This window comes from Paralichthys olivaceus, chromosome 4 (assembly GCF_024713975.1).
Source record: "Paralichthys olivaceus isolate ysfri-2021 chromosome 4, ASM2471397v2, whole genome shotgun sequence".
In the NCBI taxonomy this organism is placed as follows: Eukaryota; Metazoa; Chordata; class Actinopteri; order Pleuronectiformes; family Paralichthyidae; genus Paralichthys; species Paralichthys olivaceus.
In genome coordinates, this window is record NC_091096.1 from 26963217 (window position 1) to 27103567 (window position 140351).

Here is a 140351-nt window from a genome sequence, read left to right on the forward strand (position 1 = left end):
CACCAACAACTGGGTGATTTCTGCAAACTTGTGTCACAGCTGAGCACAGTGTACACATCATTTATCCCTATCCATTGTCAGTGCACCCTCGTACACTGCCACACTCCTAAATGAAACCCAGGCCAACCCGTCCCCAGGATTAGGGGGTGCACAAGGCGGGAGCAAACAGTAACCTTGATTCTATGATCACCATGCACACACTTAATATTCACACAACACGCCTCCACCAAAGCCCCTGGTCAAACCAGGTTCTGATTAATCGTTGACTGCATGCAGCCAGATTCCACCATGGCCAGACCCTTCCTCTCCCAGCTTGTGGGGAAGAGAGGGGAGTAGGTCAGGCTGGATGGCTACCTGTCCTGAGTTTGGCAATGGGAATATGTGGAGGTCGCTCATCAGAGCACCTCCAGGTAAACCAGGGAGAGGTATTTGGCACAGCTGAGGTTAGTTGGTCAATTAACTCTCCCTGGAATGAAAAGGCGGCAGGGGTGCTCCCACAAAGTAGAGAGACACATGAGTAATAACACAAGGAGAACCACAAAGTAAAACACATGGCAGATGAAAGAGATTGAATAGAGCTGGACTGAACAGCCAAGTCTATGTTTATGTCAATTTATGTTTGCTATAAATAACAAAGAATGGTTTGTCTCTTGCTGTTGTTTGGAGACCCCGGTGGCAACGTTGTATGCCACAGCAATATTTATTGGTATAAAGATGTTATTAATGATAGCAGCAGCAGTTACAGTTTTTCTGAATTGCTAAAACACTAATTCCTGTTGTGTGAATTAATTGCTCAGTTGTCTAAACTCATTCACTGAATTGAGCATCATTTTGACAAAACCATAAACTATCTTCACCTAGTAAAACACTATTTGCAGATCTCAGTCCTTCCTTTTGCAAAACTCTAAACACATTCTCATGCAATAAAACACACTTGTCACTGTGATGCACTCGTGATGCATAATGGTAAAAACCAGTGGCAAAATATGAACACAAATGAAACACATGAATCATACATTGAACACAACGATTCAAAATTGATCACACTTGTTTCTCTTCATGTCATGACAACTTGACAACCAATATAAGCCAGTTCAGAGTGCAAGCAGGTTGGTCCTGCATGCTCATGACAACAATGGATCAGAGACACAGAGGACGAGTGCATGTAAGAGGAGGAGAGGTGGAGGACAAGAAGGAGGCAGAGGAAGAGGAGGGAGAGGAAGACGAAGCGTGGCAATTTCTGATGGTGGTACAGTACAGTAATATAACACTGTGTGCTGCTATAAGCAACCGGGGTGTTCTTCACCATCATGCCACTCTGGGGCCATAAACTGTAACACCCAGCACCTTCTCACCTTTCTTGGTGGTCTTAGAGATGTGTTGTCTTCAATGAACAGCAGGAACATGAGATGATTGAGCGACAGCCCTACACCAGGCTTACTGTAATCTTCTTGAGGCCATGGAACTAGCCTGTGAATACATTGGTGAGGAGATGTGTCAGGGCTGGGTACGCACACTAGGGTTTTTTCCCTGTTGCCTGGCAAGGGCAAACATAGCGTGTGATGTGAATGAAGTGCTGTGGCCTGACCCAGCCCAAAGACAGGATGAAGCTCAATGAAGCTCAATGATCAACTGTATAAAGTACTTTATTGTGACCAATAAACATTTCTCCATGAGTAACATGCCTTGACCAGTGTGTTTTCAATTTTTTGGTGTAGTGTTTAATGACAGCTCAGCAGTTTTTCTATTTTGACCGATTCGTGCAAGATCTTACAACATTGTTCGGTTTTGAGCACAACTATTTTGAGGCGATGGTGTGGTTTTGCAAAAAGAATCAGAGGTTTTGTGAATATAGTTTGAGAAAAGAGTTTTGTGTTTAGAATTCTGAGAAAAGGACAGGAGGATTCAAAAAATGTGTTTTAACAATTGTGAAAAACTGTAATATGATGATGATAATAATAATAATAATATTCATAAGCAGGGCTACTTAGCAGTTATAATGGGCTCTTGCACCCCGCACAGCCCAGGCAAAACTTCAGTGCGTTTTGGGCACTGCAGGAAAGATAAGCATGTCACTACCTGTGTCCTTCATTCGGCACTAGACCAAGCCAATTAATCATCATGCATTAAAGTCTACGCCATCAAGTCTAGACCACACTGTGAAAATTGTCACACAAGGCTTACTTCCTTTTACTAGTAGGCAACGCGAGAGGAACACAGAGACTCAAAGAGACATTAACAGAGTCTGAGCTGGCAAGTTTATGTTTAGTGTTTTTAAAATTATGTTTGCTGATTAATAAATAAAATGTTGAAAAGCAACCAGTTCATCTCTGGCTGTGTGTGGGAGACCCCAGTGGCATCCTTGATTGCCAGATTGGCCCTTAGAATCAGTACCTAACTTAGTTATTGACATATGGATCTGTACAGGCCAGGAGTTTGATCATGTGTGAGAAATTTGACTGATTGCACAATGCATAGTGGAATATATCCTGTGTCACAGTGAATCCTTGACATTTGAAAGCATGCCATGGACACGCCCTCTGACGAAAACTCATGAAATGCACAACTTTTCATCAACAAAGTTTTGAAAATTGCACTGACCTGATTTGATGTCGATCTGAATAATCCTCTTGGAGGAGTTTTTTAAAGTACAAAGGGCATTGTACATTGCATTCAAAATGGTCCAACTTCCTGTTGGGTTTAGGGTATTTGTCCAAGAGTCTTTTTTGGAAGTCTGGACATAGTACATGTGCCTACCAATAGTCATACATGTTGGTGGAAGGCTGCTGCCCCGGAAGCACATTTGGGTGATGCTGCCTATCCCTTTTTTTGACCAATATACCTTGGGTCGGGTCTTTTTATTATTTTAGTTTGAGTGGGGTCTACCGGTAGTCCTGTTTACGGATTTCCTCTGAGCCTTTGTTTATCTGCTGATCTTTATGTGATCACAGGCCCAGGCAAGGGCCTGATTTAATTAAAGTCTTATACTGACCCTTTAATACTGACTCTAACCAACTAGAGGCCCACAAATCATTTATAATGACACATACGACAGTAAAAGATGGACTGAGACTAGGAATTCCCCCAAGATTGCAACCATGTATTTAACAACTGACAATTAAAACATGATATTAAAACAGAAAATGTATTCCATACAAGAGACTTAAATTTGTAAGAAAAATACATATATGTATATATATAAAATACTGAACAGAGTAGATTAACAATAGGCAAGGGGAGTGCTAAAGGGTGATTTGGCTGGGGATGCCAATGCCTCACACACACACACACACAACAAGGCAAAGCAAATGGTAGAGGAGAAGAGGTTAACAGTGAGCTTCAGCTCAGCCAGACGGGTGAACAGCCCACGGATAGGCTCTAAGTGATCCTCCCAGATGTCGGAATACACCACCACGTGGTCTAAATACACTGTACACCCTGGCAAGTCCCCAATAACACGGTTCATGAGCTGCTGAAAGGTAGCTGCTGCGTTCTAGAGGCCAAAAGGCATCACAGTGTAGGAATTACACCAGTTGGTGTTGTAAATGTTGGTATCTCACGTGCTCGCTGGGTCAGTGGGACCTGCCAGTATCCTTTCAGAAGGTCAAATTTGCTAATAAATTTAGCAGAGCTAACCTCATCTATGCAATCATCCATTCTTGGGAGAGGAAACAGTCTGGTTTTGTGCTGGTTTTTACCTTCTGAAAGTCCATGCAGAAACTAAGCATATTGTCAGCTTTCGGGAACAAGCAAGCATGGAGAGGACCAGCTGGAAGAGCAGGGCTCTGCAATACCATTCTCCAGCATCTAAGTAACCTGTGCATCCAAACATTTATGCTTTTCTGCATTTACGCGTAAAATCTCTGCTTAATCAAGTCCGGCTGGGTGTGTCACCAAATAAGCAGGGAAAACTCTGAAGTGACTGAATCAACTCTGCACAGCGCATCTTAGGCAAATGTGACAAAAGCTTACAAAGACTATAAACAGACACAGAGTTCCTTAGACGGCTGTGCAACAAGGCTTGGTCCGGCATCTCCACTCCATCATCCTCATACAACAACACAAGATGCATGAATCTGTGGCTGCTCACAACTAAATGGTTCAGAGTTGCGGGTATAGTACAGCTTAAGCAAATTTACATGACACAGCTGAGTCGGCTTCCTATGAGCAGGTGTAGCGATAATATTATTTTGAGCTGTGATTTTTTCCAACACTGTGTGAACGCCCGTGAATTTAGTTTGGAAAGGGAAGTAAATCCCATGCTCTCTTGCGTTACCTCCCTAGCTGCAAGTATTAACCAGGGCAAACCCTCTTCCTAGACCTTACCCAACTCCGTGCAATAAGCATGCAGAAGGGACTTCGAAGTCTGGTGGAAGTGCTCCAACGCCCCCTAACTGAGCATGATAAGCTGAGGCTCGATTGTGCTGGATCCAAAGCTGCTTCAGCACCTGGGAGAACATTTTGGAAGACAAATTTGAACCCTGATCTGATTGAATCACCCTCGGATGCCAAATATTGAGAAACATTTTAAAAGTGACCGCACCACAGACCTAGTGGTTATTATGCACAAGGGGTACACAGCAGGATAAGCGAGAACATTTTATTACTTTTCTGTGTTTTTCCATTCAAAGGTTTTTCACCTTGACTTGACCTGATAAGCCTAGCCTAGTCAATGCTGATTGAATTACCACCTACTATACTAAAGGATAATGGCGGAAATCAGCACATATGACAAATGGAGATGGGAATGAAATGTCTAACTGAACTGTCAAACTCAACCTGCTGAAACTGCAAAATAAAAGGAGGCAAACCTGTTTGTACACTGGGTGGAATCCAGTTAAGAACCTTCTGGTAGATTCATCCATCCCTTTCAAGTGGGGAAGCTGCACAAATTTGAAACCATAACTTGACAGTATGAAGTGGCATCTTCTCCCTATAGCCTCTATTTAGCTTGCTGACTGGCTCTTCTTTTCTCATATTTTGACTTTATGACTTGAGCTGACCCAGGTTTAAACCCTGGCTCTCTGAAATAGATTCTTTTTTGACTGACTTTTGTTTTTTTTTCTGTTGGGTTCAAATACCTTAACATTGAATGCTTATTTCACCCAAACTATGGTAAATGGTCTGTATATATATAGATGAACACTCAAAGCTCTTTACAGTACAGTTTATTGCCATTCACCAGTCACATACACATTCATACAGTGCATCTATGGGCAGCACTTTTTCTATGAGGGGTAATTCGAGGTTCAGTATCTTACCCAAAGACACTTTGGCATGCAGACGGGGAAGACTGGGGAGAGGGGACCTATACCTAAAAACTATCTTCACTAGAGGGGGCCATTAAAATCAATCTAAACATCCTTTTTAGTCCAAGGTTTTCATTCTATAACAATGTCAATTATACTTCCTACTGATCACCACAGTCACTAGACATCTTTGTCTCATGAAGGTGTTATCATCCATCCTCCTAACTGCTTTATGTGTATTGTATGTGATAAGTCCATTATCACTTGGGGGCCATTGTCATTGGGGTATATAACTCAAAAACTGTGCATATCATCAAAATGAGTTTATTCACAGTTGTTTTGGTGTGCAACATAAAGCATTTAAACAGACTTCACTCTGTGAATCAGTTACAGATGTATCCATAGGCATTAAAAACTCCGCGGTGAGGTTTGTCTTGTTCTGGGTTTTTGTCTCGTGACTTCCTGTTTTATTTTGAAAATTAACTCTCCTCTCGTTTCAGGTCACTTGCCCTTCCTCATCGTGTCCACCTGGTGCTCAATACCTTCATGTGTTTTATAGTCTACATCTCCCTTTGTCTTGTGCCTGAGTGTATTATTCCGTCCATGCACCCCAGCCATTCTTCACAGCTCATGTCGTCTCTCTGCCTTGCTTGCCGCACGTCACATAAGCCTGTTTTCTTTACCTCCAGTGGAATGACTTTTTGTTTGTATTTTTCACAGTTAGTGTCGTGCATAGTCTAAGTTTCATAGCCGTTTTCATAGCCTCCGTGGGAGTGATTTTTTGTTGTAGTTAAATATTTCATAGTGAGTAGTAGAGCCTCCGTTTTTTTAGGAGTGCGTTTTCATTTGGTCTTTTTAGAGCCGAGTTTTGTTTTCCTCCTTAGGGAGTGTTTTGAGTTTGTAGTTCTTAGCCTTTTTTGTTTTCCTCCAAGTGGAGTGATTTTCTGTTTCATTCATTTCTCTTTGTTGATCTGTTTTTCCCTCCATCACGGAGTGGTTTTGTATTTATTGAAAGAATTATCATACTGCCTAATTTGGATAACTCTTCATTTGATCTCATAGCTTCGTTTTAAAGCCCGTTATTTTGGGTCACTCTGTCTGAGGGGTCAAAGAGGGTTATTAATAAAGTTTGAATTAACAGTCAAACCTCTGCACCTGAGTCCTCTTTCTAGTCCAGGCCTGACAGAAATAGGTTAGAAATTCTAAAATCTTTAATATTTTCAAATATTTTATACATAAACTGCATTTGCGTTATAGGTGAGCAATAAAAGTAAAACCACAAGACAATTTTAATCGGAGCAACATAACATTCGGCTGAACTGTTGATTTGATGAAATTTACTTAATTTCTCTTATTTTTATAAATCCAGGCCAATAATTACTTTTAAGTTTGAGTTGATACAGTATGTTGTAGAACTGAGGGTTCAACAAAATTATCCCTGCTTTCAGCTTCAGCATATTAATGGCCATCTGTGTTACTTGCTGGAGTGGAAAAATGAAGCACAGAGGACAATTTTGTTCTGTGTGTCTTTGTGGAAGAGGAGGATTCCACCTTTTCCACCTCCTCCAGTGATGGAATAACTACCAACCTTCCTGGCAACATCGATCAAACACTGTGCATCACTGCACTTTGGAAAGAAGGTCTCTCTTCATCAACATCAAACCCATTTGAGCAGAAAAACTGTGGTGTCCAAATGATGTTTACACTCCTTCTCTGATGTCCGTACTTAGAGTGATATAGCTGCTCTACCCACCATATTTCCCTCTTTCAGCCTGCACAGGAAAGACTAATGATCCTGTGCTGCCAGAACCCAATAACATTATGTGACATTTACAGAAGGCTAAAAAGCAAAGGCTTAAATGCAGCAATTTTCAAAGGTCAGCCATTTGTGAGTTTAGTGGGAAGACAGCTTACTAAAAGAAAAAAAAGCTTACCATTGTCTTTATTTGGAAGTGGTGGGACTTTGATAAAGAATAGATAATGTGATGGGCAATTTATTAATTCACTTGTGTGCTGTTTTTAATTCTCATTTCAGCTTTCCACTTCACGTCCCTCAATATCAAATCAAATATTTGTGAAAAAACATGCATGAGTAGCAGCACAATGTATAAAGATGCTATAATCTTACAATCGGCTCTTGTGCTCACATAATAATGTGAATGATAAGCACCAGCCAATCACTATTTTATTTTGGCAAAAGAATTGTCCCTGTGCTCGTTGGGTCTCATGATTTGCAAAATCACTGCATGTACCTGCATTGATAAGGAGCATGTTAGATGCATAATATTTGGCACAGCTCAGTTTTACAATTTAGAAATAAGGTTGTGACTACACTGAAGCCAGCAGGGGTCTAGTGGTGCAGTTTCACAGACAGTATGCCTATCTTTAAATAACATGCATTATAGAGCTGTAGCTGATAATTATAATTGTGCCATGGCATGTTTGAGAGTTTTTGTTTGAGTGCTCTGCTTGACCTTCAAATGTTTAAACTTTAAAGTATTTCACACCTTTCTAGCACATGAAAATATGCAGGTATCAAGTGGAAATAATTTGCATAATTTTAGTCCCAAAATATGAAGCTGCAGACTCTATGCATGAAGCTGACGCTATACAATTTTAAGGTATTCATATGTTTGCTGCATTGCCAGATCTACACAGCAGCATGGTAGTTTTCATTTCTCTAAACCAAATCGGACCCATCATTGCCTAGGATGCAGCATGCACCCCAGCAAAATAGGGGAAGACTGGCATTAAATAGGCTAATTTCCAAAAACAGTAAGGTGTACATCAACTGATCGCACAATCAAAATCTGTATTCAAAATTATGTATTTTCAGTGTGTAGGTTGCAGCTCCAAGCTGTTGTTTCCCCTTGCAAAGGAGATTTTAAAATCAGTAACAGGCAGGAAGTAGAGGAGAATGCCGCATAATTTATGGCAGGATTATACTGCCAGTGCAGTTCTGGAGAGCCAAAGTAGTTGGGGTATAACAGTAGCAGAAATAAGAAATGACCTAGAGATGGTAAAAGCTTTTAAATCAAAATTTAATTAGAAACTTAAGCAATAAATATTGTGTAATTTATGTAAGTGGCATGGTTATAAGCAGTGAGACTACTGTCATATCCTAGTTCAACTAGTCGAGCCCCAAAGCTTCTTACAGTATATCTTTTCAGCATTCTAAGTCATAGAGGCTTCAGTTTGGCATGAACAGGATGTGTCAAGCCTGGTATCAGCAGCATCAAGTCTAGTCACATATTATGTATTACTGAACAGTTTGGGCTACAGCCTCAAGGAGAAGATGTGGCATCTACTGCACTTCTGTCTGTCCTGGGAGAGGGTTTACCTCACATGTGGCTCTCCCTGAGGTTTCTACATTATTTTTTTCCCTGTTGAAAGGGCAACATGCACTGCTTAAAACTAAACTTTGTCTCACAGTATTGTCGTTGTTTTTGCATTACAAACAACATATAACCAACCAAATAGGTGGGTGAAGATGAAAGCTTTTGTAAATACAAGACCTCAGAGACTAAGAGCAAGGCTGGAGATTTAAGTATCAAACTCAAAAAAGAGATAGTAAAGATTAGTTTGTTCTTTTGTATCAGCACAAAATGTAACAGTGATTTACAGTTTTACAGTCATGTAATCTGTGGTTTGTTCCTTGGAGATGTGCCTCCTTAAAGATGAAGTTAAAAAAGTTAAACCTTCTCAGCAGATTTCACTGAGCATGATTGGGATGGGGTAAACAAAAAAGAATCTGAGTCATTTTCAATACATTTTCTGTCTCATTTTGTCACTTCTGAAATGTAATATTGTAATATCAACAGCAGTAATGTCTCACTTTGTGGAGAGGAGGGAATGTCCTAACATACCAGTCCATAACCGTATATGAGATAAGTCTCCCTGAACATAAGAGGTTAAAGTGGTCATGGATAATTGAGCTTTCTATACTCTTATCACAAAGTAGCTGACTTTACAAGAATATTCCATGGAAACCCGTTGCCCTAAACCATTTAAGTTATTGCACAATGTATAACTAAACAGGTCTTGTTGTAATAACAAAAACCTTAATTAATGCAGCGCACATATTCAAGTTTTCAAGAGCCATCTTCACTCAAGATCATTAGTTATTAGACATAATTATTTCTTAGTTTAATGAAATTATCATTTTAAGTTAAACAGACAAACATCTTTTAGGAATAATGAATAATAAACATATCTTAACACTACTTGAAATCATTTATTAATGTAAGTAATGTCTTTTAATTTGATCATATGAGAATGCTAAATACATAGTTTAGATAGAATTGTATGGAAAGTAAGACATTAAACAATATGTGTAAATGCTCCAATGCATTTTATTGTTAACAAAACAATTCAAATTCAAATCACAGCAATAAAAAACCTTGTCAATCAAAAGATTGAAGAGCTTCATAGACTTAGGGAAGTTGAGATAGTGTGTGTTTGCTAGTCTGAACAGAATACACTTAGCCTTTGTCAGGTATGAATGTTGCCCATCAAAACTTCTTCCCCGATGATTTTCTTGGTTGAGGCTGAACTGAGATGCAGGGCAGATGAGAGCACAATACCTCCATGCTCAACAAGGAGTATCCCAATATCTATATGGTGGAACGAGTCATCATCATCAAATGCTATTGAAGTTTACTAGTATAAATATCTAACAGTTTAGGCTCCGCAAAAGACCACCTATCCAGCCTCAGTGGATTGGGGTACTCAGAGAAGGGGTATATTTTGGCTGAATAAAAAACACAATTTTCATATGAAAAGTGGCACAATATCGTATTCTTTTAATTGTATGTATAAAACTATGCCTATATAGTTCAACAAATAATTGTAAAAGATCATCATTAAACCTTCATAATACTTTTAGATATGCTTACATAAAGAAAGAAGTTACTTACAAGAAGTAGAAATGAAGAAGTCTGTCGGGTTGTCACCAAGAATAATGGGAAGGCCTCTGAGTACCAGTGTATGGCTTTCAGCTCTGTCGTCTTTTAGAGAGTAAAATTACACTAGTTAGATAATATAATGGCAATAAATGAATGATTTATAAATGAAAGCTGAAACAACCAAGCACAATTGGAATTGGATTGCACAATTACGAAAGTAGAACTTTTCGGGAAAATATTTGTTGATACTGGCATTTGAACAACTTTAGTGCATATTTCTCTTTTACATTTTTTACACGTTTCTGTTAAAGCTGAAAAAAACTAAAACATTTAGTTGAAGCTGCTATGCAACCTGCTGGCTTAATGGCATCCTGACAAACAGATGCTGTCCTCTGTCAAATATTTGTTCACTCTCACTATCTGCCATAATGTCCCGTATCATTATTTAAACAGCTTATATAAACATCTTTAGCATGACCCACAGGTCAACCAGATCATTAAGAATTTGCTTTTCCAGGCCTTGATTCCTAATGGGAGTAAGGCATTATACACCAGGTGGACAGATCAGATAGCATCATGAGCTTGTGACAGCTACACTGAAAGGATGACACCCTGAATTGATATGATTGTGTTTTTCATTCACACCTTATCATATTATAAGAAATGAAGAGAAAATAATCTGTGAACGTCAGTCTTTGAGTTTCAAAAGATTGACCAGTGCAGGCAAATATATGCATATACTCAATTGGCAATATTTAAAGATACATATTTTTTCATTGTACTCACTTCTTCATATTCCCAAAGTTCCCTCCAAAACAGAGAATTCTAAACATTAACAGCGAGTATGGAGGACATGTCAATGTGCATTTTGCAAAAACACTTCACCCACCCCTCTATCTGCATAGTGGTGAGTAGATACTGTGCGAATTTTCATTTTTGGGTGAACTATCCCTTCAAGTTTCGTTCATGGTGCTGCCTTCAGGCGCTGTCGAAAAAGCAACACACTTCACAGAGTACAATCAAGCTTCAGTCTCTCAGTGTGCACAGTTCGCCCATTTACTAAAGCATAGCAGGCTGTTTACTCTTATTTTTGATTGATTACATCTGTGTAATTAAAAATAATCGTCAGTGTTGTGTTTAATTGCAGTGTTATCCGTTCCCAGCTTCCTTTTGTCCTGACGTATACCTGGACTCATCACCTGTATGTGTGCTTCTCTGCAGGCATAACAAAGTACTGTGGCTCCCTGCTTATTACTGTTGATCGGTGGAAATGGAAGTAACGCTTTTGGGACAATGGTAAATGGTTTGTATTCATATAGCACTTTTGTAGTCTTGATTACCACTCAAAGTGCTTTACATTACAGTTTGCCATGCAGCACTTTTTTGTTCTATGAGGGGCAATTCAGGGTTCAGCAGCTTTCCCAAGGACACTGCAGCATGCAGATGGGGAAGACTGGCGATCTGACTGCCAACATCAAGTAGTAAATAAATGTTTTCCTACGTTACAGTAGACACTTATAATCTTTGCATGGCAGGCTGCAGCTGATAGTATCTAACTTGCAACTGCACGTATGGATGTACCATCCTGAAGGACCTAGACTACCTGTGCAACCTGAAAGGGCTACAGGTACCGCCTCATTAGTGACAAGGCCAGTTGAATACCTCTTGGATAACCTCTCCAACTGAGAGTTGAAACCACAGCACACAAACAACACACTGGATGGACTACATATACTGTGGGCCTGATAATGTCTCCTGGATTGGATAGGTTTAGTAAACTCCTGAACTTTCATCTAATTTAACTCACAAAATGTATCATTGAATTAGTAGAAATGAATTCAAAGACATACAGACCTCTGCACTGTGAATATAAGGGTCTACAGGATGAATCCTGTTGTTTCCTGTTGGCCCCATGGCTATTTCTTGTAGCCTCAGCAGGAGCATTTATTACAGGGAATAATACTAAGCGCCAAATCATAATGAACATTATCTCAAGGCTCTTTACATAGAAGGTCAAGACCTTAAAATCTTATTTAATATAGAGAAACCCAACAGCTCCCACAATGAGCAGCACTTTGACGACTGTGGAGAGAAAAAACTCCCTCATTAACAGGGAGAAACCTCTAGAACTAGACTCAATGTGGGCGGCCATCTGCCTCGACTGATTGGGATGAGCAAAGAAAAATGGGGAGGAGAGAAGAGATGGGTGGAAAAGAGGGGAGAGAAGAGAGTGATAGTGGGGAGGGGGTAGAGAGGTGAGAAAGACCTGGAACACTTGAGCACCATCAGGTATCAGATCTGACTGGTTAAAATGTAAACAACAGTGTAAAGACTTATTGAATATTATTGATATCAATCACAATAATTAATTACTTAAGTATTGTTGTTAATAACAATAATAATAAAAATAATAATAATAATAATAGTTGTTGTCCTGCAGTTCTGGAGTCAAATATATCTGAAATGAGAGAGAGAAAGAGAAAGATGGACTATTGGAGTACAAAGTGAAATAGTCATTGACATGTATTAAAATAAATAAATGAATGAATGTGGGGGGGCAGAGAGACAAAGAGAAGTGGAGAAGTGTTCAGTGGATGATGGGAGTTCCCCCAGCAGTCTAGACCTATAGCAGCATAACTAAGGGATGGTTCAGGACTCACCTGATCCGGAACTAACTATAGGCTTTATCAAAAAGGAACGTTTTAAGTTTAACTTTAAATGCAGAGATGGTGTCTGCCTCCTGAACCCAGAGTAGGAGCTGGATCCACAGGAGAGGAGCCTGGTAGCTGAATGCTCTACCTCCTGTTCATCAGTGTGTTCATCTGGAAGAGGTGGACTTGATAGTTACAAGCAACATAGAGAAAATCATATATGAGGTTTTTAATATTATGTGAGAAGAAATGCTGATCCCTGCCATTAAATGAAGCTTTGTGTAAGTTCATGTCTGATTCATTCACAATTCTCTTTCGCTCCCCCTGTCTCCTCTAATCAGTTGACTGTTGGATGTTAACAGCAATCCTGTCAGATTTTGTTGTCATGTTTTATCATTAATGGTGCGTGGCAATTTTTGTTCATTCTTCAAATGATGTCTCTACTGATTTAAATTCAATTATAGTGTCAGAAAAAGGTGATATGTAACAAGGTCACATAACTAGAAAAGAAACACTATTAATGATTTTCAGTTACAGTGGAAACCGGATATAATCAAAAAGCTTGAAACAGAATTTTTCCCATACAAATGCTGTTTAAATCATTTGGTTATAGTGAATAAGTAAATAAGTAATAAGTAATTAGAGTGTTCATTCGGGTCTTTCATACATGTTTTGACTGTAAAAAATTTATTTTTTACGGTGTCTACCGACTCTGTCAGTAATTTTACTGTCAGCCAAACCAAGCGCACACTGTCATCCTCCTCCAGCTCTCCATACATTGTCTAGTTTACAAATCTGTAGTTTACATGTGTCTGATCACACTGTGTTTGTGTGAGTGCATGTGTCTGGATGACTCTGCGTGTCAGAGAGAGAATGAGAGCAAGCAGGACGGGCTGAATGCACGCATTGCTCTGAAGAAAGTAATTAAAGAAAAGTATTGATCATTATATGGTCATCAGTGTTGTATTGTGGTGTCATTTCAATCAAATCAACATTTCAACTGTCGCAGATCAGACATCAGCTGAGTCAGGGTCGCTGTGTATGTCTGTGTGTGTATGTGTGTCTGTAAGTGTGTGTGAGCAAGTCATGTCGAGAGAGAGAGTAATTAACAGCTTATAGGGATCATTTTGGAATGGGACAACCGTGATCACTATAAGCGTTTTCATGGAAATACTGAATTTTATTTAGTTTATTACTGAACAAGTATTTTTGCTCATTTGTCTGATATTGACAATTCTATTATGTGATGCAGATAAAAAGTGAAGTAATGTCAAATAGTTTGTGTTGATAAAGCTGAGAGAAGTTGCTGCAGTGAAAAAATAGCAAAAGCATCAACAATTTCAGGAATTCTGTCAAAACCACAGATTCTTTGTTGAATTTAAATGTAGCGGTGTGTATTTATTTAGTGTTATAGGTGTATAAGTGTTGTAACCAAAGGAAACATGGAAGGTCCAGGATGGCAAAACCATTCTCTCAAATATAAAAATATCTGTTGCTCTTTATTATGTGTAACATTATTGTAAACTCTTTTGTCCCTGTGAGGATGCTGTAGATCGATTGATCTGTTTTCATGAACTTAATCTGCTCCCGAACAGGTTCAAAGTTACCATGGTGATATGATGATCCAGTTTTGTAAAACTTAAAACTCTGAATTAAACCTGGAGATTTGTTAATAAACAGAAATCCTGCTTCATTGACTGCAGACACCAGAGTGCTGTTTGTCTTTGTTTTTGTTCTCCACCAACAAACACATTTTAACTTTTACACTTTTGATTTGCTGTGAAGGCCATGAGAAGGATGCAGAGTGGACTAAGAAAGAAGGAACATGTGAGGGAAAAGCTGAGAAGAATTTACAAGATTACAAGGGATTATTTACTGTTTTTAAGAAATGATTTATGTTGTGCTCAGAATAGAAAAATGTATTTTTCTTCTGTTCCAAAGACTGTTGTGAATTTAATGATTTCAAATATTCTATAACATTCTCAATCGATCTGTATCAGTAGTTCATTCTGGGATGATGTGGGATTTGTCCTGCTCCCTTTGAACCAAATGTGAAGTATGATAAAGTGTCCAGATTAATATCAGTTTAGCTTTAATCCTGTATCATCTATATAGCAAAGCTCTTCAGTTAGGGGAGCAGCCATCTGTTCCAAAGAAATCTGACCTGGACAAGATGACCTGGTACCATATAGCTCCCCGAGGTCATGACTCAAAGCTGCCTTCATATTCTAGAGCTAATTTATAGGAACAAAAGTATTTCTTGAGGTATCTCAATAACACCATAATGTGGAACTAGTGTTATGATTTAGTGAAATATATATATATATATATATATAAATACTGAAATGTTAGATGTATCAACTGGTGTGGTCTACAAGTGATCAAAAAATGTGCAATTCAATAATGGAAGTATATGTAATCTAATACATATAAATGCCCTTTTCTTATGTAAAATATCAAACATAACAAAAAAGCTTCATTTTACAAATAGACTGAATTAGGTTTCCTTTTTTATTTAATTTTCTTTAACTCATTTTCAGTTTACTGTCTCAACCCTTTTCAACACTTAACAACTGAACAGCTTTAATGCCTGATTTTCTCTGTCTTTCTTTTCCTCTTGTACCCTACCCCCACTTTTCTTGTTCATTGAGAGAAGTGAGCTGTTGAAATGTCAATCAGAATCCTCCTATTTGATTGGCTGAGTTGTATCAGGTGAGATAGTTTAAATGCATATAATTGATCTGTGAGCTTCCTGGGCCACTAGACCAGGAAAGTAAAGGCTAGAATAGATGAGCCAGTTAAAATAGAAATGCTTTGTCTAAAGTTTACTCTTCTCAATTATTTATTGGTTATGGGTCCAGGTCCAGGTCCAGATAGGATGATGTCTGGAGATTACTGATTCTTCCCTTGGTGACTGATTCCATTAAATGGAAAGCCTGCTGATCTATGAAGGAAAAATATGTTTCCTAAATAAGTTATTCTTTATTTGATTCCTCTGATAGTGCTCAAAAAATATTGCTGAGACTGATGTAATTTTAAAGCCCCTTTTAAATTGTTATAAAATGGTCTAATTTTAATAATGCTGGCTCTTAATGACCAGTAAATGAATGAACAGTAAATGACACAATCTGGGAAAAAATGTTCTTTTCCATAAACTATTCTCCATGTCTGTCCTCGGGTAGGACTAACCACGAGGTCAGACATGAACGAATTACAGCAGTATTCTTCTTCTTGTGGTTCGCATTCAGCTTATGGTGTATTACCACCACCTTCAGGCCGGAAAAGCCTATGTTTACTGCTGGCATGACGTTCAGTTTCAACATTTTATCCCCTGGAGATCCCACGTACCCAAGAGACCACCGGCATTACCATCCCATCAGCGAAACGATGCAGGCAGTGGAGAGAGAGGAAACAGAAGCTGTAGAAGCGAGCCAGACTACGTGCTAGCCTAATGGCTAGGCTTACCCCCACAGACCAGTGCTCCCAAGTCTGTTCCTCCCCAACTCCAGAGGCCTGTATTACCAAGCAGGATTTTGTTTGTTTTCAGTCTAAAAAAGCTCCTTCACTTCGTAACAGGGTTAATCACCATGGTAACCTCTGCTAAAGGGTTAACCTGATCTGGACCAGATTAATTTGGAGATAAGACATCAACCAGTATAAAAGCACCACCCACTGACCAATCAATTTCTTTGAAACATGACATGACCGTTGGAGGAAAACATTAATAAATAAAAAATCCTGTGGAGCTGGTTGTGGATTGTTAGAGTCTCTGAGGAGGACAAGGGTCTTCAGAGACTGACAAAATACTTCTACCTACTCTGATGACTATCTTTATGAAAGATATGGATCCTCATTAGAGGCAATGATAAACCTTTGTCTACTGCCACAGCTGAACATAACCATTCTGACACGTAGCAGCAATGTTCTCACAGTACCACAGACTGTCTGCATTGGTCTACGTTTTTTTTCTTATGGGAGTTATTTATATTGATGTACTGGGTGTGTTAGCGGCGGGATAACCAGACAAGGTAAGTTTATCCTATGAAATTAAATATTTATTTGTAATAGGGGATAGATAGTTTACAGATTCACCTTGTGACAGCCTCCATCCCTCTCTCTCTCTGTCTTCTCTCTGTCTCTCTAAGACTCGTGCTGTAGGCCCTCACCAAAATGACACTGCACTGTTGTGCGGTGTCCTTAAAGGGAAGGATAAGGGAAGTAAAAAACAGTGTCTTGTTTGTTAAGTCAATCCATGCAGCTAACACAATTAGTGCATCCAAATCTCTCCCTATTTCCAGATGCGCCAGATACATTCCCTCACCAAAATACCAAATGACCAAATATCCATGGTACAGTGGTCCATACAAACAAGATGGATGCAATCAGGATGAGAATCATGCCTCTTTATATGACTATCATCACAGAGACAGGCTGAACAACAACACCCCGGACGCGGCGATTAAAGTAGCCTTCCGCCCTGTTTAATGAGTTTATCAAACGAAGGACTCAGGAGCAGAAGAGGAGGTGTGTGTCTTTACATGAACAACAACTGGTGTTCAGCCGCAATATTTATTATACACATTCCCCTACAAGCTAAGGCTCAGGTAGCACTTGAAAAGCTGCTTGACATCATCAACAAACAGCTGACAGCTCACTGAGACATAGCAGGTGATTTCAGTCATGCATATTTCAAACTGGTTGAGCCAAAATGTCATAAAAATTAGTTTCCCAATTAGAGGAAATAATGATAACAATCATACAGACTTTATTGCCTCCCATGCTAAGTAGGTTCTAAACTGCCTCATCACTTTTTTCCCCAGTTGCTAGAGGAGTCTGCTGGGCCTTGGGGCAGAGAATGATCTTGCTGTTATAATGACTTTCTAGAGGTGACTGCTCTGCATATCAACATGCAGCTTTATTGTGGGGATTCGAAATGAAAGATTTTCCCCTTTACTTCACTCCTCTTCTGCACTCTACCTTGCTAAGGGCCTGATCAACTAAGGTTTGTGTGTGTAAATACTTGTGCAAACTTGATTTCACTCACAAAAAACATGCAAGCTGATCTACTAACGGGGATTGCATGCAGAATAACACGCGCTGTCCATTTAGTACGTTTGCCTTAATGAGTATGCAATATCGGGTATTTGCGCAAAATATTGGGAGGAGTAGATGCAAATACTTTAATTTAGCACACTCATTGTGAATTACAAAGCCTGAAAATAATTGCAGTTATTGTGACTGCATCTATATTTAGTACATTTGAAAGGTAGGTGCTAATTGGCACAGTGTTCGAAGAGATGGCTGCAGTTATTGTGGTGAGGAGGAGACAGCAGGAAGAAGATGGAGAGAAAAGTTTTTTTCAGAAAGTGAAACACACTTGCTGCCCAATATTGGTCAGAGGTGTCTCTTCCACCTGTTTTATTTGCTGAGGTTTTATTATTAGCTATTTTATTTCCTGCCATCTGTTGTTCTTTTTGTTTTAGCCACAGCATTTACGTTCTTGCAGATACTCTCTCATATTGTGTTTCTTTGAGTTATATTAACATTTATTTGCTGTAGCTCAAAGACATGTTTGTGTGCGTCTTCCAGTAACACCGCCAATTCCATGGCATTACATTTCTCCGTAATGCTCCATGGTGGAAACCAGTAACACACACAAAACACTCATTTAAATACTACTGCCTTTACCATTTTTGCACCTGTTATCATTTACGCAATTAGTTTTAGTAGGTCACCTGCAAAATGCCCACCAACCAAACGTGCAATATGTTATTATGCACGCGCAACTTAGCACTCTTTATTTGGGATCTTAGTAGATCAGGCCCTATGCATCATGAGCTTTTTTCTGAGGAATTTTTAAAGCTCTGCAGGTGACATGGTGTTCCTTTTGGCTGGCCACCTCGTACTGCTACATTATACTGCTTCTGTATCTCTCAGACACAGCTGACAATGGTGGCTGTCAGTGCCTGCTGCCATTTGAAAACAGTGCCCTTAGCTGTTATTAGAAGGATTCCACAAGTCTCGTCATCAATATGGTGTCACTCTCTATTGTTGTTTGCTGGAAGCCATTTTATCTACTGTCAAATGATCCTCGGATTTGTCGTATTAGGTATCTCATTCTCCGCCCCTCTCGGGATCCCCTTGGGGTACACTTCAGACCTATTTCCAGATGTCACCAGTTAACCCAGAAATGTATGTTGTAAAGTATATCTCTTGGATGTACTTATTAGGATGGATCATGGGGATCATGAGCAACGTCAGGTCATGGGTAGCATTGGGTCTTTTCAAACTCCCAAACATCTCTGACACATGTAAGAGAGGGGCTGCTTTTAATGTGCAAAAACTTACAGAGAGGCACTACATAAACACAGCCAATTTATGATTACCTTTAAAATGAATTATAAGAACAGAGAGAGAAACGTAAAAAAAAACAGTGACTCCAGAGAGCACTTTTGATTTGAGCTCTGCTCTTTGCCTACGAATCCTGCAGATCCAATACTGTAAACATCAAACCCAGTCTGAGCCCCCCTCTGCTCCTGATCTCTCCCACTTTAACCTGCACATCTTCTAGCAACAGATGCTGCATCACTGTCAAATGGCCTACAAAGCAAACTGCGCTACTTTAATCCTATGTGTTGCCAGCATAAAAAATTGGATTGAGACGGATAAGATTAGATTATGCCTGCAGGATTAAAAAAAATGTAAAAGCCTCATTTAGGCTTTAACATAATCTCCTTTCACTCCCAGCGGGCATCAAGCCTCCCAGCAGATGCCAGATATAGTTTGTATTGATGTTATCTTATTTTATCTCCTTTCTGGGTTTGGTGCTTTTTTATTACGATTATTACAGGTTTCCTTTTTATTTGGATTCTGTGGTTTCTTATTGCCAGAAGCTGTGTTGTTTCCTTAGGGCCACAGTACAGGCTCATTGGCGGTTGCTGGTAGCTTTTATGCTGATTTTATGCTGTTTTTATATCTTTACATCAAAAAAAACCCACACATCATCTGTAAATGGTTTGTATTTATACACTTTTTCTAGTGTTGATGATGACTGAAGGCACTTTATGCCCTTCAGCCATTCACATACACATGCATTCAAAGCATCTATACAGCACTTTTTCTATCTATGACATTCCATGTCCTGGGATTGAACTGCTCACCTTCTGGTTATAGAGCAACTGCTCTACCCCCTCAGCCACCCCACTGTAACTAAGCATTGAGCATTGTGAGTATTGTGGGTGACTGCACTATTATTTTCATTGTCAAGCAGCCTGGACCAATCAGCAAGCTCATGTTTATTCGTTCTCGCAGATGAGTCTGCCCCGTCACCCCGTCAAGCCAATCACAACCATTTAAAGATCCAGTGTATAAGATTTAGGTGAACTGGATCTAGTGGCAGAAATTTAATGTAGAATAATCCTCATGATGTTTTCACTAGTTCATTTCAACTAAATTGTATGAATTGTAGTTTTCTTTACCCCAGAAAAGGCCATTTATATATAAATACTTTATATTTACATCAAGGGTCCTCTCTATGGAGGCCGCCATGTTTTTTACATTAGTCCAGACAGGACAAACTAAACACCTTTTGAAGTTTTTATGACAACTAAAGCTACCACAGGTTCTTTTTCATGTTTGGAAGGAGAGGGTGAGGTGAAGGGTGTTCAGCTTCAACATTCAATTTTAACAAAACAAAAAAAACAGTGACAGAGGATCACCCAATGGGGACGGCTGAACCCTTTTCATTAGCAACCAAAATGGCTAAAGCTGTTTTGGAGAGTTCTGTTAAAAATGCTAGCAAGACAGTATTAAAGAAACACATATATATTTTTTCTACAAAAAAAACAAACAAGTGCATTTTTGTGTCACACTGCAATACATCACGTTTCATCGATTTGATTTGTTGTAGATGCTCTGCAGCTGTTGGTAATTTACTTTGAAAATTGAGTATGAACTGAAAGAGTTCCAGATGTAATTGGTCTGGTGATCGCAGAATAATTTCCTAAGATTTACATTGTTTAGAATAATGGAAATTAAATACAGCAAAAAGTTAATATTTAACATTTAAAAAATGCTAAAAATCAGAGTTACATTTTCGCGATTTTTAATTAATTGAAATATAAATAAACCTCTAATGTAATGCTTGGAACTAAAATTATTAAAATCTCACAATAAAATAATAGGTTATGAACTTATATCAAAATTAACCACAGAAGTGGTGTATTATAGCTGCCTTTGTGGTGGTTATAATGTTTAGTTTTTCATTTTAGCTGTTGTAGAGAGCTTCAGTTCTAAGATCGTTCTGGAGGATGTAGTCTGTGGTACTGTTGAGCTGAACACATAATGCATGTGTTCTTTCTACACTATGCTTGTTGAACAGCAGATTATAGAGTTGTTCCATTCCCACTGCAGATCATAAGCAGTTATAAGAAGCTCTAAGTAGGACCTAGTTAAAGTGGCCCACTGGTAATGCAGTCAGTACACAGTAGGACAAAATCTCTGCATCTCTCTCCCCCCTCACACACACACACACACACACACACACACACACACACACACACCAGCCAGCCATTTGTTGTTTGGGCCTTGGTCTGTGCTCTTGGGTAACATCTTTATCCCTCCAGCTCAATCTGGCCTGCATCTGCCAGGGAAGAATTACACTGATCTAGTGTCACACAGTCCCCTCTCCTCCCACTATAGCCAACCTCATCTTCCATCCCCACCCTCTCCCAGCTACTATAGCCTTAGAACTAAGCAAAAGACAGATGCTGAATTACAATATGATGTATTATAAACATAATATATATCGAATTATATAAAAAACCTACAAGAAAAAACATCAGTCATTAGAGCACAAAATAATAATGGCAGGGCAAGAGATTAAAATTCAGGGATATTAAAAATAATACTCTTCCCTATATTAAATACCCATATAAAAGAGTGAGAATTATGACAAAATGTGAAATGCATCAACAAGAGAGTACAAAGAACATTTTAAGACAAAACTGGAAAAAACACATGATTACGTTGGTGTAAGAATATGCTATACATGGTTAGTAACTCCATTTTGTCTATTCATCACATGTGAGGCATTATGTTCACATATTGGAGAAATTGTTCTCCATAGAAGACAATTAAAATGGGTGGTAAATCAAAAATCTTTGAAGTTGCATGAATATCCTTTCAACTATTTGGACATTGAAGAGAAATAGTAACTGGAAATTAGTATGAATATTCCAGTCAATTCAAAAAGGAGCATAAACTGAGAACATTGTCAAAATTAAGATTAATTTAAATGAAGACTAGGAAGACTAGGTGTTTTAAAAATTCATTATGTTCGAATAAGATCATCAACAAAGATTATAAAAATAATTGCATTTATTATGATTATATTATTATAATGACTATAATTACTGGTAATTAAGTAACAATCAGTCTGACGTGTCCTCTTTCTGACACTGTCTGATGTAACTAAGAACAGTAGCTACATTGCATATACACAACATGACTCTCCACAATGTCAACATTCAGTCAAATAATAATGGTATTAATAATTTAAACCTCATGCAATGTGGCTGAGCATATGCTTTGATAATATGCTTGCTTACTAAAAAATACCTTATGCTGAAGCTATAGATAATCACACAATGTGGCATAATGCTGGTTAAAGTAGTCCCATCAAATAGTGTTAGTTAATGTAGTGGATAATGTAGTGTAGTGTTTTTCATAGTGACAAGATTTTCATGTCCAAACTGGTCCTCATTGAGCCATCAGAGATACCAAGGATAGGGGTTAGTTTTGACGAGCTTTCCTTGCAGCTCTCTGTGAGCTGGCGATAAATATATCCACACTTTCTCTCTCTTCGTCTAAGGCTGCTAATCCATCAGCAGCTCTGCCATTTAGCAGCAGCACAGAGCAACCTCTCAACCTGAAGAGCAGCATGCTGCAAGGTGGGGGAGGGGGGGACAGGGGGTGTTAATAGTTGAACAGCTGCTTGTGGAAGACACTCTGTGCACACATGTAGACACACAAACACACACACACCACCCCCATATGGCGAGAGGGCCAGATGTCAAAACCTCAACCTGGGTCACAGCGAGTACTAACTTATCTGCTTTCATGGGTCCACTCACCAGGAGATTAAGACCACATTGTTTATGTTGTATTAGAATGTTTTTTCAGTTTGCTAAGACATGCAACCCTGCCACTAAAACACAGTCCAGTAGATAAAGATATATGACCAGTTTGGGGGAAAAAACTGTTTATTGAGATTATCTAAACTACTTTATATGAACAATCAAATCTCTTGCTAACAATCTCTCATACAGGAATACTTTGTGAACATCTCTACAGTAAGTAGGTTAGATTATTTATAAAACGCATTAAACTCCATTCAGAAATGTATTCCTGTTACATTCATCTTCAGTTGTATTGCATTCTATCGGTTGGATTTGAAAGAGTGTAGCATTATTACCAAAATTATTACCACTGATGTGGTCAAACATTACAAACCCAATGTTTTGTGTGTACAATATTTGTCCACACATACAAATGTAACACAATACTGCAAGGATACAATGTGTGATCCCTGTTTTACCCAGTTGTAAGTCTCATCCACAGAGATATCAGACAAGCTACTCAGATTAATAACAACCTGTCAGTGTGACAAGATCCTGGATTTATGAGATGGAGGCAGAGCAGAGATGTTGCCTGTGGGCATCAGGGCACTGGGACCGCTGCCATTACTTTGTAGTCGATCTTGTACAGAGATTAGTCCTGTACAAAGACCAGCAACCAACAGCATCACATCCTACCGCTGCTTCAGTTGTGACAGGCAGATTTCTCCTGTGATTAATCACTGCCTGTTAGCTGTTTGAAGGGCCTGACAGACAGGTCCTCTGTGTCTCTGTGCAGGATACTGTACAGAGATTCTATCTGATTATCAGAGCTACACACAACACACCTCAAAGGCGGATACTATTGATAGACTATATTTCATAGTTTACTATTAATAATACTATTGAATGTAAACAATGTTGTGATTTTGAAAACATAAGTATTAGTGAATGGTCTGTAACAAGACACAAACTCCAGCTTCCTGCATGAAGCCACCAAAAAAATAATCAGTCATTTCATGCATCAATGTCCAAGACATGTGATGTCTCTAAATGTCCTGCAAGAAGCACTGGTGTGTGAGACCTCAGGCGCCTCCACTTAGTGAATGAACAATGAATGTCCATGGAGAATTTTGTGGCAACCCAGGCTACGGTTTTAAATACAGATCATCATAGACCAATGAATTGGTTAAGGGACTTCACAGGAGCACTAAAAGAAAGGTGAAAGGTCATGGCAATCACTAGACTTAATCATTTTGTGGCTATAAAGATATTTCATGCAGAACCAAATTGAAAATCTAACTGATTGATGATGACCTGCTACCAGTCGGGAAAATACACTCCTGAATAATTTATTTAAAAAAACTAACTTCTTAATCTTATAACTTGCATATGCAAAAAAATATATATTCACCTGTCAGTGAGCATCAGTTTGGTCATAGTTAATAATGTGACTGGCTTGCGTGCAACATTTAGTCCAACTTATATGATCAGCACAGTGTTTGCTGCTCAGAACAATACTCAAATCCACCCAGCTGGAAAATCCACCCATGTCATATTCAGTCAGGGTTTCAGACGGCCTTGACTAATTTGTCATTTCAATTTAACCTCAGTCTGAAATTCCCAAACTCTGGCTTCTGCACAATTACTATATTGTTTCTTTTATCTCATGGAAGAAAAGATTTTGTCCTTTTCAAGAAACAACACTGATCATGAAACATTGTAAGACAAACACAGTAAAAGATCATGGTCAGCTAACCCAAATTACACAACAATTAAATTCTACTCACAGATTGGGGTAGAGGCAAAATTTTAATCTTGGACACATAACCCAAACTTTTTGTCTGCCACAGATAGAATGTGTTGTTTTTAATACCAATCCTAAATGAGTGTTTTCAAAACAAATACATCAATATTCAGGTGAAGTGGTGTACACAATTTCTGAAGTAATTCAGAGTTGACATTTTACCCAGAATTTATTTGTGTTTGTGGTTCTCATGATAAATTTCGAATCTATTTATGACTAAACAAGGACATTAGCTTTTTAACCTTTTAAAGCCTTTTAGATTTTGAGACCTAACATTGCAAGACTAAAATGATGGTTTGAGATACAAATGCTGGGGATTAAAAAGCTCTGATAAAGCCTGTCCACTACTGGCTCAGCGACAAACAGCAGACAGGCACAGACAGTAAGAGATCAGCTGGTGAACAAAGTGGAACATTTAGCTGTAACAAATATTTTTCTTTGCATTTTATCATTTCAACTTTGTTCTATTTCACTTTTTTCTGTCACTATACTAATGGCTCTGGATACCCATCTTAATTGTTTTAAGCTCACAATAAACTGAACATGAACAGTATTTTTGTTTCTTCATTGTTATCCCCAAGGATACCTCCAGAGTTACCCCATGTTCATAATACCCTCAATGCAGTTTATCTACAGACAAATGGTTTTAAGTTTCAAACCCTTTATATATTGCACCATTTGCTAGCAGTTTTGGAGTGATGATAATGAGGAACCTTAATTTCTGCCATCAAAGTGACATCTAGTAAATCATTGTTGACCTTTACCTGTGTTTACCTGTGTTTCGATGAAGCTTTTAGTGAAGTGGTATAGGCTAAGGAGTACAGTCTTGATTGATTCCATTACTAAAACAGCCAGTACTGAGATTTTCAAAGAGTTGTTCTGAACAAGATGCTGGAAGCTGTCCAACCACTCAGCCTATTGATGTGAGAGAAACAAAAGGCTAACTGGTTTTCAACTTGCCTTAAAGCACTAAGCCTGTATTTGTTTCTCCATGCTAGGATTATAGTTTTTCCATTTTCCAAGTTTTTGAGTCAAAGTAATATTATTTTGTATGGTCACAAAAGCACAGATTAATTTCAAAAATATATGTATATACATAAATACAAACAACACAAATGATAAACAAAAACTGTGTGCGTGCGTGCGTGCGTGTGTGTGTGTGTGTGTGTGCGTGCGTGCGTGCGTGCGTGCATGCGTGTGTGTGTGTGCTGGGAGGAATCATCTCATCCTTTCCCTACATGGAGGAAGACTTTCAAAAGCAAGATGCCTCCAAGGAAAATGTTTGAAATCCACTTAGACATACTCCGATACATTAGGCGATAAACATGTGCCAACCATCTCTATTCCCAGGCCTCAGTTTCTGAAGCATGGGGTGCTACTGCCCCCTATTGGTTAAAGGTAGAACTCCTATACTTCTTGACAGGGTGAGCAATTTGCTGATGAATAAACATAATGATTACTAATTGCAGCTTCCCTGAATACAAGTGAAACTTTGTTTCTCTAATTAATCTGTTTATTAGTTTTCTCACTTAAACTCATCTGAAAGCTTCATCGGCAGCGGGATGTTTCAAGGAAGGCACAGCCCCATTTAAAGGAATTCCAATTCTATTATTTGAAAAATCATCTGAGCATCTGGGCTCAGTAATGAGAGACCCAGGTAGATAGACAGAAGACTGTGTCTTTGAGAGCCATCTGATTAAAACAATGTCAACACACATCGATTGTGGTGTTTCTAGGTTTATCATGGCTGCATGTATTTATCTTCCATTTGGTTATGTTCATAAAGTGATCTTCAGTGTGTGTGTGTGTGTGTGTGTGTGTGTGTGTGTGTGTGTGTGTGTGTGTATTTCACAACAATCTCTTCTCTAAATGTTGTCTTCTGTGGATTACCTCAGTTCTTTTTGTTTTGAGGTCTATCTTGAATTGTATTTACTTTATTTAATTGTATTTCCCGATGACACAATTTTATATTTTAATTTTCTTTGATTATATTTTAAATTGAGCCAGCTTCTGTTTCTAGGCAACCAAATGCAAAGATATTGTAAGATTTTTAAGAGCATCTATCAGTTACCTTTGTGTGATGGGGACATGAATTCTACACACAACATATTATTCCCATTGTGAATTAGCATAGAAACAAACAAGTATAAAACAAATGACTTGCACATGGAGAATACAGATGTTTGTGTGAGCACTCTTTGATCAGGACCCAGTGTCACACAGTGTGGACCTCTTCCAAATGCACACACACAGAATATGGACATGCAATACTGCAGCACTTTAGGATGCAGGACTTGGTTTGGATCGGCCACAAAGCAGGAAAAGAACAGACTGCAATGGACAATAAGGACTGCAGAGAAAATTGTTGGTGTCAGCCTGCCCTCCATCCAGGACCTGTACCTGACCAGAGTCAGGAAACGGGCAGGTAACATCTCTGCAGATCCATCACACCCTGGATACAAACTGTTTAAACTTCTCCCCTCAGGTAGACGCTATAGAAAACAATATACGCCAAAACATCCCATTTTAAGAACAGCTTTTTTCCTCAGGCTGTCTCTGTGTCAAACAGCTAAAACCGAACTCAAATATCAGAAACATCACCTGTAATATATCTGTACATACAATATACTGTACAAACTGTATATTTATATTTATTATCTCATCCTTGCACTATGCACCATTTGCACCAACTATTTAGCTTTTTTGTACATGTACATAGCTTTTGTTATTGTCTTTTGTCCTTGTTCATCTCTATGTTTGTTTGTTGTTTTTTTTAAACTGTTGTACTAAGAGAACAAAGGAAAACCGGAGTCAAATTCCTCGTGTGTGTTCACATACCTGGCAATAAAAGCGATTTTGATTCTGATTCTAAATAGTGGGACATGTCAGCAAGAAATCCCGGCCAGTCTGAATGTTGATTGGCTGATTTTTCCTAATAGTAAAAAATGATAATGAGTGACTCTAAGGACTCTAATAGACTTCTATGATTATAACAATGTATATCAACTTTATGTATTCATTCAGAATCATAAGCAGAACTGAAACCTCATCCATGCAATGTCTGGCTCCAGCAGTAGCTTCTCACATGTGGACATCTACCTGTATCATTGCTGCTGACTTTAGTTCTTTTTTTACAGTAATGCAGTCAGCTCACTTAGTCTTGATGACCACTCAAAAATCTTTACAGTACACATTTATACAATGTACTATGGGCAGCACTTTTTTTTGTATGAGAACAGGGGCAGGGGCACTTTGGGGTTCATTATCTTGCCCAAGGATATTTCAGCTTGCGGAATGGGGGGGACTGGGATCAAACCATATAAGTTTAATCAATCAATTAGGTTTTGTTTTTTTTTAATGTATTTTTATTTGGAAATATTGACTAGCATACAATTCAGCAATGATACTATATTTGGACTGATATTTTAAATTGTCAGGTATATACAAATTAACAACTGTAAGCTTTTTCCAAGATGTTTTGTCTTCTGTTCTAGGTATTGAGTCCCCTCAATCAAAATAAGGGTGAGCGTAGGTTCCAGTCTAGTGTCTGTGCTGTCTTTGGGTCTACTGGGGCAACACTAAGCCAGTGTCAATTAAGAACACATGTAAAGTACCTGCCAGAAACCAATTACACCAATTACATCAAATCTGTGTTAATACTTCCATAAAATTTAGAACAACATACTGGCAGGTATTTCTTTTCCACATTGACCTGCGGTAGCTATTCTGCTGTGTGACCATGATAATGGACAGAACACAGAAAAAAAATAACTACATGTCAAAGAAGCCAGGATCACATACATTACATATTCTATATTCTAACGAATTGGACAGGGAGAAGGAAATACTAAGATCAAGAGATATTGTGTTTTTGTGGAGCAGTGGTGATGCGGTGGCAACTGCCACACACCAAACTTTCATTCAGCGCTTTCCAGAGCAGTCAGGACTGTCTGCGGAACTGTTTGATTCACTGAGCCTCTCTCCAGCTCCTATTGATTTATTAATCACTCCACCAATACACTAACAGATACTGACCTTTTCATAGTCCCTTAGAAACCCCCCACCCACCCCCAAACCAGCTGAATCGATCATTTAATGGAACATCAAGGCCAAACAGATTATATGTCAGCGTTTTGTCATGCCTGCCCCCATATCCAGATAGGTCAATACATTGACCTTCCCTAAGAAGTGAGTAAACAACAACAGACAGAACTGAATGCCATTATTAACCTCCGCCATCCCATTTAAGAGTTATTTAGACAGTAGCCTAATGAGGACAGCCTGGCTGGGAGGGTCATTGTGCGAGTTGTGAATCCAAGTGACGTTTAACAAAGTTGAGATAATGAACATAAAACATTTAAAATTAAACAAACTTTTATTTAATACATATTGCACTTTTCTGTCAAATGTGTATGTGGAATATAACTACGATTTTCTTCCACTATAGCACACAGCTAAAGTCCATCCTAATATTATATATTATTCAACAGACAGACACAGAAATTCTCAAAGTATAGCATATATTTAGTATGGTGTAACTGAATGCATATTTTGTGTTAATGGGTACTAGATGGTTAAGAAGAAAAACTAGTTATGTATAAAGTATAGAAAACAATAGTAAAAAACACAGAAATTTATTTATATGATTTTAAAGCTTAAACAAATGTTAATTTTCAGATTAATTCCTTGAAAAAAAATACTGAAATTTGAAACCCAAAGTTAAAATGGTTGGCTTTTCTTTCTCTTCACAGTTAGTTAAGTTTTTGACTGTTGTGCCTGAACTTTTTCTCTGTCTTTCATATTGTTTATCTTGAAACAAAAGAATGTACATATTTTCCTGTAACCATGGTATAAATAGTCTGAAGTAAATCCCTGTCATGGAGGTAACCCAAGTCTATACTGTCCTAAAAAAACAAATTGGAAACAGGACAGCTGGAGCTTACTGTGGAGCACAATGGCCGCTGAGAGGGCTTGGAGGTTTCAGTATTGTCCCCTGATTACTGCATGCATGAACTCAACTGGATGCACAAGAAAAAGAGAAGGGGGGCCCGGAAACAAAACAACAATAAGGCTTTATCCCAGTCTAAGCATGCTACCCTGGTCCTATCAGACAGTCAGTGTCAGAGAGCATTGGCTTTCTCAATGGATGTCATTCACTGCTCCACTAATGGTGGATGACATAGAACATAATGCACCAACTAGGTCCTGGGCCGGCAGGAGTAATGGCTCGTAAATTCAGCAGCCCTGAAGCAGGGATCTGTCAAAACTCAGCAGTGCACTGTGGGTTAATGCTTTTCATACACCTCCCCTCACCCCACAGTCACTGTAGTGTGCCAATCAGCATGCTTGACTGTGTGTGTGTGCACATGCATGTGTCTATCTGTATACCACTCCCTCCCCATGCTCACTGCTGCCACTCTCCAGGCAGCCAGCCATACTAAAAACCATTTTCTTTTTAATTAATCTTGCCAATAGCTTTGGTCGGAGTCTGGCCGTGAAGCTTAAGCTACAATCAATGGCACTGGGTTGAGAGCACAGGGAGTGTCAATATTTTTCTAAGAGCAAAAAATAAAAGTCCTGGGAGGCACTGCCTGCCCCAAATAAAGTGCCCTGGGGATGCATGCGGCCCAAAAAGCCGCTGACTTTTGCCTCTGTTTCCACTATGCTGCTCTAATCTTTTGTTCCTGCTAGGTAAGTCTAGAGGAGGACAGGGGCTGTTACCCAAAGAGCTGGGTTAGGTTTGCCTGTGGCATGCCTTGCAGAAGCACTCATTGCACATTTAATTTGACGCAAAGAAAACTGCAAAAGTCACATTAAAAACTGTTTAAACGACTTAATAATTTGAAATTTGAATGATTTTTCATGTACAGGAGGTAGCTGATTGTTATATATATATTACAAATATATATCATTATGAAACATTAACATGTGTAACATACAGTTATACAATTACATGGTTTCTTCCGTTTCTTTTTTTATCACTTGGTACATGTTTTGTGTTTCAGCTGTAGTGCCCACATTCATCGAATACCAAAGTCTTACACTGAATTTATAAACTAAACCTAAGAGTTTCTACAGTGGACTGCAGATTCACATCACTGAAGAAAGGTTCTTATCATGTGTTGAGAGAAGAGTTGACCATCAGGGATGATGAGAATTTAAATATTTACATGTAAATGTAGGGAGGATCTAAGTATATATGTGTATTTATTGTATGTATACATGTGTTGTGTATGTATATGTACTGATGTTTCACATCAGTCCTGTCTACACAGAGTAAAAAATGCTGCCACAGAAGTGACTGATATTTCTAGCACAGAGCCCAGGTATATTTGGTCATTGGCCTAAGCTGCTATTGCTATTCATTGTGCATCCTGTCTATTCTCTCACTGTCAGTCCAATTCCCAAAATGCCTGCAATCACTGATGCTTCAAGGCCTAAAGATGCAAATCACTCAGATGGCTTGTCGGCCATCCCAAGTGTGAAAAGCTTTGCTATTATCTAAAGCTAATGGGGCAGATGTGGGCATTGGAAATGATACAGTTGCTACGGTACTGCAGTTAAGTTTCTATGTTTCAGTTAAGCAACCATGCAACCACAAATGATTTAAATGAATCCAGTCTGCTGTTGCGTCCGTTGACACTGGTCTTATTGAATTTACTTTCTGTGGTGTCTGCTGTGACTGCAGAGTAAAGCTCATGTACACAGGGTTGGACTGGGACAACAAATTGGCACTGGCATTTTGGCCCAGTGGCCAAAATTACACTGGAAATATTACCATGGCAGCCAATTTACATTCAGTAACAGTCAGAAACATTTATGCACTTAGAACCTATTTACTTTGGAGAGAGGCGAGAGAGACCAGGGACACTTGAGCACCATCAGGTATCAGCTCTGACTAGTTAAAATGAAAACAATAACAGTGTAAAGAAGTTATTGATTATTAATGATAACAGTCACAATTCATATAATAATAATGGTAATAATAGTAATCATAATAATGATAGTGATAATGATAATGATAATGATAATAATAATAGTTGTTCTCCTGCAGTTCTGGAGTCAGAGAGGTCTGCAATGAGAGAGAGAAAGAGAGAGAGGAACTATGGGAGAAAAAAAGAAACATAGTTGTTGACATGTATTAAAATAAATAAATGAGGGGGGGGGGTTCTGATCCAGAACTAACTGTAGGCTTTATCAAAAAGGAACATTTTAAGTTTAACTGTAAATGCAGAGATGGTGTCTGCCTCCTGAACCCAGAGTGGGAGCTGGTTCCACAGGAGAGGATCCTGGTAGCTGAATGCTCTGCCTCCTGTTCTACTCTTACAGACTCTTGGAACCACAAGAGAGCCTGTGTTTTGTACTTGAAGTGATCTATTTGGATAATGTGGTGTTATGAGCTCTTTGATATATGAAGGGGCTTGATTATTAAGGGCTTTATATGTGAGGAGCAGGATCTTGAATTCTATTCTGAATTTTACAGGGAGCCAATGTAGAGAGGCTAAGACAGGAGTAACATGATCTTTCCTTCTAGTTCCTGTCAGCACTCGCGCTGCAGCATTTTGGACCAACTGGAGGCTTTTCACAGACTTCCTGGGACATCCTGATAATAAAGAGTTACAGTAATCTAGTCTAGAGGTCAAACATGTTTGGACTAGTTTCTCAGCATTCTTCTGAGACAGGACGTTTCTAATATCTAACAATATTGCACAGGTGGAAGAAAGCTGTTCTAGAGACTTGTCTGAATTTAGAAGTAAGAGGTTCTGGGTTATCCAGGCCATAATGTTCTTGAGACATTCCTGAACTAAGTGAAAGATTCATCATGCTTCTTAGAAATGCTGAGTGTCGTCTGCATAACAATGGGAGTGTTTGTGGTGCTTTCTGATGATGTTGCCTAAAGGGAGCGTATATAAGGTGAAGAGTATCGGTCCAAGGACAGAACCTTGTGGAACTCCATGACTAACCTGCATGTCCATGGAGGAGTCATTGTTGACGCTAACAAATTGAAATCTATCTGATAAATATGATTTAAACCAGTCTAGTGCCGTTCCTTTGATCCCTACATGTTGTTCCAGTCTCCAACAGGAGGAGTACAAAGACAAGTCCATCATCTGAAGCCATGAAAAGGTCATTAGTAACTTTTAACAGTGCTGTTTCTGTGCTGTGATGGATTCTAAATACCGACTGAAATTTTTCCAGCAAACCGTTACTATCTCAGTAATCACACAGCTGGTTAGCAACCCCTTTTTCTAGGATTTTGGAAATGAAGGGCGGGTTTGATATGGGTCTATAATTACCTAAAACCTCAGGATCAAGAGTGGTCCTTTCAAGCAGAGGTTTAATAACAGCTACCTTAAAAGCTTGTGGTACGTCGCCAGTTAACAAAGACTTATTAATCTGTTTTAATATGGAACTGTCAATTAGTGTTATGATCTGTTTCATAGTGGATCCTGAGCGCAGAACACACACACACGGCAGGTTGAGGGTGGCAAAAAACAGGAAAAGTTTATTTGTTAGATGATTGGGTGTCGGGCAGTGGTGATCCGGTGGTGCAGGCAGGCTGAGGCCAGAGGAGATGCGGGTGAAAAAATGGGGGAATGCTGCGTAGCTGTTCACACTGGTGAGAACAAAGAAAGAGAAAGGGTAAACACGCGGCAAGAAGGCAAAGCACAAAAAACTTACGAGCCGAAGAACGAGTCTTGATTGTTAAGCCAGGAACGTTACCACACTGGTGAATGGGACGATCTGGCGAAGACAGGATAGATGAGCTGGGTTTTTGCAGACTGAGGAGAGGTGGAGTAGATAAGGGGATGAAGCTCAGCTGCGTGGGTAGGCAAGAGGAGGCCCCATCCAGATCCAGATAGCCACACAGCAGAAAAAGGAAGAAAAAAGGGGAGTGGAAAAATCTGGTCCTAACAATTAGGGGGAAAACTTCCTTAAAAAGTCTAGTTGGGACAGAGTCTTACTGACAAGTTGTTGGTTTAGATGATGAAACTAATAAGGTCAGTTCAGGAAGATCAATAGAAGAAAATTGGTTCAAACATAAATCTGGTGCTACAGGTGGTTCTGTGGTTTCAGGACCAAACAATGTATCTGTGCTATTCATGGGTAGGAGGTGGTGGATTTTATCCCTGATGGTTATAATTTTATTTGTGAAGTTCATGAGATCATTGCTTGTTAGGGTTAGAGGAATAGATGGGTCAGTAGAGGTATGACTTCTGTCAGCCTGGTGAAAGTCATATTGATGAGTGGAATGCCAATTCCTCTCTAGCTTCCGTGATGTCTGTTTTAAAACACATGTTTGAGAATTATACCATGGAGCTAATCTCCTGTTTTTATTTACTTTTATTTACTTTCTTCTTTTTTAGCGGGGCGACAGCGTCAAAAGTTGTTTATAATGAGGCTGCTGTACTGTAACAAAGTTATCTACTAGTGTGGGAGTAAAGTTTTGATAACTTTCCTGTATCGTACTGACACATGGCTGTGAGGGAAGCAGTTCTTTAAATTTGTTCACAGTTTTATTAGATAAACATTCACTATAATGTGATGTGCAGATGTGTGAATACTTGTGGTACTGTATGAAGCTTCCAGAGGGCCTGGAAGGAAACTCAGAGGCCAAACCTATCCAAAACTGTAGATCTCAATATTGTGGCCCTAGTTGCTGGTTGTTGTATTATTTATACTCTAAACAAGCATATTTTGTTGCCCACTTAAGAAGAAGCACTTATACCAAATCGCCAGCCCTAAGTGGCTGGCAGTCGTGACATCCCCGTCAAGGTGCCGCAACTTAAATTCGGCTGACATGTCATTCAAAAACAAGCCTACCATCTTCTCGCTTTACCCCAGCAGTGAGAAGGATGGTCTTGTGAAACATCTCACTTATGCTACTCAGAGAACCGGGGTTACGACAGTAACCTAAAGTTCTCTTTCTTAGCATTCGTTTCGATGTCTCACTATCAAATCAAATTTTATTTACATGAGGGGCGTACTCACAGAAGCACTTATACTAATTTTTCAGCCCTGAGAGGCCACGTCAAGGTGCTGCACATTAAAAGTGGAATCACACGTCATTTAAACACCACTTCTCGCTTCACAAACAAGCTACTCTGATCCACGTCGATGCTAACTAACAACTGTTCATAGACCAGAGCTAACATCGCTGATCGGACTGCCTTCACTATAGGTAGTTTTTATCAATTCTAGCAAGCTAACTTCACCAGGAGCCTGTGGTCACCACAGTGCTAGCTAACAGAATTTTCACTCCAGATAATTTGCTTCCCTTCAGCACACCAAATCAAATTGACCAAGCTGCCAAGCTTCCCTCCACAATGGAGCAAGGCAATGCCCCTTGCCTGTGCACCTGTGGAAATTTCGAGCACACACAGCAGGTCTGCTCTGTGTGTCTCAGGCTGGATGACGACTAGCACGCCAAGGTAGCCACTCTGAGAGGGACCCGATCCTCTCCAGTGCCAATACCAAGGAACCCCAACCCAGTATGGACAAGGAAGATCCTCCCGAACCGGAGATTTAGCGCTGGGGCTCGATGCTGGATATGCTAAATCGACCATCAAATCCACCCCCCTCCCTCGTATCACCTGCACAGGCTCTCAAGGGGCTTGGGTGAAGTGATTCTGCCCTAGCCCAGTGGCAATATGCATGATGTGTGTAAGTGCACTGCAGAGAGTCTGAAGTTTCCATGGCCCGCAGAGGCCCCAAGCTATGAGGGGAAGAAATTACGCTAAATGGGCTGTGAGACAGCTTCTGGAGGAAAGTCACTGTCCCTGGCAGTAAAACCCTTACTCCAGCAAAACCACCATTCAAGGTGAATCTTTCCGGGATTTTGAAGGGATGGACAAACATTCCATGACCCACATGCTGCCCATGGAACCCCTGGTGGCAGCTCACCCTAACATTGCTCAGGGTGTGGGAGAATTGCCTGTCACTGATTTTGATCGCCCCTCACTGGCCATGCACTGGCTGGTGAACCTACTCTCCCAGGCGCGCGGACAGATATTTCACCCTCATCCAGAGGGGTTCACCCTGTGGGTTTGGCCCTTCAGTGGTTTAATCTGAGCCTCGCTGGATTATCACTGAGTGTTGTTAAAACAATTCAGAATGGCAGAGCATCATCCCCTAGGTCTCTCTATGACTGTAAGTGGAGAGTGTTTAAAAGCTTTTTCCCTCTGAAGTTCTCAAATGCTTTAGTGATCCAGTACCTCAAATCAAAGAGTGAAACAAACTCTCACAATATATCTAATGTCCCTGTACACATATAACTGTTTATAATGTATTTTACCCAAGCTTGGATTTCTCCTTACACAGCTGATTCAGTATAAATGATCTAATGATTTCATAGAGCTTAATAAAATATTATAATAATCTGTGAAACGAGGACTTCTACTTTAAAACTTTAACTACATTTAACTTGTCTATATCTAACTGCGTCAGGTCTCATTAAAAATTTCAGCCCAGAAACATCAGCAAAATGGTACAAAATCTTTTTGAGATTAAATGTGCCCCTGAAAACATTTATAATGTGACCAGTTATGCACACTGGACTATGTAAACAGGAAGTAGATTGTCAATGAGGAACAGCGATTCAGTTGCGAAGTGACGTACCGGTGAAAGTGGTGACTGAAAATGCTTTGGGGCTAAAGAAAACATTTTCAGGACTACAACCCAGGCAATACCCATGCCCTCTGCCCCGGACTCTTCATCCTTGTCATCATCTCCCCTCACCTAAGTACAGCTCTCTGCTGCTTGAGTCTGTATACAGAGAAAATATGTTTCTTGCTAATGCTATCAGACATGTACTAGTCTGTTTGCTAGCATTCAGGTAATTCAGCTACCTATTATGAGTAATAAAGCACTACCACAACAAGGTAACATGAGAGGAGTATTCAGTTGCAATATAAGCACTTAACCTTTAAACAATGAAAAAAGAAAAAGAAGCAGAATTCTCCACCTAAATAATGAGCATCACAGATGACGTGTCCATAAAACGTTGGCAGATGTACTAACACTACTTTGAACCTGAGTCAATCTGTGACAACCAGGAAAGATAGCAACCGGGGCAGAGCGGACTGGCAACCCAATCTGTGTCTTTTGTGAGGAGGACTCCCACTATTTGTGCAGGGTTGTTCAGTCTTGGAGAAACTGTTGTAGCATAAGACTAAAGAAAAGATTTGAAACTAAGTCTTGTCAAGTTTGACTCTATTAATTCCAGATTAAGAAGCATTACATCTGTTGGGAAATATCAGGCTAATTCAACAAACAAAACAAGTCTAACTGGAAACAAAATCACAATTCTGAAACTAGCTGCAAAAACAGTTTATATGTTCAAACTCCACTGCAGAATTCAAAACAGAATAGAGGTTCCATGGGTTGAAACAAAATGACAGCTCTTCGTGACGGGCTTCCCATGAATTCAATCTAATCACCTTATCACTTCTTTTCCCAAGCTTTACCTCAGTGTTAAAGTACTGAGTGATTAGTGCCCACCTCATTAGATATTTGTTATTATATACATTTGTGACATCAATGGCTCTTTCTCAATTCAGTACCTCATCAGATGCCCAGTGAACTCTTAAAAGCATTAACAAACTGAATGGCTTTCACATCGCTGGCTTCCAATTCCAAAGACAGGTCATAAACATCTGAAGCTGCAAGCGCAGGAGAACTAGGCAAGAGTAATTTGGCACAATCAAAAGCATGCTGGCAATCCTCATTTATAGACAAATATGGCTGATTTGGACAACATAGAGAAGAGCAACAACTTGAGATATTATTATCTAGTAACAAATTATTCTGAGGAATCTGTGCAATCCATGCCTGTGGGCCCAGGGAAAGTAAGAATAGATGTTACCGAAAGATCAATGGGACATATCTGTGCTTGTCCAACCTCCCAAGGAAAGGAACTGTGGCCTGGCCGAATCCACACTTGGTAAATGTTTTTGTTCAATTGTTAATTTGGTTGCAATTAAAAGTCTCATTACAAATTCAGTAGCAGAATAAAAAAAGGGGGAAAAAAGACAACAAAGAAAAAAATCAAAATTCAAACAATGAAAATTTGATCATACTTTCCTAATAAGTTACTGGGTTTGTAAAAAAAAAATCCATCCAACTCCATTTAATTCTCCATTATTATGTCACATACAGTTACTAAAATCTGTACATTCTTCCTTGGAATGTGTGTTCAATTAATCAATCAAACACATTTTATCTGTATAGCCCATATTCATAAATCACAATTTGTCTCATATCATCCTCTGTCCTTATTCCTCAACAAGAGTAAGGAAAAACTACCAAAAAATCCTTTTAACAGGGAAAAAAGTACGTAGAAACCTCAGAGAGAGCCACATGTGAGGGATCCCTCTCCCAGAAGTGCAATAGATGCCACATGTAATGGAGAACATCCAAAAAATAAGAGTATTTAGAGCATTGGTTAGCATAAACAGTTTGTAGCATGATGGAAGGTAAATTAATTGAAGAATTATTGTCATTGTTGTCATTAAGCTGATGTCCATTTGTCCATAATAATAATGATAATAATAATAATAAAACGGTTGTTTATCATTTTGATTATTGCCTCTGATCAAGAACACAATGTTACTACAGTGAAAGCAGATATAATCACACTCAACAATCAGGTGTGTCCTCATTAAAATCCAGAACCAAATTGAGGTATACACAGTGCCATAGCAGCAGCAGGCCAAACACCACTACTCAGTGACTCTTAAGTTATAATAATAGCAATGTCTGAGGCTGTAACAAATATGGATGATTTTATTGTTTTATTTATTGACTGCAGAAGAAAATACAGAGGAAAAGGATTTGCCAAGATATATAAACATCATATACTACTGTTCCCTAACATCTATAACATATGGAATAATGCTTCACATTGTGTTTATTCTGATAATATCTGTGTTCACCACAGCCTATGTGCACTGACAGTAACCACATGTAGACAAACACTGCCCTCAGCTGATCACTTCTTGTAAAGCATGCTGTCATTCAACCTGACCAAGAGGACATTCTCTGATGAATGTCAATAAACTTCACCCAGATTATGCAAATGAGCCTTTTAATTCCGAGCATTCGTCAGATTCTTGTGTCTAATTTTTTTCTCATACTGTGCTTCTTTCATGTGTCCAAATATCTAGTTGCATTTTGACTGAAAAATTGTACCCATGACAGAAGCATAGGGATATACATGCTATTATTATTTGCTATTACAAGAAATATATGCTATTGGTTTGATTTAATAAAAACAGTTTTTTAATAGTGTGTGCAATTTTTGTACAGCTTGATTTGATTTAAATTGAGTATCAGGCCATGGCATTGGTGCAATAGTAGCTGTTGTAGAGAAATGCAGTTCTAAGATCCGATTCACCAAATCATGTGTATTGGGTTTCTTTATTTTTTAGCTCCTTGTATTATCATTTGACTGTGTGCACTGCATTTCAGTGGTGAAAATGTACATTTAGTGCTGTACTTTACTTGTCAAATATGTTTTCTCAACTATATTTGACCAACAGATGAAGCTTCATAAGAAAATACAATTCTATAGAAAACAACAAATGTTTAAGATTAAACCAGTGTTTCACAATCTATTGGGCTCTTAGAATAACCTCTTTCAAAACAAGTGTATAGTTGTGTGCACTTTGATTTTTTTAGACTTTTAAATTCAATATTATTTATTATTTATTTGATAATTTGCTTACTTTGCCATCTCATCAAACAACCCAGTCAAATGTATCTGGTGACCGCTGAAGTTGCAGCCTTTTCTGAATGAATGCAACAAAACACATTCTTCATTTCATTATCCACACTGGGACACAAGTACCCCATAAAAGTTGTATATTTAGTACATATTAGAGTTTCACTTGTTTTATTAACTTCTGACAGCATTTATCACCTGATTATTTTTGGACGACCACTTGAGCCCTCAGCCATGGCCGCCCCAGTGAGGGAACATTTTTGGATCTGGTTATTCATTAGTGTCCTGTTGTCCATGTTAGCTTGCAGTGGAGTGTGTGTGGTGTTGTGATGTGGGACAACACCTTTCTAACAACATTTATGTTAGTTTTCCTTTCACCCATCTGCATTGTCATCATTAAAAATATTAATTATTACTGAAACAAGTTCTTATATATAACAACAAATTGATTTATTTTTAGAACTGCATTACTAAAAACAAAAAATAATCAAGCCACACCCATGACCTTTATGCCAACATGTAACACAAAACACAACTTTGACTTCAGATAATTCACAAATGCTATTAGGTTTGATCATTTCAGTATAAGAACTAACCCTCACATTTTCCGAACAACGCCTTTATTTTGCCCTTAACAACAGCATCTCATCTACAAAAAATGTCTGAGGTACACATAAATAGATACACAGTCCTGTCGAACAAACAAGCTGTAGATAAACTACATTCACATCATTATTCTCCCACACTTAAATTATTCTGTTGGCTCAGCCATGCCTCTTAGTGTTTTGATACAGATGATTATGATTATATTTGAACCGAAATGTTCTAACTAAAATATAACCTTTATCACAGGCCACTATTGGACCAAAATAAAAATTTAAGACGAGGGTGTAAGTCAAGAAAAATAAATCTTCTTCTGATTGAAATTGTAATTGGGCTAGAGCTGCTTCCAGTTTCTCCAGTTGAATTTGGTTCAGTATGAAGGCATTCATGGACAAGGTTGATATTCACAAATTTAATGAAATTATAAAAATTGAACAAATTTCATGGTGACATTATGGGGAAAATGTATCTGCAGTCCAAATTTTAAATGAAGTATTCACATCTTGCTAACCATTGTACAATTACTTTTCGATTACAAAAGCAAAGTTATTGTTATCGCTTCTCTGCCTTTTGGCTAAGATCACTTGAATTTCCTTCGGGATCAAAAAAGTATCTATCTATCTATCTACATTTCAAAATATATGATATGGACCTACTCTTGTCAAAAAAGTATTCATTAATAATCACAGAGGGCATGCAGATTGTTTAATTTAAACTCCTATTCTTCTGAAGTGTAGAGAACAGGAAATGTCAGACTAAAGGACTAAGTTATTGATTTATTGATATTGAAACCACATTTAATGTGTAAATTACAAGGCTGAAAAGGTTGGTGGTTCTTAGGGTTAGGATAAAAGTCCATCAAGTGAAAAATGTTATAAACCCAAACCCATTTACTAATTCCCCTTTGAACATAATCACACTATTTCGCTCTTTCCTTATAAACATGCACATCATGTTATTTCAAACTCAAATAACAAACAGAAATGTTCATTTCCCTCACATCGTCCAGTAAGGCATTACCAGCAGTTGCATCGCTCATGTAGATGTTTCTCTCCTTCACACAGTCATGAGCAGGAGGAACCTTTCATACTCCTACATTAGTCACTCAGGACCAGACACCTCTGATTTTCAGACTGCTTCAGCAGTGCTTCGTTTTACATTAGTAACAGCTAGTTTTCTTACACTGATAGTTGACATTTGCAGTAGATCTTCAAGTCTGGGTGCTTTATATACTTTTCCAAATTTTACTGTCAGTGTTTGACACTTTTGTTGTCCCATCTCGACTCTATAACCACATTTGAGCATTATCCAGGACAGCAGTTAGCAATCAGGCAAAATCATAGGCTTCCATCCCATTCCTTCAGATGCAGCCCTACATGCTACATCCACATCTACTTTGGTCATTTTTCAGACATAACTGCTGTCTGTGGCTGAGCCAAGACATCTGGTGGATCCTGTGAATGGATCAGGACTCTGGTTCGTCTGAATGTTTGATTTCAGACTCATCGCTCTTGTGGTGAGACAGGGGCTGGATGTTGGTCTGTATTGGGGCTGACAGCTGCTGTGGATCAGTCACAGACTTGGACAGACCTTGAGGTTTTCCTGGCTGAAGTTGGAAAACTGGCAGCTCTGGTTCTTGCTTTTCTTGGACGTTTGACTCTGATGAATCAGCTGTTTGTTGAGACCGGTTATGATTCCCTGATGTATCTTGTGGTTGCTTTGACAGGATGCAGGACTCTGAGGGATCTGATGGTAGACAATGTGAATCTAGTTGCAACTGTCTCTGCAGTTCCTCAGCACTGTGGGCTAACATGATGCTCACCTTCCTCTGGTGAGCCAAGGCCTCATCCTTGTCATTCAGCTAGAAGAGTAAACAACCAGCAGTAATTAAGGAGAAAAATGCTTTTCTCTGGGGAAATAATCTAATCATCAATGACCTCTCACAGGATGACCGTATAAGAGCATTAGATTATTCCACAAACCAACTTTACTGCTGAACAGCAATGGTGAGTGTACGAGGGTTTAGACCAGAAAATAACATTAATGAATTCAGGATGCTTTACAGTAGTTTCACTTACAGATGAGCACAGAAACAAAACAATATATCAATATACAATATTATGTATTATTGTATCATGCAAAAGCACTTACAAGCTATGTTTTCTCTCTTACTGCGTGACAAATCCAGCAGTAGAGACATGAGAGAGACATTATTTCTTTATGAGGAATCCTATTACCATGTTTCTCATGCATCCTTGAGCTTGATATTGTACATTCCAGTGTGTGTGTTTGTCTGTGTTTTCTTTATGTATGCCCTTCTTTCACAAATAAAAAAGCAACTGTTGATAAAACTGTGTCTGTAACATAGACTGTAGGTCTATACAGTTAATTGACACCCAGGGGCGGCTGGACAATAGGGGGCGATAGGGCGCCGCCCTCCCAAAGAAAGAGTATAATCGTCACTATTATTTTCAAAATGTATTAAATTGTACAAATTCTCAAGACAGTTTGTCCATCCTGCTGTCTCTGGATATAATAGTCCTGACCTGCAAATATGGCTAAAAATTGCCTACACTCACTCTCATAGACTTTCACTTTTTTTCAAACTGAGACAATGTAATGTCTATGACTTCCGGGAGGGCACGCACTAATGTGCTTTCGTCACATGTAAGCTGTGGCACTTGCACCTCGGTCTGTGCCTATCATCTCGCCACTCGAGAGGAGCAGCGCTGCGCATGAACGGCGTCCATTGAACGTGTTCATGTTTTTTGAGAACGATGAACTGAACGAATCAGTTTACACATGATGAAAGTTCATGTTCATAATGCTCAGAGCGTTACACAGTGAGATGAGGAGCGTTACCAGCGTTGACTTTGTTGAAGAACAGTGAAAACACAGAGTTTCTCTGTTCACATCTGCTTCATGTTCAGAGCGGAAGCTGCAGTTGGTTTGTATCGAGCTGGAGTTTCTGTTTCCTCCTCCACTCTGACCTGCTCTTACTTTAACTAATAAACACTCATCCATTATCAGGGACCTGATCAGTACATGAAACAGTGTTTGTTTGATTCCAGAGTTTATGAGACTGCATTTGAACATCATAAAAAATGACTCGTCAACATTTTGTGCTCAGTACAAAACGAGACCTGACATGACCAGCAGGACTAATTGTTAAAGTGACCAGAGCGACACAAATACATGGATTTACCCATTAAACAGGTAACCATAGCCATCATCGCAACAATGACAAACCTGAGAAATTTGGCAGGAGCTACCACTGTTGACACCGATAACCATGTGGGTCTGATACAAATTGAATGCTCGTCAGGCTGATTATTTTTAATACATGAAACAGACCCAGTGATTGGACCAGTGTACAGTGTGGTGGTGGGTATGGTCTGAACTTCTCTCTCCACTTCTCTGTTTTCATACTTAATACAACTATTGTCATTATTTCTGTAATAAACGGCTGTGTGACAATGTGCACCATTATTCCAATTGGTACAAATGATAATGGCAAGGGAATCAAAACATATATCATTGCAGAATGAAACTTTGTGGTCACTTTGCCAAGACTAACAGGAGGAAGGTGTCCTCCTTACCCAGTGGTCTGTTGACAAGCCTACCCCTCTCTGTGATGTGATTCAAATTCAGAAAAGGCAGCAGGTAGCTTGTGTGAAATGTTTTAGGAACTAGTTACTTAGAAGCAGTAAATTAACAGCCTTTGTGTTGTGATCTGTAGATAACAGGCCTATAGATTCCATAGGATATACAGTACTAACCAAGTCCAGCAGTCTGTAGAGAGTCTCTAAAAGACCATTGGGTGTCTTCAACTCCAAACTGGAAGGTAGCAGTTCTCTCAACCTCTGGCTTACACTGATTAAAGGACTCCTGTTAACACCTGGGAGGAAAAATCAATCAACAATTATTGATAGCTTAATGGGGAAAACAGAGACATTTGTAAAAATTAAAAAATTGGATTGACAGGTAATATGTATACTCTCATTTAAGAAGCTCTATCTAGTTAATTCACGTTCATTTTAGTGACATACTTAAATTTTATGAATTCAAAATTTGTTTTTAACAACAAGTTCAATGGCAAGTTCCGAACTTATGGCAGCTCCATTCCCTGATTGCTATTGTACAGACTTGGGCTCCAAATATGTAAGATGGCAGTGTTTGTATTTTATAGGATTTAGTGATATCTAGTGGTGAAGTTGCATGTTGCAGCTGAATACCCCTCACCTCACCCTCCCCTTCCCCTAACCCATTCTAGGATAAAGAAAACAGCAATTCCTACAATTTAGATGAAACACACTAGTGAAAACATCATTAGGATTATTTTATGTATTAACTGTCTGTCCATAGAACCCTTTCCCCTAAATCTTACACTATTAACCTTTAAATACATTTCTGTAAAATGGAAGGGAGTGCAAACATATCTGTGATTGAATTGCACTTTTGTGCCATGTGCCATGCTAAACCTAATCATACTGTAAACCATGCTATACCATACTATACCATAATATGTGCATCATTTTAATTAATTTACACACTGTCCAGTTTTAACGAATGTATTGTGCTGCACTTATGGCAGACTTGCCTTCAGCTTTTAAGTGTTGGGATGTCAGGATGTTTGTCTCAGCCATAAGCAGGAAACAGTCACTCCGTTTCCTCAGCTGCTGTTCAAAGGCGATGCGAAAAGCATCTGCAACCATCAATGCCTCCTCTCTCCTTGAACGTTGAATATCAAGCTGGAAACACACACATGCATCCACACACACATACACAGTTTCTAATTATAACAACCTTTTAAAATAAAAAAAATAAAAACATGATGTGTCTCATTGAATGTTCTTGTTAGTCAAATCTGCCCCATTTGTTTCAACACTGGCTGTCAAGAAATAATATTGAAACCTTGTAAGAACAGAACTCTTTTTTTATTACACCTGTGTAATCTCCAATGTGTTTCCTGTTTGTTCTGCTACAAAGAACTGTGATAGTGTTTCAGGTTTACCACACATCCTCATTCCCTCCTTGAATACCTGGACACCATCACCTAAAAAGTTCACTTGATCACCATCAGCGGATCTTTTTCTCCAGTTGAGATAAACAAGAGAGTTGATAAACAAGGGAATCAATCAAAACAAGGGCAAATTAGAAAATTGGTGTTCATCTTCTGAACATCAATGATGGTTAATGAGCCAAATTAAGTAGGATACACAGTTGACACACGTGAATAGTTTAGCAGTAATTTACCTCCTGTTGCAGCTGAATTAGTTGCTTTCTGCTGATAGCAGCAGTGCGACTGCATGGACAGGCTTCCACAACTCCAAGACACCGGCAGGCCCCCATGACTGCCAGCTAGAAAAAAAAAGAAAGAGAGAGAACCAAGACGACTGTTATGATCCTCCATTTTGTTCTTATGTGCACACACTTAAATATACACCACTACCTACTACAATAAGTGCAGTCTAGTGCCCTCTAGTGTATTTTTTTCTTGCTTCTTATAGTACAGACAATATGAGCCAAAATGTATGTGGCTTTGTGCAGTAAATGGCTCCTGTGTCTATAAATTAAGAAACTGTTGGAATGTATTAATTTTGTGATGCCCTGCAATGTATTAGGCATGAGATTATAGCTCCAGTCAAACCTGCCAGAGAGAGGGGTTTTAATGGAATGTCAGCTGCAAGTCATACAAGGCTTTTTTGTGAGCAGAGCTTCATGTAAGCTTCATAAACATGATGTGACACCTGTGTTATTACCAGCAAAATGTGCTTAGTGGTTTGGACATTACACAGTGTGAACTGACCTGAATGTGAAGTTACGTTGCTGTATTTGACTATACTAAATATCATATCATATCTGTGTGTGTGTGTGTGTGTGTGTGTGTGTGTGTGTGTGTGTGTGTGTGTGTGTGTGCGCATGTGTGTGTGCATGCACAATTTTGATTGGTGCTCTCTCACCTCCAGAACACTTGTGTCTCTCTCTACGCTGTATTGAGGTTTAGTTTCTTGATAAGCTCTCTGCTCCCTCACATTCAACATCGACAGAAGCTCCAAGCACTGCCGACTTAGATCTGTAAACACAAACACATAATGTTCATGATGATAACAGAATAAATGCCATGTGCTGGGAGCACAAGATCTATGCAGAAGTATGGAAATGTGTTTTTGAGTTGGAGTTCGGAGCTGCATTATATGTAATAACTTGACTCTCCAGACAGATCCACTTCACTACACAAATGGAGATGATATCTCTGCAGACATGTCTGGGTCACCTCAAAATCATTCTACATTATTCAATATTTACCAGAATTTTCTGCTCTGAGCTCCTGGATCTCATTCTCTCTTTCCTGCAGGTTGTCGGTCAGAGCCTTGTTCTCACTCAAAATTCTGATTAGAACAACAACAACAATAATGTTACAATCCAAACAGTAAAAATACCACACACAGACATGAGATTGGATGAGAAAGTCAAACCCATTGTATTTCTGCTCCCAGGATTGTTCAGACTTCTTCATTTGGACCTGGCTGAAGCTGAGCTCCCACTGCAGACTGTTGACCTCCTGTAGGAGATCACGATTGGTATATTTGACTTACTTTTGGATAGATAGATATATAGGTGGATAGATGGATGGATGGATTGATGGATAGATACATAGATACATAGATACATAGATACATAGATACAATAGAAATTGCTGGCAAGTTTAAGTTGAGTTTTGAATTTGTTTGTGGGGGAGACCATGGTGGCATCTTCTATAATTTTATGGCCTTTTACACCATCTGTCATTGTCCTCCAAACGTCAAACTGTGTGCTTACACTCGTATTTGAACATTAGCTGAGAAAGTTTGGGTTAAGAAGAGTCAAATGCTAATTTGAAGTCCCATTTGACAAAATTCCAGGTTTGTATCAGAACGTTGAATATAGCTGGTGCCATGTACAAACAGCAAGGCACTGGACTCAGTTCTAGCCTTTAACTAGTCCATGGTGAAAGCAAAGGAACTACCTTAAACATATTCTATGCAATGAAAACTCTTATATAGAAGATTAAATAGTTTGAAGCAATGAAAGTAATGACTAATAATAACCATCTGTATCAAAATGCCATGATTATAACAACTATAAATTTATGCCATCCTAAAATATATTCGGGACTGATACTAATTTTCAGATGCACTCACTGGATAAGCCTATCTGACAAGCATATCCACTGCGATTGTGTATTTTGGACTTTTCATAGTGAAAATTCAATTCAACATTAAGGTTGTAAGCTGTATTAAAGGGCCCTCACTGAGAACTGAGAGGGCTGAAAGAGACAAAAATATTCCTGAGCAACACTGAAGTAAAAATACTAGAAATCAATTCAATAAAATGTTATTGTATAGCACTAACACACAATATAAATGATCTCAAGACACTTAACATAGTAAGTTCCTAGAGAAACCCGACAGTTTCAACAACTTGCAGCATGAAAGCATGAAGTTACACCATCAAACTATTGACACTATTTCTCAGAGCCCCATAGTTTGTCTATGATATACAGGCAAGGATCAGCTACTTCCTGAGTGTTGAGCAGAAACCTGCTCCTAGAATGTTAAAGCAAACAGACCAAGCCTTTGTTTGAGGAGCATGCACTTATGTGCGCAACAGGAAAGCATTTACGTACCTTCTCCAGAGCCTTGGCCCTTTCATCACCTTTCTGCAGTAGACTTTTAGTGTGACTTGTGGCTTTGTCAAGAATGGCCTGTGTGAAGAAGAGTCATTTTTACCCATTGATTGAACAAAATCAAGACTCTACAGGCTTTTATCTCATTATCATAGAAGCAGTTAGTTCTTTATCTCTGAGGTCAGCTGTTGTTCCTTGGGTGAAGTGATTCAGGTGTTCATTTGCTATGCATGTACATTACAGAAGTGGGTGACATGTGCATCTTTATCACCCTGAATTGTAGTTTATTCTAACTCCAACACCTTTACTGTGTTGATACATGCTGCACAACATCAGGAGAATATGTCCCTTTCTCACTTGGAAGGCAACACAGGTTCTGGTCCAGGCTTTGGTCATCTTATGCCTAGACTACTGCAACTCCCTCTTGGCTGGTTTACCTGTGCAATCCGACCGCTGCAGCTCATCCAGAATGCAGCAGCTCAACTGGTCTTCAACCAACCTAAGTTCACTCACACTACTCCACTGCTCCGCTCCCTTCACTGGTTACCAGTGGCTGCCCACATCCGCTTCAAGACACTACTTGTGTACCATGCTGTGAACAGATTGGGCCCAGTCTACATCCAGGACATGGTTAAATCTTACACCCCAGCCCGTCCACTCCGCTCTGTATTGACCAATCAGCTTGCTGCTCCCTCACTGTGAGCTAGCCACTCAAAATCAAGACTGTTTGCTGTACTGGCTCCTAAATTGTGGAACCAGCTCCCCATAGACACCAGGACAGCAGAAAGTCTACACATCTTCCATTGCAGACTAAAGACACATCTCTTCCAACTACACCTTGGTTAAGAAGATGAGGTCTAATAGCCATCGTCAACTCTGGTGTATTAAAAAAAAAAAAAAAAAATTAAGTTTAGTTTGCTCTTTTATATTGCACTTACATGTAGCACTTGTAGTTTGGCTTTTTTGAAGGCAAATGCACTTACTTGATTCTTGTTGTTCTGAGTTTGTATCCTCATGGTTGATGCACTTATTGTAAGTTGCTTTGGATAAAAGCATCAGCTAAATGAAATGTAATGTAATGTTCCAGTAACATGTGTTACAGTGACCAGCTGTTTTAAAAATCCCTGTCTGATTAAAATAAATTACAGCTTCAGTAGAAACCAGTGGGTTTGTGGGAGCTACAGAAAGGAAAGAGGGGCCAGACAGTAGTGAGAGACACACTGCTGGATTTGGTCTTTTATTAATTAATTTTCTTAGCAGTATTTTTAGTTTTACATTTTGTCTTTTTCCCTTCTAACAGTTGACAGAAGAAAACATAAGAACTGAGTGAGTTTGAGGGAAATTACCTGTGGTAAAATAGCAAGGTCAAAAAAATCCAGCAGAATGAGGCCTGCTAAGCAGCATTTATAATGGATATATTTGTTCTGGATGGCCTTTCTCCTGAACTACAGAACAGTGAGGTGTAATAAGATGTAGTGCTGAAGTACTTCGGTATGTGTTGTTTTACCTTTCCTTGTAATATCTTGAGAGCTTGATATTTGCCTTCCAGGTAACGATGTGCCACCTCCAGCTCACAGCACAAGACATCTATCACCTGTCAACAGAGCGGGAGCATCAGTTACAGTTTGGTGTCATGGAGTCAAGAGGACAAAAAGAATTGTAGCTTTTCCTGTTTTTCTTCCCTTTTCCTACCTCACTTGCTTCCAGTATTCTGTCTGTCAGCTCAGCTTTGGACAGGTCATCAAGGGAGCCTATTGATTCACAGAATACTCTTAAATAAAATATACACAGAAAATACCGTCTAGCAGAGGGCAGAGTGTGTGTGTGTGTGTGTGTGTGTGTGGAATACACTAAGTTGCTTACTTAATTGGAAAAATCTGCATATGCCACCTCCATTATTCTATATGTGGTCTGATGTGACGGTCCTGCACTGGAGTGTCCAGCACTGCACCAAAGGTTCAAGTTAATTGAACCTTTGTAAGCAACAGCTAAGCTGCTCTATAATGTAGATTTTGCTATTCAAACTTATCCAGTGCTGTACTGTGCTCTAGCCTAGCCGGACCAGAACCAACAAAGAGATCTCGTGCCAGATCTAATAAGAGTGTGTTGCTGGAACAGACACAAAGACATACATTCAACAAACAAAGTTTTTCCTGAATTGTCAGTGTACATTTTTTTGGCTGTGATAATTTTGGGAAGATATAGGGTTTGTGAAAAATGGGTCCAATATTTACTCTCCCTCCCTTTTTCTTTGGTTGCAGAGTCTCAGGGTGCTGGACTGATCTCCTTCCCTCTCTGCCAACCTACAGCCACACTTATCTAGTCTGAATGACATTCCAATGTCCTTGCTGTAGATCCTGAGGAGGTGGATCAATGAGTTCTTGTTCACTCCTGGCGAACACCTTGATGTCATCCATGTATAGCAAGTGCAGCTGATGGTTACTCCCCTTCTGAATCTGTTTCTATATCTACTCTGTTATGATCAGGCTGAGGGGGTTCAGGCCTTTGCAGCTGCAGGGTAAGTGCATCACCTTGTTATATGCAGCACATGAGAGTGACTTGGTGATATGGCTAGCACTGATGTTTTCTTGATTAAGGCTATCGATTAAATGTAGGCCTTGTGTGGTGATTTGGCTCGTCTTGGTGATTGCTCTGTCAGCCAGTAACTTTGACCCTCTGGTATTGCTTCTAATGCCCCTGTGAGCTTTGCTCATGAATTGACTCATGGGTCACTTGTCTCCTTAACTTAGCTGCTATAGGCTTGAGAGGAGCAGCTTAGCAGCCCTCATATTTGTGCTGCAAGGCAATCATGGAGAACTGTTAGCTTTTTCAAACAGATCATGTTTGGTCCAGCTTTTCATTTCTGAAACCCACTGTCTGCTATTGTTATGTCCACTGGCACTTGCACCGGGCAGTTCAGCACAAACACACACACGACATTCTTACCACTGAGTGGCACCCTCCAGTATGATCCCTGATATCTCTTTCCAGCAATCCAAGCTGTCACTCCTGCCTGACTGCTGCACCGGAGAAGCTCTGCTTGGGGCAGCAGGATCTCTGAGAGAGCAGCGGAACTTTGGCTCTTCTTACTTGTGGAGCCTGATGATGCTCTGACACCCAATCCATCACCCAGGTCTCCATCCACCATGTCATCATCCAGGTTGAAGACCTGACTGACCTCCATTTGAACCAGGTCAAACTTAACCTGGATTTGTTAAACCTGCAAAACAATATAGTGATTTCTCAAACATTAGCGGTTGATTTAAAACACACACAAAATATTTAAAGGTATAGTGTGTATAATTTAGTCAAAGCTAGTGTTGAAATTGCATGTTGCAGCTGAACACCCCTCACCTCACCCTCTCCTTCCAAACATGAAAAAAAAACTGTGGTAGCCTTCAGTTGTCATAAAAACTCAAAAGGTGTTTAGTTTGTCCAGTCTGGACTAATGTAAAAAACATGGCGGCCTCCGTAGAGATGGTCCCCTTGATGTAAATATAAAGTATTTAAATATAAAGAGCCTTTTCTGGGGTAAAGAAAACTGCAATTCATACAATTTAGATGAAACGAACTAGTGAAAACATCATGAGGATTATTTTACATTAAATTTCTGCCAATAGTTCATCATCACCTAAATCTTACACACTGGACCTTTAAACCTACTTCAGTCCATGATATGACTCATCAAGGCCACCCAGGACTATCTCTAAAACAGTTTTATTTGTATTAATTACATGATTTGTCATTTTTGTTTTATTTTAAGCATCCTTTGCATGTGGAAATATCTAAATTGCTCACAGCACACATAAATCAAACCATTTGTTCCATATTTAGCTTCCAGTTCACATTTGGATAAATCTCAGTGCTCAGTACTGACATTATTCCAAATAGGTTTGCATTTAACATTAAAATTGTGTCTTATGGGTAAATGTACTCAGTACCTACTACAAGAGCTGAAAATGAATACCATTGTCCAGGTTGCGGTTTACCAGAGCTATAGGTTTTTTCAATCATGTGGCAAAAGATGAACATTTTGTTAAAATACTTATACACATATAATGTCCTGAACAAGTTTATTTGTCAAACACTGAGCAGAATTAAGTGTGTGGTTTACAAATATACAGAATTTTCTCATAGATGTAATGATATTGTACCACTGTTTCCTGCCCACTCATTGGGTGTGAATCTTCATGAGGCAGCCTCAACGTCTCTGTTGCTTCATCATGCTAATTATAAATGAAAGTATATTTGAAACTTCAACTGACTGTAAAATTATGAGACTCAGCTTTCTGACTTTGTGTCTATCATGTACTTAATATTTAGTGCATAATATGGTTGGTCACTATCCAGGGGGTCGGCGGTTCGACGCCAGTCCGATGCACCTTGGGCAAGATGCAGATTGCCCCTGTTGTCTTTGAGAGTGTGAGTGATGCGTGCATGACAAAGAGATGTGTGAAAGAGAGATGCATTGTATGAATGCGTGTGAATGGGCGAATGACACACGCTGTACTGTCAAGCGCTTTAAGTGGTCATCAAGTCTAGATAAGTGCTATATAAATACAAACCAATTACTATTCAGTGCGAGTGTCTTGCGCTGCAGTATTTCATCATGAGTAAAAGATGTCTCGCCTACCTTGGTTTTTATTTAATTAGTCTAATAAGTCTGATTCCTCTTACCTGTATTTACAGCAGTGATGTTCCCCGGTGCGATCGAGTCTCCACCGAACCAGACTTAATTTAAGGTAAGTAACTACAAGTTAACTGCGAAGTCGGAGAAACGACTATTTCACAGTCCAGCATTACGACATCCACTGTTCACTTCACCTTCAGTGTCAGCACAGAGCGACACCTGCAACTACTTCCGGTCGTTACCTTCAAAATAAACAAGTTCGAGGAACGTATCCATCTTCACAAAAATCCCATTTAACCTGTGAAAGAAAATAGTGTATGGTGTAAAACGCATTAATAAGAATGAAATAGATATTTCAGTCAAACTTTTACAATAAAAATGTTAATTACAAATAGTACATCATGTGGTATTGGAACCACGTTTACTTAAGTAATAGTTTGTTAGTAATAAGTATTTATAGAAGCATTATCCAATCATTTAGGTACGTATGTAAGAATCATTCCATTACTTTAGTTTAAACTGGAAGCACTTCATAGATTTACAGCTTTGGGTGAGTGAGAGTGAGTCACCATCACCACAGGGATTATTTAAAGGAGCTTCATGTAAAATTGCTGTGTAAATATTGAATGAGAGGGTGTGTGAAAGGAGGGTATAAAAACATTGTGTTCAAGATGAATGATAAGCTTCTCGAACATTGTTTTTATTCACAGTCTTATTGAGATTCAAACAATATATCCCTCAATAAGCATTATTGTAATATTTCTTATTTTCCACCATCAAGAAAAAGTGAAACAAGGATTTCAGTTTCAGCTGGGGTTTGAGCCTGGACAGAATGCTCCAGGCTCAACAATCACTCATCAAAACAAAAAGATGCAATTTACAAAAACAACAAATGCTGAACGCACACTTAGAACTAATAAATACTGATGATTTTTTAGCTGCTAGAACTGAACTGGTAAAGGTCACTTTGGAAGATTATTATACTTAATCTGTATGATTTCAATATGTGACAAGATACAGGATCCCATTCAATTCAGACTTTACAAGACAACGATCCCGTTTGGAAACTTATTTTGAACATATGACATCACATCTCATATGTACTCATAGTATTATTTCACGTGGCCTTAACTTCCTCCAGGCTAAACACTTACTAAAAAATACAAACTGGACAAAGGAAAAGTGAAATTGTGTCACAGTATGACAGTGGATGTATGGTGGAGCTGTCTGTGTCAGTCACTGTCATATTCCTCGATGTTCAAGCCCTCCTCCTCCAAAAGAACTTGACTTGTAGTAGGTTGAGGCTGACTGGCTGGCAAACCATCCTCAGTTCCACCATGGACTACCTCTTTTTCCTCCTGCTCCTCCTCACCATCTGTTTCCAGCTGTCCTGGCTCTTTATCTGTCAGAGCCTCCAGTTTTAATCTTGATACGGACAACACAAAATCAATTAGAGAAATAAAGGCAAAGTATAAAAGGTATGATCTAATACAATTTACACCAGTAACATAGAAAGCTACATAGCTCAGACTGAATAAAGTATATTTTCATGACATGTCATCATCATTTGTGCCTAAGGTAACTATATTACTATGGATACCCATGGATTAACAATCAGTGGTGCAGATGTTTAGATGGAGAGCAAATTCATTATGTGATACATAGTGCCACCTACCTGTTCAGAAACTCCACAGGCCTAAATAACTCAGTTTGCTATGTGGGTTAATTTCCTGTTATGTCAGCACTGACTGCACACACTTTAGCCGCCCTCAGAGTGGAGGTCTCACTAAGGAATGTTTATAATAAATTTGTTAAAATAATGTAATAATCCATACAAGTATTATTAAGATATATTTAAAGCATGATAATTATTTTTGATAATTAACACTTTTAAAGTAAATAATATTTTAGTTAAATTTGTACTAAAAAGTTCTTAAATAGAAAGCACTTTAAATAAATAAAAATGAGTCTTAAAACATAACTTTGTTTAATTTTGGAATAAAGAATTAATAAGAGCTTCACTGTGAGGACAGATAATTATTTAGGAAGATGTAAATTATCATTTGGTACAGATGTAAATATGGTAATTGTTATGGAATTTTCATAGACACTGTCTCTTGTCCTCTCTGGGGCAGAGTGCAACAGGCTGTTGTGTTTGGGAAGTGCTAGAGCTGCCAAAGGTCAAAGCCTTCACTCCCTAGACGTCACAGATATGAGACTGCGTAAGCAGGCAATACTGTCTCCATAACTAGTAAATACATTTGATTGTTTAGGAACAAGCACACCCATAGATTAAATGATCTGTTGGGGTTTAAAGTGTGACTGCAGGAAAGCAGACTTCAGAATATGAGAGAGCATCATGCACAGATGTTGTATGGATGAATTCTGATGTTCTCCTTGGCCAAGCGTCAATAAATATTTTAGCATAAGACATCAAAGGGCTCCTGAATGCTTTCTTCATTGATGAGGTGACCATTGATCAGCAGATTTTCCACAACAGTAATTATTAGTGATATTGTTTTTAGGTGATATTGCACACTCCTATCAAGGTTCATTAGAGCAAACCTTGAAATAGTAGATCTGTCACTGTTAGATGAAGTCAGAATATTTCTTTAATGAAACTCAAAATATCAAAAGGTGCCACATAATTGCAAAGTTTCATGAGGTAATTCAAAATGGTTTTCAAGTTCTGCTCTGGTAATATGGAAATTGAATTATTACAGACAGACTGATCAGCCCCAATAATAGTCAATAATATATATTAGGTGATGGAATTATAAGATGCTGGTTCAGGACAACACTGCGTAATGTTCCTGTCACTGTTTTGATTCCAGCTCTTCATATATTCCACTACTCTCCACTGTAAGCAGGAAATTACAGACTAATGCTATACAGGCTGGTCAGATCTTTGGCAATGCAGACTCTAGGGTCATGGTAACTTTTCTTGAATCCAATTGGATTATGTGAAGATAAAATGTGTTGTACCTGATAGAGAAGCTCCTCAGTGACATCTGACCCACGTCCTGGATAAATGCTATCTGAGCTGAGGGAAACAGTGTATCACAGAACACAAAGATTAGTAAAGGTTCATGAACTGGAAGACTCTTTCAACAGTTCTGTTGTTGTTTGTCGTCTGTCTCCAGACTTACAGGGTCACTGTGACCTTTACCTTAAGTTAAGTTTCAATGGTGAGTTCATCTTTGAGTCCATGCGACAACTTGTCAAAATTTGAAGAAATTCCCTAAAAGCACATTTGATGTTCATGAAAAAAACATGTTTTGTGAACCCCCTGTGACCTTTGACCACCTAAATGGAATCAATTAGTCGAACATTTGTGCCATATTTCCCTCACACTCCTCCGCTCCCTTCACTGGTTACCAGTGGCTGCTCTCATCTGTTTCAAAACACTTGTACTTGCGTCCCGTGCTGTGAACAGATTAGGTCCAGCCTACATCCAAGACATGGTCAAACCTTGCACCCCAGCCCATCCATTGCACTCTTCATCCGCCAATCGGCTCGCTGCTCCCTCACTGTGAGCTAGCCACTCTACCTAAGGTAACTATATTACTATGGATACCCATGGATTAACAATCAATGGTGCAGTCTTTCAGATGGAGGAAACATAATGAAGTCAGCAGGTTATTTAACCAAAGAATAGAAAAATATTTCAAAGAATCTATATCGGTCTATCAAGTCGTACATTATTGCTTCTTTCTGACATGCACTAAACTTTGGAGATCCTTTGCAGTTTCTCTAGAGGAGGTGTATGTGTAAACACAAATGACTGCATAACACAAAAACCTCCAAATTTCTCTTCATGAAAACAGCAGTGCCATTCCTGTAGAAGATGCCTATGAGGACTTCAAGAAAGTTCAGTCAATCGGCTTGCTGCTCCCTCAGTGCGAGGGACCCCAACCACTCAACAAAATTACTGTTTGCTTTCCTGTCTCCTAAATGTTGGAACCAGCTCCCCATTGACACCAGGACAGCAGAAAATCGAAACATCTTTCGCTGCAGACTAAAGACACATCTCTTCCGAATACACCTTGGTTAAGAAGATGATATCTAATAATCATCGTCAACTCTGGTGTTTACATTTATCAAAAAAAATGTTGCTGTTCTGGGTTTGTATGCTCATGGTTGAATGCACTTATTGTAAGTCACTTTGGATAAAAGTGTCCGCTAAATTAAATGTAATGTAAAAATTTTATTTTAAAGGATTCTCGTTCTTGCAACAAGAGGGTTTTGTGAGGTTAAGGTGACCTTTGACCAAATTCTAATCTGTTTATTCGTGACTCAAACTGAACTTTTGATCCAAATTTGACAAAAATCCCCCAAGGCATTCTTGAGTTATTATATTTACAAGAATGGGATGGATGGATGGATGGACAATCCAAATGCATAATGCTTCCGGCCACTAGATGTCGCCAGCACAGAGTAAAAAAAAGGATTAAATAGACTTCAATCAACTTTGTTCATTGGTCACAACATGACACTCTTCAGCAACACATGATGTCTGCGCAGTGTTTTTACAGTACTGGCAACATGACAGCAAAATCACAAAATTAATGTCAAAGGTCACTCACAATACAGTACAACAAGTTTTTTTTGCACAATTTGAGATAGGAGGCTTTGCAGTGGCTGATCAGGCAATGCTAACTTTTTTTCAATAAGTAAAAATGCCATTTCATAATGTTATCATGATATTCTGATCAATATAAGCTACAGGTTGTCTCTATTTTCAGAGATATCTTGGAAAGTGTGTTTTTAACCATATTTCTGTTGACTTGGACTTGACTCATCTGAAGATACCCTCCCAAGTAACATTCCCACGCAAGTTTGGTAAAAATCGGTCCATGCATTGTTGAGTCATTTTGTCCTCACACACAGCTATGTTGTTGTGCAGCATGGAAATAATATACTCTCAACAGTATCGTATTTGCATGTGTATCTTTTTGAGAAACACACAGAGCTCTCTTGAGACCTTGGGAGTGAGGACATCTTTAGAAAGTGAAGATGGCCGTTTTGAGGGTTAAAACTTGTTTCAGATTTAGATTGCAAATTGTTTGTGTGGGCGAGTGTGTGTGTGTTACCTTGGTTCCTCATAGGACTGGTGAGTTTGGCCAGGTATGGCAGCAGCTCCGTCTGCAGGCTGACTGGTGTCAGACAGAAGCTCCTGAACAGGGAATGAGCAGCCAGGCAGTTCTCCCGGTGCTGACACGAACAACATCAGTCTCATTGAAGTTGCTACATTTAAAGTCTACTTCTGTAGGTCACTCAGATAGGATGCATTTGAAACAGATCAACTGCGATCAACTGTCTCTTTTTGATCGTGGTAATGACTGCAAAAATTGAGAATAGTTTATAGAAAAAGCATATTTTATCCCTGATTGTCTCATTTGCTGTTGCAGGTCATAAAAAGGCAGCAATATTAAAATAATACAATTAAAAACTAAGCATATTTTCTTTATAATTGGGGCACCTGCTTTAAATTTTTTTCTTAAAATCTATTTCTACAAGTAAATCAACAAAAATAGTTATGATCAAATACTGCAGCGCAAGACATTGTTTTGTTTTTTTACTGGATGTATACAACAATGATCCTAAATGTACAGTGTGTAGAATTTAGTGATATCTAGTGGTGAAGTTGCATGTTGCAGCTGAACACCTCTCACCTCACCCTCTCCTTCCAAACATGAAAAGGAACCTGTGGTAGCTTCAGTTGTCAAAAAAACTCAAAAGGTGTTTAGTTTGTCCAGTCTGGACTAATGTAAAAAACATGGCAGCCTCCATAGAGAGGGTCCCCTCGATGTAAATATAAAGTATTTAAATATAAATGGCCTTTTCTTGGGTAAAGAAAACTACAATTCATACAATTTAGATAAAATGAACTAGTGAAAACATCATGAGGATTATTCTACATTCAATTTCTGCCAATAGTTCCCTTTCACCTAAATCTTACACACTGAACCTTTAACTAAAATAACTAAAATCACATGTTAATAGATGTGTCTTACCTTCTTGCTGACTAGCAGCCAGCTGGGTTTGTGAAGTGGTCTAAATCCAACAGAAACGTGTTGAGAGTTGGAGTGAAGAAGACCTCTGGTGGCCACTGAAGACCCATAATCCTCCATGGTGCTTCGGCTCTGAACACAGGCACAGATTGTTGCTCACCATCAGTTCACCACTTACCATATAGTTAAAATACAGACAATTCAAATACTGAACAAATTAATTTAATAAAGATGTCACTCTCTACTCAACCACTTACTACTTACATTTCTCCTTCAAGCAGCTACTTCTACAGAGAATTCACTCCTGTTGTCAGAACTTTCCAAAGTTATAAAGTCGTGTCTCTTGTGTTTTAAACTACCGCCACTTTGGTATCTAACAGTATGCTTTATTATCGCAAAGGCAACGCCACAAGTATAGTTTGCAAACAACAGGAACCCTAAAGTCAAAGCATTCAGATTCATTCTTCATGTCTCGGGAAAGACTGACCGTCCAATCAGAAGTGAGGAGGTCAGCATCAGATAGATACTCGCTGGCTCGGGCCACATCTTCCACCTCAGAAAAGAAGTCCAGGTAGTTCTGGTGGAGGTACAAGTTGAAGAACTCGCCAGACATGTGTGAACGTTCAACAACCAACTAAAAACAGATTAAAAAAAAGTTTTGAGTGTTCCAAAGATTAAAAGGAGATTGATTAAAAATGGCTGTTACCTTTTAGCGAGAGAAAAAGCTTTTTACCTCAGGGTCTACTAATAATGTTTTTCTGTGGTGATGTGAAAGTTGAGATGATAGAGCAGGTGCAGGGGCAACTTCAGCTGCTTCATGGTCCCCCCCTGTTGATGATAAACAACCAAACAAACTATTTGCCTCAGTAGCGTCAGTTACTAATACTGAACAAGTATAAACCAAAGCAACAGTGCAGCAGTTATTCTCATCAGTGATCAGATGTTTTAAAAAATTATAGTTGACTAGTGCAGTGCCTGTTCTAATCCTGCCTGTTTGGAATAAGCTGTTTGCCGGGCCTGAGGTAATGCATCGCCTACTGCAGAGTGAAGTTAGAAATCTTTGTGTTTACCCTACCTGATTTACCTGCGTTGAAGATTTTTTTCGTCAATGATTTTTATAAACTGAAACTGAATTTGCTTTATTACTATTAATGTGTGTGGTTCATATATAAGTTTGAATTATTTACATAACTGGTGTTATGTTTTCATACATTAAAAGTCATCTATCTCACAGGTCTGACTGTGGTGTTAAGCAATCACAATCTACTCCAATAAAGGTTGTTACTTGTGCTTTTACTTTAAGGACAAATTCCTACCACCACAGAACACACCAGAGACACACCAGTGACCCCCATGAATATCTGTATCAGTCTGATATAGTGGGAAAGATTTGTATTATGTAAATGATCAAGCAGGACAGATATGGCCAAAGGCTGCCAGGTCCTGACCACAGCTGTAGTTTAACCAAGGATATAGAGGAAAAGATTTTCAACACACCTCGTGGAGGGACTGTTAGCGCACTGCCCCGCCCCCACTGACTGCTACAAAGCATCATCTGTTTATTTCAATTTTGATTCATATTGAATATATATCTCTTGTCCAAATCACCCCAAACTTCACAATGCACTTCCTTTGGCCCCCAACAATACACATGCGTGTCATGTGTCGTTCATGAAATGAACAGTTCACAAGATATGTAAAATAGGTAGGTAGATGACGATGTCTGAAATCAAACCCTAAGAAATAAGGCTCATTATCAACAAATCTGCTGACAAGTAAAAACAACTGACAATAGTGTAATAGTTGGGGACTATTTTCAGTAAATCTTACAATGAACAATACAGAAGAAAGACTATGGTAACTGGGAGATATGACTCACGTTTGCAGTGCAGGATCTTTCCCAGTGCTCTAAATAAGAACAAAGAAGCATCTTTAACTCCAATAGCCTGTTCCTCTTCCTGCTCCTTTGTTTGTTTGGACTTGTTCTTCCTCTTGTTTGTTCTGGAAACAACTTTGCTCATTGAAATCACAGGCCTGTCCTTTTTCGTCCTCCACAGCTCCTTTTCCAAGGATGTGTCTGGAGAGTTACAGAGAGAAAAGGTCATGAGGTGAGGAAGATCAAAAGGGTTTTGTATTTAATTCCACTGTACGCTGTGGTGAGGTGAGATGTGTGGATTTACAGACCTGGGAGGGAAGAAAACTGCAGGCTGTTGATTGCACTGCGAATATCTCCTGAGCTTCCCATACAGAGCATCTCCAACACACCCTTTTCTGGTACACTCATTCTTCCGCAGCTCTGTGTGGAATTATGGTAAAACAAACTTTATATAAAATAAGGCAAAATGTGTAAACTACTGTAAAGCCTCCTCTCACCTTTGCTGCTTCCAGTGTTGAAATGCGGGTCAGGACTTTAATCATCATGGTTGGAGCAACTGGATTAAAACTGGAAACAAAGAACATACAAAGCATCTTCAGGTAAATTCAGCAGGGCTAATTGAATATGATGAAATACACAAAATAGGGGAAAGTTGAAGTATAGGCCTGATTCTCTCTCATTTGATCAATGAGCTAAATTGAATTAGGAAAGCCAGAGCGCTATTGATCCCTATGTGCACAGCTATAAACCACCTTTAGCCCTAGAGAGCAGCAGGTTTGTCTCTTCACAGGAGGAGATTTTGTTTAATGGGTAAAAGAGGTGAAATTTAGGATTAACTTCCGCCTTGTCGTGGAAAATGTCCCTCTCGGCATAGTGGTGAGTAGATAATGAGTGAATTTGAATTTTTCAGTTAACTTTACCTTTAAGTCTTAGACCTCTGACCTGTGACTAATCTGGAACCAAAACTGGCCCAAGAGTGCCATGCAACACCATGTTCTCAGTAAATCTGGCCACGAATGAAGATGAGAATGTTTCCCTCATCAGTTGACAGCAGGGACTGAACTGTCTCTAACATTGTTCTCTGGGCTCTAATGTGGGTTTCCCTGTCATGGACAGCAGTGGGCCTCATTTAGAACCTGATGGTGCTGATGTCCAGCTCCTCCTGGATCTCTCTGGGAAAAAGAAAGCGTGAGCTGCGGTCTCCACTCTGACTGTCTGACACTATGAACACCAAGGGACTTCGAGTGGTCTTCACAAAGTGCCTGGAAGACAAAATAACACACACTGTATACAATACAATACACATGAATGCAGTAAATAGCTCTTAGCACTGAAAGCATCAATAAACACTCTGTTCCGTGGAAAGACTTTCATCAAGCCTACCGGTTCCTGATGTTGAGGATGAAACATGACATGAAATAGCATCAAGAAAGGCCTCAAGACCTCCCATCATTACCAAGTTAAAGCAGGAGAACTGGTTCTTGGTCACAATTTCCCTATCGTTACTTTTTAAGTCTGGGTTCATATCTGTGTATCACTACAGTTACTTCTTCTGGTATTTAGGAAATGTGACGAAATGCAGGGTGAAACCTGACCTGCTCTCACCTCAGGTTATCGTGCAGGCTGCCAGGCTGCCTGTAGAAATGGTTTGGGAAATCCTAAGAGAGGAATGATTGGGTGTTAACTCAGGTGTATAGCCTACACATATAGTCTAAACAAACAAGCATTAGACCTGTCTATTAGCTTTAAATGCAATCTAGCATGGTAATGAGTTTAGTCTTTTCCTGTTTCTTTGTGTATCAATTCTTGGCATCTATCATTGATCAAATTAAAGAGCGACAGTTTTTTAATGACATAATCAACCATTCATTATATTGTAGACATCACCGTGATAAAAGTGGTTTTACAAAATATTACAGCAGCTTCATCTCTCCACCAGTAGCATATACATTTGGAAATTTCTGCACCCAATTATTTTTATTTTGAACAGTAACTTGAAAGATTAGAAGCCGTCTAGATCACGTTTCCAACAGTAGTTAACCAATCTGGCACAACTGGAGCCAAAATACTGCTGGGTAATTAACTCAAAATGTACTAAAAGTGACATTATGAGTCGAATATTCAATAGTCATTACTAACCAGCTTTAATCATATTGGCATGTTAAGAGCAAATCTTCAGACAGAGTGGAATTTTTACCGTACACTTTTAGCATGCCAGAAAATTTTACTTGTTCATCATCTCAAGATAAATGTCACATGGCATGAGGAATGCAAAGAGTTGAACTAAGCACATTTCAGATGTAGCAGTATACAAGTGTTTGCTATTGTCAATGTGGCAATGTTATTGTCACATGTTAAATTAATGTACTAAAATGTACTCTCACTCCCTGGCTCAGTGGACTGTGTAACTACCGTCCCCACGGTAAACAGACTTGGAGCAGGAAAGGGCCACAGCATATATTATCTTTAAACTCAGTTAATTGCTAAATATTACTAGCTGTTGTGCTGAGCTTCCAAAATGAGTAGAACTGACATACTGGGGTGAACAGTGGCTTAATTTGAAGATACAGTACATACCTCCACCAGTATGAGCTTTTTTTCTGTCGCTCCATCATCATCCTTCATTCGCAGGCAGCTGTACTTGTTGGCTCTGAGGAGGAACTCCTGAAACTGGGCTGACTGGGAGCTGCAGGGGAATCCATTCATTCTCCATTCTGAAAAATGGAAACTCAGAGTCACATCAGAAAAGCAGAGTAGAGAGCCTGCATCCTGACACTTGAGAGTGTTCTCTGTACCTGAGATTATTTATCGCATGAGAACATTTTGTCTGCACTCACCCAACTAGAATTACTGGCCTGCATTGTATGCCTCTACCACCCAGTGAAGGTTCAGTCTATGTCATTTTTTTCCATATAATATGCCATAGTTGACTAAACTGAATTTTATTATTTTTTGGTGAAATGTGACGTATCACTATATTGACATATGATTATGATAAGTAACTGCCAGCTTTAAATAGAATGTCTTCAGTTAAACAAAAATAAAATTAATTTCACATCAAATTATTTTATCTTGGAGCCCATGTGAATGATTCTGCCAAAGTTGAAGAAATTCCCTCAATGTGTTCCTGAGATACCGTGTTCAAAACATAATGCATCCGGCAACTGGCTGTGGCCTGAGGGGAGGAATAAATACTTTAAAAGCATTCATCCCAATTTACAAACACTGGGTGGATAAAATATTAGAAACACCTTTAAATAATAAAGCAGTTAATGCAATAAAAGTAATAAAGCAGATCAATACATATGTGCCAACCGCTCTGACTCAGTACCAACAAAAGAAAACAATTTTCTGGTCAGTTTCACATCAAGAACGTAATTTTCATTCACAGTCACCTCCAAAACCATTGGAATAGCAAGGCAAGTTTCCTTTAGTTGTAAATTGAAGAAATTAATGTTTAAGATCAAAAGATGTATATGAAACAAAGAGTTCAGAGGAGTCACTGGGATGACCTAGATGGGAAACTTCCTCATTTGATATACACCTCTGTGAGTGTTTAGTCACATGACTTCATCAATATCAAAACATCTGCTTTTAAAGTTGTCCTGAGTTGTTAAACAATTTGAGACATAGCATGTTGTGTTTGAACCCACCCATATTTCAAGTGACCAGAAATAGTGGAACATGTCTATGACAGAAGATTGATTGTTTAAACGCCAAATAGCTCTGAATGTCTCTGCTCTTGGTTTTCACCTTTGAGGACTAGCAGTAAGAATCTGAAGGACCATTTGAACAAGAGATGCTACAAAAGCTCTGAAAAAAACTGATGAGACCAAGATGAAGAAATAATCTGCATCCAGAATATACAAGTTCATCAGTGAAGCTCGGTGGAGGTGGTGTCATGGCAGCTTCTAAAACATCCTCAGAGATCATTGATGATGTAGCAGTAAAACGGATGAAAGAAACTTTCTGTCTGCCACTTTACAGAGAGATCATCAAAACTTCATCGTGAAGCAAGACAACGACCAAACACAACAACGGACTTCATCTGTAACAGAGGCCTGAAGAGGGGACTGACGGAGAAACCCCTGGGACAAACTGAAGTGATGCGACAAAGGATTGGAGGAGCTTTACAAATGAAGAAAGCAACCATTTGATGATGTCAGTAGGTCACAGGCTTGATGCACTTATTGAGTTATTCAACCAATTATGACACATCATTTACTTTTAGTTGCTTTAAGATTTGCTTCTTCATTATTCACCTAAACATGGGCCAGCATAATACAAAAGGTGCTGGGCTGTATTGTTTAATTGATGCATCAGGCTATAAATATGCAGATATTAAAACTAAAATTCTTAACTTTAGTCTCATATTCATCTTTTGCTCTTGAATTGTCTCAATGTACAAAAGAAACAAACTGGCATTTCACACCCAATATTTTGGATGGGACTGTATCAATCACACTGACACTGACAGGTGCAGTATGACACAGGTAATGGAGAGGGATTTTCCTGACCATCCTGAATGCTGCTGTATGGCTCCAGGTTGGTGGGGTTGATCCACTCCTGAATCCTGAAGCCCAGCTCCCGAGACAAAACCTGGACTGTTGTAGTCTTTCCACAGCCAGATGGTCCCGTAAGCAGTAAGATACCACCCTGTAAATTACAACCGGCAGGCTAAACTTGAACATGCCACCTCACTAAACACCTCCACAAATAAAATGTTAATATAATTACATAATATAATGATAGCTCAGTCTGCAAGATTAATTCTTGATGTGTCGTGGTCTCCAAACAGGACTCATCAAATGACTGACTTGCTTATGACAACCAAGTTTTTCACTCGTTATAGGTATTTCTTCATATTGTTTACCAGGAAGGAAAATCGCTAAATTAACATATCATAACTAGGGCAAAAATTGCTCAATGGCAAAGGTTAGGGGACAAGTCTGGGGGTCAAGGTTCAATCTAATGAAAAATGAAACTTCAAATTACCTTTGACGAGTTTGTGTGGACTCTTATCCAGTTGTCGACTTCCTCGATTTTCTTCTTGTGGACAGCTAGCTCAGCCTACACAAACACATATTAGTGTTCCCATTTTTTTTTTGCAGCGGGGCAGCCCCATCAATAGTGACTTGGTTATTTTGATGCTCTCCACTTTGAAGCACTACCCCCCCTGGCAGCCCAAATGCATTGAGGTGCATCACTCCTTGCTACTGATTTAGCTCCTCTGCTGTTTTCTAATGACTCACATGTAGCGCTGATCTCTATACCAACATTGTGAATTGATATTTATGTTCCTGTATAAGATGGATGTTGATTCTTCTGCAACAATAAAGTTAAAAGGAACCCAGCTCAACAATCTGCAGGAATAACTCTCCTGTCAGCCTGTGTGTGTGTGTGTCTGCTCATATCTGTCATTCTTCTCACACAAACTGATAATCACATTTATTTAGTTGTTAATCGATAATGTCAGATCATGAATCCGGATCGTTCTGGTCATTTTAACCCTGATGTCCTGGCTATGCACGTCACATCTGCTTTAATTAAACCTACAGCTCCAGGGGCAATCATAATAACATGTTGCAAACTACTCTACAGAGAAGTTAGAGCAAATTAGTGGGAGATATGATGACAGATGCTGATGTATACCACCATTTATATACTGAGGTTGCTAAGCCTTAAATAAGGATTTTATGGGTTAATGTTAAGAAGTATCTTATTTATATATCATACTTTAAGACAGTGTGTATTTATGCATATTTATAGATTTAGGCTTGCAAATAAACTATACATGTGAGTCCTGTTTAGACTTGGTGAGAAGGAGAAAGACTTTTTTAAGGACTATGCAGTCAAGATGTAGGCATTTGTTAGTGTCCACAGCAACGAGTGAAGTCTTAAGTTATGTCTCATTGTGCATTTTAACCCATGTGGCCCACCACCCAACACCATCTGCTGATCCACTGTGTGGCCATTTGGATTCAGAACATATTCACAGATACCAGAACAACCAAACTGTGATGATGCTGACCTGTGAACAGGGCATATATCTGTTCACCCAGGGCTCATACTGGTTCCTCTGGGCTGGCTCTTTCAGCAGGTAAGTTGTGACAGGGTCCCGCTTGCTGTCCTCTCCTTTCCTCTTCCTCGCCCTCTTGGGCTCAGCCTTGGAGCACGAAACCTTACACCTTCCAGGCAGAGAAAAGCTTTCTGCTGCCAGATCAGTGAAAGACGGATCCACCCAGTGGTTCAACTATTATGAATAACAAACAAAACACATTTTTTAAAGATTAAAAGAACAACTGGGGGTGGATATCTACAGTGAGAGGAGGCTGGTGAATTACAGGCACAATAGAGAACATTACATGGCAGTACCAGATGTTAAATGTAACTTACAGGGTGAAAGCAAAGCTCCCTGTGTGCTCAGTGAAGAGAAGGTACTTTACTACTGGCAACTGACATATAGGAAGAAATTATGCTATTCCTGAAAGAAACTAATTAGAGGAAAAGCTATTTGGAAACTGTAAAATTGACTAGAAATATCTTCTGTCCTTCAGCATTGTGTCTCATGACCCTGTGTCTATCGTATGATACATACACTCAGTGGGCAAAATCCTCCAAATGTTCAGTTTCTGTTATTTGCTCTACTGTGACGGACAACAGTGGGTGGACAAAATTATAGAAAAAACTTCCTGTTAAAATACAGTAATCAAAATGTACTTGTCAGATAGCCTACTGAAAAAAAACACATAACGTAAGTATGGGAAAGAACTTACTCTACTAGAAGCTGTTTTATCTCCAACAGAAAGCTTGTTCATCATTCACACTTAACAGCAGTTCATGGAAGACCTGGTGTGAAGAGCTGGTGCTGCTGCTGAAGCTGTTGGCTGTGCAGAGACAGGACATACTGCTCAGTGTACAGCGGGACCACAGGCTGCTGTGTGTTTGAGGTTTCCTCTCACACACACACATAAAATACATACATACCAAAAACATCAATTTGAACGTATGTGAATGTGTTTCGACGATAAGAAACGCTTGTTGGACTGGCTGCTCTTTGGGATGTGTTCACTCCCCCATGTGAAGCTAACTCACCTTATTTGACCATTTGCTGTCAGAAGCAGACTTCGATGTTTTCGTCCCTGGGTATCCTTGTTCGGGTGATCTACTGTTTGAACAGAGTGGCGTTAGAAAACCTGTGAAACCGAGTTTACATATTTAAACTCGAAATGCCGTAAAGTTTGTAGTGATTGCCGTAAAGGTGGCGTAAAAGTGCCGTAAAACGTCAAAGTGCTGCTGTGTTTGTGTGTCGATTTGCTCCATCTCTCTCGCAAACCAAGTTATCCTCCTCATCTGGCTCCTCTGAATCAGGTTTGTCTCATATTTCGATTGAAACGCTTCAGAGACCGTGTGCGCCGGCAGGCAGAGCTGACAGATGGATGTGTCTTTCAGGTAGAACGCCAAGACACGTGTCGGCTGCTGGTCAGGCATGAAGATGAGGAAGCGTCCGAACGTTCTGTTAACAGGTGACAGTCTCTTCAACTGCTCAGTCTTTAAAAGTATGTCAGTGCTGTACTTATTAGGTTCGCAGGCCGATCACTGTTGCCAGGATCAAATACAATGTGAGTTATTAATCTAATTACAAACACCAATAAAGAGTCTACACTGTGAGCATCGTTTTTTTTATTGCAGTAAATTATCATATTTGTTTGGGTGCTTAATTGACCAAATGATAAATGGATGAGACGATACTATAAATTACCTTTATCTAAATGATGATGATTAATAGTGACAATCAATAAAACAGCATGTTATCAGCGACATCAGTATATTTAAACCAAATCTGGCAGCAGAGTATAACCTGGAAGTCCTATGGTTTTCTCTGGGACAGCAGCTGAAGATCAACAGCACCTCATTTCTAACAGTAAATGATTATTAAAAACCAAGTGGGTAGTTGCACCTTCACTACTGAGTCATTGGCACTGCTCAACAGCCTGATCAGATCTCACCAGATGATGCAGTATGCATTACAACCTCAATGTTGATCCTCTGCCTTATAGGAACCCCTGGTGTTGGAAAGACCACTTTAGGAAAGGAACTAGCCCAGCGAACAGAGCTGACTTATGTCAATATCGGAGACCTTGCTCAGGAAGGTAAAATCGTCAACTAATTTACTGAACTCCTTTCAACTAACTTTTTGAAACACACACTGATACTAACATCTAACACTGATTGAAGCTACGGAGGGTCTGTCTGAATTGTGTGAATATTTGAGTGAATAGGTCTGTATTCACATGTTTTGTTTATTACATTGAATACTAGTGTGGAATGTGTTGGAAACATGAATGAACTGGTCTGTTGTGATGTATTGGAACTGAGTGAGAGTGAACTGGCTATTTTCATGTATTTTGATAATGTTTTGAAAACCAATGTGAAACAAACAGATCATGATTTGAATTGTTAGGTGTGTGTGTGTGTGTGTGTGTGTGTGTATAATGTTAATGTGATATGTTGTAATGGTTGCATCATCAAAATCTGTTTTAAAGGGGTAGTTCACCCAAATATAAAAATGTACCCATTATCAACTCACCACCATGTCGACCGAGGGGTGGGTGAAGTGTTTGAGTGTACAAAACAGTTTTTCGAGTTTCAGGGGTAAACCTCATTGCAGCCAAATCCAATAAAATGTAAGTAAAATGGTGACCGATTCTTCTCCATACAGCTCCTGTGGTGTTATCCAAGTGTTCGTAAGCCCCGAAATTCAAATTCAACTCGAAACTGTGTCATTTGAACTCTGGATTTGGCTGCAATGCTCTTTACCCTTGTTTAAACTAAACTAAAGTGTTTTGTGGACTCAAACACTTCACTTACCCCTACAGATAATGAGTGAATTTTCATTTTTGGATGAAGTACAGGGTTTCTGTGGGTCATTAAAAAAGCATTAAAAGTCATTAAATACATTTAGCTAAAATTAAGGCCTTAAATGGCATTAAAAAGCATTACATTAGATTTCCAGAGGCATTAAAAAATTTAAAAAATACTTTAAATATAGGATCTACCTTGACGAAGAAAGGAGGAAGAAAGAGGGTGCCATGCACGGACTTAAGAAAAAAGCATTGGAAGATGAGCTGGGAGAACTGAAAAGAAAAAGGCAGTGTTGACGGAGGTGTGCGCCAGCCTTCAGAAGGATGCTGATCAACTCGCTTAGAAGGCCGAAAACAAATCTGGCACACTCATGGCTCAGATGATCACAAAATCTAATACTCTGAGGAGATACAAGAAAACAAATTCCTTGAACTGAAAAATGTTGAGACAGAGTTGGAACTAAAAGCGAACGAACTAAGGCACATGCACTAATTATCATTCAAAGTTAAATCCCAGTGATTTCTTTGTTACGTCAAGTACTGAACTTAATGCAAACGTTATGTTCCAGCCTTTAAGTTGAAAGTTTCAGTTTTTTCCTTCGCTCTCCAGAGAGATCAAATTGTGCATTGTGTATTCAGTGTCAGGACAATTTCCACAAACATAAGCTTGATGGATTCTGGTACTTTTTGAAATTTGAATTTTTTAAATATGTGCAAATAAATTTTGACATTGTAAGCTGTCTCATGAGCCATTTCAAATTCTTTATAGAGTGACAGTTTATGTCAATTATTTAGATTCTCAAATATCTTATATTATCATTTTCAAATGAAATGCTTGCAATTTAATTCAGAGTTGGATATGGATATTTTGTGTGCGTGTATATAGGTAAGTATGCACACGTATAATATTTGCAGTTAGTCATGGGCATTAAACATTTTTGAAATGGCATTAAAAAGGGCATTAAAAAGCATTAAATTAGATTTGCTGGTACCTGCAGAAACCCTGAAGTATCCCTGTATACCCTGTAGAAGCCCTGTAAGAATAGCTTCTACAAGGCTGTAGGTAATAGGGATCCTAAACTAATCTAAACCACAAATCAAAAGCATTTTACTGTTCTTGTCCTACTGCACTGCTCTGGATCTTCATTCAGGTTTTGAATGATTTGTATTAAGATTTATTGACAGCAGGCAGGTTGCAGATAGATGGCATAGTTTCCTGTGGCTGTTCTGATGATTAGATTTTCTTTCCCCAGGACAACTTTATGATGGTTATGACGAAGAGTATAAGTGCCCAATTTTAGATGAGGACCGGGTGAGTGAGACAATGCATTCAATCTTTTGTCACAAAACAAGCATCTTAGTGGAACCATTAGTCATGTGACACCAACATGAGGGTAAATTAAAACTCAAGAATTAAGTTGGCTGGATGTAAATATTGTGATGCTTTATCCTGTAGGTGGTGGATGAACTGGATGAAAAGATGGTAGATGGTGGTGTGATTGTTGACTATCATGGCTGTGACCTGTTTCCTGAACGCTGGTTTCATATTGTCTTTGTCCTGCGCACAGACAACACTCAGCTGTACACTCGGTTGGAGGGCAGGTAACTTTCATTTATTTCCTCTTAATCTTTAATCTCTCAATTCATGTATGACTCCAATCTGACTTTAGGCCTATGGACTATTAGCCAGAGGCTAAGATAAAAAATAGTAATACCACTGCTTATCAATGTGTATATGACACTAAAAAACGACTTTCACTTTTGTTTCCCTGGCATAACACTTTACACATAGCACTGTCAATTGCCCCTTTTTTTAAACTGCATGTACCATTTAACAATGGCTAGTCACTGGTTTCCACTGACTGTGTCAACTAGAGATTAAACAGTGTAAAAATCATATTTTAGCCTTTACAGTATCAGGGTGGCCCCACTGGCCCCCCTCTCGGCAGCGCCATTGCATTGATGTGCCTTACTCTGTGCCGGTCAACAGGAGTGTCTGCTCCTCTACTCTTTTGTAATCTATCACCTGAAGAACTGATCTTTTATAATAACCTGCTGAATTCATATTCTCATGTTCCTGGATAGACTGGGCATCGTTTCTTCTGCAACAATGAAGATAAAACTCTGCGTTGTGTGTGTCTGCTTGTCTCTGTTGCTCTTGTTTATGCCCCTCTCTGTGGTGTCCTCTTTGTGACTAACAGGGGTTACACAGGGAAGAAGCTGCAGGACAACGTGCAGTGTGAGATCTTCCAGACCATCTATGAGGAAGCCATTGAAGCTTACAGTGAGGATATTGTCCACCAACTGCCCAGCAACACTCCTGAAGACCTGGAGCGCAACCTGGAGCAGATAGTGCAGTGGACTGAGCAGTGGATGAAGGACCATAACTAGGAGCTGAACCCTAACCGCTCACTTCGAGGGACAGGACTATCAACAAATTTTATTTGGACAATAAAGCATGAATTGTTGTTATTTTCATAGGTTTGATATCATGGGGACTGGTGATATGATAAAAGTTAAAAAATACAACATTTACGCAGACAGATGTGTGTAATAAAATGCATAATAAAAGCTGCTAGCAAGAAAACAAAAAGTGGATTTGTTGAATATAGTTAAAGGTAATCTTTTACAAAACTCTCAAGGTGGTTGAAATTTCAAGATTTTGGGCAAGTATCAAAAGTGTGTTGAGAAAATAATGTGTGCTAGGTGTGGAGAAGTACAACCCAAATGCTGAAACTGTAAAATAACTAAATGAGGACAACAAAGTACAGCAACAACATAGGGACAAGCTGCAGACAGAGGGCAAACGTCTGCATTCTATTAAAATAAGGTAGTGAAACTGGAGAGGAGGCTCAAAGAGGAGGACAGACCAACCTTAGCAGCACACATCGAGTAGTTACTGTTAACAAACCTCTCGCGAGAAACAGGACTGACGGAAATTGGTTTGATGGTTGGGACCGAAACCATCAGTAGGTGACTGACTCCGGGAGATGGCAGTAATGCAACCAAGTGGATGTCAGCGGCTGAAACTTCTCTGAAGAAGAAGACGCAACAACACCACCAGCAGCAGCAGTAGAAGGATAGCTAGTGCTACTCGGTCTTCGGAAATATCGCCTTTTTCCTTCGTGCTTGTGTGACTTCGGATGTATATGGATCAACGTGTGTGATACAATGGGTAAGAATTAGTATAATTAGAAATTCATAACAGGATGGTTTTCTTGTAGCCTCAGGAGCCAGTCCACTCCTGCCGGCAGTGTTCCAGGAACTGTAACTACACAGGACACGTAGCCGGCGTGTAAACATCGCGTCATGATAAGTGTATTTACACAGCACCGTTCAGACACAAAGCCACTGTGTGCTCTGCGGGGCTGTAGAAGAATGAAAACAATTAACACATCAATAAGAACACATCAAAGTTGCTTGTAAAAGATTTGAATATTTGTTTAAAATGTAATTGTTAAAGTTCAAAAAGTCTATGTATATACAGCGGGTAAAATAAGTATTTAACACGTCACCATTTTTCTTAGTTAATATATTTCCAAAGGTGCTACTGACATGGAATATTCACCAGATGTTGGTAACAACGCAAGTAATCCATACATACAAAGAAACCAAAACAAATAAGTTCAGGAAAGAGAAAAGAAGCTATGTGTAATAATTTGAAATGACACAGGGAAAAAGTATTGAACACGCTTACTGTTATTTATTTAATACTTTGTACAAAAGCCTTTGTTGGTACTGACAGCTTCAAGACGCCTCGTGTATGGAGAAACTAGTCGTATGCATTGCTCAGGTGTGATTTTGGCCCATTCTTTCACACAAACAGTCTCCAAATCTTGAAGGTTCCGTGGGCCTCTTCTATGAACTCTGATCTTCAGTTCTTTCCATAGATGTTTAATTGGATTCAAGTCAGGTGATTGGCTGGGCCATTCTAGCAGCTTTATTTTTTTTCTCTGTAACCAGTTGAGAGTTTCCTTGGCTGTGTGTTTGGGATAATTGTCTTGCTGAAATGTCCACCCTCGTTTCATCTTCATCATCCTGGTAGATGGCAGCAGATTATTATCAAGAATGTCTCGGTACATTTTTCCATTCATCCTTCCTTCATTTATGTGAAGTTTGCCAGTACCGTATGCTGAAAAGCAGCCCCACACCATGATGTTCCCACCTCCAAACTTCACTGTTGGTATGGTGTTTTTAGGTTGATGAGCAGTGCCATTTTTCCTCCCAACATGGTGGGTATTATGGCATCCAAAGAGTTCAATTTTGCTCTCATCTGACCAGACTATATTCTCCCAGTATCTCACAGGCTTGTCCAAATGTTGTTCAGCAATCTTTAAACGAGCTTCAATATGCTTTTTCTTCAGCAATGGAGTCTTGCATGGTGAGCGTGCATACAGGCCATGGTGGTTGAGTGCATTACTTATTGTTTATTTTGAAACAATTGTACCTGCTAATTCCAGGTCTTTCTGAAGCTCTCCACAAGTGGTCCTTAGCTCTTGGACAACTCTTATGATAATTCTTTTCACTCCTCTGTCAGAATTTTGCAAGGAGCACCTGGTCGTGGCCAGTTTATGGTGAAATTATGTTTTTACCACTTCCAGATTATGGCCCCAACAGTGCTCACTGGAACATGCAGAAGTTAAGAAATGCATCTGTAATCAATGCCATCAGTATGTTTTGCAACAATAAAGTCTTGAGAGAGCTCGTTTCGTTACCCAACTTGACATTTCTTGTGTGATACCTTGGTAATGAGACCTTTTTATAGGCCATCAATTGGGACTGAACCAGCTGATATTCATCTGCACTGACAAGGGGCTGGATTGCATTCTAATTTCTGATAGATTTCAGCTGTCTTGGCTTTCCATGCCTTTTTGCATCCCCCTTTCTTCATGTGTTCAATACTTTTTCCCTGTGTCTTTTCATATTATTACACATAACTGAATTTCTCAACTTGTTTGTTTTTTGTTTCTTTGTATGTATGGACTACCTGGGGTTGTTACCAACATCCGATGAAAATTGAATGTCAATAGCACCTTTGGAAATATAAGAAGAATGGTCAAAAATTCCAATAAACACACTCCTAAACCTTGTGGAAAGCCTTCCCAGAAGAGTTGAAGCTGTTGTAGCTGCAGAGTGGACCAACATCATAATAAATCCCATGGATTAAGAATGGGATGTCACTTAAATTCATATGCGAGTCAAGACAGATGAGCCAATACTTTTGGCAATATAGTGTATTTCTCCATATCGTATCTCATCTTTTCTTGATGTTAGCCACGCATCACAGCAGCATCAGTTTTAACTAAAATGGCTGGTTAGTTAGTTAGCTAGTAAAACATCATGAAAGGTGCTATTTCTTAATTGTCTTCCATGTGCAAGGTAGAAACACATTTTTGAGCTTTGAGAGTCATCTGCTTTTTATCATTGAATTTAGACGAATAGTTGATTGTAGTTTAAAAGCACACTGAAATACTACTTAAATATTGATCGTAAGATTTGTGTGTTGCACTGACTGGTTGTCGTTTCCTGTTGTGATGAACAGAATGGTAAATGTATGTATGCTTTCTGCTTTTATCCAAAGTACGAACGATGTGCCTCTCATTCACCCGTTCAGACAAACACTAATAGCAGTAGGCTATCATGGAGGGCAGTGAGTATTTATCCTTTTTGTCCTCCACAGAGACCAGCAATCATGCCACAGCCCAGAATGATGCTGGTGGTGACTGGAGATGATTTTGGTTACTGTCCCAGGAGGAACCAGGGAATTGTGGACTGTTACAAGGCTGGAGGCATTTCCAATGTGTCACTGCTGGTTAACGCCACTGCTGCAAAAGAGGCAGCTGATCTGGCTAAAAGGTAGTATAGTTTGGTATATTGTATTGTATATGAAAATTCCTACTCTCATTTAGGACTGCAACCAACAGTTTCAGATATCTACAATTTAATTCCGGCTAGTCTTAATTCAAGCTTAAACTTGGGAAATAAATGTTAAAACAGCTTGCCATAGGCCTGCTTCTCTGTGACAGAGCCGCAGGCATGGATGTATTTGTTTTGTATTTGGGGGGTGCACTCTTTATTTAATCAAAGAAGAAGACATAAATTGACATTGTTGAATAAGTATCTTTTCTTCCTCTTTTTGAGTCAGACACAACATACCCATGGGCCTCCATGCTAACCTGTCAGAGGGCATTCCAGTGTGTCAGAGTGTCCAGCAGGCCTCCACTCTGATAAACCACCATGGCTTCTTTCATGGGAAGATGGGCTTTCGTCAGGCCCTGGAGAGAGGTCAGCTCAGCATGAAACAGGTACACTATGCTACAGCCCAGTTTGTGACTGGCTTGAACTCATCTAGATATGGTGTATGCATGTATTTTGCTGCTGCTTGCATTCCCACTTCTCACCCTGTTTGTCCTTACACGCACTTTGGTGAACAAGTACAGTCTCCTGTGAGAAATGACTACTGACTTAAACCTGCATCTTAAATTTTAAGAATCAGACCAAGCAAGTTCAAGAGTAATGCTGAACCGTAGATCAGTTAAAAGACTAAGAAGACCAGCATTTATCTCCAACAATCAGCAAGAAAACGTATTAATATGAAGAACAGAGTTTGGTTTAATGTTACAGCAGCAGCTCTTCTGGTTTAGGAAGCCAGGGATCATGGGTAATATCCATGATTCAGTTGTGTTTCAGTTCAGTGAGTGGGACTATGTACTCTGAGCTCTAGTGTGTCTTTGAGAAGGAGCCCAACAGAATTAATCAAAATGGAGGCTGCAGAGGGAGCTATTGCATAGTAAAAGTTACAATGTGTTGTTGCTGTGTGAATTAATTCACACAATAGTTATTTATTCAACTCTTTTTGGAATAAAGTATCCTTCTCTCAAGATCAGTGTGTTAAAGCCCCTAAAAGGAAATTCGATTTTAGCGCCTCTTTGGACAAAAGTGGTAGTGTTTCCACTGTTTCCTTTCATAAAAACCTCGGTATTTCCAGCATGTGCATTTGTTTGGAAGTGTGACAGCTTCTGGCAGGACTGAGGTATCACGTTTATTCAGAAAAACTGCTTCCTCTTTTTTTTCCATGAAAACTTTCAGAAAATTCAGAAAAACAGAGCTTTTTTGCGGTTTTTTTCAAGTGAATGCAATACGCTTCCATACATTTGTTAAGAAGGGAGTGGGGAAAAAACACAAAGGTGTTTGCAGTGTACATAGTGACGAGCTAATTAATCTTTTTGTTGCTGTATGATTGTCATTATTATTTTCTCTGGTTGGGAAACTCACATTTCTATGACGTTTCGGCTTGACCAGTTTGAGATCTGCATGATTGAAGTCCCCTGCTATGATGATCACGCCATCTGAGTGAGCTGTCAGCTGTTTGTTGATGACGTCATGCAACTTTTCAAGCACTACCTGAGCCTTAGCTGGTGAGGGAATGTATACTGCCATAATTGTAATTGTTGTGAATTCCCTTGGAAGAAAGAACGGTCTGCACCTTACTGTGATGAGCTCTAGGTCTAGACATCAGTGTTTGTAAACAAAGACTGAGACCTAAAACCCCTTGTGGTTCCTTTAATGAAATTGTTCTTGTTAGCATCAGCTATTATCTGTGTCCATTCCTGAAATGCATAGCGTAATTAAGTTGTGAGCATTAGTGTCTTGAATTTACCAAAACAAACTGGTCTTGAAGGAGACATATTATGTTTTTTCAGTATTTCCCTTTCAGGTCTCCATTTTGAACACTCTCATCAGGGACGTGCATAGACATTTTGGGAGGCATGGGCTCAAGTGAGAAAAGGGAACTTCTCATAATTATTTATAAAAGCAGAACATCTCTGACTTACTTAACAATTGAATTTAGAACACTCCCGCAATTGTTAAATACTCAAGAGTTCACACAGAGACAATGGTCTTCACTGGTATTCACTAGGTTTATCACAAGAGCAGACAACAACAGAGGAAACAATAATGCATCTTGATGTATTTCAATGTATCACATCCACAATTTCCTACATTACTGCACATGGCTGCTTTTTCATCAGTTAATATCAGTTAATGAAATCAGTCAAATATGAAACTTTTTATTTAGAAAGTGCTTTAAAAAGTAGCGTAGACTGTTACTGTTCTCACAATTGTGCTGTCATTTACAAAATAAGGTTTTCAATTCATATATCAAACTACAACAGTTTGGGACAGTTGATGACAGTGGTCAGTGCTCTCAACACTGATTTCACATTTATTCAGTTTTAAATTGTGTTTAAATTTTGTGCTGCACAAGGCTTAAAAAAGCTTAAAGGGACAAACTGTTATTACAGCCTTTACTGTATCAAGGTCTTTTCATCACTTCAAATCGATCTCAAACTATTGAGCACTGGTAAATTGTGGAGATGGATTAATGATTGTTTAATCTGTTATGTTACTGTTGCACTCCAAGTAGGCCTCGGCTAACTCTAGCTAGCTACTGCCTGTTTGCCGGCTACCATGTTTACAACTAATGATAGGACAGTTTACTATAAAAACATTGACTATTCACACTTTCACACAATGTGTGTTATTTTTGCCAGCTGTCCTTCCTGAATGAGGCTGCTGCAACAGTTCCTTTTAGTCCGGATAATGTGTTACCAGATTACACCTACACCTCACATTTTTCTCATATTATATTTTGCATCTCAATTGTGAAATACGCAACTCTGCTGCCAGTGCACTTGTCCATGTTTGTGATTGGTCATATGCAGGAAACCCTGCCCCTTTTATGTGCACAGGCTCATACCTAGAGTAGGAAAGCCTGGATTTACTTATCAACAGAGGTGGGGAAATGTATTCATTCTTAGATACATCGCGATGCAGACATGGACAACTCTGCATCAATACAGAGACAGAACTTTATCGATTGTTTTCCGTTATGCTTTTTTCTTCAAACGTATAAAAATAACAGAAATACCAAACAGGAACCGCAGTCAAGAGGTCCAAAGTTTAAGGTCACAATTCGCAAAGATGGAACCACGACACATCTCCCTCACTTACCCCACATGCTGCAACAGCAGCAGGTGCATCCTGCCAGATTATGCCCAACTGATTGACTGACTTGACCATTGACGGTAGCGTGAGTGCCCTGAACATATTGTATATAGGAACGCTGTTGTTGTTGTAGGGATTCAGATTCTCGACTGACTCCATAGGAGAGGAGCTTTCCTATCAATGAGAGTAGGCTAAATAACAGATGCTAAATAACAGATGCATTTCTTAGACTGCTTTAGTGTTAGTGGGAGGTTTCTGAGACAAGAAGAAGAAGAATGTTCTCTCCATTACAGTAACTTCCAGGCTTGTGTTTCCTTCCCAGGTGGAGCTGGAATTAAGTGCCCAGGTCAGGCTATTCAGGGAACTGACAGGTCACCTGCCACATCACATGGACGGACACCAGCATATCCATGTACTGCCAGGTAATAGAAGCTTGTGGGAAAAAAAATCAAACTGTATGGTTTTTGGACATTCATCCACTGATAACCATTTATGGGGCAGAATCTAAGAGGATAGTTCCCAACATCTTTTGGAATAAAATAGGATATCTTGTTCCTGATATAAAATATTATGAGGGAGGTGAGAAAAATTTAAATAGATGCCAATCATTTTCTGCTGATTGACTCATCTCTTTTAAGTCTTGAATATGTATAATGCTGGATGACCAGAGGTACTTATTATTGATCCTGGGAGGTTCACTAATAGTTTAGCCGACACTCATGTCCCACAATCTTCAGATGTTTGCATGTATGCCAGTAATGAAGGAGCCATTTTGACCCTGTTAAAAAGAATTTGTCAAACAAATAAATTCTGTTGTTAGTAGTAGCTCCATCCACATACCTCTACTATCTTTAGGAGAGACATTATTGTGTGGGTCAGTTTGTCATTACCCAGGTGTTGTATTGTATGTTGCAGAAGTGCGTGAGGTGTTTGCACAGGTGCTATCAGATTTCAGGATTCCCTACACACGTGTTCCAGTGGAGCAAGGTTTACACAGCTGCCCGTGGCTGCCAGTGCAACTCCAAAGATTCTACACACAGGTGGAGAAGGACGCCTTGGACTCCATCCCTGTGTTCACACGCTATGGAATCAGGTGTGTGTGTGTGTGTGTGTGTGTGTGTGTGTGTGTGTGTGTGTGTGTGTGTGTGTGTGTGTGTGTGTGTGTGTGTGTGTGTGTGTGTGTGTGTGTGTGTGTACATAGTGGTGGAATGGTCAGAACTATTGATTTGCCAGTAGGTAATTAAAGATGTGTCTTCCTCCATTACTGGTGAACTGGCCTTGGAAAGGAGGCTGCTAAACAAGCTTTATTAATTATATATAATGAATATAATGGCTATGTATAATTGTGTCTTTAAATGTACCGAGTGATTAAACTATAGTTTCTATAGATAAAAATGCAAAAAATTGTTTGAACATTTTCAATAACTTGTGATGTATTGGGGCAGAATATTGTTCATCATTGTACATTACTCTCATATTAAATGTGCATACTGAATTTATCCTGTCAATGACATACAACAATATGAAACAAAGCATGAAAGTTCTCACCCTTTATTTAGCCTTTTTTTTAAAACAGCTTTATATCAATATGAACCACAAACATCAGTCAGAACTTCAGCCTGCTGGGGTTTAAAGAGGACTGATAAAGATGCTCTTTAGTTGTTTAAGGTCAACAATTGTGGAAGTTTAGTGTGCACAAGATCTAAACTTCCATGTTTTATTTGCATGTGTACTTGTTCTTTTATGACAGTACCTGACAGGCAGCTGCTGTAGTGAGCGAATGCATTGATTCCTCTGCACACTCTCTGAAAGATCTGTGGTTGACAAACATTTATCAGGGTCTAAACCTTTTGCATGTCCACAGGTGGCCAGATGTGTACCTGGGACTGACCACAATGGGTCAGAACATGTCTGTCCCCAACCTGCAGAGGGCCCTCAGCCATGCTTTGGCTGCTGGGCATTCAGGCACTACCTCCAGCAGTGCATCAAGTTCTAATCAATCTGTGGTCACAGCAGAGCTCATGGTTCACCCAGGTTACCCCAGTCACCCAGAGGAAGGAGGCTGTGGCGAGGGTCCTGATGATTTCTCCCAGTCAGCTGACAGACAGCATGAGCTGAGTGTGCTTAGAGAACCATCCCTGCTGACCCTCTATAGTCAGGAGAGAGTGCAGCTATGTGCCTTCAAAGACCTCTGACTACTGTTGTTTAAAGGTTTACTGTATACACTAAACTACTGCAGAGAGCAAGTGTGAAACCTTATATTTCAGGTTCTGTTCTAGTGGTAAAAAAAACATTAATTATTAAAACATAAAAATGTATCTCGCCACAAATCTGCATAATCCTATAAATGTCATTTGCAGCATGTGATGTGCAGCACTCCATATATTGAATAGGGAATTGTGAGTTTTTTAGTACAAAACATAGTGTAATGAATGTGGTTTAACCCAAGGCAGCCACAGCTTCATAGATTGGGGGCTATGAATGAAGTTGTCTCTCTAGTCCAGCCAGACTGTTGGCTGCAACAATAGTACATCTCTTTTTTAAACCCAGTTCCCTAATATAAAAAGTTGTAAAAGTATTTAAGTATTTTGTTGTCTGATATATCGAGAGACTGTATTGAGGTAGAGAGGCTACCCAAGGAGTACTTTAATCTGTTTACAGCCTCTGAGTAAATGTCACTCATGCACAAAAGCACTTCAAAAACTACACTTACCTACAAACTGGAATGTATTGTTCTGAGGTGTTTGTTAAAGCTTGGATGTTTAAGGCAAAGTTTGTTTTTTATGCAAGCCATAGTGAGTGCTGCTTTAGAGTATTCTGATACAGTTTATTGTACTACCCACATGCTCCTCAGTTGCACATATTTATTACAACTTGGGTTCCTTAGTGTGGTTTTGTCCATTATCATGCACTATACTTAGCCAATACAGTGTAGAACTAAATGGCTGAGGGCTGGGAACACAGTGATATCATTTCAAATAAGTCCAGGTAATAAACAAACATGAGCAGTTAGATGATCAGGCATGCCGGTGAGACAACTTCATCTAGTTTATTTTCATCAGTCTTCATTTATTCATCCATCAACTGCTTCATCCTTAACCTGCTTTACTTACTGTAACTGTGAACTCACAGCTTCTCTGGGCAATGGCGGATTATTAGAGAGAGGTACACTCACATTAGGTGGTTTAGTTAGATTTGAATAATACCTTGGTTTGTGTTGACATATTGCCTGACCTCTCCATAGTGATGTCACCTGGTTTCTACATCTCAGCTTTAACTTGGTGAGTAAACAGATATTATTATTGACTAATCAAAGTAGAAAAATTAAATGTAAAACCATTATTTCAGCTTTGTCCTTAAGTTTTGCAAATTGCTCCATGTGTATGTTAAATGAAATTACAACACAGAAGTCTATGGTCAGGCATTGAGTATTGAATCATAGTAAAAGCGGGTTAACAGAGTCCCAGCAGTGTATTTCTGTGTCAGATGTCCTCAGATGAATCATAGTATAGTTTTGTGGTTTTTGTTTAAAGGGTGAAAGGATGATTTCTAATGATCTGAGGTCTGTGCAGCACAAGTAGCGATGAAAATCTCGTTAATGTGTTTCTAAGGGAATGCCATTTTAACATTTAAAGTTTTCCTGTAACAGTATGTTTTTAATATTTAAGGCCATTGTCTGGATATCTACTGTAGAATATAATGTTTTGATTCAGTTTCTTTTCAAACTTAATATTTGAATTCAATGCTATTTATTTAAGAGTTTGCAAACAGCATTTAAAAATAAATCTATTTACTATTATTTTGAACATTTTAATCTTTAGTGAATCCACTCTCCAACATCAAATGATATATCCTCCAGGGTTTTCTGTAGGTTTTCAAAGTGACAGGGGGTGGTGGTGGCACTGAGGTTTGAAATGATAACAGAGAGATTTGATTATCACTCAAATTCCAAACAGGATTATAATTCATCCAGCAAAATCACTGTTTACACTTGGTGTTACTGAAAACAAATGTAAAATGTTAGTAAAATAAATAATATTCCAGAGTGAAGTTTAGAGACAATGAAGAACACACATGAGTCAGTGATTCACTCTTTGATGATTTTCCTAAGTTTTACTGAGTTGTACCTTAACTTCACTTGGTTCACCGCATGTACATCGCCCTCCCTGCTCTGGTTTCTATTTGTCTGTGTCTACAGTAGGAGATGAGCCCTGTCTATATTTAAACAACCAGAGCAGAGGACAAAGGATCCAGTGTGACCATTTATGATAGAGAACTCTCAACATGCTTTTTTTTTTTTTTCAAATATGTTAGTTGCTGTGGAGAAACACTTTGGCAGTTGCTCAAGTGTTATTATTGAAGGCAAAACCCTCTCATCTTTATCTTTATAAATACTCTTATCCAATTTATATATTTGTGTAACTCAAAAAGTCAACCCATACAATGCTAGAGGATAGGACAGTTTCAGAACTGTCTGGCTTGTGCCATTAATACTTTTAAACATTATAATGTATTAGCCTTTACAAATCATTTGTGCTATGTGTTATGTGTTAACACCATAAGCTGCAGAGCCATCCATCCACGTGTGTCACCTCACATATGGTTAAGACAGTTAGATCTACTGGTTTATTATTTATAATAGATTAAAAAGCACATGCTTCAGTAATGGATGGCACATGATGAAAGATATGGATAAGGTACATATTTGCAGCCAAAAGCACTCAGCTGGGCTCCATCCATTTGTATATATACGTATGGCAAACTGCATCAAATTCATACACACAAGGATACTGTCCATGGAAAATATTAACATGGCCCCTAAAAGTATTTGAGTTGACTAAGAAAGTTTGTTATTCATTCTTTACCTTGGAAGCCACAAGAAAAAACGCAAAGACCAATTACTTAAATTTGAATGGGTATCAGTTGTATTTCACTTTAGCCTAGCACTGCAGTTAAAATAATTTATGTTATTTGTAATAACGGCTGTGAAATACGATATGCAGTATATAATGCAAGCTTTCGCTGGTGGTACACCATGTGGGAAAGGATAGAAGATGGAGGGAGAAAACAGCTGTTGAGATTTGCATCTGCAAAGACATGACACTGCTTTAGAAAAGCTGAGGACAAGGTATGAGCATCGACTAACAACGTGTATTGTTACCAAAATATAAGATGACCGCTATTATAAAACATTTTGGTGTATAATCACATTGTTGATTGATTCATAAAACCTCTTGATGTGTATGTATAATTTCTGCTCCTGTCCAAGTCATCACAAGCCATACAGTCTGTGCCAAACAGGTGCAACATCCACTTGAGAGTGAGGCCAAATGGTTAAGCCATCTTTATTATGAAACAATATTGGGACCACATCAAACAACTGTTACATGGTTGATTTCTGCTGCAATCCTTTCCCATGTCCGAACACATCCTTGGACAGCCAGCCCTCTCCCAGCTGCTTTCAAGGAGCCCGTTTCAAGGACTGCGTAGACGAGTTGAGATCCATTCCATCTTGTGCATCCACCTTATACTCTACAGCTCCGGACCACCCGCTCCCTTTCCCCCCTGGATCAATAAAACATCGATCCATCTAGCTAGGCAGCTGGTTGTCTGCTCGAATATGTCTCAGTGTGATAAAGGGCTCTGTTTCGGATGTGATAAATGATTATACTGGGGTGCCCAAATAGTGGGAAAGGAGACATGCATGGAAGATTCAAATTAACACAACAGATTCTTCCCACATTTCCACCAATTTAATGAATCAAGTGCCAATCAAAACAAGTTTAGTTGGAGGAAGAAAATAATAAAAAAAATTGTAAAAGAAACTCACAGTAGCCATTTGTGATGCAGAAAACAGTTTTAACCGCAGGGTCTGAGTGCAATAGATCTGGGTTGCAAAACACCATCAAAGAACATTGATAAAATGTGTAGATAGTATCGTTCCGCTTGTATTTGAGGGCCTACTGATGATAGCTACATGTTTGGAAAACGATTGTTTTAACTTACACACTCAATTTTCTGTAGCTTTTTTAGCAATAACAATTCAATTACTAAATGGCTTGTTATTGTATGTTTCTGCTCAGTGGGTTACAAACCGTGGGGAGGAAGATGTGAGATGGATTGTTCCACAGAGTACAGTGCAAGTCTAGAAGCAGTTGATGTAAAGGAAACACCTCAGTCAGCACACAGCTCCCAGTCCAAGCTGCAGCTTCTCTTCTTTCAGTCATGTTTGTTTTTTAGTTAGGATTACTGATGAAATGGTAAAAGAAATAGAGTAATCAACCACTTTTCCTGCTCAAAAAAAAAAATACCTCAGAAAACCATGTCTATGTGAGATCTATTTAACACAATAGTTGTTTATATAGAGGAAAAGCCAACAGAAAATGATCAAGTTACTCTGAGTATTTCCATCTAATATTTCATCTGAACATCATGTTCCCTTAGCATTTCTTTTTCCATTTTTCACTTTAAGAAAAGAGTAGAAAGTTAGAAATGGTCTGGATGTTTATGGCTGAGAAGGAGGAGAAAGAGGAGGGGGAGGAAGCTGTCTGATCCACAGAGAGTCCTGGATGGGGAGGGCGGCTTAGGCTGCCGCTGCCTGGCTTCAGCTAGGCGGCTCCTGGGCTGCAGGGAGGTGCAATTTGGGAAAGAAGGGGTAAGGAGAGTGAGCGAAGACGGTGTTGAGTTGTGGGGTGTAGCAGAGAGGCGGGAGCAAGATAGGTATTTGGGCGGGGAGATTAAAGAAAAGGGAGAGAAAGAGAAAGAGAGGGCTCCACGCTCATCAGGTGATCAGTCCATTGGCCGCTTTTCACCATGTTTCTTTGTAAACTCTTCAGCGTTCTTCAAGAATTTTTTACGGTCCTTTGAGTATTCTTCTGCTAGGTCTGCCCTCAGGGGATGCTCCGGCTGGGGGTCGTTCACCAGTGCAATGAGGGACTGAATTACTGTAAGACATAGCCAAAAATAATAATAATTTGACATGAACAATGCATTTCAGGCCTTTTATTTGACTGCTGTGCATTCTAGTAGGAAGTGCATCGTGGCATGTGCAAAGAAAGCAGTAACAAGATTGAAAAGGTCTGAAGAAACACCTCTTTGCTGGTTCAACTTGCCAACTGTTTAAGTTGCCACATCATTGTGTCACCATAAACATCATGGTCTACATCTCTACCCTTCAACTGCATAAATTAAGACACAAACTGGCACCTATTATATATTAAATTAAAAAAAATACATCTATTACTTTAGTCCAACCTGACTCCGATCACGTCTCTCTCTCTCTCTCTTGTGCTGACATGTAGAAGCAGACACACACTGACAGACTGAGCTGATATCTTGATCAACACTTATCAACCCATAATTATCTAAACTATTCTTCAATTAGTAAAATCTTTCCTTATAGCTGCAGGGATTCAATCTTTTATATAGCCCCCCTGACTCTGCTTACTTTCTCTTCCTCTTGACTTCTACTGAGTGTACTGTTTGTTAGTTATCAGGATTATGCAAAAACTACTGGATGGAATACCATGAAACTTGGTGGAAGGGTGTGGTATGGTATAAAAGACCCCATTCAATTCTGGTGCAGATTCAGATCAGGAGGTGGATCCAGGAATTTTTCAAGAAATAATGTAGAGATATTTGTGGGAAAAAATCTGTAGAGTGCTGATGCTATCGAGCAAGTAACATTTGTGAGGATCTGATAAGTTATTAATCATGAGGTGTTTTTCATTCAAATTATGTATTTTTTGAGAGATGTTTGTTCATTTACTGTAAAGTAATAGATAATGGATATTTTGCCGATGTTTAATAAAGCATTAGCAGAAAAACTTGGTCTACATTGTAAGTTGTACAAAATTCTGTATACATTTATTCTTTGCAAGCTTATGTACTTATACTGTGTGTCTGTGTTCAGAGGGCATCACAAACTGAAAACTGCAGGCAGCCTGGGGTAGGAGTCGTGTTGTAAAAGAATAAACTCTACTGCATTGACGTCTAACGATCTCCAGTGAATTTCTTCGACCAAAGATTGAAGACTCCAGATTAAGTGTAGTCTTAGTATCTGGCCCAGTATTCCTTTTTATATCCAACATGTATCCGATTCATAATATCTGCAATGTGCTCTAAGGGCCTGATCTAATAAGATCCCAAATAAAGAGTGCTAAACTGCGTGTGCATTATAACAGATTGCAAGTTTGGTTGTTGGGCGCTTTGCAGGTGATCTGCTAAAAATAGTTGCGTAAATGATAATAGGTGCACTAAACTAACTAAACCAGTGATCTAAAGCCAAAAATCCACTAGAGATGCCTCTGAACAATATTAAGCTGCAGGTACAGTTCACTTTCTCTGTGGCACGAATGCTCAGGCACGACACTCGGGCCATTGTTGCGCACACCAGGCAGCTGGTCAGTGCTGTATCTGGTCTGACGATGGCCATCAGTGACCTGGCAAGAAAGATCAAAGATGGGGTACAGGCAGTGGTGAGGCCTCTCAATACAAGTGGTCCCACAACAGAGCAGCTTGTAAATGGAGAGGGGGAACCGGGGGAGATGAATGCACTGGAGACTAGCGCAACATGCGTTGCCAGCTAAAAATGTAATGTTGGCAAAAAGAGGTAAATGGGAAGACATGATGAATGTCAATGTTCCTTTTTCCATCTGTATGCAACCCTTATTAAATACAGACACAGTCACCAAAAATGTTTTCAGGCTTTGTAAATCACAATGCGTGTGCTAAATTAAAGTTTTTGAATCTATTGCGCACTCGGGTAGAAAGGCCCAATATTGCATAATCATGAAGGTAAACATACTAAATGGACAGCACGTGTTATTCTGCACGCATCCTTAGTTCTAGTGCTCAGTGCTGTAGTGCAGTAGTTCAACATGCATGTTTTTTTTTGCGGGTGAAATGCGCAAAAAAATGCCCTAAGAGTGCCCTTCTTTTTATCTTAGACTAGTGCCCTTTAGGCCGGGGACATGCTGGAGGTGGAGGCGCCACGAAATGCCGTCCACTTCCTTTCGGCGCCAATTTTAATCAATTGTGCTGTTCACACTGGCAGCTATATATAAGACGTTGTTAGTTATTCCCTGATTATTGCCTTCAAGAAAAACTTTAACGTTGGTGGCTCTTTCCCCTTGAGGAGGCTGTGTAGATTTGGCCGTGAGCATATACAGGCAGTGGAAGGTACATGCAAACTCATTCATTTTCTTGTCCTTTGTTGACTGTAACTGAAAAAAGTCAGGTTAACTTCTATATCTCTGCCACACCCACCTAAGAAATCAACAAAGCCAATCCTATTTACTGTAGTTTACCGTGCTCCTGGGGCTTATTCTGATTCTGAACATTTTTAACAGAATTCCCTAGCTTTTGTCAAGCCTAGTACTAAAAACAGATATTACAGTATTAATTATGAAGTAATACAATTATTATTGTCCGTGACTTTAATATTCATGTTGACATTAACAATGATCCCAACTGGCAAATTCTTTAAAAACACTAGTTTTACTGAGATTGATCATCTTGTCAATAGCACTGCAGAGTAATCTGTGTAAACATATGGACACATAATAAAGTGAGATCCATGACAAAGTGTGATCAGGTTGAGAACATTATGGTTACACAACTGTTCCTGGTCTCGCTCTCTCCTCCCCCTCCATCTCTCTCTGAGATAACCATAATGTTCTCAACCTGATTCTTCTCTCCCCTCTTTTCCACCTCTCCTCCCCATTTTTCTGCTCAACCCAACCAGGCAAGGCAGATGGCCGCCCACATTGAGTCTGGTTCTGCTGGAGGTTTCTTCCAGTTCTTTGCTCATTGTGGGAACTGTTGGGTTTCTCTCTCATTTTTAAGGTCTCGACCTTCTATGTAAAGTGCCTTGACCGTACTACCTATACTATATGAGCCTGTCTTAAAAAAAAAAATAATGGGTTAGAAAAATGATGGTGATACATTTGTCATAGCAGAGGGCAGTTTGTTAGGCTACCAGTAGTGTGCAGGCTAATCCTGGGTTAGAGCTTCAACACCATGAAATTACTTACAATGTCATTTATGTTCATTATTTCCATGCACTATAATATTGTAGTTTATTATTTTTAAGTGTTTTCTTGTTCATGCATGATGTTTTTGACAATGGATAAGAAGCCTTCAATTTATAGCATTAGGCTGTATATAATTTGGATTATTGTAAAGATCAAGGTCATAACTTGTTAACTTTAAAAACATATCTCTCTCTCACCTTGGTCAGTTTTGGTGGCAGGCTTCCAGTTCTCAGCACTGATCACAGGCAAGCACACCTGGCCCTTTTCATCAATGTTGGGGTGATAGATCTTTGTCTTGAATGTGATCTTGGGAGGCTTGAATGGGTATTCGGTGGGGAAAATGATTTCGATCCTGAATGCACCTTTGTCATAAGGGGGGTTGTCCTGAAAATTAGTGAGGGAGGTTAGTAAAGGAAATGTGAGCCTTCAGAAATCAAAGCAATCAAACAAGGATGGCTGCTTACAGGAACAATGAGTCCTTGCCATGACAATAGGTTTGATTCCTCAACTTGAATGTTTCTGAAGTTCTTCATTCCAGACTTGCGAATCTCTTCAAGTTCCTGAAATAAGTAGCAGACATTGTATATTAAACAAATAAAAAAGCAAAGATGGGGGCAATATCCCAAGCAGATGACATACAGATTCAAAAAAAATGTTTTCAGTACATATACATATAGAAAGTTTTCTACTTTTCACTTCACTCCATAACAGGCCCTGTTCAGACCTGGTATTGACAGTCATCATGAGGGATCCAATCATTAGTGGACGGCTCTCAGTTTGTGAAGATCCGACTTCCACACTGTATACGCATATGCACATGTACATCATTTCTGTTTGCAAAGACCAAATTATGTTCCTCCCCAGCAGTACCCCCCTCCCCTTCATTCGACTGCAGTGATTTATATATTTTATATTTATCTTACTATTTAAAGTTATATTGATGCTTTCCACTTTGATTTAAAGGTACAGTGTGTAGATTTTGTAATATCTAGTGGTGAAGTTGCATGTTGCAGCTGAACACCCCTCACCTCACCCTCTCCTTCCAAACATGAAAAAGAAACTGTGGCAGCTTCAGTTGTCATAAAAAATCAAAAGGTGTATAGTTTGCCCAGTCAGAACTAATGTAAAAAACATGGCGGCCTCCAAGAACACCCCCCTCCATGTTAATATAAAGTATTTAAATATAAAGGGCCTTTTCTGGGGTAAAGAACACTAAAATACATACAATTTAGATGAAACGAACTAGTGAGGATTATTCTACATTACATTTATGCCAATAGTTCCCTTTCACCTAAATCTTACACACTGGACCTTTAACATTCATTCGTTAATTTTAGACTTGTGTCCTACAGCCTTAAAATCAGGAAAAACTAATCAAATCGCGGCTTGTTCCATCGAATGTAAATTCTCACGTGAATGTTTTAAGCAGCATGGAATTCTCTTTGAGTTTCGCTTCTCTCTCCTCATTCTCTTCTCACAGCAGACTGCTCACTCCTAGGCCCATCCAGAAAACTCTTCTGCACGCATGCATATTTTAGTATCAGGAGAGGAGGGGAGAGACTCAGAGCATTGAGCGACAGAAAGTGAAGAGTCCCAGCGAGTTGACCAGTGTTCAGAGACGGTGATTGACACTTTATTCATATTCTTTGTGAACGCTGAACCGAAATTAGTTTACAAATGATGAACGTGAGCGGCGTTCACGTGAAGCAGCCGGTCTGTGACCTTGTTGAAGAGCAGTAGAAACAAACAGTGAAAAGACAGTTCCCTCTATGATCAGAAGGCAAGCCCCGACGTTTATATTCGACTCCAAAACGAGGTCATTTACATCGTGTTTTAAACCTGAATGTCCGCTTCCGACGAGGTGCATTCAGGGACCGTCGGAAATACTAACGTCCACTAGCTTAGCCACTTCCTGTGGACTTCAAAACATTTGTATCGCGATATAGCCTAAAATATTGCGATATTTGTTTTAGGCCATATCGCCCAGCCCTGACCTCTAATATTCCTGGATAAGTGGTGGTCTTTCTGCAACATTAAAGTTAAAAGGAACACTGCATTGTGGGATAATCAGCAGGAAGAACTGCAGCTTGTGTTCCTGCTTGTCTCTGTCGCTCTTGACAAACTCAGTGTGCACAAGTGTGCATCTTGTTTGGTGTGTGGCAGGTAAACTTTTTCTATTTGTTTAAAGGCAAGCCTCTCAAAGTCTACAGCCAAACAAACAAAAAATAATACTTTTCAAGTACTGTACGGGTCATAATAACTAATGATTAGTATTGGCGTTTGGACATTCTGGCAGGATGCTCCGGGACAGTTTAAAGCAACAAAGCCTAATGTGCTACTACCCTAATCCTGAATCAGCAGTGGTAACAATTTTGCAGAATTATGATGCATTTGAACACATTTGCATTCAAACAGCTAAAAAGAATGTGACCATGTGTCCCAGACATCTCCAAATGTGTTATGAGGGTTTGGATTTCAAGACAGACTGAGGACACAATTAAGTCCATTCACACCTGTACTTTGCACCTGTGATCACACACTCAGGATGAGGAATGAACAACTTATCAGCAATAATCAACCACTCATTGTAGCAATGTCTCCTGAAGTAGGGCAGTAAATCAACCTATGCCTAGAGAAGCTCACATGACAATGCTGTCAGCTCTGGAGTAAGCATTTCAAGAATGTCTGAGACAAACACAGCAAACAATACAGTGGAGAAATGTACAAACCAATTCATCAAAAGTGTCAGAATACTTTACATTAAAGCCTTCAAAGAAGAATGTTAGCTGCAAAATATGCAAAGCTTATCTCATATGGCACAGCAGCACAACTGGGGTATGAACCTGGAGAGAAGTAATTATTCTTCCTCTTTGCTCAGATTAGCAGATAACAACTTTAAGGGGAATACCACAGTAATGTTGTGCTGCAGTGCAACATACAGTATTGTTTGAAGGCTTTAATGCAGTGCTTCCACATTTTTGATGATTGATGCTTCCCGCCTCAATATGGAGTGAGACAGCAGCAGTGTTCGAGCGACCAACAAGGCGAGGGCCGATAGTGTACACATGGCAGTAAAACAAAGACACAAAACACAAGTTTTGGATTGTTTCACAGCTATTATATTCTTAATCACAAAAACAACCTGCTGGAAGATGAAACATCGCCAGTTGTGTGTGAATACAGACACTAATTCATGTTATGAAGGGCAGCTTGTCTGTGACAGAGACTCTACTGTGAGTGACAGCCACACCTCTGGTGACAGCTCTTTGTCAGAGGAATGTTTAAGAGGCCAAGCCATTTAAACTCTGGTTAACCAAGACTGATTATCCAGAATTAACTCAACAGATATCAAAGTCGTCATTACGACTACTCGCAAATATTGTGAAAAGTAAGAATTTTTAGGCAAGATATCTATAACATCATATTGGCTGTTCAAAACAATATCTTTAATTCTGACTTGGCTTCTCAAAATTTGTCAGCATTTGTAATAACACTGAGTAGTATTCAAAATACTTCTCATAAATTCAGTTGAGTTACTACTGTCTTTAATTCCAGTTTCAGATATCTATAATTTCATTCTGATAAGTTATAATTCAAGTTTATGATATCTGCAACACCATTCTTACTAGTTCAAAGTTAATTTAAGGTATCTGGAATTATGACTAGTCAGAATTAAATTGTAGATATCTGAAACATGAATTACAGTCAAAATAAAAATGCACATATCTTGAATACATATAGAAAGAGCACTGAACAAGGAGACAAAGTTGCCTTTCAAATACAGTGCGGGAAAAGATCAAATTCAGCGCTTGTCTTTTTTATCAAATCCATTATGTCAATAAAAAAATAATCGACAGATTAATCGATTATCAAAATAGTTTATTAGTTTAATTAGAAACAGTTTGGAATTGGTTCAAAGTAATTAACCAGATTTATGAAGAAATGTGATTTATTGCTTTTTAGTTCTGCCTATTGATTCCTGAATATCTTACTGTACCTTCCTGGAAATGCATGTGTCATCTCCAGCTGCCTTTACAACAATTTTACTTGCAGCTTTTCAAAATCTTTGCTGCACTATCAACTTACATTTTTGTCAGGGTGCAAGTATAGCGGGGATTTAATCTGATTTGATTGTGTTGACCTTGTCTAATGGAAAGTAACAATGTTTCTCGTCAATTAACTAGACTGTGGCAGTCCATCACATTCAATTTATTCCTGCCAAAGTTTCATAATAAACCAAAACTAGAATTCACACCAACCAGTGAAGTTTCTGTGAACATATTTCTCCATATTTTTTTCCAGATTCATATAAGGTCACTGTGACCGATAACCATTGATATGTATACTTCATCTTTGAGTCCAAGTGACAAGTGATCAAAATTTGAAGTCTGTGTTATATCACATTCTAGACGTTAAAATCATGTTTCTGAGGTCACCATGACCTTGACCTTTGAAAACTGAAATCTTATCAGTTAATCAGTGAATCCAAGTGAACATGTGTGTCAAATTTAGAAGAATTCCCTAGAGATGTCCCTGAGATATTACATTCACAATGCAAAACATGTGTTTTTGAGGTCAGAGTGACCTTTCACCACCAAAGTCTAATCAGGTCATCCATGAGTCAAAGTTAATTTTTCCCAGATGTAATTAAATTCCCTACGGGCAGTCCTGATACATCACATTTAGGAGAACGTGGTCACTGTGACCTGGACCTTTGACCTTCAGACACCAAAGGTTAATCAGATCATCTTTGAGTCCAAGTGAACATTTTTACAATATCTGAAGACATTCCCTCAAGTTGAACATAAACATACTTTGTGAGGCCACTGTGACCTTGACCCCTAAAGCTATCGAAAAGAAATCAAGTTCAAATTTGAAGAAATTACATCAAAGCATTATTGAGATATTGCGTTCAAGAGAATGGGACGGATAGACAGTCGGAAAAGATAATGCCTCCACCCACTGGCTGTCGCTGGCACGGAGGTGTAAAAATATTTACACTTTCCATGATAACAAATATACATAATATATAAATGTTGGCATGACAATTGTAGTTTCAGTTTATGCTGTGTGCGATGTCAGGATGGGCATGTCACTCTCAGGAGGCAAGCAAAAGTAAGCATAACACCAGCCCCATCTATGTGACTTTCATTTGGGTGACTTTGGTTTTGCATGCAGGCAGGACTGGGCTTTATGACCAATCACAATACTTAGCCCCCAACCACAAATGCAATCTTATTCTTTGGACATAGCAAGTGTCTGTTTACGCGAGAATCATGGAAATGTCATGGTATCTGTATCAACTACAAAATTTTTGGTATTGTGACATCCCTACACTATACCCAACACAATACTTATGTTATATTACTCACACACAGAACAGGCTCATTAAAAAGGTGTCTGATGTTTGGTGAAAAATACGTTTTTGAGTTTATTGTGTGGATTCTTCAATGGGATTATATTGTGATAATATGGTTGTGGTGTTTCAATGATAAGTTCTTTAACTGATTTTGACAGGTATGTATTGTGTCATCAATTGGTGAAAATTGGTGTAATGATCAAAACACCACACATAGTGTGTGATTTTTTTAAGGATAATTAGCAAAAAAATTAGACTGCATTTTAAATGGGAAAGTCAAATTGTACACAGATGTTAAGACACAATTGCCCCATTGTCTTGAAAAAATTATCGGAATAATCAAAATAGGTCTAGTTAATAACCGACACATTTTTATGGGTAACAGTGGTTCCATTTTACTTCTACTTTCACATAAAAGCAACTACAATCTGTAAATTGTGATTTAAGTAAACGATCTGTCAAAGGGAAAAGGGAAGCTAATGTAATATACCTATGTAATCTACATTGATCATTTTCGGAAATAAAGGTGCATGGAACAGGAAGCGAGGCACACGATCTTTTAACACAGGTAACCGAATATGTTAGCACATATATCATATGCTATCACCTCTTTTCAAAACAACAGATGTGACAAGTGTGAGATGTGGGTTAACACTATGTTCGAGCGCACCCATGATCTGATAACAGACAAAGCCGGGTGACTGAGTTAGGCTGGCGATCGCTGGCTAGCTAGCTGAAACGCAGCTAAGATCTGAAGCTAGCGAGTTAGCTGATTAGCAAACGCCTTGTGCGGTGGAAACTCGATTGTGATCTCATGTTTGACACACTAGAAAGTCGCTCAGTCGGTTATATAACACTCAGCTTCATGAGCCGGTGTTGTTGGTGGTAAACGAAACACCATTTCGATTGCAGTCTTCCCAGGGTTGACCCTAGATTTGCTGGCCTAATTTGCCGGTGCTTTGCTGCCTAGCGTTAATACTGGGTCGGCTGGGTGGACAGTGGTGACCTCTCGTTTTTAATAAATTTACAACTAAACCTGCTGCCAACTGTTTCTTCGCACAACACAAGGCTAAATGAGTTAAGGCGAAGGACGAATGTGTCCCCTAGCAACAAATGAGTCATTCCACTTCACAAATTGTAGGAAAATAACGGGATCGGGAGATTTACCTTGGCCAGCCTCCTGCTCGCCGCCATCTTGAAACTAGTGCGTGTTCCCAGAATACACAGCGCGGCGAATATGGATTTGGTCCACAGACAGTATATAACAGCATGTACGTTAACTGGGATCTGATAAATAGACATTTCAGGCTAATCAGCACATTTCTATCGTAGAAATGCCCTTAGCTGACAACGACAGTTGACCTGTTTATAACCCAAGATTTCAAGACTGGATGTAAACCAAAATGTTGATGATTTAAGTGTAAGACATAGTGGCATTTTTGTAAAGCTAAAGTTGAGAGGGTCTGGCTTTTATATAAAATATTCAATATTACAATTTAATTGTATATTTGCAGTGCCCATTCACAACTTACATTATTTCAAGACACATGCGGTTTAGATTTTACTCAACAGTTCCTATAATGAGCAGGCACTTGGCAACTGCAGAGAGAGAAAAAAAACCTCCCAGGGGGAAACATCTGGCAGAACTAGAGTCAGGGAGAGAGAAGTGCAAAGTGTATCTTGGGAGTTCCTCCAGCAGTCTAGGGCCTATAGCAGCAAAACTAAGGGGTGGTTCAGGGCTCACCTGAGCAAGCCCAATCTGTATATCATTTATCACCGAAGAATTATTTGAATCTAATCTTAAATGAGAGATGGTGTCTGCCTCCACAACGCAAACTGTGAGCTGGTTATGCAGAGGAGGAGCGTCATAGCTGAAGTCTCTACCTCCAATTCAATGAACCACACGTGAGCCTGAATTTAGGGATTGAAGTTATCTTTTGGAACAATAGGATGTTAAAAGTTCTTAAATATGACTGAGCTTGATCAATAAGGGCTTCATATGTGAGGAGTAGGATTTTGAATTCTGTTTTGAATTGTACAGGTGGTCAATGCAGAGAATCTAAAACAAGTGTAATATGATATCTTCTTCTATTTCCTATCAGTACTGCTACTGCAACATTGTGGATCAACTGGAGGCTTTTCACGGACATACTGGGACATAAAGAATTTCATTAGTCCACTATAGAGATAACAAATGCATGGACTAGTTTCATGACATTGCACTGGTGGAAGAAGGCAGTCCTAAAGACTTTTTTGTCCTGGTCCAATGTAAATCCAAGGTTCCTCAATAGGGCTGGGGGTGAGGCTTTTGCCATTCAAGATACATTCAAGATGGCCAAGTACAATGACTTCAGTTCTATCTGAATTTCATCATCCAGTCATCAAGTTTAACTACCTGTTTAGTTTTATCTAGCTTCACAAATAAATACAGCTGGGTGGCATCTGCATAACAATCGAAATGTGTATAGTGCTCTCAGATAATATTGCCTCAGGTAAGCATATATAAAGTGAAGAATATCAATCCCAGTTCAGAACCTTGTGGAAGTCCAACTCTACTCTGTCCTCTGTGGTAGACCGCAACCTCTATGGGTCTGAGCGTTGGGGCCTGTTCTTGTGCTGCCATATATACTAAACTGAAATCAGGTTAACGACACACAGGTGAAACATATTAGGGAGGGCCAGGTAATCGGTGAGACGCACAAGGGCAGGAGTGAAGTTACCTAAAAGAAACAGAGACAAACGTGGGTATCAAAGTAAAACAGGAAGTGACATAAAACATGAAACAGGAAATAGTGAGAGTGTGTGTGTAACCATGACAGGGAGAGAGTGGAGTCCAACTACTGCAGCTCTGACCCCAGACACAAATCCCCTGGGCTGGATGGTATCCCAGGCCATGCACTCAGGGTGTGCACTGATCAACTGGCAGAGATGTTCACCAAGATCTGCAACCTCTCCCTGAGTCAGTTTGTGGTCCCCGACCCCTTCAAGGTATCCGTCAGTGTTACAGTCCCCTAGAAACCAATGCCTCCTGCTTGAATGACTACTGCCCTGTTGCACTGACATCAGTCATCATAAAGTACTTCTTGTGACTAGCTAAAAACCACTATCAGCTCCCCCCTTCCTCACACCTTTGAACCTCTTAAGTTTGCCTACAGACCACACAGGTCTTCAGGTTGAAGCTTCACTCACCTGGACAAAGGGAATACATATGTGAGAATGCTCTTTGCTGATTACAGCTCACCATTCAACAACATTATATATGACTTCTTGACAGGCCGGCCCCAGGTGGTTAGAATCGGAAGTCACAATCTCCTCTCACAATCAGAATCAGGTTTATTGCCAAGTACGTTTACACATATGTCGAATTAGCTGTGGTGTGCCTCTGCAATTATAAATATAGAAAATATAAAAAAATTAATAGAAAAATTAAATAGAAAATACTGTAGACAAATAAAAAAAATGGAGGAGTTGTGCAAAATGTACAGTGATTAAACTGTACTGTGGCATGAGGTTTTAGTCCTGCCAGAGGGAAGAGACTGGTGACATACAGGTCCTGGAGAGAGGGCAGGTTGCACTCCAAGTTGTTGTCACTGCACCAGGTCACCAGGTGGTTGATCTCCCATCTGTAAGCAGACTCGTCCCCACCAGAGATGAGTCAAATGAGGTGATGATGGTATTGTCTGCAAACTTCGGTAATTTGACGGACTGGTGACTGGAGGTGTAACTGTTTGTGTGCAGGGAGAAGAGCAAAGAAGAAAGAACGCAGCCTTGGTGGGATCTGGTGTTGATGGTCTGGGGGTCAGAGACATGTTTCCCAGCTTCACGCGCTGCCTCCTATCAGACAGGAAGTCTGTGATCCACCTGCAGATGGAATCAGGCACACTCAGCTGGGCATCACTGACGAGATGGTGCAAGGCAAACAACCTCTCTCTCATAAGACTGCAGGAAAGTGGACAGCACCCCATCCATATAGGGGATGCTGACTGAGTGTGTCAGTAGCTTCAGGTTCCTTGGGGTCACATCACTGAGGACCTTTGGTTCTCCTTTCCTAACTCCTTACAGCTTCTTCTTCACATCTTACTTTGACCTAGTGACGTTTTCCATTGGGGTCAAGGAATTGTGGTTTGGAAAGGAGACTTTTTTGCCTATCTGATTGCACCCTAGGCCCATGGCAGAAGGCACGGAAAGAAGAGGAAGTTGTGTGTTGTCGAACAGTCGGATTGGAAACAATTTTGATACATTGGCTTTGAAAAAGATTTTTGGATTTACGATTTGGCAGTTGGCATAAACTGGTTTCTGACTGGATAAGGATGGGTGATGATATGAATTTAGATGACTGGACCACAGTCTCTAGTAGGAGAGAAAGACGAGGGAAGGGAGAGAACAGGCGAGGTGAGGGAAGTTTGTTGTGGAGTCAAAGGAGTAAAAGAAGCTTGGAAGAAAATAGTTCAGATAAAACGTCTTTGAAGGCCTTATGCAGTGGATTAAGGTTGTATGGTATATGGATCAGCAGTGAGTTTATCTCTCAAAAAATTTGATAGAATTCAATACCAAGCAATCAGATTATGTACAGGTGCTTTTACAACAACCCCAACAAAAGCATTACAGATAGAAATGGGACAAATGCCTCTAGATATCAGAGGGAGCCAGCATGCATTAAATTACTAGGCTCATTTACAGGGACACATGAAAGACATCCAATACAGGACACTTTAAAAAGGAGAGGAGAGAGACAAAAAGCTTTGGATGGACAGTAGCACCAAGAGCAACAGAAATATACATAGCAGAATTACACTTCAGTCGAACAGTACCATTACCAGCGATAGCATCAATACAGATGCATCAAAGAATTTATTCAATACAGATGCATCAAAGAATTTATTCAATAAGATGGGAGTAACAATTATAATTCAAGAATTTCATATTAAAATAGGGAAAAAGAAGGGCTATCTCAGGCGCTATCCTGTATATATATATATATATATATATATATATTGCCAATAAAACCCATGGGCAGAAGAAGAACCCATGGGGTAGAGGGCAATGAAGTGGCAGATAGGGCAGCAATCTGACATCAGCGGAAGAAAACTATTCAACATCCAAGCCTCCGTGAAACCTGTCAATAAAATAACCATGCCTCTAACTGATGAAATCAAATTGACAAGGTTAAGGCTCGGTCATTGTGGACTAGCACGTGGGTTGGTGCTTGTGAGAAAACACAGAGATGGCAACTATGACAACTGTGGAGTCTGTCCAACATATTTTGATGTATTGTCCACTCTATGTCAAAGAAAGGAGAAAGTTATTCATAGAAATAGGCAAACTGGGTATTGAAACCTTTTTTTATAAAAACACTGCTTGGTGATGGGATGTACAAGAAGGAGAGAGATAGGGAAGTCTTGCATTTCCTTAAAACTAGAAATTTATATCGCAAGATATAAACTGAGGACATAAACTGCAGTGATGGTTCTTTACCTGTGGGAGGCAGCAATGCACTAAATAGTGCCTCGTCTGGCGGAAAGAAAGAAAGAAACCCGGAAGTCGTTAGGCCAGGCGGGATGACCGGACCGACAAAATGGCGAAGGATGAGGAGTTACGGGTAGGCGAAGACAAAAACATTGATCATGATTCGCTTTGACAAACAACACAACAAGTGCCGATAGCATGTCACGAATAAACAACATAAAATAGGTCGCCAGAGTTGATGGGTGGATAATGTAGCGCACTGCTAAGCAGTAAGAGGCCTTTTCATATCGGATAATTTACGTTTCGGGCAGTTAGCTTCGAAGCTAACAGATTAAGTGTAGTCGTTAATAGGTTTCTAGTTAGCCTTCACAGCCAGCTGAGACTACATTGAGCTGTGTTTCTTCTATGGACTCTAAGGCATTTAAAGCTTTCAACTAACTCATAAGTAATGTTAGGTACTCCAGTGCTACGCAATTTACATCACGAAAACACAGTTAGGTCAAAGTAAAGTTTAGGTTAACTTACTACCGTAAACGTCACGGTGTAATAATTTGATCATCTCAGACTTGTACAACAAACTATTACAACTTACGGAAATGCTGACAGGGCAGAATATAACACTAAGAAACACCGGTTTCCCTTTAAAGATACCAGGGGCCTGCAATACGAAGCTGGTTCAACTTGCTAACTCGGGGATGACCAACCCTGATTCATTGAATCTGTATGAAACGGTACTACAAAGCTGGTTTAAGTGTTGAATGTTAAATGTCTGTTGAGGCCGTGCATGACTTGTCCGCGGTCGTTCAGGGGGTGTGTTTGGCAGCGCAATCCTGTGCACCGTATTTCAATGAGAAAGAGTGCACGTTGAAATTGAGCGTAGACGAATCTGAATATAGTCAGGCGGTCTATTAACAACACAGTACTGACCTTAGAATTCATGACATGTTTTTTGTCACATGTTCTCTGGGATCTCAAGTTGTAATATCGACCTGTATATATATGAAAAAAGTTAGGAAACTTGAATCATAGCATGCACATTCATTCAGTTTCTCAAATTAAATGTTACTCACTGACAATGAATCAAGAAAGCTCCATAAATAGCTAGGGCACCAAGACTGTATGAGTATAATAAACAAACATCTTTACAAGTTACTCACAGACACACATACAAACACACACACGCACACACTGACGTCTCTGAGCCGCTACAGTGGAAATGTTGATTAGATTGAAATTTTTGCCACAATATCAACACTAATCACCATAATGATCAATACCTTTCTTGTTAGTAAAATCTTTCTTCATAGCCGTACATTAATTCAGCTTGTCCTGGCTCCACTCTTTCTCTTCCTCTCTCTCTCGCAAAGATACACACCAGACAAACAAACTATCACACACACACACACACACACACACACACACACACACACACTGTCATCGGACACATTTGTAAACTCAGGCAATGTATGGAGAGCTGAAAGAGATGGCTGGGTCTGCTCAGTTTGTCTCGATAGAAACAGACTGACAGTCTATAAAAACTGTAAAATATAACCCTTTTACAGTCCCACATGTTTGAAAGACCCAAAACGAACATCCGTAAGTGGACTACTTGATTTTTATATCAGTGATCACTATACCCGGTTTCCACTGTATTTTTCTGTATTATAGTAGACACTAACATTAAAGTCTATGCATGACCCCTCTGTCGGTGTCGAATGGGGTGGCATCGTGATGCTGGGTGTGTTGACTTCACATGGAAAGGTGTGTGAGTGTGTGTCTCCCAAAGTATTTTTTTCTTAAGAATATTTTTTGGGGGCTTCAATTGCCTTTAATCGATAGGAATGAGAGCAAGCTGTGAAAGGGGGACAGAGAGAGAATGGAGGACGACATTGCAAAAATGGCCACAGGTTGGAGTTGAACCCAGGCAGCAGCCCCAGTCTCCCACAGTCTTATCGTCCAGTTTAAGCCATATATTAAGTCTGTTTCAGTCTCCACAAGTCCAACACAGTTTAGTTCATTTCAGTTCAAACAACAGATAAAACAACAGGAAAAAAAAAACACATCACTCCATACTGCTCCTGTGGTGTCATCCAAGTGTCCAGAAGCCCGACATTGAAATCTGACTTGAAACGGTGCCATTTAAACCGTGTTTTAAGCCTAAATTTGTTAAATGCATGCAATAAGGCGACAGTGAATGACTCTGCAGAGACAGAACATCTAAACAGTATGTAACATTTTTTTGCGATATCTTGCCGCTGCATAATTATAACCACCGCTGCTTCAGGATCAGGACTGATGCAAATTAAAGATCCAGTCGTCTTTTACCATGTCAGAGTCTCCTGTCTGTGTGTCCTCCCTCTAGTCTCCCTCTGACCTGTGCTCACTTTACAACTATTAAGACCCTTACAGTACTGACGATTACTTTGTTTGTCGGTTCGCTTTGGAGTTTATGAGGCATGTACTTAATTTGCTACACACAACACGCGCACAGTCAGGACATCAGTGTCAAAGTGATCTTAACGATCCGGATTCATGATCTGACACCATCGAAAAATAACACACACACATAAAAGGCTGCAGACAGGAGAGAAGTACTTCCTGTGGATTATAACACAATGCAGTTTTGTAGTAACAGTCTAAAATACTTTTCTAAAGCACAAATCATAAAGCTAGTGAAGATGCACACTTCTAATTGTCACAAAGTGTTACAAAAAATAAATCATGTATATGAATAAAATTATTTGATGCATCAATAATATACTGCAACCATCCACCTGGTCACTATGTTCACTCATTGGTCTTTACAACTGATCCATATGAGTAACAACTTAAAGCCTCTCTGAAACAACATCAAACTCAAACATTGTACAACTGTGAAATTGGTTTTACGGTTGCCATCTGATGAAAATTAAAAGGAAAGTTCCAGTAACTGAGTTTGGGCTGTCAATTTGCTGGAATTCACCCATGTGTTGGCTAGTAAGTCAGCCACTAAGGTGAATGTTTTCATTGTTTGTGTGTCAATGGAGATACATATCTCTTGTTTCTAATTGATTTCTCTTTTGTTTGCTTAGAAATTATTTCTGTTCTGTTAATTGTGTTTAGAACATGAACTGCTGACATATTTCAGTGTCTAACCCTGAGAGGTGCTTATTCTGATTTATATTTGTGTAGAATGTATGATCATTGTAGCAAAAACTGAATATAGAGCTGAGAGATGTTTATAGAATGAGCTATACACAACAAACATAGATCATAGTCAGTGAGAGGCTGAACTCTCAAATGTTTTTATTTCTAGTGTAACTTCAGGATTATAGTGACACCTGACCCTAATTTTTAACCACACAAAGGTACTGCTGAACGAATAATAACTGTAGTGAACATTGACATCTCTGTTAGCAGGAATCAGGCCTGTGAAACTTACTTCATCCTGACTGGTGAAACAGCCTTGTTGCACAACATCAAAACCAACATGAATCTCCAGCAGCCAGCACCTCTCATCCCTCCTGTCCACCCTGATGTGCAGATGAAGCCCCTGCCCTTCTATGATGTACTGGATGTCCTAATCAAGCCTTCAAGTCTAGGTCTGATCTGTTTTCTTTCTTTTTTAATTTTAAATGATAACTCTAGATTTTGACATCATTACTTACAAATATGATATATGAGGTGTACTACATAAAACATATATCATATAATAATCATAGATGGAGAAACATATTGCCAGCGGATTGCATATTTGAATGTGAGCAAAACATTTTATGACTGGCTTCAGAGTCTTATATACTACAGAGAAAGCCTTGGCGAACGTAACTATTAACTAATTCCTTGCTGGAGAGGAGTGAAGAGACATCCATTCTCTTTTTAATTACACTTGACAGAGAAATATAATAAAACATACATTAGCCCATAATCTGAATTAATAAGAAGGCATACCTCTGCTCTTGACAAAAATATCAAAATGTACACAGTAGCATAGGCTTCACCTGTTTGAAAATACACAGCTGCACAACTAGTCCCCAAGCTATATTAATACTCATACTCCTCGACGCACTGGAAGAGGTGGAGGGGTTGCAGCAATCTCTAAATCTAATCTGTCAACCCTCGACCAAAAGAAAGTTAAAACTACTTTGAAAATCTTATAATCAGCCTCATCCATCCAAGCCTGAAATCACATAAACCAATTCATCTAGCTATCATATATCGTCCAGCTCAACTGTGAGGAACCTTTGAGTTATGTTTGACCAGGACATGTCATTTGACCAACACATAAAACAAGTCTCTAGGACAGCTTTCTTCCACCTGCGCAATATCAACAAAATTAGAAACATCCTGTCTCAGAAGGATGCTGAAAAACTAGTCCACGCATTTGTTACCTCTAGATTAGATTACTGTAATTCCTTATTATCAGGATACCCCAGGAAATCGATAAAAAGTCTCCAGTTGGTCCAAAATGCCGCAGCACGAGTGCTGACAGGAACTAGAAGGAGAGATCATATTACTCCTGTCTTAGCTTCTCTACATAGGCTCCCTGTAAAATTCAGAATAGAATTCAAAATCCTGCTCCTCACATTTAAAGCCCTTAATAATAAAGCCCCTTCATATATCAAAGACCTAATAACACCATATTATCCAAATAGATCACTTCGTTCGCAAAACACAGGCACTCTTGTGGCTCCAAGAGTCTGTAAGAGTAGAACAGGAGGTAGAGCATTCAGCTACCAGGCTCCTCTCCTGTGGAACCAGCTCCCACTCTGGGTTCAGGAGGCAGACACCATCTCAGCATTTAAAATTAAACTTAAAACGCTCCTTTTTGATAAAGCCTATAGTTAGTTCTGGATCAGGTGAGTCCTGAACCATCACTTAGTTATGCTGCTATAGGTCTAGACTGCTGGGTGAACTCCCATCATCCACTGAGCACCTCTCCACTTCTTCTGTCTCTCTGCCCCCCCACATTCATTCAGTTATTTATTTTAATACATGTCAATGACTATTTCACTTTGTACTCCCATAGTCTCTCTCTCTCTTTTTCTCTCTCATTTCAGAGACCCCCGAACCTCAGGACAACAACTTTTACTATTACTAATTACAATATCGCACTAATTCATTATGATATCAAATGTGTCTGTTATCCATAATAATTAATAGTCTTTACACTGTTGTTCACTTTTTAACTAGTCAGATCTGATACCTGATGACGCTCAAGTGTCCCTGGTCTTTCTCGCCCCCCTCTCCACTATCCCTCTCTCTTCTCGCCCCTATTTTCCACCCATCTCTCATCTCCTTCCCCCGTTTTCTTTGCTCACCCCAACTGGTCGAGGCAAATGTCCGCCCACATTGAGCCTGGTTCTGCTAGAGGTTTCTCCCTGTTAATGAGGGAGTTTTTCCTCTCCACATTCGCCAAAGTGCTTGCTCATTGTGGGAACTGTTGGGTTTCTCTATATTTTGATTTATGGTCCTGACCTTCTATGTAAAGTGCCTTGAGATAATGTATATTATGATTTGGCGCTAAACAAATTAGTCAACAGTGAAAATGTGAAAATTGAAATTACTTATGAATCCCTTCTCTTCGACCACCGATATAGGGACCATATCCTTGGCAATGTGGTATGCCACCGCCTTGGTTATGTCGTGCTATGGCTGGGCGATATGGACTGAAAGTCATATCTCGATATTTTTTAGCTGAATGGCGATACTCAATATATATCAATATTTTTTCTGTGACGTAATTGGGGTTTCCCCCAAAGCATTATAGCATATTAGATACATTTTTTCCCAGAGGCAAACCCTTAAAAAAAACAAAAAAAAAAACAGTCATAAGTTTAAGCCACGTGCCAAATGTCACACAGGCACCTTTATTAATGTAAACAGAACCTTAAGTGCATCGCTTTGTGCACATTTCAGCAAATATGTAAACTGGGCATTCCTTCTTTGTGCACATTTCAAATAAAATATGTAAACAGAACTTTAAGTGCATCTCTTTGTGCACATTTCAAACACTTAAATCGACAGGGTATCTCTGTGCACATCTTAAATAACAAAAGAGCAAAAACAAATGAAAACAAAAAATAACAAACCAACTTCTGTACAATTAACAGATTTTGTGCCAGGAAAACTAACCTGTCAACACTGTCAGGTTTTAGGGATACCCTTTGGCAAGTTTCAATGTTCCCACTGCAACTAAACACCCTTTCGGAAGGGGAGCTGGTGGCTGGCACATAAAGGTACTTCTTTGCCAGGCGGCTCAATGCAGTAAAGTTAACTTCATGATTCCTCCACCATTTCAGAGGGTCAGCATGACTCTCTACACCAACTTACAACAAGTAGCTTGAAAGCTCAGTTTCTACTGCGCCCTCCGTTTGCGTGTAGTGCTTGTTATAGTAGGTGTGCTGTGCTCAAAGAAGCTGGCCAGAGATTTCTTCTTTTTAGCTGTGGGTGGCACTGCCACTGCTGGAAAAGGCAGCTCAGACAAACATCTGGCCTGGTCACTGGGCAAAGACTAAAGTATAAGTTGTCTGAAGAATAATTCCAGATTATTATTAATACCTAACATACAGTCATCACTTGTGTTTTCAGGAGCAAGTACTGCACAGAGGTACCACCAAGAAAAATATTTCATCTTTGCCTTGACACCACAGCAAGTTCGAGAAGTATGCATATCCAGGTAGGAATGATAAAAATCTCAGAAACTAAACAAATACTCTGAAACACATGCCTGTGTGTGATGTAAAAGATTAAAATGTTACGGATTCAATGGTGAACCTTGTTTTTTCTTTTTCAGGGACTTTCTGCCAGGTGGCAGAAGGGACTATATGGTTCAAATTCAACTGAGGTGAGAATTGAGAATGGTCATTTCTTGAAATGTATATACCTTAGAATCTGAACCAAGAAATGCACACAAATCAAAACTCTTTTAATATCATGTGGAAATTCTTGATTAGTGATTCCTTGAAGACCAAACCAATCCCTCCTTCATAAAGGCATTCACTAGGTCTACCGGAATTGGGTGCAAACACTAAAAAATATGTTTCCTTAAATATTATAGGTGTAGAAATGTCTAGATTCTAAGATGCATTGTGATGCAAATATGGACAATTCTGCTTTCATGCAGTGACAGAACATAATCAATTCAAGTTTTTCACAGCGTTCATTTCATAGCAGTGGTCCACCACTGCATGATTACTGCCGATGCTTCAGGATTAGCGCAGACGCATATTAAAGGGATAGTTCACCAAAAAAAGAAAAGTCACTCATCTACTCACTACTATGCCAATGGAGGAGTGGTTGAGGTGTTTGATACCACAAAACACTTAAGGAGTCTCAGAGGTAAACTGTTGGAGTGTGCCCATGCATACGTGAACGTGCCTCTATGGAGGTCTTTTAGGCTTAATACAAGCTGTAAATGACGTTTCAAGTCAAATTTAAATGTCCTGGCTTGAAGACACCACATGAACAATATGGAGGCATGTTATGTTTTTTCTGTTGTTTTATTATGTCTGAAGAAGAGGTCACGATTTACTTCAATTGTATTGGATTGTTTACCCCTGAGACTCCAGTAGTGTATTGTGGACTCAAACACTTCACACCCCCTCCATTGACATAGTGATGAGTAGATACTGAGTGAATTTTCATTTAATTTTCATCATGAACTAACCTGGAGTATCCTGAGTGTCTGCCCTTCTCACCCCCCAGCTGTCATGTACTCACTTTACATTTTAACAATAAAAGTATTGACTGTGTATGTCATTCTTTCTTAACTTCTAGCAGAGAGCTTTTTAATATCTTTAACCCTTGTGGCTACAAGTAATGTGCCTGCCATCTTATACTACATTCACACTACTTTGTTTTAGTTTAAAATGCATTACTGCGGCTAAATTTATACCTGCTGTCCACACTATTCCATTGTTCTAAACAGAGAACTTTTGAAATGCTGCTGGTCCTGTTTTACTAGGAACACTCCAAGGTTGGTTTTTATCTGTCACAACTACCAGCTGTGAACACAAAGCACTGCTAACACTTACTGTCATTACCAGAACCCCCCCCCCCCCAGCTTTTACGTTTTACAATTGCTGTTCCACCTTCAAAGTAGTTTCTATAACTACACAACTAACTGCAGATCAGACAGTCTGCTTCCTGTTTAGTCTGACACAGTGTATCCTCATAGGATTTGGATTTTCAGGGGTTGTTAGCAAAAAAAAACCTTTTGCTGGAGGTATTATGTTTTCACTTTGTCTGTTTGTCCCATTCCTGTGAAAGCGATATCTCAAGCATTCCTGGACAGAATTTCCTCAAATGTTGTACAAATATTCACTCAATTCCAGGTTGAACTGATTAGATTTTGGTGGTCAAAGGTCACAGCTAACTCACAAAGCACATTTGGCACAAGTATTCACTTGGCTTCGAGAATTATTTCACTTGATTTTGGAAGCCAAAGGTCACGGTGGCCTCACAAAGTATCTCTGTTTTTCGTGAATGTGATATCTTAAGTTCGGCTTGATGGAATGTCATCAAATTTGCTACAAAGATGAACTGATTATATTTAGGTAGTCAAAGGTCAAGATCACATAGCCTTGTGCTGTTTTAAATACAATATATCAGGAAATCCCAAAGGGAATTTCATCAGTATGTAGAACTATGTACACAGAAACTGCACTGGTTTATGTGGAGGCATACAACTGCAATGCGTTGAGTCTAGTTGTTCTAAAACTCAGTTTTAAAAATCTATACATAGTAGTGTGGATATATCCTAATTCGCTGGCCACGCTAGATGTTTTTTTTTAAATTATTTTATGACATGAAGATGCACTGCTTCATACTGCAGAGTTCTGGCATTTAGTTTAGTACATAGACCTGTATTTTACTCAAAGAAATACAGTAGTCATACCAGAAACCTCACATAGGAGCTTTGCAGCAGACATGCTCCCTGTGTTAAAGCAGAGGCCCAGAAGATGCAACATATCAGCAACGCAATCGTCACACGAGTGAAAGTGTTGCCTAGGCTTTCGGGATTTTCTTGGAATAAGTGTTTTATAGTGTTTTTCTTTTCTTAAAGACCACTCAAAGGAGTTTACACTATAAGTCAGGTTTACACACACAGATATACTGTACAGCGCTTCTATATGCTGTTTTTTTCTATTCCCACTTTCATCGATCAACCATCATTGGCATTTAATTTCAGTGTCTTGCCCAAAGACACTTTGGCATATGGACTGGAGGACCTGTTGATCAAATTACCAAAATCTGTTTTTTGGACAACTTGCTCTACCTCCTGAGCCATATGGCACACCAAAGTAGAAGAAATTTTAGCACTACAATATCCATCTAACTGTTTTCTTTAATCCGGTTTAAATTCATGTCACTGATTAATTTCCAGTTACTCGCTTTTCATTTTTGTGAAAAGTCTGGTTTATCATTTGGAAATATGTATTCAGGCTCATGTTTCTGTTTTTTCAGGTTTTGCTTGTCAGAGACAAGTTGCCCTCAAGAGGATAATTATCCCAACAGTCTTTGTATAAAAGTCAATGGGAAGCTGTTTCCCTTGCCAGTAAGTGTTGTTTTATGGCGCACTTCCAATTAAAAAGAACAATCCAGTTGACTACAATGAAAACTCTGTTTTACTCTTGTAGGGGTATGCACCACCACCCAAAAATGGTGTGGAACAGAAGAGACCCGGAAGACCTTTGAACATTACCTCACTTGTCCGTCTCTCATCTGCAGTACCTAATCAGATTTCAGTGACGTGGGCGCCTGAAATTGGAAAAGTGAGATCAATACTTAATTGGAATTCTTTCTTTTAGCCTATCCTCTTCTCTTTCCTTGATGGCATCATATTTGGGCTCAATAACAGTGATTTCTCAACTGAGGTTTTTTTTATCCTATGGTATTTCAGACCTATTCTATGTCTGTCTACCTGGTGAGACAGCTGACATCCCCTCTGCTGCTGCAGAGGCTGAGGATGAAGGGCATCAGAAACCCAGACCACTCCAGAGCATTAAGTAACTATTGAATCAACCATTCTTACAAGATGAAAGTTAAATAGCAGCAGTCTTAGCTTGTCACACTTTATTAGATGTTTTCATGAGAGCTGCAACAATGATAAATTAATTAGTTGATTAACTGAATGCAAATGTTTTAATTTAATAAGCATTTTACTCATTTCAAATTAAACAATAATGCCAAATATAGACTGTAAGTATTATTATTCTGATGCTTTGTCACATATAATTTTAAATAGAATATCTAAGGGTTTTGGACTCTTTGTCAGACAAAACAAGACACCTTTTTCTAGCTAATAATAGATTTAATGATAGAATAATCATACTATTGTAAAATGCACATTATGTCACTACATTGCCTGTCCTCCCAATGCAACATCATTGCCACACGCACACACACACACACACACACACACACACACACACACACACACACACACACACACACACACACACACACACACACACACACACACACACACGACAGCTAGCTTAGCCACTTCCGGTGGACTTTGAGGCTTAAAACACAGTGTAAATGACATGAATAGGAATATCCGGGCTTGCAGACACTTGGATGACACTGCACAAGCAGTATACAGGCATGTTATGTTGTTTTATTACATCTGAAGTCTAGGTCATCATTGACTTCAGTTGTATCGAATTCTGCTCTAACAAACACTTAACCCAGCCCTCATTTGCATAGTGATGAGTAGATAATGAGTGAATTTTCATTTTTATCTATCCCTTTAAGTTAATAGGAACTCCCCATTGTGTGATAATTTGTGGGAGGAACTTCTCTCCTGTCTGCAACCAGTGTGGGTCCCTGTTGCAACACACACACACACACACACACACACACACACACACACACACACTGGGGCACTGAGGTTGCATTGAGAGGCCAGGCATTATAGTGACCCTGAATGTGAATTAGTAGTTAATAGTGAAGTTCAACATCCAGAGGCTAGCAGTGTGCTTTTAAGTTTTTTAGTATTTGAGGACACATCCACATAAGATATGATCTTTCTCACACTTTCCTTGTCCAAAATCTACAAAAATCTGGAGAAATCTAGCATTATCAGGTTCCATTCATTCCTAAACTCAAATATGGAAACCAAGTTTTTTTGCATAGAGGTTCATGACAGGTTGTGAATGCAGGTGACTGCACAGCTCTGTGGCAAACTCCCCTAAGGCAGGGACCCTGCAACCATTTTTTTCCATGAGCAGCTACAGTTTGAAAGGCTATGGCTATCAGTTGTTTACCTTTTGCATTTGGTGTAGTTAATAGTTTTTGGGTGAATGTTACGCTTATTCTATGTTCTCTCTCCTGCTCTCTGTGTTCCAGTTAAAGAGAAGCTGACCGCAGATCCAGACAGTGAAATTGCTACAACAAGTCTTCGAGTCTCACTTATGTGTCCGGTAAATGAGGCATCTGTGCGGAATCTGATGTGATCATAGCAACTCTCAAATTGTTCTGACAGGGAAAGTTGTAGACCGTATGGAAATGTATTTGGCACTCTGTATATATTCTGTCCATGGATCAGGGTAAAGCAGTGGAAGCATCAGCAGCTGTTGGAAGTCTAAAATCTCAAATCCATAATATAGTAAAATGCACTAAAAGTGGAGCCTACTGACCATTCTATCACTTTCATATACTCTCTATTTGGTCGTCATCAACCCCCGACTCGCTTGCGGTGAATCCAGCTGTTGTCCAGACTTCTACTGGATTTCTACTGACATTATACTAGGAGGTCAGTCAAATAAAGTCCGTAGAAGCTGCGGAGTGTCTCACTCTGACATTTCCGTTCACACATGCACCTCCTCCGGAGAAAATACATCTGGATCTCTGGAGTCTAGTGCATATCTGAAAGCAGCTATAGTGACACATCTAAACGCTTTGCAGGACGGGACAGACTGATATGTTGATCAATATACAGCACATTTACATTGGCTATCTCAATTTATTGTTAGTCATGTCCATAGAAACTTCTTTCCAGCGAAAAAGTTACAACACGAGTGGAGGAGTTTGCAAAATTTGCGGGTTAACAATTTTTCATATCTGGGACACGGGAAAAACAAGCTCTACTCTCATTGAGACTGATTATGTGCTTATTTTGACAGCATGAATAGCGATTTTCCTGAAATTTTGTCACAGAACTTCAGTTACGTTTCAATTTGCCTCTGGATTAATATAAGATGAAAAAAATGTCATGGTTATTTTTGCAAGATATCATCCCTACTTGCAGCTATGTGCATTTTACCTGCAGTGGTCGCCATGTTGATTTGCTTCCTCTGTTAGTAAAGAGTAAGAGATTTTTTGTCTGCCCCTTCGTTTTTAGAGGGTGGAATATACACAATGTTTGAAGGGGTGGTTAAAGGGCTAGAAGGCCACAACCCCTATATCACATAGAGAAATGGGAAAACACTACCCCTTCACCACCACATAAAATGAAGGGGGTAGGGCCAAGTGGTCAGGCTAAGGGATGAATTGGGACAGGCCCCTAGGCACTCGATTCAACCTCAACTCTTTTGCAGTTTCAAGCTTCTTTCAGACCTACACTGAACTCTGAATAATGTCCGAGGGGCTATATGTTAGACTTTAAATGTCGGAGTGGAGCCTCCGGAGCTTCTACAGCAAGTCCCCTAGTAAGAACTCCAGAAAATGTCCAAATGAGCCGATGCTGATACAGATGGAGATCCTCTGGAGGATTCAACATAAGCAAGTGTTTGCCTTGATGTTTCCAACATGCGACAGATGCGAAAAAGAAAAAATAATAAAAATATCTTAGGCTGAAAAAGTAGCACATACACATAGTAGACATTGACAAAAATGTGATGAGATGAGAGCTCAAGTGATACAGGCCGACACCTGTGTTGATGTGCTGGTAACAAAACACATCCGCAGCATAATTTATGTTACGTCCTACCACTGTCTGCTGCGTCACCCGTCCTCCTGAGGGGAGAATCGCCTGCTGTGTGTGAAAGGTAAATACCGGAGAAAGTCGGTAGGCAATTGTACGGACATTCTCTGGAGTTCATGTTTGAAAACGACTTCAGAAAGAAACCCAAAACAGACACTGTACTAGTCCTTGTAGTTATGAAAAGGTCTTTCCTTCCTTTTTTTGACTGACGTAAATATGTCTTGTCCTCCAGCTGGGTAAGATGCGACTTACAGTGCCATGCCGGGCAGTGACCTGCTCTCACCTGCAGTGTTTTGATGCTGCCCTCTACCTACAGATGAATGAGAAGAAACCCACCTGGATCTGTCCTGTGTGTGACAAGAAGGCTGCATATGAGACTCTTATCATCGATGGGTTAGTTTAACTAATTAAGCCACTTAACACATACCATGACATAATATTGCTGTGGCAGTTGAACAGGTTTGGGCAGATTTAACAGTTAGTCTGGTGCAAATTTATCTCATTAAATATTACAAACAATTCTAACATTTAATATTTATTGTACATTTAAGTAGTGCTGAGTAGCAGTGACTGCATTGCAAAAATCAAATTTTCAATTTTAAAGTAATAATTAAATATGCTTAATATGTGACAAACTTGTAGTTTACATATTGATTGGTCAAAATTAATTTTACAGATATCTTTCATTATTGAGTAAGAATAACATTCACACATCTCTTTAGTGGAATTTCCACATATTTAAAAAATATTGTGATTATTAGAAATGTTTGTTCCAATTTCACATATCAACAATGTAATTTGGACATCACGACATGACGTCAAGAAACCAAACCACAAATGTTTTCATAATTTGCATCTGCATGTAGGGTTTAGAGAGTATTAAGTTTAAACCTGAGCTTGTGACCTTTTTTTTTTCAAATTTCATGAAAAGTAACAGTTGTGGATATATACAAGGCTTCTATCCCATCAACAGTATGAGAGAAGAAATTAACACTAATGTGAAAATCATTCTTTTATTTTTTTCCTTTTTCAGAGTGTAAAATGTAGATTAGCAGTTCTGTAGCAGTTCACTATTTCAGTTATTTTAATGATGCCATCAGTGGCAGGTTACAAACTTCAGTCAATGCTGAGAAACTAATTATGTGAAGTGATTTAAGACCAAAATCAAACACAAACCCTCAGTTAAATATTTAAAGTCTGTTTAAAGCTGTGAGAATCAGGTACACTGAGCTTGTCACACAGGAGAAAAACTGTGTTATTAACCACCTGGACAAATTGTAAATGTATGAAAAAATTCATGAATGTAGGGTTTAAAATCATGGGAAAGTAAGCAGTATTCTCCACTCTAGGCTGGGGTGCTGTCATTTGAAGTTACTGTAACCACACCTTTTCAAGCAGTCCAAAATAAGCGGTTTGGTCCACACCAGAGTCTAACTGACTGCTTTCACTGCAAAGACGAACCGTGACACCTCTCCCTGCCCAATCCCCCACGCTGCCACAGCCACAGCCTGTGTGTTTTTGTGTCCAGTCACACTCCATAAAAAATGAAAAGGGGGTGGGACTGGCTGCGTGTGCAGCGCTTGATGGCTGCACAGTGGATCTGGTGTTGGTGTTACGGGTGTCTGTTGACACAGGCTGTGAGTCTGCAGCAGAGCTTCAATGTAAAGTTTCTGACATGACTACTGTATTTTCCTTGAATAAAAGTCAGGCTATGTACTCAGCTAAATTTCAGAACACTGCAATGAAGCTGTGCATCTTCCAGTCCTGTGATAACAATCAAAACCTTGATAAAACAAATGACTACATTCGGTCAACAGAAACGACAACAAAGTGTTGCAAATATTTATTTTTTAATTATATTAACCCGCAACACAAGCAGTGCAACTCACACTCCTGAGACGTGCTGCTCATGCAGGCAGTGTGGCAGCTCTGGGCTGTTAACGTTCATGTCGAGCTCACGCAGCTAGATTTGCCCGGGCATAACAGTCATAAGCTCTGTCATACTGGTTTTATTATAAAAATAATATTCACCAGTTATTGCACAATTATCAACAATTTTTTTAATTTTTCAGTTTATTCTTGGAAATCCTGAACGACTGCTCGGATGTTGATGAAATCAAGTTTCAGGAGGATGGAACGTGGTGTCCCATGAGACCAAAAAAAGAAGCGGTCAAGGTCCCATCTCAGTCAGCTCCAAAAATTGACAGTAAGTATTTCATCTTTATATCTGCAGGTTTAAGCTGTTCCAAATGAACACAGTTATTTGGGAACAATCCACATAGAGCTTCGGTGTTGTCCTTAAACTATTAATGCCAGAAATACTGGCCAGTTCTTTGAGGAGAATACATGACCTTTTGTAAAATTTCATTTAAATTAAATTTTATTTGTATAGCGCCAAATCATAATATACATTATCTCAAGGCACTTAACATAGAAAGTCAAGACCTTAAAATCTTATTTGTGAGTAAAGGTGGTGGAAAACAGTGGACTTAAATGCTATGGGCAGGAAAAGAAAGCAGGTTAGAAAGAGGCCAATACAAATTTTGATTAAGGTCAGTTTGTGGAAGTTGTTGACAATGTCTTTTATTCTTTCTTTTTACCTCAGCTCCATTGCGCCAGTCGTCAGTGGTGCCCCATTCTACTGAGCCCAGCTCCGCCAAGAAGGCTGATGTGATTGATCTTACTCTGGAGAGCTCCTCATCTGATGAGGAGGACACAGACCCTCCATTGAAGAAACACTGCGTTTACATTACCAATAATGAGGAGATGCATGCGAAGGGGTAAGTTTGTTATGTTATTTTGTAGAACAAGAGACAGCAGCATGTAGCAGGATATTGGGGCCGATCACTGATTGTTTGAAGTAGACTCGGCTCATGCTGAGCACAGGATCTATGTCCCTATGTTTACGCCTGATTAACATGCATCTTTGTTGATCCAAGTGATCACTTATGATCGGATATCTCTTCCCCGCACTATATGCACATAAACACTACAGGGCTGAATCCTATCTAAAATTTCGTCAGTAAGTGTTGATTATTACTGTCAAGTTCCATTTTTTCCATTCAGCACCACATTATACTCCTGTATCAGCCTGTGTAACGTTTCACCAGCGCTCTCAGCAGCTGCAGGATTGACACTGCAGGATTTTTTAACTGAACTGTATGAGCAGGACGCACACTTAAACTTTCTGTGACTGTGTGGAAATCTGATGTTTTCACCTCACAGATAGAAGATGGAAAAAAGGCAATAATACCAGAGAAAGGAGACATTTGCGCCATGTTCGACCATGCAGTGTCTGTCCTGCTGGGCTGTGACAGGTTCTCACCTGGGAATCACACACAGCGGACTGCAGTAGAGGAGGATATACAACCTGATCATACAGACCACTTGTGATAGAATATCCCACTCTACATGCAAATAAACATGCATCACCCCTTTTGCAAAGATGAAATGTGTTAAAAACAAAAGGAATAAATAGACAAAATGCTTTGCGTTTTAACCGACCACAACACTACGGAGCCAACATACTGGGGTAAACGCACTCAGACGTTTTTTTTCTAACACAAAGTAAGAAATAACTTCATGTACTGTATAACATTTGCCGAATTTACAAGAAGGCTCAAATAATTTTGAATTAATCGTAAACGGTGATTCACAAAGTTTATAAAGTTTGTCTTCACTCACCAACTATCAAAAGTGCATGAGAAACAGAGTCTGCTTATATTGTGGAGCACAACCATCTGCTGCTTAAGTGAGAGCACAAACACGTAATTTGCATCACAGAAAAACATATGGTAATCAGACTCCTTGTTAAACTGCCAGACCGGTGAAGCCCTCGATGCAGCCATTGTCACGTTGAATTGATACTGTGCATGTGAAACTCTTTACGGAGAGGAGAAGAGAAGCAAGATGCCTCACTCGTTAGCTATTTCCAACATCAGCTCTGGGAAAAATCTAGTAAAAGTATTCATCAAATAACTACCTAGTTTTTCTTCGTCTGACCAGCTCCTCTGATCGGAGTTTATAGAGACCGGTTAATCAAAATTAGAGGGAATATCAACCGATACCGGAGCACCCTTATTTTCTATCACTTTTACCACCCAGTGAGATATATATGACAACGTTGTCAACACCAGAAAAGATATGCTGTTTTGGATAGGATCTGGAGCGCTTAGCTGCAGACAGAGCTTTGTTATGCAGTAACTACTGTTTGGACATAAAGCATGCCATCAGAGATTGCTGTTTTGTCTCATAGAGTGTTGACCTACCAGCCCACTGTGCGCATGCCGAATGTCCAGTCCCTGGACCCGACGTATCTGACCTCTACACTTGCTGACTATGCAGTCCCCTTCCATCCATCTACCCTGGCTACCATCCCCACAGACATGCAAAGTGAGTCAGCTGGGTAGTATGACTGTCAGAATTGTCAAGTGGTGCTGTTCTTAAACACTTGTATGTTTCCTATCTTTTAGGTCTGGATTTGTTTTCCTTAATTCAAGCGGATCCTCAGGTACGGTTTTTGTTCTTTTTAACATTAAAAGTGGCGTTATACATGATTCATATTAATCCGATTAAGGAGGCAACAATAGAGAACAGCCTCAAATTGCTGCTTATAGTGGGACAGTTATTTTTCTACCTCAGAGAGATTTAATCAAATCCAAATTCTTTCACATTCATTGTTGAATTAGTTTAGGTCTAATCTCCATCATTTGCATATGGTAAGTAAGTGTCAGTAAAGGCTGGCAGTTCCAGCTAAAACTTTGAAAACAGTCCACTGGCCCAATGAGATTTGTCCGGTCAATCCAACTGTGGTTGAGAGATCTTGAGAGTTGAAAGGGGCAAGGACAAATTGGTTGCTCTTTTTCTGCTCAACAGGCAGTTAACATTACAATTGCTATGTTTCACAAAGTTTTGATTCTATGTTAGCAAACAGGCCCCTGTGTCACATATGTGTGTGTGGCAATGTTAAAACAAGTCACAGAAGTTTGCCAATTTGCCATTTATTTGATTTGATGCAAAATTAAAAATATTATGCCAGATAACATTACCTGAACTTCAAACCTACAGTCCTCATCTGTAACTGCAGTTCTGTTAAATTAATAATCTCTCAATAGTTTTAACCCTGTTGTGTGTGAGTGTGTGTGTGTGTGTGTGTGTGTGTGTGTGTGTGTGTGTGTGTGTGTGTGTGTGTGTGTGTGTGTGTGAATATCAGAAGACCCTATCGAGATTTTTCTTTCTCCATGTTAAAACGTTTATGCCCATTGTAAACATTTTCAAATAAGAATTATAGAAACCGAATGGTTGGATTATGCAGTGTCAAGAGAGGGACCAACAGTTATCAGAAAGTAAGAGTAAAAAATGCAGCGGAATCAAAATAAATCAAATTAAACAAGAAGACAAAAGTCAAAGATGAGCATAAGTAGAAATAAATCTGCAATATAGATCAACATGATATGTAAGTTAAGTATACAGGTTTAAGCTTATTTACAAGTTGTCATTATACAGTTTGACAGCAACAGGGAGGAATGATTTTTATAGTTCATAGATGCTTCTCAGTGGCAGGGATGTTGGTCCTTAACAGCTTGTTCTTCCTACTCAGCATTACAGACCTCAGATGTTCCTGGATAACCTGACCAGCAGTATGCAAAGTGCAGCTGCAGCCAGCACAAGCTCAGCCTTGGTCTCCTCCAGCAGCCACTTTGACACTACCACCCACGCCGCCAGCTCCATCCACGAAACCAGGGTCATCACAGGAGGAGGTGGAGGTGCTGGAGGAGGAACTGACAGTGGCATATCGGATATCATTTCACTAGATTGAGCCATGTCTAACTGGACCTCTTCAGGCCTGTTTTTGTGGCCTTTTTATCCTGGACTTAACATATGATGAACAGGCACATCACATGTTTTAAACAGAAAACATCCAAGCTGGTATACATGACCACTTTGATGGCCTCAGCATTTTCACCAGGCATATTTCTCTTTGCCCAGTTTTCATTCTGTCTGCTGCGTATACATTGTTTGATGATAAATGGTCAGCAGTCAAATTCACTAGACTAAACCTATTAAAAAATATATTTTGGATTTCATTGTGCAGTGTCATGATGACTTGTACAACTAGTCTTTTGGCCACCCAGAGTGTTGGAAATACTTGGACCATCAAACTCCTTGTTTATACCAATTTGTTTACTTACATGACCATGTACATATGTCTGACTTCAGTCTATTCAACCTGATGCCTCATTAGCATGGGAGAGAGTCAGGATGAAGGGAAGAAGAACTTGGACTCACAGCATGATCTGGTTTCATACATCCTTGCATCTTCAGAATGGTTGGAAGTAGGAAGGCACTTTGTGAAATAGACTTCTGGACTGAACATTGTGGATGGGGCTGTTTCTTTGTTTTTATTGTATCTGCCTACTTTCTAAAGCCCTGTTTTGCCTTCCATTCACACTGATGGAAGCATGGAAGCATGGAGTTTTTAGATGGGGCTCATGATAGTACAGCTTTCATGTCATACATGTTTATTTTTTGTTCCATTGATATTTAGACAGAGCAATAATTCAACTAGTGTTAATCAAAGTTTTAAATATAGTTCAGATAATGGTTCCACTTGGTCCATATCACTCTAATACTCTGCCTCCCAAATCGAGTGTTCTACCTTTGAGTAGCAATTTATTTGCCAACTTCTAAATGTAAGCAAATAACACGTATTTGCTTTCTTTCAGATTTTTCAGATGGACACAAGTCTCATGTTTTAAAGGTACAGTGTGTTGGATTTAGTGACATCTAGAGGTGAAGTGGCATGTTGCAGCTGAACATCCCTCACCTCCACCTCCCCTCCAGACATGAAAAAGAACCTGTGGCCGCTTTAGTTGTCATAAAAACTCAAAAGGTGTTTAGTTTGTCCAGTCTGGACTAATGTAAAAAAACATGGCGGCCTCCATAGAGAGGGACCCCTCGATGTAAATATAAAGTATTTAAATATAAAGGGCCTTCTCTAGGGTAAAGAAAACTACAATTCATACAATTTAGATGAAATGAACTAGTGAAAACATCATGAGGATTATTCAAATTATTATTATTGATTATTACATTTCTGCCTTTCACCTAAATCTTACACACTGGACTTTTAATGCTGGCTTCAAATGGGGTTGTGGCTTAAAGTTCATATGAACGCCCCCCCCTCCTTTTGTGGTATTTACATTGTAACCAAGTTTTCTGAAAGCTCAGAGTTCATGAGTTGTGATCTGTTTGCGAACATTTTCAGAAATGAAGAGGCCAAGAAGTAATTTTTTTGTGGAATGGAAAGTTTGTCTTGAAATGTTTGTTGTTTAGTCTTTTGTCTGAATTTTATAATATGTTGAAGGAAAATGTTAATATTCCAACAGTTTTCACCTGTCATTATATCATACATTTCCTGCACTGTTACATGCCTGCCAGCTTGCTAAATTGTCAGCCTCGGTGGACTCTAGACACTAACAGTTATGAGCATCCATGTTTTTATTGCCTGGCAGCTTTGTTCTCAAGACCACTTGAATGCCAAATGCACTATGTACATGACTTCCCACATTGTATCCACAAGCTTTCAAGTTCAATGTGAAGGCAGCATACATACTAAGCTGGAGTCTGTGATTGGCCTAGCTTATCATGAAGACTGAAGGCAAGGGGGAGTCAGCAGGAGTGATTGTCCAACACAAAAATGCGATTAACAACACCAAATAAGCTCATGTATCTCATTAGTTTGCTCCTTACTTAATTATAAATCTAAGAGTTGAGATTTAGTTGGTGCCCCAGGCTAACCATTTCGCCCTGTTACCAGTGCTCATGCTAGACCAAACACGTCCAGACTCAAGCTATGTACTTAACTCACAGACCAGAGATCCATGTATATCATCTCATCTATTTCTTGGAAATTGTCGAAAAGACTTTCTCAAAAATACTGAACTGTTTTAAAAAAATTTGACAAATGTGTGCATCAGTTTTGACAAGTATGAAACTGTCTAGAGGAATTTTAGTTTACGTGAAGTATGATAATAATGCTGCCAAAATTCGGACTTCCTTGCCTTCAGTTAAAAGTCCACTTTGTAAATCTTCTGGACGTTGACCCCTTTTATTTTGGCCAGGGTTGTATGTTAACGATGCAGCAGTTGGGCAGCTACAAAACTACATAATCTGGATTGCTTACTGTTTATATGGACTCCAGCCATCAGTAGCTCAATCTCAGGGAACTACACTGCTGCTCTGGGCTTGACAAATTCATTGAAGGACAGACACATAAATAACACTGTCAATAAGAAGAAGATAACTCACTTGTTTTAGGAACAGGTTTGCTTTCTATAATGATGATTCAGTCTCCTCAGAATTTAGCTTATGCTTTGAATTGATTTTAATTTTGCAGAGTCTGTGTTACTTTGTATAATGCACACAAAGGAAAGAGTCTTGAAATGAATTAGTATGAAAACTGTCAGTTAAGATGTTACTAGATTGCATTAACTGTCATTAATAATGGTATGAGGGCAAAAATCTGAGAGACAGAAACCTTAAGATTTGGATAAATAATACCAAATCTATGTGCATGAAGACATTTTGGAAAATGAGAAAAAGATTTTTAATTTTGGTGAACCAACCTGAAGCAAGTATAATTGTGTAATAAGGTAAACATAGTTCAGCAGCACAATCAAATTTTTCCCCACATGTGCAGCACCTTTATTAGTTGAGAGAGTTTGCAGAGACGCCACTGTTTTCCTGTAGAACCATGTGTTTTCATGTTATTTTGGACTCTTAATACTTTTAAACAATCCAGAACAGTAACATGTTTCATTTCTGATGCCATCTTGACAAACTCAGAAAAGTACTTGTTTTATTTTGTTCAAATTGTTATTACAGAATGATTCATTTCAAAATTGTCTTTGTTTTCTTGTGTCTGTGAACCTGAGGCATTTTAAATTGTTGTAACGTGTGGTTATTTTTGATGATTAAACATTTTCTTTTTTCTATTCAGTTGAAAATATTTTGCCCTTGGGAGTCTTGCAACAAATTTTATTTTCAGGAAGTTATTACATGTCCGTTTGACCCAAGTGCTGTCTTGTAAGATTAGAGGGTTTAAATATCAGTTCAGTCTGATTTAGAAAAAGTGGAAAAAGTAAAGGGATGGCTCTTAACTATCAAAATTCTTTTTTCCCCCAGTTTTAAATGTTACTATCAGGGGTCCCACATAGTGGCAGTTCTAGACCGATTTTACTGAGGGGGCCAGGCTGGGGCCAGTTGTTTTGTCAGAGGGGCACCTTGAACCTGGGACTAAAGAGACCAAGACAGTGTTCAAGCTTTCAAAATGTTTAGTTCAGTAGCCTATATAAATAATAATGATAACTTTATTTGTATAGCACTTATCTCTACAAGTTTACAAAGTGCTTTATAAAGTGATAGCGCACAAAAAACACAACATAATACTTTGTTATTTGTTACATTTACAATTTTTGAAAATTATAATCATGAAAACGAGCAACTATATTGTGTGGATTTTGTGATTTTTGGCAAAAAGATCAACAAATGAGTCAAGATTGAAAGCCTTTGCCCTCCTAGACTCGATACTTTGCACACCCAGATTGCTTAGTCTCTCATCAGTTATAATGGACCTGAGGTAAGTTTTCACCAGCTTCAGTGTAGAAAAACTCTGTTCTCAAGAAGCAGTACTCACTGGGAGTCTGAAGAGCTCAAAAAAAAAACTTCTTTGTATGGCTCAATGGATAGTACCAGCTGTACTGTACTAGAGGGTCTCTGCATCCTGGTCTGTATTTTCCTTTCTGAGATTCTTGCTTCTCCTTGCTTCTAGTCGGCCAGAGCAGCAGCCAGTGACGGTGCACCGCTCTAAGAGATTCGACTCGAACCATGGTGTCGAACTCAATCACAGAGAGGGCCAAAATTAAAAACTGGGACTATGCCGAGGGCCAAACATAGTCAACATTTATTAAACAGGATAGACAGGATATTGGATAAAGTGCAGAAAGAAAGCATATTTAGGTTGCCTTCATTCTTCTTTTATTTATTTTTTTAGCCAGTTCATTAAGGTTTGGGTTTAGGTTCTGTGCTGTGAAAACTCTCAAGATGGAGTGAAAGTGTGCATCATTGAGACGACTCTTGTGTGGGTTTTTGTTCATCTTCATCACAGAGAAAAGTGTGGGTGAACTTGACGGGTCACAGACAGCAGCACACAGGCTCTGGGATCTCTGGAACGCTGGAAAAATAATTTACTAACACCAAATACTGGCAGGTGAGGAGGGGCGCTCGTTCTGTGTGCGTCTAGCCAGGCATTGCACACTGTGGCTCGGCCGATGGAGCTTTTTTTTCACAAAAAAGTCTGCGCCCTATTTAAGATAGATGATATTTTTACCTTGAGTTTGACATTTCTGGACTAGAATGTTGGACTATTCCGCCTTTCGCATCAGTGCTGAATAATCACAATAGAGCGATCATCGGTCCAACAGGGCACTGACCCCTGTTGGACGCCCCCCCCCCCCAAAACCGCCACAGGTTCCTGACTGTCTAGTCAAACCAAAAGGGACTTGACCAGACAAAGAAAAGGGCTCCTCTTATTCCACAGGGAGCAGTACAACCTCAGTCAGTCACACACCACTGCTCTTAACACTGAAACATAAAATGTGTGTACATCGGTGAAATAAGCCCAAACCACACGTTATATGAAACGTCATGCAGTGATCTTCGTTTTTTATTTATTTTTCCTTGAATTCATGTCAGTCTAAAATAAGAACTTACATCTAACTTGTCAATGTGCTCTGACAGAGACATGGCTGAAGTTTCTTCTATACTTTGACATCAACATGAACTAATGCCACTGATTGGATGGACATAACAATCACTGGGTAACTCTGGACAAAGACTAAATTAATATATTGTTTTTGTAAATTATTTTATATAGATTTACCATTGTAATCTACCGTATGCTGCACTTTCAACATGCCTCTCCACTGTCTTGTGCTGGTTGGAATTGTTTTTTTCTATAATATTGTAAGGTCATAACCTTAATATGTAAAGTGCCTTGAGATAATTAGGGCCCGCAACAGGAAGTCGGCCATTTGGATTTAGTGGCCATTTTAGCCATTTTACACATGTATTTTAACTATCTCCTCCTAGAGCTTTCATCAGATAAAACTTTAAATTTGGTGAATGTCATCTTAACAAGATGACATCTCTGTGAATGTCATCTTAACAAGATGATCTCTGTGAAATATTGATTACAATGGTCGAATTGACTCCAAACTGGAAATGTTTGACAAGTCTGAGGACATCTACACAGAAATCATGACTTAAAATCACAATGCCCCCTGGTGGCAATAGGAAATTTCTGTACGTCTTACACTTTGATTAATTCTTCCTCATACATTGACCACAACCATGTCAAACAGAAGGGTCTCAAGACATTGATGATGTAGGCATATGGAAACTGTGAGTTTTCATCAAACGCCATAATAGAGGCCATGCTGTAACTTCCGTGTATATTGTTCAATATTTCCCTCCCCCTCCCAAAGACATTTATATGTTTTAAAGAAGTGAGCGTGGCAAAATAGCTGAATAGCGCCCCCTAACTACCAGCCCTGTGAATTTATAGAACCCCTAACTTTCACTGCCCTGCATATCAGTCAGTGCAATAAGACATTTTTTGGGGTAAACTGGTTTACTCACCATAGTTTTGGTTAGGCTTGTGTATGACCAAAACTACACTACAACGTGTCTGCCAGTGCAACACCTGTACATAGTAAGTACACCTTTAGTTAGTTTGTGTCTTAATACTTTATTAGTTTCATAATTAACACACATGTTGTCTTCATTAATATTGCATAAGTGTGAATTTTGCCAACCTCTACACTGTCAAGAACTCCATATCCTTCAACTTTGCTTTTATTGGAGTACATGTTCGTTGGTGTGACATTCAACATGTGATAGCAATACAAAATATATGTTGTTGTCCCTTCATGAAGCAGATGATACAGTATGGAGGACGCATATCCTGATGTCTCCTGGTTCCTGGTTCCACTGGTTCCTGGTTCCACTGGTTCTGGGGCTGCTGATGTCGGAATCACTGGTTGGTCGCCTTTTCTGGGGGCATACCTGAGGCTCTGTGTAACAGCCCTGGCCATCTTGCAGTTGTACTGGTGGGACTGCATAAAATGGTTGGTTGGATTTCCAATCCTATCCTGGGCCTTCTGCCATGACTATCTATCAAGATAATAGACATGCACAGTGCATTCTTGCTAAACATCCTGTAGCATAGTTCATATAATAGGGAGGAGGGTAGCTACCAGTGTGAACTTGGAGTTTGTCTGTATACAGCCTATGTTTACACCCACTAGCACCTTGATCTATGCCTTTCCTGCCTTGCCTTGCCAATGTGGCATGGGTACTGAAACAAAAAAAATGGTTCTAACTCAGCTCCATAACTTCTAATTGACTCTTAGCGAATAAGGCAATGCAAAGACCTTTTTCTAATTGAACTAAGCATATGTATATTTGAATGAAACTTTGCATTGCTGCAGGATTAGTCCTTTTGGTAGTATATATGTTCTTGTTTGCCAGTTACTGCAACAAAACGCTTGTAGACAAAGTTTGGTTGGGGGTGTTAGCAGTGGAAATCTTTTTGACTCTACTGAGTAGCCATAATATTGTAACACTGTTTTTGATTTTTGAATTTGAAATGGACCAGTAGGCAGGATGTCCAGTACAGGTTGAAGGTTGACATTGTATTGTGTTTTTTTTACTTTGTCCTTTCCCTCTAAATTTTTTTGTAGTATTTTCTTAATGATATTTTATTTAGTTTTTATGCACCTATTATTGTATATCCTTAGCTTTTTTAATGTTTTCACATGACTGTTTCTGTGAGGGGTAGGGATCGAGCAGTTGTTCTCTGCTCAGCTGTGACATTGCTATACCAAGTTCTATTTCTTATGCACTTGAATAGGAAACTATTACAAATAGCTACCAACTTGGTCATTCTGCCAATCACAAGTCAAATCAATGGAAATAAAGGCCATACCTACCAGGTAACTGTTTGTCAGCAGTGTGTTCTGCTCAGTGGTTAGATCACTTGGACAGTGGATCAGAGGTCATGGATTCAAGACCAAGTGAGAACAGAACTTTTATTTTGATTTTACTGTTGCAGCCAAATAGAGATATACTGAGTCCTCTCTCTCTCTCTCTCTCTCTCTCTCTCTCTCTCTCTCTCTGTGAGAGATGGTAAGGCAAGTACTGGGCACACATTCAAAATTTTTCAGGAGGAATTTTCAGTTTTGACTAATGTTGCTTTCAGGGTGCCATTAGCTCATTCTAATGTTTCCTGTGACTGAGGGTGATACACACATACACACACACACATTTTTCCTTGATTCCTAACATTTTGTTATCTTGATCGCATAAGTCACAAAATGTGGTTCTTTGTCTGAACTGATAGTGTCGGGAGGCTGAATCGTGGAAAAATGTCTCTGCATAGAAACTTGCCTACTGATTTTTAGTCTGGTCGCATTGTTGGCATCGCCTCAATCCATCTACTAAATCTGTCAACCATTTCCAAAATATATCATATTCTTCCTATTTGTTGGACCATGTCTACATGATCTATTATCAGATGCCTAAATGGGCCATCTGGTAGAGGGATGCAGATTTCAAGCATCCTTTAAGTGCTTGGAAGGCTCCTTCATTTCCTCTGTCCACTGTAATTGAGCTGAATGATTAGTTTGCCCTGCTGCCCGTATAAGGGCTCGTAAAGGTGCAGATTTGACTGCGTAGTCACAGATCCATGGACGACTGCCTCCCGTCATTCCTCAAAAAGAGAGCAACTGTCCAACTTCTTGTGGTTTTGGAGCTTTAGCAATAGCCTCTGTCTGTGAGGAGGCAATTAGCCTTTTATCTGCACATAATTGTCTTCCGAGACATTCAGCTCCTGCTTGATAGAATTGTTGTCTTTACTGATAATCTTTGTCATATTGTTGTTTGTGGGAATGCAGTTTAACAAATCGTCTACAGACATCTAGGTGTTGCAGATCTTGAGCCAACACCCTGTTAAATATTGAGGGGTTCAAGGGTTTTATTGTCATATGCACAACAATTACGTTTAGCAGTTGCTGGCAATGAAATGCTTGAGTCCCAGGCCCCCCTTTAGACATGCTCTGAATTTACGAAAGTATAAAATAAAAATAGAATATAAAATATAGAAAATGAAATAGAATAGAATGTAAAAATAAAAAAATAGTGTTGCAATTATTGTGCAAATATTGTAAGGTGCAGAGAAATTAATTATGACAGGTGGGAGTTTAAAAGTCTTATGTCCTGGGGGATGAAACGGTCCCTGAGGCTGGTGGTGCGGGCCCAGATGCTGCGGTACCGGCAGCCAGATGGCAGCAGATGGAACAGTTTATGGTTTGGGTGGTAGGGGTCTTTGATGATCCGGTTGCTCTTCTGCCTACACCGCTGGGTGTAGAGGTTCTCCATGGATGGCAGCTCTGTCCTGGTAATGCGCTGAGCAGACTTCACCACCCTCTGTAGAGCCTTACAGTTCAGGGGGGTGCAGCTGCCATACCAGGCAGTGATGCAGCCAGTCGGGATACTCTCAATGTTGCACCTGTAAAAGTTGCAGAGAATCCTTGGGACCATGTTGAGTCTCCGCAGCCTGCGGAGGAAGAAGAGCCGCTGTCTGGCCGTCTTTTTGATGGAGTCTGTGTGTTGAGTCCAGGTCAGGTCATCACTGATGTGAACCCCTAGGAACCTGAAGCTGTTGACTCTCTCCACCATAGTCCCATTGATTGAAAGGGAGAGGGTGTTTAACTCCCTTTCTCTTCCTCTAGTCCACGATCAGCTCCTTAGTTTTGCTGATGTTGAGATGAAGGTTCTTGTCCTGGCACCAAGATGTCAGAGCTCTGACCTCCTCTCTGTAGGCCCTCTCATTGTTGCCAGTGATCAGGCCTATGACTGTTGTGTTGTCCGCAAATGTAATGATGGTGTTGGAGCTGTGGGTGGCCATGCAGTCATGCGTGAACAGGGAGTACAGGAAAGGGCTGAGCACACAGCCCTGGGGGGCGCCAGTGCTGAGAGTCAGGGTGGAGGTTGTGATGCTGCTTATCCGCACAGCCCGGGGTCTGCCTGTCAGGAAGTTCAGTATCCAATCACAGAGGGCGGTGTTGAGCCCAAAGCCATGGTATTTGAACGCTGAACTATAGTCAATGAACAGCATTTTCACATATGTGTCTTTCTGGTCCAGTTGGGTGAGGGCAGTATGAAGGATGAGGGAGATGGCATCTGCAGTTGACCTATTTGGCCTATAGGCAAACTGCAGTGAGTCAGGGAGGGAGGAGGTAATGAAAGATTTGACTAAACGGTCAAAGCACTTCACAATGGTGGAGGTGAGTGCTACTGGGCGGTAGTCGTTCAGGCAGGAGGTTTTGTTTTTCTTGGGAACAGGGACAATGATGGTTTCTTTGAAACATGTGGGGACTAAAGACTGGAGCGTCGATAGGTTGAAGATGTCTGTGAACACATCTGCCAGCTGATCTGAACACACCTTGAGAGCTCGGCCAGGGATGCCATCCGGTCCAGGTGCCTTGCATGTTTTGATCCGCATAAGTAATCTCCACACGTCTGTCCTGGATGTTACAGGTGGGCAGTGGTCCTCCTGGGCCTCTTGTACAGCTGGGGAGTTGCTCTCAAAGCAATCGTAAAAGTCAGGCAGTTCATCTGGGAGAGATGCAGACATAACCTCAGCACTGCTGGTCTTTCTTTTGTAGTCTGTGATGGTTTTTAGTCCAGCCCATATGTTCCTCATGTTGGAGCCCTGGTAGTAAGACTCCACTTTGTCCCTGTACCGTCTCTTGGCACTGCTGATAGCACCCCAGAGGGCTTACCTGGACTTCCTGTACTCCTTACCTGATTACCTGAGTTGTAGGCGACAGTCTGTGCTTTAAGTTTGGCATGGACATCACCATTAATTCAGGGCTTCTGATTTGGGAATGTAAATACAGTAATCCTCGGTACGACATCATTGATACATTTGCTGATGTAGCAGATGATCGTGTCTGTGTATGTGTTGATGCTGTTGTCCTTTCCTCAGCTTGACGTTGTTGAAATCGCCGGCCACAATAAATGCAGCCTCTGGCCGTGAGGTCTCTGTCCTGTCAATAACCGTTCAGCTCTTATAGTCTTATAGTCTGGGCTTTCTACATAGCCTTGAGCCAAGCATGTAAAAGTTTATTTTTGTCCCTGATAAGTGAAAGCAAACAGATGTTGTGAGTCTGGATGCAGTGGTACACTGAAAAAGGCAGAGCACAAATATATTTGAGTGCAATTTGTGAGGGTCTGGGAAAATGGGTGTCAGCATCTACAATGGAGTTAATAACCCTCAAATCATGCACCAATCGGTAATCATTACAATGTGGTGTATATGGAAGATTAGTGTGCAACAAGAACTATTAGTTTTTATTAATATGCCTGCCTTTATCAGGCCATCAATTGTGGGTCTAATTCCTTCTATAGCATGTTGTTTTAGTGGATATTGTCTCTTGTATGGTAGCATAGCTCCTGTTTTAAGCTTGATATGTGTAGGTGGTGCTGATATAACTTATGCTACTTCTGTTTTGTGTTTTGACCATACTTCCTCTGGTATTTGATCTCGTAGAGCTTCACGTTCTGATGTTAAAGGCATCTGTGTCTGTGGGTGATCTTTTGTCTAGTAGGCCTTTCTCTGCTGTTCCCTCATCAGAAGCCCTTAGTAATATTCCAATGCACTGTTTGTCTGAGGAAATGTGGATGTACTTGTCAGTGGGTTTCCATTCTTGTAGTTGCAATGCCCCCTTGACCATCGGGCCAAGATCATGAGACTTATATCCTTCTGCAATCATCAGCATGACATGAGGTGTGGAGTTTTGGATTTAGAACCAGTCTTATAATTCATATCGGAGTGTCACAGCTGCAGCTGCTCCTTGTGGTCCCCGGTACAGGTCCTGGGCAATCATATATGTTTTTTTTAATGATCTTCCCAGAATTCTTCATATTCTTTATTTTTTTTTGTTTATCATACATAAGAGTACAGTGAGGGGGTAGGCGTAGTCACGCCTACTGCATCATTCACCTTAGCTTGTATCCATGGTTTCCATGTTGTCCATTCCTGCAGTGGCCTTGGCTTTGGCATCAATCAGAGCCAGTATACCAGGAGTTGGACTTCATCATTGTTACTTGTTGGGTCTGTAGAGGCATCATTGTTGGTGTATTTTCGGGAAAGTCCACAAAGAGGCCATCCTGCATGCACATAATGTAGGCTTTAAAAGTACACAGGATGTCTCTTCATAATATATTGGAGTGAGTGTTCCTGACTCGCTTTGTGTTGGTAAGAGGGGGAAGAGGGGAGAGAGAGTGATTGCACCTGAGATAAGAGTAAGTGATTGCACCTGTGAGTGGGGGAGGTTTCAGAGAGCAGGCTAAAAAGAGCATAGTGAGCGGACGCACGTGGTTGGTGGAGAGCGGAGCTTAGTGAACGTTGCGGGGCTGAAGCCTAGCCGAGCAAGCTGTCATGTTGCACTCATTGTCGGAGGGTGGGTGCCGTTCACATGTGTCAGGTAGATGTGAGGCAGGGGTAGCGGGAAAATAGGAGTGCCTTTGTCCGCTCTCCAGCGCTGGACTGGCGGTGTCCCCCACAACAGACTCTGACTGAAGCCGGACTAGCCCCAAAGCTCAGACTATGGAGGAGGGGCTGGAACCCAGGCAGAGTTAAGTGTGTTTTTTGTAGATTCATTATTTTGGAAATAATGTGTTTCATGTCCCTCATGTATGCTAAATGTCATAGATTTTAAGAGCCAGCTTAAAGCCCAGTACCGGGTCGGGGAAAACAGCTGAGGGACCTTGAGTAGATCCTCAGGTGCCTTTGTATGTGCCCGGATAGCATGTGTGCATTGTTTATTGTGGTTCAATATTGTGTGTTGTGTCCTGAGGGGGTGTAGTTCCTGTGTGAGTTGCAGTGCTGGAAAAGGTTTTTTCCAGAGCAAACTGTTCTGTGAGAAAAAGGAAGAGCAGTGAACAGCAGGGTGGGGGAGGGTTAATAATGGTCAATGTTCTGTATGTATTGTATAAACTGTCTTTAATATGACAATGTCTTAAAACTGCCAATCATGGTGACAATGTCTGTGGAAAGTTCTAGAAGAAGGGTGAGAAAAGTGTTTAAAGGGTAAACTGGGGGAATAGAGGTTCTTTTTTCTCTGCAGCCAAGCTGACCAGTTAAGTCCCTTCCCAGATGAGGAAAAGAGATAGAGAATGCCATCTCCTCTCTTCGAGAGAAAACATCCACACATTTTATCTACAGCTTGGATTTAAAGGTTCAGTGTGTAGAATTTAGTGGTTGAGTTGCATGTTGGAGCTGAATACCCCGCAGTTCACCCCTCCCTTCCAAAAATGACAGAGAATCCGTGGTAGCCTTCAGTTTTCATAAAAACTCAAAAGGTCTTTAATTTATCCAGTTTGTGCTACTGTAAAAAACATGGCGGCCTCTGTAGACAGGACCTGCTCCTGATGTAAATATAAAGTATTTAAATAAAAGGGCCCATTCTAGGGTAAAGAAAACAACAATTTGTACAATTTAGAGGAAACACACTAGTGAAAACATCACTAGGACTCTTTCATATTCAGTTTTTGGCAATAGATAGATTGAGACAAGCCAACAGAGCTGTGGATTACAAAATCATTCTGTGGATACTTTTGCCTGCTCTTCCATTTGAATCTTTGATTACAAAAGAGAACTATTGGACTTTGTACGGAGTTGGGAGTCTTCAACAGCATCCAGAATTTTGGAAGGATAAGAGAAGCTGCCTCTTACTCTTTCTCTCCAAATTGAATCACTTTTATTACAGTATGCTGAGGTTTTTATCTTCTGTATCTTCTTTACTTTTTAAACTTTTAATATTGGATTCTAATCATCGCTATAAGATTTGCCCCTGCTAAATCATTGCAATAAACATACTGATTTATATAGAAGTTGTGGACATTGAATTTATGCTCAGTATGATAGTAAATGGATTTCTTTATTGAACATATCCTTGGGGCTTAATTCAATTCAATTCAATTTTATTTATAAAGCGCCAATTCATAATTTACATTATCTCAAGGCACTTTACATTTAAAGGTCAAGACCTTAAAACAATATTAACATAGAGAAACCCAACAGTTCCCACAATGAGCAAGCACAGGCGACTGTGGAGAGGAAAAACTCCCTCATTAAAAGGGAGAAACCTCTGGCAGAACCAGGCTCAGTGTGGGCGGTCATCTGCCTCGACTGGTTGGGGTGAGGAAAGAAAAGTAAGGGGGGAGGAAAGGAGAGATGGGTGGAAAGCGGGGGAGAGAAGAGAGAGATGAGGTGGAGAGAGAGAGACGGGGAACTGTTGGGCACCAATCACTATCAGGGCTGACTATAACAATAACAATGTAGTGATCTACAACAGGATTATATATATTAATGAATTACTGAGTTATTTTAATTAATGCTAACAATGGTGATGGTAGTCGTTGTTGTCCTGCAGTCCCGGTGCCGGAGTTATCTGAAACGAGATAGAGAGAAGAGCCAGAGGGACTATGGGAGGACAAAGTGACACTTTGACATGATGACATGTTAAAATTAATAAATAAATAAATAAACAGGTGTGGGGGGGCAGAGAGACAGAGGTAAGTGAAGAAGTGCTCAGTGCATGATGGGAGTTCCCCCAGCAGTCTAAACCTATAGCAGCACAACTAAGGGATGGTTCAGGACTCACCTGATCCAGCCCTAACTATAGGCTTTGTCAAAGAGGAAGGTTTTTAGTTTTACTTTAAATGCTGGGAAAGTGTCTGCCTCCCGAACCCAGAGTGGGAGCTGGTTCCATAGGAGAGGAGCCTGATAGCTAAATGTTCTACCTCCTGCTCTACTCTTACAGACTCTTGGAACCACTAGAGAGCCTGTGTTTTGGGAACGAAGTGATCTACTTGGATAATAAGGTGTTATCAGCTCTTTGATATATGAGGGGGCGTGATTGTTGAGGGCTTTAAATGTGAGGAGCAGGATCTTGAATTCTATTCTAAATTCTATTCTTAATAAAGCCACTAAAGCCATATGGTTAACATGCACATGGATTGGTGGTAGTGACACTGCTGCAGTGATAATGTGGGCTGCTAGTGCTGGTGTTTGGGGCGTGGTGGGGGTTTGAGGCGCCATTGTTGCTCCTGTCTGTGCTGGGACCTACTCCACTGTGATTACTGAGGCTTGTGTTTTAACTTTTGTTTAACTTTTGTTTTGTTTGGTCAACTCCTTCAGTTGCAATATATTTGTGTTTGTTTGCTTCCTCCTCATGCTTCCCTTTTCAGGGGGTTCTCCACATGATGCACATTGTGTTCTGAGAACAGAGGCCATTCGATTGTCATCAGTCCCCCAACATATGAGGTCTGCTACCTCTAGTCCTTTTGTATAGTTCTCAGGGAGGCCTTTCCCGACATGTCTTGATGGTTGATTCCATGATTCATAGGTGTTTTAACAGTTCTGACGATAGAGTATGTCTTTCATTCTTTTTGTCACCCTATTCATCTGCCTCTGTCTGTCCTCTGGGATAATCTTCTGTTGTTATGACGCCATCCATTTGTACACGCATATCCCTGGGCAGGGCGTTGACATGTTCGTTACGATATATTTTTCTTGCAAAGTTGTACTCCATTGATCTTCAAGTAATTTCTGTTCCACTTTTAGTGCTCTTAGGCATTCCCAGGCTGCTGCACCTTCTACCGGCATTCCCTGTGTTGTGTATGGATGATGTCTCCTGATAGGTTTCTTACCAGTCTCTCTCCAGTGAGTCTTGGTTGGCCATTTAATCCTTTGTCCTTTCTTTGTTTTTCGCTAAGCAGGTCATAAGGGTCATCATCGCCTGCCAATCTTTAGATGTGGATCAGTGGTGGCTGCTTTCAGGATGTGTTTTCCTCTGACTCTGCACTCGATTCATTGTCATATTCTTCTTCAGTAGATGCTGGTGTGATGCTCTTTTTATCATCTTCTTGCCTTCTGCTCTATGTTCCTTCTTCCAATGTTTTGACTGCATCAGTGGGAATCATTCTACTTTGGGAGGTTTTCTTCTAGGGGCATATGATGATGGCCTGCTAGGCCACAATGGGGCAGTAGTCTTTATGTGTTTTACTGTCTTTTATCAGTATCTGTATCTGTGTTGCTTTCTCTTGTATGTGTCTGCTCCCTAGTCTTAATCACCCTGAATCTTCTCTCTGTCTGGCTCGCTTGTTGCATGTGTCTTTCGCCTCGTAATGTTTTATGTTAGCTTCCACTTCATCACAGCAGTCTTCTTCGAAAGTGCTGGTTGTCGGCCATAGTAGTTTTCCTTATATCCGTTCATGTCATTCTTTCATGAAAGGTTGGATCTGTTTTTTGTAATCTGGGTAATGCTTTGTTACCAATTCCATTGGTGCCAACATTCCTCCTTCCTTAGTCACTTTTGCTCCCATGTATACTCGCCTTGCACTGCTGGTTAATGATCTGACAATTTCTAGCTAATTATCTGATTCTTTTGTCTTTATCAGTACACGTATATTACCAGGAGTGATGCCTGGTTTATATTTATTGTTCCTCGTATAGTCAAGCTCCAACTTTTCTGTTCCATCTTCTAGTGGTGTTATGCTATGATGATGCGAGCAATTTTTTTTCCCACTTATCTCTTGATAAAATAGAGATACACAGTCATGGATTTACCCTTATCAGATTCCGTCCTGCTATGCAAAACCGTGCTGGACTTGGACGGATTGTAACTACTGCACTAGTTTTGTTGCACAAATGCTCCAGCAGCCAATGTTTTTGGGGTCCACCTCCCTCGTGTTACTCTTTTCCATGGTATGTCAGGAAATTAAACAAAGCAACTATTAAACAAAGGTGAACAGCAGCAGCTGACGAAGCTCCAGTATGCCTGAAAAACTGGGGAGTAGGGGGGTTGTTGCACTTTACTGAATGAAAATCAGGACCTCGCAGACATGTCACTTGATTCTTTTTAAGTGAAATACTTTTTGCAATATTTTTTTTTAATTATTAAACTTTCTACAGTTGCTCTGTTATGGTTTATATTTTTTAATTTTCTACTGAACATGTGCCTCAAATTTCATAAATTGAAGTCAACATATCTAAGGTAACCAGCTGATATATTCATTGTTAATATGCGTTTGAATTTCTATACAAATTAAGTAGTATTACTATCTATGAAATCATTACTAGCTTGACGGTATTGTCTGAGCCTCAAAGGCCCATAGTCAGCCCAATACATGAGTGCATTTTGAAGAGAGGGCAGTCAAGCACACAGTTCCCAAGCCAGGATGCTCTGTCATGCAGTTTGTGGGGGACTGAAGCTGTTTCAGACTCGTAGGTACAACAACATAAAGACTTTGGCTACAGTGAAGATTATTTGATAATCTACCTTGTCTGTCTCCCTGCAGCACATTCTCTGTTGTCATCATGGCATCATTACCACTGCTCCACCCGTAGAGGAAAAAGCGACCCTACTAGTGAAAAAACTGCATGAAAATTTAACCTGCTAGGTACTACAGAGTTTTGGACTAGGGATTAGGTTCGTAGAGTAGGGTTTAAAGAGGAAGTCACAGACACAATAAATAAATGGAGCCACGAAGTATGTTGGACGTAATTTGACTGTATTAAACTGTATAAAATTAAAAAATAAAAAAATAAATAAAATTAGTGCAATGACATCTGATTGCTCAATATTTCAGTCTTCCTTTAACATAGAACCATATAAAAGTGTCCAAATGGAAATGTAATGTTCCTTTAATGTCCTTGAATGTTCTCGAATGCTCTTGAATGTTCTTGAAAGTCAGCGCTCTTCAGTCAAATGTGTGTAAGTCAAGTCAGGGGGAAGTTGAAAGAGTCAGGGGTTCAGGAGTCAGGTGTGTGTGTGGTGGTCCTACCACAGACACACACAGTTAAGGGGAAGAAGGGGCTGGATGTCCTCTTCAGGCTCAGGTTCTGGTTCTCTTCTCCTTTGGGCAAGGAGAGTTTCACTTGCTCGTCATCTCCATCAACCAGGAGAATCCAGATCCACATCTAAAGCTTTCTGAAGGTTCTCAAAAAACCTAGCCTGTATAAAGACAGGGCTATTACTACACAAAATCATCAAACGTCTCTTATGGCCATATTCAATACATAAATCTCAACACACTACTGAAACACAATAGTGATTAAATGAATTATCTTTTTAACTGTACAGTTCTTTCTTTTTCCTTTCTCAAGGTAAGTATTTCCACACATTTTTCACATTTTTTAATCAACATTAATTATTTTAGCTATTTAACCATGAATTATGATCATTTTAACTCATTTTCCCATATGAAATATTGTTCATTTTAATCCTTTCACACATAAGAATATCAATTCAGGGCTTTAGAGTTTCTGCCTTTCTGATAAATGAACATGTTTAGCAGTATTTAACAAGACACACACCATAAACAGTGCATCTCAAAATGAATACACACACAGGAAAATAAATAGCACACCTCATTTGTTTTCCTCAGATTATCAGAGCAAAATATGCAGCTTTAACACTTAAAAAACACAGTAAACAGTAGCGGCAAGTCTCGTTCATGTGTCAACAAGTTTCCTGCCCTCTCACGTGCTGAATCACGATGTGGCTACTACGGTTAGCATGCGCTAGCGCTAGTTAGCTTGAGCAACTCACCAAGTCTCTGCTGAAAACAATAACTCACGGGTCCTCGACCACCTCTCTGCTTCAGGTAGGTACACTTTCCAAGGTTATTCTGTGTTGATAAGTGAGTTAACAACCGCCGTTTTCGTGACTTATTATTGATTTCTCTTGCGTGTTTCTCATCTGCTCTTACTGCTACTCTGACTTCGCACTGTAACGCTCGCGAGAAGAGGGTGGGACTACTTTTTCTTACAAATCATGCGTCTACTTTTTATAATGCAACAATTAAGGACTTAGTGTGTGCAAAATTAATATTATTGACAGAATAATAAAATAAAGAGGGTTAATTAATAAAAAATAATGTTTTAAGGGAAATAACAATATTACCTGTTATCTACTGGGTTTCAAAAACTTACTGTCATGTGTATGCGTGACAACAACTGTGGTTGTCGCCATTCTTGTTTACGGGGTGATTTGCCTAGGGCTGTCAGTTTAGCTCGTTAATTAGATTAATTAATTACACTGCAAATTAACGCGTTATTAATTCAAGCACTGGAGGAGAGGTGTGTAGCATTAGCGAATAGCAACACCAAGCTAACAGTGAGGGCTATCGATCTCGAGAGCCGCAGCTGCAGAAACAACATCAGGATAATCGGCATCCCAGAATCGGTCGAGGGACCCAGGCCCATGAGCTTCTTTGCCGAACTCCTGGCTGAAGTACTAGGTTTACCCGATTCTTCAGTCTCCTCCCAAATTGGACAGAGCGCACAGAGCGCTCACCGCTAAACCACAACCCGGCTTGCGGTCCAGACAGGTAATACTTCGCCTTCATCGCTATCAGGCCAAGGAGCTGATTATTCGGGAGGCTCGTAAGAGACGAGGGAAACTTCAGTACCAGGGGTCACCAATCCAGATCTTTGAGGACTACACGCCAGAAGTCGCTGAGGAACGAGCTAAGTACCGAGCAGTGATGACCGAGCTCTACAACCTCGCTCTTCGGCCAGCACTTCTTTTCCCGGCCCGCTTGCAGATCACTCTGGAGAGCGTAGCGAAGAGGAGATTTTCATCTCCCGAGGAAGCCACCACCTTCGCGGCCAAATATCAACAGACCCCGAGGCCCGATTAGCCTAACAGCTATTTCACCTGCGGCTAACGTGAGTCACGCTAACCTAGCTCTCCCACAGGAGGAGCTGATTTCTTGTTAGGACTTAAACTCTGGCTGGACACTATAGGGCCCAGGCTTGATGTTTATCGTCTGACTGTTATGTTGTGCTTGCAGTGGTGCCAGCTCAGTTGGTTCAGAAGCTGGTGCTGTACGTGACATCACACCTAATTCTAATTTGATGGACGGATATAAATTGTCGTTATAATGCAAAGGGGTCTAACTTTGCAGTTCTTCTAATATTAATGCTAAGTGACTAATACCCTGTTTTTTGTTACTCTACATTTACATTTGGTATGGTATTCAAACCACTTTGATAAATACTTATATTATACACAAATGTGTTCAAGGTTCACATTTGGTAGCTGAGACAAGTAAAGAAGAAGAGGAAAGACGACGCAGAAAGGGAAGTACGAACATTCGGGTTTAGTTTTGATTAGTGGGACAGGGGAGAAGGGATGGGGAAGAATGTCTTCACCGGATTTTGTCTGTTTTGAGTTTTGTGCTATATGTGTATTCATTTTATATTGTGCTATCTCTGTACAGAAGATTTCACTCACTTCTCACTGCTTGCTCCTTGACACTGACCTGGCAATCTTCCTGCTGGACGCTTATCCATGGCTAGTGTAACAAGTGGAGGTGCTGCGGGTGGACAGGCTGTGAGGATTATTTCACTAAATACTGGTGGGCTAAATACTGCAATCAAACATACAAAAGTTATGACACACATCAAAAATCTAAATGCTGACATTATGTTTCTTCAGGAGACGCATTTATGCAACTCTGACCATAGAAAATTAAACAGACCTTGGCTTGACCAAACTTTCCATTCTCAATTCAATGTTAAAACAATGGGCATGGCCATACTAATCCGTAAAAATGTTAATTTCACCTCAGATGAAGTAATAACGGACTCTAACGGTCGTTATGTTATTGTTACTGGCACATTATACGAAAAGCAAGTAATCCTAATTTCTGTCTATGCTCCCAATTGGGATGACCAAAATTTTGTGAGCTCATTATTTACTACGATTCCAAACTTAGATTCTCACCTTTTGATAATGGGAGGAGACATGAACTGTGTGATTGATTCAACACTGGACAGGACCAGCCCACCATCAACTACGTCTATGAAAATGTCCCAGGCTTTTTCCACGTTCATGACTCAATACGGATTTGTTGACCCCTGGCGATTTTTACACCCTTCTGTAAGACAGTATTCTTTTTTTTCCCAAGCACATTGTTCATTTTCGCGCATTGACTACTTCTAGGTAGAAAAAAAACGTATTCCAGCAATTGCCTCCGCCCAATACCTACCTATAACAGTGTCGGATCATGCCACAGTAATCTTGGACCTCCACTTTAGTATGAAGCCAAAGGGATTCAGACATTGGAGGCTGAATCCTCTCTTGCTGGCAGATGCCAACTTTTGTAAGCATGTTTCTGAATCGATCAGTTTCTTCTGTGAAACTAATAAAAATAATGAAACCTCCCCATCCATATTATGGGACACGCTCGAAGCTTACATACGGGGTAAAATTATTTCGTTCACATCTCATGCAAACAAGTTGTGCAGATCTCGACAGAAAGAGCTGGAGGTAGCCATCGCCGATCTAGATAATAAATTCTCCTCCGCAAATACACCAGAGATATATAAAGAAAGAATAAGACTCCAAACAGAACTTGATCTCCTTCTCACTTCCGAAGCTGAACAGCTTCTCCTTTGCTCTCGGGGGGTGGTGTACGAACACGGCGACAAAGCTGGACGTCTCTTAGCTCATCAGCTGAAGGCAAAAATGGCATTGAATCAAACCACTCAGATAACTGATGAATCAGGCTTAATAACCTATGACCCGGACAAAATAAATAACACCTTCAGGTCATTCTTCTCCCAACTCTATGCCTCAGAGTCCTTCACAAACGAAAACCAACTGAACAATTTTTTTAGAAAATTGGACTTACCGAAGGTCTCACCCCAGGACAATCTAAGACTAGAAGCAGCCTTTACTCTCACAGAAATTAAAGAAGCGATACAGGCGATGAACAGTGGTAAATACCCAGGCCCCGACGGATACCTGGTCCTATAAAAAATGTTCAGATCAGTTAGCACCGTTATTACTCGACATGTTTAATTACTAGGGTAAGGACCCACTGAACTGCGCATCTTATCGTCCAATATCACTCCTACTGGCAGATGTTAAAATACTTGCAAAACTACTAGCTCGGCAATTGGAGTCTGTCATGCCCCTGTCATCTCTCTTATTATTTGCGCTAGCAATCGAACAATTATCAGCGGCTCTAAAAGTGGAGGAGGGACTTGGGGGGATTGAAAGATGGGGCATAAAACACCAGGTCTCGTTATATGCGGATGATCTGCTCTTCTATGTAAGTGATCCTTTGTCAAGCATCCCACGCATCCTAACACTATTAAATTCTTTTGGTCGTCTATCTGGATCAAGCTAAACATCTCTAAAAGCGAATATTTACCAATCAACCAATTGGCCACAGACATACTGCCATCGACTATACCCTTTAAAATAGCCAACACAGGATTTAAATATCTTGGCATTACAATTACAATGCAAGAGCAAAATCTTACTTCATTAACAACAACAGTTAAGTCCGATTTACAAAGATGGAATTTCTTGCCATTGTCCCTAGCCGGTAGGATACAAATTATAAAAATGAATGTATTACCACGATACTTGTATGTGTTTCAATGTCTGCCTATTTTTCTTCTCAAATCCTTTTTTACAGCTATAAATAACATTATCTCATCATTCATCTGGGCTGGTAAACGGCTAAGGGCATGTCGTGCACTGCTTTGTAGGGACAGATCGGCTGGGGGTCTGGGTCTACCCAGTTTAATCAGCTACTATTGGGCAGCCAACGTGCATAAGATAATGTCTTGGTTTACTTCCCCTCAATCCAGCTGGTGTCAGAGTGAATCAGCCTCTTGCTCCTCGTTGCTGCTGGCTTTAACATGCAGTACCTTGCCCCTCTCCCCGTCAAGGTTTACCTCTAATCTGGTCGTTGTGGGAACACTAAAAATTTGGATACAAATAAGACGCCACTTCGGGTGGCTCACCCTTCCTCTAGCAACTCCCATTTGCAATAACCACCTGTTTATTCCAGCAAAGATTGACCCACGATTCGCCACCTTAGAATACAAAGGACTATGTAGTTTAGAAGACTTGTACATTGATGGTATTTTTGCGAGTTTTAGCCAATTAATCTCCACCTTTAATCTACACAAATCAGACTTTTTTCGGTAATTCCAGCTGTAAAGACTTTGTAAAAACACACACTACGTCATTCCCACAGATACCAGCACCCAGCGGGATTGACCTGGCTCTCAAGGCTATAACCCTGTCAAAGGGCCATATCTCCTATTTTTATAAACTACTGTCCCCAACCAGTGAATCTATTTTACATAGGATCAAGATGAATTGGGAGTCTGAACTCCAACTGAGTTTCTCTGAGACCTTCTGGGAGGGGGCTATGGGGGCTGTTAACTCGACATCCAGCTGTGCTATACTTTCACTAATACAATTTAAAGTTTTCCACAGGCTTCACTATAGCAAGGAAAGACTCTC

At 39.6% G+C, this 140351-nt stretch overlaps 6 protein-coding genes across 11 annotated transcripts; 3 read left to right on the forward strand and 3 right to left on the reverse strand.

Annotated features, from left to right (window-relative positions):
- Nucleotides 1–40817: 40817 nt before the first annotated feature.
- On the reverse strand, nt 40818–52537 carry ccdc125 (coiled-coil domain containing 125). 2 transcript variants are annotated; one of them, XM_069522843.1, is made up of 13 exons: nt 52398–52537; nt 50667–50940; nt 49413–49471; nt 49228–49314; nt 47721–47798; nt 46531–46616; nt 46361–46443; nt 46015–46127; nt 45308–45412; nt 44652–44802; nt 43831–43949; nt 41874–41912; nt 41486–41797 (listed from the first exon to the last, which is right to left on the reverse strand). In XM_069522843.1, exons 2-13 carry the CDS (start codon nt 50902–50904, stop codon nt 41624–41626), a joined length of 1332 nt encoding a protein of 443 aa, XP_069378944.1. In that variant the 5' UTR covers nt 50905–50940; nt 52398–52537; the 3' UTR covers nt 41486–41623. The 2 variants fall into 2 exon arrangements, with proteins under 2 accessions (XP_069378943.1, XP_069378944.1); XM_069522842.1 differs by having other exon boundaries at nt 40818–41912.
- A 492-nt stretch (nt 52538–53029) lies between these two features.
- On the reverse strand, nt 53030–67519 carry rad17 (RAD17 checkpoint clamp loader component). 2 transcript variants are annotated; one of them, XM_069522840.1, is made up of 17 exons: nt 67336–67519; nt 67017–67120; nt 66272–66493; nt 65236–65310; nt 64758–64896; nt 62818–62954; nt 61846–61898; nt 61377–61502; nt 60738–60807; nt 60549–60660; nt 60244–60441; nt 59098–59192; nt 58852–58998; nt 58368–58496; nt 57444–57564; nt 55336–55393; nt 53030–53775 (listed from the first exon to the last, which is right to left on the reverse strand). In XM_069522840.1, exons 2-17 carry the CDS (start codon nt 67059–67061, stop codon nt 53583–53585), a joined length of 1920 nt encoding a protein of 639 aa, XP_069378941.1. In that variant the 5' UTR covers nt 67062–67120; nt 67336–67519; the 3' UTR covers nt 53030–53582. The 2 variants fall into 2 exon arrangements, with proteins under 2 accessions (XP_069378941.1, XP_019959566.2); XM_020104007.2 differs by having other exon boundaries at nt 67017–67127; nt 67336–67485.
- On the forward strand, nt 67473–71697 carry ak6 (adenylate kinase 6). Its single transcript, XM_020104008.2, has 6 exons — nt 67473–67611; nt 67693–67766; nt 68301–68393; nt 70358–70416; nt 70561–70706; nt 71306–71697. The coding sequence occupies exons 2-6, from the start codon at nt 67730–67732 to the stop codon at nt 71493–71495; spliced, it is 525 nt and encodes a 174-aa protein (XP_019959567.2). The 5' UTR covers nt 67473–67611; nt 67693–67729; the 3' UTR covers nt 71496–71697.
- Nucleotides 71698–71925: 228 nt separating this feature from the next.
- ydjc (YdjC chitooligosaccharide deacetylase homolog) lies at nt 71926–82184 on the forward strand. Of its 2 annotated transcripts, none has more exons than XM_069522845.1 (6): nt 71926–72279; nt 74785–74960; nt 75246–75409; nt 78436–78535; nt 79029–79206; nt 79978–82184. In XM_069522845.1, exons 2-6 carry the CDS (start codon nt 74834–74836, stop codon nt 80306–80308), a joined length of 900 nt encoding a protein of 299 aa, XP_069378946.1. In that variant the 5' UTR covers nt 71926–72279; nt 74785–74833; the 3' UTR covers nt 80309–82184. The 2 variants fall into 2 exon arrangements, with proteins under 2 accessions (XP_069378946.1, XP_069378945.1); XM_069522844.1 differs by having other exon boundaries at nt 71988–72279; nt 75250–75409.
- Nucleotides 82185–83427: 1243 nt separating this feature from the next.
- On the reverse strand, nt 83428–94793 carry ube2l3b (ubiquitin-conjugating enzyme E2L 3b). The gene is made up of 4 exons (XM_020104002.2): nt 94674–94793; nt 88612–88707; nt 88345–88531; nt 83428–85057 (listed from the first exon to the last, which is right to left on the reverse strand). Exons 1-4 carry the CDS (start codon nt 94698–94700, stop codon nt 84903–84905), a joined length of 465 nt encoding a protein of 154 aa, XP_019959561.1. The 5' UTR covers nt 94701–94793; the 3' UTR covers nt 83428–84902.
- On the forward strand, nt 94028–120878 carry pias2 (protein inhibitor of activated STAT, 2). 3 transcript variants are annotated; one of them, XM_020104015.2, is made up of 15 exons: nt 94028–94074; nt 97245–99105; nt 102369–102553; nt 105543–105630; nt 105748–105798; nt 108420–108510; nt 108593–108727; nt 108856–108961; nt 110307–110380; nt 112115–112275; nt 113955–114088; nt 114488–114662; nt 116138–116274; nt 116355–116392; nt 117482–120878. In XM_020104015.2, exons 2-15 carry the CDS (start codon nt 99065–99067, stop codon nt 117698–117700), a joined length of 1635 nt encoding a protein of 544 aa, XP_019959574.1. In that variant the 5' UTR covers nt 94028–94074; nt 97245–99064; the 3' UTR covers nt 117701–120878. The 3 variants fall into 3 exon arrangements, with proteins under 3 accessions (XP_019959574.1, XP_069378942.1, XP_019959575.1); XM_069522841.1 differs by having other exon boundaries at nt 112199–112275; XM_020104016.2 differs by having other exon boundaries at nt 102372–102553.
- Nucleotides 120879–140351: the final 19473 nt, after the last annotated feature.

What these genes read in the sequence shown, in the direction of transcription:
- ccdc125 (XM_069522842.1), bottom strand. Translation starts at nt 50,904, where the DNA reads ATGGAGGTCAGTCAGGTCTTCAACCTGGATGATGACATGGTGGATGGA. An exon ending in GAATACTGGAAGCAAGTGAG is followed by an intron (nt 49,315 to 49,412) that starts GTAGGAAAAGGG and finishes CTCTGTTGACAG; the next exon opens with GTGATAGATGTCTTGTGCTG. An exon ending in CCAACACTTAAAAGCTGAAG is followed by an intron (nt 43,950 to 44,651) that starts GCAAGTCTGCCA and finishes TTTTCCTCCCAG; the next exon opens with GTGTTAACAGGAGTCCTTTA.
- rad17 (XM_069522840.1), bottom strand. Translation starts at nt 67,061, where the DNA reads ATGATGAACAAGCTTTCTGTTGGAGATAAAACAGCTTCTAGTAGA. An exon ending in GCAGTTTTCTTCCCTCCCAG is followed by an intron (nt 60,442 to 60,548) that starts GTCTGTAAATCC and finishes GTAACTCTCCAG; the next exon opens with ACACATCCTTGGAAAAGGAG. An exon ending in AAAGATCCTGCACTGCAAAC is followed by an intron (nt 59,193 to 60,243) that starts GTGAGTCATATC and finishes TATCATCAACAG; the next exon opens with GGGGGGACCATGAAGCAGCT.
- ak6 (XM_020104008.2), top strand. Translation starts at nt 67,730, where the DNA reads ATGAAGATGAGGAAGCGTCCGAACGTTCTGTTAACAG. An exon ending in CGGAGACCTTGCTCAGGAAG is followed by an intron (nt 68,394 to 70,357) that starts GTAAAATCGTCA and finishes TTCTTTCCCCAG; the next exon opens with GACAACTTTATGATGGTTAT. An exon ending in CAATTTTAGATGAGGACCGG is followed by an intron (nt 70,417 to 70,560) that starts GTGAGTGAGACA and finishes TTTATCCTGTAG; the next exon opens with GTGGTGGATGAACTGGATGA.
- ydjc (XM_069522844.1), top strand. Translation starts at nt 74,797, where the DNA reads ATGCCACAGCCCAGAATGATGCTGGTGGTGACTGGAGATGATTTTGGT. An exon ending in GCAGCTGATCTGGCTAAAAG is followed by an intron (nt 74,961 to 75,249) that starts GTAGTATAGTTT and finishes TTTTTGAGTCAG; the next exon opens with ACACAACATACCCATGGGCC. An exon ending in GTCAGCTCAGCATGAAACAG is followed by an intron (nt 75,410 to 78,435) that starts GTACACTATGCT and finishes TTTCCTTCCCAG; the next exon opens with GTGGAGCTGGAATTAAGTGC.
- ube2l3b (XM_020104002.2), bottom strand. Translation starts at nt 94,700, where the DNA reads ATGGCGGCGAGCAGGAGGCTGGCCAAG. An exon ending in GGCAAGGACTCATTGTTCCT is followed by an intron (nt 88,532 to 88,611) that starts GTAAGCAGCCAT and finishes ACTAATTTTCAG; the next exon opens with GACAACCCCCCTTATGACAA. An exon ending in TGCCACCAAAACTGACCAAG is followed by an intron (nt 85,058 to 88,344) that starts GTGAGAGAGAGA and finishes TATGTCTTACAG; the next exon opens with TAATTCAGTCCCTCATTGCA.
- pias2 (XM_020104015.2), top strand. Translation starts at nt 99,065, where the DNA reads ATGACCGGACCGACAAAATGGCGAAGGATGAGGAGTTACGG. An exon ending in GAGACTCTTATCATCGATGG is followed by an intron (nt 112,276 to 113,954) that starts GTTAGTTTAACT and finishes TTAATTTTTCAG; the next exon opens with TTTATTCTTGGAAATCCTGA. An exon ending in GTCAGCTCCAAAAATTGACA is followed by an intron (nt 114,089 to 114,487) that starts GTAAGTATTTCA and finishes TTTTTACCTCAG; the next exon opens with CTCCATTGCGCCAGTCGTCA.